The sequence below is a fragment of the Mobula birostris genome, chromosome 6 (assembly GCF_030028105.1).
Source record: "Mobula birostris isolate sMobBir1 chromosome 6, sMobBir1.hap1, whole genome shotgun sequence".
NCBI lineage: Eukaryota > Metazoa > Chordata > Chondrichthyes > Myliobatiformes > Myliobatidae > Mobula > Mobula birostris.
Genome location: NC_092375.1, coordinates 127922572 through 128066750, shown reverse-complemented (window position 1 = coordinate 128066750; position 144179 = coordinate 127922572). Strand labels below are relative to the sequence as shown.

Below are 144179 nucleotides of genomic sequence, written 5' to 3'. Positions count from 1 at the left end.
CTTCATGCTTGTTGGATTGATCCAGTGCAGTGAAGCAGGTGAAGCTGCTGCCTGACACACCCAGGGTCAATGCTGATGTTGGGCACTATCCATGTGCAGTCTGTTACCACGTGGATGTCATTCCTTTTCCCCCCATGTCCCAAAGGTGTTGTCTGGTTATCTGGCCAACCTTAAATTGCCCCTGGTGTGGTAGAATCTGGCAAGGGTTGAAGGGAACATGGGGAGAATACAAAGAGATTAGTGTAAATAGGTTGTCGTGCAGTTGTTGGACTGAAGGACTCATTTCCATGCTGAATGACTCTATAGTTCTCCACAACACCAGTGATGGTCTAATCTTCAGCTGTCATTCCCTACCTAATTTCTCCCCCTCTCTCATTGACCACTTTTCTCAAGGGACCGATTGCTGGCCTAAATAGCTACTTCTGGGGTTTGGTGACAGATTCTTTCAGGTGACACCCCACTGATGCAGGCTGGGATTTGCAGTGTGTTGGAAGCTCACCAACAAAGAATTGATATGGTGGGTAAGACTTTCACCTCTGGGTCGGGGAATTAGGGGCTGAAATCCCACTACAGACTAAAGCCATGGCAGCTGCTGTGATATCTTCTGGGACTCTTACTGAGATACTGGCTCTCTCTTCCAAAAGTTAAGGTAATCACGGGACCTTAGCCAAGATACATATAGAGTATGTTGCATTATCAACATTGTAATGACTGCATTCAAAGCAATACGTATGTGATGATTTGGATGGTGTCATATGGAGTGAGACAGCACAGAAATAAGCCCCACAGCCACCAATTCCATGCCAGTTGTCAAACAAACATTTTACACTGACTCCCCCCCCCCCCCCCCCACCGCCTGCATGTCCATCAAGCTCCCTTTCATCCTTCTGTCACTTATCTGCACCAAAGGGGCCCTTTACAATGTCACTGGGATGTAGGAGGATACTGGAAACCCATCCAGTCACAGGGATGGGAATTGGAATTGGTTCATTATTGTCGCATGTACCAAAATACAGTGAATTGCTTGTCTTGCATACAGATCAAATCATTACACAGTGCATTGAGATAGAACAAGGTAAAGCAATTACAGAATGCAGAGTAAAGTATAAAAGCTACAGAGAAAGTGCAATGCAGATAACCAATAAAATACTTCTTAAACCCATCATCTCTACTGGAGCATAAACCACCAACAGCAGCTCGCCAGCGTCCTCTGTCCTGGGACAGTCTTTCAAGTTGTTCCCAGGTGTAGTCCCTCTTTGAATATCCTTCCTCTCTCAGTGATGAGGTCTTTGGAGCTCCTGTCGGCATTTCTGTAGCACTGGTTTTTTATAGGATGGGGTTGCTAGCCTTATACCCAGCCCTCCTCCTTTTGAAGCTGGACTTGCGACAGTCCATAGCAAGTTAAACAACAAAATGCAAGTTCACAATGAGGTAGATTGTGAGGTCAAGTGTCCATCTTATTGTACAAGCAGTCCATTCAAGCGTCTGGTAACAGTGGAATGGAAGCTGCCCTTGAGGCTGGTGGTACGTACTTTCAGGCTTTCGTATCTTCTGCCCGATAGGATGGGGGAGAGGAGAGGATGATTGGGGCACCAGGGGACTTTGACTGGGGGACCAGGGGAAGTGTAGACAGAGTCCATGGAGGAGAGGCTGGTTTCTGTCCTGCGCTGAGCTGTGTCCACAACTCTGAAGTTTCTTGCAGTCACATGTAGAGCAGTTGCCATACAAAACTGTTTTGCGATAGAATGCTTTCTGTGGTCCATCGATAAAAATTGGTGAATACTGTGCAAACTCTACGCAGACAGCACCAGGGATCAGGATTAAGCTGAGGAGCTGTGAGGTAGCAGCACTAACAGTCGTACCGCTGAACCAAACGTACATTCCCTTTCCCCATCAAAGCCCATCCCCACATCTCACCTACACACTAGGGACAATTTACAGCGGTCGTTTCACCCCTCTGGGATGTGGGGAGGAAACCAGAGCACACAGGGGGAACCCACTTGGTCACAGGGTGAACGTGCAGACTCCACGCAGACAGCACCCGAGGTCAGGCTTGAACTGGGGTCACTGGAACTGCGAGACTGCACCATGGTGCTGCTCTATATGAACGCAAGTGCTTGGGTACATTACACAACTGCGGTTGCTGGAAATATAACACAGAGTATAGAACACCACAGCACAGTGCAGGCTTCTTTGGCCCATGATATTGTGCCGAGTTTTTAACCTACTCCAAGATCAGTCCAACCCTTCCCTGGTACATAGCCGTCCGTTTTTATTTTATCCATGTACCTGTCTAAGATTCTCTTTAATGTCTCTAATGTAATGTGCCTCCACCATCACCTCGACAGAGCATTCCATGTACTCACCACTCTCCCTGTGTAAAAAAAATAGCTCTGACATTCCCCCTGTACTTTCCTCCAATCACCTTAAAATTATGCCCACGTCCGTCCTGGGAAAAAGCCTCTGGCTGTCCACTTGATCTATGCCTCTTATCATCTAGTACACCCTTATCAAGTCACCTTTTATCCTTCTTCATTCCAAAGAGAGAAACCTTCGTTCGCTCAGTCTTTCCTCATATGATAGGCTCTCTGATTCAGGCAGCATCCTGGTAAACCTGCCCTGCACCCCCTGTAAAGATCTCATTGAAGTAAATCTGAAGTAAAATGCCAGAAACACTGAGGAGATCCGCAGCCTCTCTGGAGAGAGAGGGAAGGGGAGTTAACGTCTGAGGAAAAATTCTTTCACGTAACACCCTACTGATGCAGGCTGGGAATTTTAGTCTGGTGAAAGCTCACTGATGAAGATTGCCATTCGCTGCCCACACATCATTCCCAATGTGGATGTGCCAGAACTCTACACCGGGTCATCACTGATGAAGCTACAATGTTAATGTATGGGACTGGTACTTATTACTGGCCAAGGCCTCTGTCAAAGACTAAGGTTTTAAAATTAGCTTTATTTGTCACATGTACATTAAAATACAGTGAAAGGTCGTCATTGGCATCAACGACCAACACAGCCCGAGGATGTGGTGGGCAGCCCGCAGGTGTTGACATGCTTCACACCCTCAGGCAGTGCTGAGGAGTGGTGGTGTAGGCCTGCTTGAACTGTGCTCCATTATAGGACCCTTCCTTCCTACACCAGGAAGCTGAGAATGGGAGTAAAGAGAGACATGGGGAAGATGCTCCAAGATCAAACATTTTACACACCGATTTACTCTGTTGCTTTCAGCCACAGAGACCGGCAATAACACCAAAAACTCGCCGAAGTCAAAGTCCGGTTTACTGTCACATACACAAGTACGTACATGCATAGGTGCCATGTTAGTATAGTCACTAGTGCAACGCTGTTACAGCTCGGGGCATTCCAGAGTGCAGAGTTCAACTCCAGTGGCGTCAGTAAGGAGTTTTTCCGTTCTCCCTGTGACCTCACCAATTTGGGTGTTCAACTGGTGTGCAAAAGTCAACAAACTGTGCAAATACGAGAAGAAATAATGATAAAAAAAATTAAGCAACAAATATAGAGAACATGAGATGAGAGGACCTTGAAACTGAGTCTATAGGTTGTGGGAACAGTTCAGTGATGGGGCAAGTGAAGTTGAGTGAAGTTATCCCCTTTGATTCCAGAGCCCGATGGCTGAGGGGTAATAACTGTTCCTGAACCTGGTGGTGTGAGTTCTGATGCTCCTCTACCTTCTTCCTAATGCCAGCAGCGAGAAGAGTGCATGCCCTGGGTGGTGGGGATCCTTGTTGATGAATGCTACTTTCCTGCAACAAAGCTTCATGTAGATGTGTCAATGGTTGGGAGGGCTTTACCTGTTATAGACTGGGCCATATCCACTACTTTTTGTAGGACTTTATGTAGCATTGGTGTTTCTATATCAGGCTGTGATGCAGCCAGTCAATATACTCTCCACTATAGAAGCTTGTCAAAGTTTTGGATCTCATACTGAATCTTTGCAAATTCCTAAGGAAGTAGAGGTGTGGCCTTGCTGTCTTCTTAGTTGCACGTAGGTGCTGGGCCCAGGACAGATCCTTCACAATGACAACACTGAAGGATTTAAAGTTGCTGTCCTTCTCCTCCTCTGACCCTCTGATGAGGACTAGCTCACAGTCCTCTGGTTTTGTCCTCCTGAAGTCAATATTCAGCTTGCTGATGTTGAGTAAAAGATTATTTTTGCTGCACCACTCAGCCAGATTTTTGATCCCCCTCCTATAGTATATGCTGGTTCGACCTACAACAGTGGTGTCATCGGCAAACTTGAATATGGCATTCGAATTGTGCTTAGCCTCACATAAAGTGAATAAAACAGGGGGCTAAGCACACAGCCTTGTGGTGCACCAGTGCTGATGGAGATCGTGGAGAAGATGGTGCTGCCAATCTAAACTGACTGGGGTCTGCAAGTGAGGAAATAGAGGATCTAATTGCATGAAGAGGCATTGATGCCAAGGTCTTAAAGCTTATCGACTAACTTTGAGGGGATAATGGTTTTGGTTGCTGGGCTGTGGTTGTTAACATTCTGATGTATACACCTTTGTTGTCCAGATATTGCAAGTTTAAGTGAAGAGCCAATGGATCACATCTGCTGTGGACCTGTTGCTCCAGTAGTCAAACTAGAATGGATCCAAGTCTGCCTGCAGGCAGGAGTTGGTATATTTTGTCACCAACCTCTTAAAACACTTCATCACTGTGGAAGCAAGTGCTTCTAGACGATAGTTATTGAGGTAGGTTTCCACCTTCCTTTGAGGTAAAATGGTCAAAGTGGTAATTGTGTTGCTATGCGGAGGTAGTGATTAGGGTTGTGTTAGTTGGTTCCAAGGATGGAATGGCTGAAGGACGTAGCCGTTCTTGAACCTGTGGCGTGGAACTTCAGACTTCTGTACCTCCTGCCTGATGGCACCTGCAACAAGAGACGAGTCCACACCTCCACTCCTTGCTCAAAGGCCAATGGTATGGATGGGTGACAAAGTGTATCCGCAGTCCCCGCCCCCGCTCCATGCGCGAAGGCCTTGCGAGCAAAAGGCACAAGGGCCAGTCAGTCGGTGCGCCCGGAGCTGGAGCCTGAAGTTAATTTGGAGTCCAGGGTCCACGAGTCGATACCAAACATCGGGTGCCCCAAGGCCAAAGACTGGAGACCTGACGTGGGACAGGCGGACAGCCTGGGCATGTGGGTGGGTGGGAGGGAGGAAAGGGGCTTGTTTTGCAGCTGCCTCTTTGTTGTTTATTGTGCACTGCTTTGTTGTGTTCTGTGCTGTTCTACCATGCAACATTGGCGCCTGGAATGTGGGCGACACTTGCACATCACCCAGTGCACCCGACTCGAAGCAACCCTGTAGCCACCCCCCCCCCCCCCAGCACATCCGTAGGTTGTGTTGGTCGTTAATGCAAACGATGCATTTCACCATATGTTTCGATGTACATGTCATAAATAACTATGAATCTGAATCTTCTCCAACACACGTTGCTTATTTTCCAGACTGTTAGGTGGCTCTTAAGCACCATCGAAGCGTGACACCCATCTGCACAGTTCGGTCCATTTCCTCTTCCAACAGTCGTGGTAGCCAGTCTCCCCGCCCGTAAGTCTGCAGCCAAGTGCATTGAGATTCCACTGTTATCCAAAACAGCTGGGCCAGTCACTTTGTTCATTCAGACAGCTGGCTAAAAGGAAAGAAAACTGGGGGCTATAAATCTGGTGGACTAGCCAGCATTTCTTTCATTCCCATCTCGACACCTACAGTGAGAAGATTAATCTTTTATTCATTGAATGCCAGGCTTAATTAACCTCAGGAAACAGAACTAATTATCACAAATTAATGGTTTCCTGCTCAGCATGAAACATGGAAAGGGATTCCTTTCTTGCCGATTCAGGCTGTCAAAAAGAGTCATGGAAGGAGGCTCCTTGGCTGAGTGAGTGTCCCAATTTGTCCGCTAGCCTCACTCTTCCCCGCCGCCCCGTAATACTTCTCTTCCTGGAGTACTTATCCAATTCCCTTACAAAGGTTGCAGTTGCCTCGGTATCCTCCGCTCCGTCATACATTTGCATCCAGCCTCTGAGCATGTACTGTCCGGTATGCTCTCCACTTCTGCCTGTCACTTTGAATCTGTGCTCCCTGAGCACAGACAACTTGGAGATGGAGTCTGGAGCAACCAGCAAACTGCCAGAGGATCAGTGGGTCAGGCAGAATCAGTGGAGGAAAATGGACAGTTGGGTCTCAATTCTTCCTCTGGACTGACTTCTCTTGGATGGTATGGGATACAGTGGCCTGGTGATCATTGGAGGTGTCGTGGCCAAGAGGTAGGCATGAGGAAGTGTCCGTGAGCTGCTGCCTCGCCTCCGCATGGTAGTGGTCAGTCTGCCAGATTACAACATCACTATTGTGGGTCTGCTGGTGAGGTTTGGGATTGGTGCAGAGTAAGGTTGGAGTGAGTGAGGTGAGTGAGAAGTCAAGGTAGCTGATGTCCAGATAAGTAGTCTCGAATTGAAACGTTGACTGTCCATTTCCCTCCACAAATGCTGCCCAACCTGCTGAGGTCCTCACATGGGTTTTTTTTTGCTCCCGACAAACTCTGTTCAGTTCATGAGTATTATGGAGTCCCCACTTAATTCAGATTGTGAGTCATTCAGTTATAAGTAGAAAATACCCTTCACAATATTAAACGCCTCTATTAAAATCCTCTCTGCTTCTCTCAGGCTTCTCCAGTCTATCTGGATCACATTAATTACACAGCCGTGCACCTGTACCAGAACAGAGCTGGAGGACTCTGTGTGTATGTGTGTGTGTGTGTGGGGGGGGGGGCGGGGATGGTGGGTGGCAGGGAGGGAGACAAGGGGCTTGTTTTGCCATTATTGTCTTGTTGGCTGTTGGGTTCTGTGTTGTTCTGCTGAGCAGTGTGGGCATGCTGCGCCAGTGACAGAATGTGTGGTGAAACCTGTGGGCTGCCTCCAGCACGTCCATAGTTGGTTCTAATGTAAATGATGCATTTCTCTATAGGTTTTGATGTCCATGTGATAAATAAGTCTGAATCTGAATCCTAACTTCCCCCCCTGCTCTGAAGTGATTAGGGATGGACAAAACTACACGAGGAAAAGCCAGAGACTTTCACATCCATGAATGGATTAAAGATCTATTTTGTCTATACGTAGCCCACGCATCCTCCCTAAATTGTTTCCACTGCAATGGACACCGCACTCCATTCGAATCCAAACTTATTTCCGACATAATGTCCAGTTCTGGATATTATGGGCAATTTATAAAGCCCATAGTCCAATGTAAAATCATAGAACCGTTTAGTAAGGAAATAGGTCCTTTGGCCATTTGAGTCTGTGTTAGTCATCAAGATGGGCCGTCTGTGTGAATTGCTCTGCCCCCCCCCCCCCCACTGTGTGTGGATAAGCGGGAGAATCAGGGGGAGCTGATGGGTATGTGGGGAGTTTGGAAAATAGGATTAATAGGGGGCAACACACACAAAATACTGGTGGAACACGGGAAGAAGCACAGTCGACGTTTGCATTAATAAGGGGGCAGTGTTGATGGCCAGTGCAGGATGTTGAAGGACCTGTTTCTGTGCTGTATATCTACAATTTTATCAACAACCCATTTATACTCATTCTATTGTTCTATCCTTACATTTATTAAGTCCTTAAATTTTTCCACTCACTCCCACACCAGGGGCAAAAATTCACTGTGAACAATTAACCCACCAATCTGCTGATTTTTGAGTTGAGGGAGGAAACCCACACAGTCACAGGGAAAGGAGCAAACTCCACACACAACCTGTGGTTAGGACTGAGCCTGGGTCTCTGGAACCATGCTAGTCTTGTGGATGCTGAGGCAGAGTCCACCTGGGCAATGGAGGGGTCCAGAACCTAGAGTAAAAACTGATGATCAAGGTCTTTGCCAACCTGTGGGACGGAGCAATGAAAAACTGGGCCATTGTTCGCCTTCGGATCAGGGGTATTTATTGTCCATCCATGATGCCCAGTATGGGGGAGTCAATCACATTGCTGGGCCTGTAGTCACATGCACGATGCACTTGTCTGGTTCTCTGGTATGATGCCAACCTGCTCAGATCTGGAATAGGCACATCAAAGTCAAAGTAAGTTTACTATCTAAGTAGCAGGAATGCAACCAAACCACTTGAATGAAGTTTGATTTCCTCCTAAGAGTTTGTGTATTGGTGGGTTCTCAGGTGGTTGAAGAGGCCAGTCCGGAATCCACGTATTCTGCTGCAGTGTGGGCAAGAGAAAGTGGTGGCAGTGGTTAGTGGCTGGATTTTTTGATTGTTCAGAATCTCCTTTCACAGTTGTTGTTCTCTGTGGCACTGCCGAGCTCATTCTCATATACCGCAGCTCCCTTGTGTACCGATTTTCTCCAGGTGTCTTCCCAGCTTCTAGATGTAACCTTGAATTCCTTCAGACTAATTGTGATGTTGCCTTTCAAGCGTTTCCTTTACCCAGCAGCAGGGGCTCGGTGACCTTCAACTGGGAGTGAAGGATCTATTTGGGGAGACATGGTTAGGCATCTGAATGGCACGGTCGGAGTTGGTGTTGCTTTATCATGGTGCCAAATCAAGTCTCAGACACACATGTAGAGTGACGGGCACTTCCACATCCGACTTTCCGCTCTGTCGCTGGGTTTGGGCAACGGCCACATAGAGCTCATGTCAGAGGTAGAGTCATAAACCACATTCACTTGTAGAAAGGGGAGAGTCAGTAATTCTTTAAAAAATATATTTCCTTAGTTGAGGACTTCAATCACATGCAAGGCAATTCTTTAATTTTCACAGGAACTTAAGTAATATTTTTCTTGCCTACATATATTAATTTTAATAGATTTTAAGTTATAACTGAATGTTGTTTTTTTGTGTGTGTACCATACTCTGCCAGAGCCTTGGCGACCACTTTTTCAAGTGGTTGTCTTGGAGGAAAGTTTCTGTGAGTGGTCCCCCACGTCCTCCTCACAGCACAGTGTTTTTTTTTTAAGAGGCCGCATTACGAGCTCGACACTCAACCCGGCATGGATGGAAAGCGTGCCCGGGAGCAGCCCGACTGGATCCGAACTTGGGAACCTTCGCTCCGGAGTCCGGCACTGATGTCGCTGCACCACCAGCTGGACATCATTATCTGAATGTAAGCAACATTTAAATTCCTTGACAGTTTTGATAGTGAACTGTCATTGGCGTAGCAGATAGAACAATCTCTGTACAGCACTAGCGTTAACTGATCTGGGTTCAATTCCTGCCACTGTCTGTCGGGAGTTTGGATGTTCTCCCTGTGACTGCATGGGTTTCCTCTGGGTGCTCCAATTTCCTCCCACATTCCAGAGAGATATGGTTAGGATTAGTGAGTTATGGGCATACCATGTTGGCCCCATTACACCACACATAATTATGCATTTTATCACGCGTTTCGATGTACATGTGACAAACAGAGCTAATCTTTAATCTTTAAACTGGATGTTAGGGCTGTTTTAAGAAGGGTCACCAATGCCTTACATAAACATCCAATCAGCTCTCTCAAATGGACACGGAAGGCCCCATGACCTCACACGAGCAAAGGGACAACAGGTAGTACTGTTGCGCGGAGTTAGCATGTCCTCTCTCCGACTGCATGGGCTCTCTCCAGTTGCTCAGGTCTCCTGTCACGTCCTAAAGGCATGCCGGATGGCTACTGCCCACCGAGAATGATCCCTTTTAGTGTGCAGTAGGTGAGCTGGAAAAGAACCTGGAGGTTGCTGAATACTTGTGCGAGACAGTGTTCTGATGGGATTACAGGGCAGGGAACCAGCAAGGAGTTAGCATGGACTAATAGGCTGATTGGCCTCCTCTTGTGACATAATAAGCGAAAACTCTGCCAGGTTCTATCTGTCCTGTCCAATATATATCCTTCAAACAATAACTCTAAGCCAACTCTTCCATTGTTCTTTATGAGAGCTTAGTGTGCAGAAATTGTCTGCTGTATTTTCTTGAAAAACCATAGGCTGTAATCCATTTTGGGATGTCACAAGGACCTGCAGGTAGACCTTTTCTCTCTATCCCATTGGCTATCTCTTAATTTGTCTAGTCTTATGACCTTTCGCCTCATTGCAAATATTATTGTGGTAAATGCTCTGCTTTCTCCTCAATAATGGTCGTGGCAGGGATGGTTCCAATCCCACTTGGTCAAGGGCAAAGGTCATGACTCTGACCCCACAGTGACAAGGGCAAAGGTCATGACCCAAACCCACTAGGCTGACTGCTGAGTTAACCAATCATGGGCCCACACTGGACCATGTCCTAAACTGTTTCTAGGAAAGGGAATTGGAATTGGGTTTGGTATTATCACATGTACTGAGATACAGTGAAAAGCTTCAAGTCAACAACAAACAACTAGAGTTGGTCAGTTTTCTGGACTGTGTACTTAGCGACACCTGTAGTGAACTGACATTTCCTATTTTGTGTGGATTTTAAAGGCCTTGGTAATTCTGTGGGACCTTAATCATTTTTTTTATTTATTCATTTATGGAATGTGGGCATTGCCAGCTAAGCTGGCATTTATTGTCTATCCCTCGTTGCCCTTGGGAAGGTGGTGATGAGCTGCCTTCTAGAACTGCTGCAGTCCCTGAGGTGCAGGTACACCCACAGTGCTGTTAGGGAGGGAATTCCATGGCTTTGACCCAGTGACAATGAAGGAATGGCGATATGTTTCCAAGTCAGGATGGTGAGTGACCTGATGCAGCCAAGGAAGTTGTTCTGATGTGTTGTAGTACAGGAAACACAGCTGTTAACTTACACACAACAAGCTGTCACAGGCAGCAATGCAGTAAGTGCTCGAGTGATGCTGGTTAACGTGGAACGCTCCTGTTGTCCTCCACAAAGCCTCATCCTAGGAACACTCCCATTCAGCGGAGAGGGCGGGTAGGGCTTTCACATGGGCCTTCTTTGGGTGCAGGTGCCTCTGACAATGCAGCACTCCCTCAGTACTGCCCCGTTCACTTAGATCTTGACTCTAGTGACTCAAATTGGGGTGGGGGAGGGTGGTTTAAAGGTCTACGAGGGCAGCAAACTGGATGGGTTAAGGTACAGTCGTTACTGGTGGGATGGAATTGGGAACAAGATAAGAGGAGAGAGATTTAAAAGACACTGAGAGCTAACTATCTTACACAAAAGCTAGTGAGTATCTGGAATGAACTGCCAGAGGAAGTGGTCATGAAGGATATAATTGAATGGGTACATGGAGGGGAGGGGCTTGGAGGGTTACGGACTGAAGGTGAACAACCGGGATGAGCAGGGAGGATGCTGCGGTCCACGGAGACTAGCTGGGCCAAAGGGCCTGTTTCTGTGCTGTATTACTCTGGAACTCTATATTGAGGGACTGAAGGCCAGTTAAGGGTTGGAGGGCCGAATGGCTTCTCTCCGCTGTAACTCTCTATGACTCTGACTACCATCAGTCACTAATTTTACACTAATCCAGCCAGCAACCCACACCCCCAACTATATCATTTTCTGTCAGGGTCACCTTATGTACAGACGCTCCTGAGCCGAGCATCACTTTATGGACAGTCAATCAACCTTTGTATATTAGCTGTCTTATGTATTTATATTTACTGTGTTTTTTTTATTACTGTGTTCTTTATCTTATTGTGTTTGTTATGCTGCATCGGATTTGGAGTAACAATTATTCTGTTCTCCTTTACACTTGTATACTGGAAATTACACTATATTATCTTGGATCTAGAATTTTATTCTACCACATTCCCAACAACCCCCAACACCCCCAGGTTTTACCACCCACCTTCCACACGAGGGACAATTTATATCGTCAGTTGACCTACCGACCTGCATGTGTTTGGAACTTGGGAGGAAAGCAGAGCGGGGAGTCACAGGGAAGTGCATCCAAACTCCACACGGACAACATGCAAGACTGAGACTGAAACTGGGTCTCTGCAGCTGCACCACTATGCCAGCACTACCGGAACAAAACTTGTCCAAACGCTTTGCAGTGTTCAAGCACCACCCCTCCCCACTGAACTACTTTGGGAAAGGGGAGATCAGAAGGTGTTGCAGGCGAAGACAAAATTGGGATCATGGTTAAAGAGTGCCACAAAAAGGTAGCAGAAAGCAGCGGGGAGGAGAAGCACGCAGAGCAAGCTGTGCTTACAACAGCGTTACAGCTTGGCAGCTGGGTGTCTTTCCTAAGGGCAGATATCAGCAGAGAAGGGAGTGTGGCTAAGTAATCCTGCCTGACAGCATTCCAGACAGACACGTCAGTGTGCCGTATGTATAGGCTGAAGACGAGCCTGACAGCCCGAAACGGTGTTGCAGGGAGCGCTGAGCCGCAGCACAGTTTCGGTCCCAAGCCTTCCATGACAGATGGTGCCTGGCATCGCGGCGAGCTTCCTGGCAGAGGCGCCAGGGCTCTGAGATGCCTGTCCCCGCGAGGATCAGCTCGGGAAAGAATAGAGCAGCTCGCACAAGTTGCTCCTCTTAAAGCGAGGAGGGGGTTCTTGCTGTCAATACTCATTTCCAAGTGCGAACACTTGGGTACTATCATTCACCGTTCCTGAGGTGCTAATGTTGAGGACTTGTGGCTGCTGTAATGGTGGCGTATACGTACTATGATAATAAATTTATTTTGAACTTTGAACTTTGGTGTGATACTTTGCCCTGTTGGTTTGTTCAGCTGACACTGCAGACTGATCTGCAGGAACCCTGTGAGAAGCGGTGGGACACTCCAGGTAGCCATTAGCTCTTGACCTGGTGTAGGCTGTGCACAGGGAGAAGAGACCTTGAACGTCCCTTGCTCTCCTCTGCTTACAGGCCTGGTGTAGAGCTGATGGGGTTGGAGGAAGAAAAGCTGGAAAGCTGCAGCCCAAGGCTCTGTGGAAAGAACCTAACATATGAGTGAACATAGAAATTTGGAGAGGGTGTAAGCCTTCTGGCTCCTTTTGTCTGCTCCACCATTCATCAAAGTTAACTTTCAACTCTGAACCTTTTCCTGCATATCCCAGGCATCCCACCCTGCAAAAACGCATTTCAGGGAGGTAGCACCATCAATTTGCGGGAGACTCCCGGAACATCCGGGAGAGATGGGATGTCTGCAGTAGAGTAGCTCCTTAGCAGCTAGCCAGCTAGTTTAAATAACGTTTGCTATGCTAATGAACGAATGACACCTGTTAAACTCACCTCAACATGTCTTTTACAGTCTTAACCCACCATGGGCAATAGAAAAGTCACTGTTGCAAACAGTGCAGCGAGCAACACTGTCATTATTTTTGACCCCTATGAGGCAGGGGTACACTTTAGGGTAGTCTGGGGTGACGTACGTTTTATATTTTCTTTTTTTGGAACACTCTGCCATGGCGCGCTCTCTCTCTCACTCTCGTGGTCTCTGTCACGCTCGCTCACTTTTCTCTGTCAAAAAAATTGATTTCTGTGACATTGTATATAAATTGCAGGCATCAGGGAGCCACTATTAAAATGCGGGAGACTCCGAGAACTTCTGGGAGAGGTGGGATGTCTGATATCCATATTTTCCTTGATTCCCTTAATATCCAGAATCTGTTTTTTATGGATTTAATGACTGAGTCACCACAGCCTTCTGCGGTAGAGAATTCAAAAGGTTCACCATGGTCTGGGTCAGGACATCTTTCCTCACCTCAGTCTGACTTAGCCAACCTCTTATTTTTAAATTGTGACACCCTTTGTCCTAAACACCTCGTCCAGGAGGATCATCCAAAATGCTGGGGGAGCTCAACAGGTCAGGCACCATCTACGGAGGGGAATAAACAGCTGATGTTTCAGGCCAAGATGCTCCATCAGTCACAATTGCTCCACCCCAATCTGCAGGAACCTTTCCAGAATCTGTGTCAGGGTGTTGCAGGTTTGAGCCAAGCTCAGGAGACCTGACAACTTCATCCAACCTGTCATCCTGCTGTCACGATAAGAGAAGCCAGAAGCATCAGAGGTGCCAACTCTTGAACGAGATATTAACTGAGCTCACTGTCCACACCTTCACAGTGATGCAGTGCAGAAATTCTGGCCAATATCAGCCTTCAACAACCTTGGTGAAATATACTTCCTGATTGATATCACACTGTTGTTTGTAGAGTAGAATTGTGTGCTGATTCAATTCTATTCAGGAATAATCCAGTCTGTTCTCCGTTCATCCATCACTGTCTGGTTTGGATCAGCTACCAAACAAGTCAAGAATAGACTTTAAAGAACCGTCAAGGCTGCAGAAAGGATTACTGGTGTGAAGCTGCCCTCGATCCAGGACTTATATGCGTCTAGAGTCAGGAAGCGAGCAAGCAGCATCATTGTAGACCCATCACACCCTGGACATCACCTGTTCCAACTCCTTCCTTCTGGTAGGCGCTTTAGATCACTGTATGCCAGGACAAATAGGTACAAGAACAGTTTCTTTCCGTATACCATCAGTCTTATGAACACTTGAATTTTAGTCTATTATAAACCAAGTCCACCTATACATACACAGGTATACCTCATTGTATATAGTTCACGATTATTTGCACTATTGTTTTGTTTGCTTTTTGATTCTGTACAGTGAGAGCTCAGGGAAACCCACATCAAATTCCCTATTTGTGTCCACATACTTGGCGATAATAAGGGATTCTGATTCTGATTCTGAAATTGGTTTGATCTTGACATTCGGTGTTGCCTGTGATTTCCTCTGACCACGTGGGTTTCCTTTCATGTTCAAGGCAATCCCATCTTCAATCATCACTGCTCTGAACTGATTCAACAACTTTCAAGCATTCTTTTCAACTCACGTTCTCAATATTATTATTTTTCATTTGCACAGTTTTGTCTTCAGTTGTACATTTGTTGTTTGTCAGTCTTTTCCTGTTTATATATAGTTTTTTGTAAAATTATATTGTAATTCCTTTTTTCTCTGTACATGCCAGTAAGAAAAATGAAACTCAAGGTAGCACATGGTAACATATACATACATTGATAATAAATTCACTTGAACTTTGAACTCATAATGTACCTCACAGGAATGTTAGAAGATGCAGAGAATAGTAGGTTCTGCACAATATATCACGGGCGCACCATTCCTTACAAGCAGTAGTATCTACAGGAGGTCATCCGAGTTGTGCCATCTTTTCATAGGTACCATCAGCCAGGAGGTTCAGATGCCTAAAGTCCCACACCTCAGTCTCAGCAGGTCAGGCAACATCTACGGATAGGAATAAACAGTCAATTCTTCGGGCCGAGACCCTTCACCAGGATTGTTTATTCCTTTCCGTAGATGCGGCCTGACCTGCTGAGATCCTCCAGCATTTTGCAAGTATTACACTGGATTTCCAGCACCTGCTGAGTCTCTTGTGTTGATCGTATAGCTGCCTCTCTTCAACCATTTGGCTCTTGAACCAACATGCACAACCCTAATCTCTACAGTTTAGCAGTGTCACCATGACCCCATCAATCGCTTTGCACTAAAATGGATATTTTATTCTCATTGTGTTCTTTATTGAAAAAGTTGTGTATAATTTATGTTTTTCATGTGGATGTTGCTTATATATGAAGCGATAGCCCTGTGATGCTACTATGTAAGTTTTCATTGCACCTGTGCATACTTGTATGTGCAGATGACAATAAACTCAGCATTGACTTCTGAAATGAGGTCGTTGCTGGAATGGGAAATACAGAACAAAATTTGTGCTCGGGATTGTGTAACACACAGTACTGAGACAACGATATGCCGTTAATTGTCCTGTAAAGGCCATTCTGGAGAACAGAGAGAACATCCTTCAGAATGGCGCCGTGAGACCATGAGCCCACGCCTCGTTGGGACATTAGTCTTGGCTTTGTTCTCCCAGGTCTGCAGTCTCTGTAAAACCATCGGCAGCTACTGTTCAGAGAGGCTGGTGCTGTAACAGCTTAGGATGTCCTATGGTTGCCAATGTAAATTCCTGTCCTACATTGAGCTTATAATATAAAAGGGCTGCAGCAGTGGATGGAAGTTACGATGGTACGCTTCCCAAACCAACTGGAGATCAATGTTATTCAGCTTCAGAGTCAGCTCCATTGTCACTGACATATGCTGTGACAGTAGTAAAGCGCAATACATAAAATATACCATAAATTATACAGTAATGAGAAATATTAAAAATAAAATGTACTGCAAAAATAGTGAGGTAGTGTACATGGGTTCATTCATGTCCATTTAGAAATCTGATGGCAGAGAGGAAGAGGCTGTTCCTAAAATGTTGACTGTGTGTCTTCAGGCTCGTGTGCCTCCTCTCTGACGGTAGTAATGAAAAGAGGGCATGTTCTGTTTGGTGGGACTCCGAATGATGGATGCCGCCTTTTTGAGGCATTGCCTTTTGAAGATATCCTCAGTGGTGCGGAGGCTAGCGCCCTTGATAGAATTGGCTGGGTTTTAACGCTCTGCAGCTTTTTCTGATCCCATGCGGTTATTATCAGATAGTGTGGAAATCCAGAAGTCTGTTCAGCCCGCTCTGTACTTGTTGCAGGCTGGACTGAATATCGACATGGACTGCATTCCCATGGGAAATGCCACCGACCTGCCCTCCATTGCTAAGTGTGCCTTCCACTTCTGTGTGTGTGCACTGTGAATACATCAGACTGGGTCCCTCAGCTTAAAGTCAGCCACCTCTAACTTATGAGCAGCGCCTTATTCTTCTCTAGAGATACAGCATGGTAACAGGCACTTACGGTCCCACAAGCTGCACCACCCAATTACACCTATGTGAGTAACGTAGGTCTTTGAAATATGGGAGGGAACTGGACCATCCAGAGGAAAGTCACATGCTCATGAAGAAGATATATAAACTCTTTATAGGCAACATTGGGAATAAGCCACGGACCTTCATTAAAGACCAAGATTATGATTTTTTTATCAGCCAATATTTTGTATTTTCTGATGGTGTGCTTTTGACTTTTAATTGGTGTCAACTGTTCTTGAATGCCTTAGTTTTGCAAAAATTTACCTCCAGTGAACTAACCTCCACAACTTCCCAAGGTAAATTCCTGAGCTTCACCACCCTCTACGCCAAGAAATTCCCAGGTGACCTGGTTTTAAATGATCTGCTCCTTATTTTGTATTGGTGCGTTGTGTCTGTTGCTAAATACCTTCCCCTTCTGAAAAAAACTGCTCTTAGCCCAGCTGTCTGCTAAGACTGATTACTTGATGAGGGTTTCTCCTCCTCATAGAAGAATTTCCTAATGCACTTTTGAATTGTTGCAACATGATACTTAGGCAGTTTCAGAATGACAGGGGTGTCCTCCAGCTGATGATTCAAAGGCTAGTTAGTTCCACATTGAACTCTCCCTTATCTCCAAGTTCCATTTCATTCACCGATGATGTCATAGGAACTACACTCGTTGCTTGGCAACACATAGAACTAAAACTGGCATCCCTCCACTGAAACTATGTTCCCAACACCAAACTTTCCCCGAGCCTCTTGCACAATGAAAGCACTTTATGATGCCCATGTCTTTTCTGAGAAAGTGTTTAAGATCTATCCAGCCATTCACACTCTTGGGATCTTACATTATTTGTTGCAATGCAATAGCAAATATGTGCATGGGAAGCTCTAATTCAAGTGAAAGTTTATTGTTGTCATTAGCGTACAGTGGCCACATTATTAGGTACACCTGTACACCTGCTTGTTAATGTAAATATCTAATTAGCGAATCATGTGACAGCTACTCAATGCATAAAAGCATACAGACATGGTCAAGAGGTTCAGTTGTTGTGCAGACCAAACATGAGAATGGGGAAGGAATGTGATCTAAGTGATTTTGACAGTGGACTGATTTTTGGTGCCAGACTGTTTGGTTTGAGTATCTCAGAAACTGCTAGTCTCTTGGGATTTTCATGCGCAATAGGTTCTAGAGTTTTTAGAGAATGGTGTAAAAAACAAAAAAAAAATCCAGTGAGAGGCAGTTCTGTGGGCAAAAATGCTTTGTTAATGAGAGAGGTCAGGGGTGAATGGCCAGACTGGTTCAAGCTGACGGGAAGACTGACAGTAACTGAAATAACATAAAAAAACGCTGGAGGAACTCGGCAGGTCAGGCAGCATCTATAGAAAGGAATAAACAGTCAATGATTGGGGCCAAGACCCTTCATCAGGACTGGAAAGGAAGGGTGAAGAAGCCAGAATAAGAAGATGGGGCGGGGGGAGGGGAAGGGAAAGGAGTAATTCAAGTAATCACATGTTGCAACAGTGGTGTGCAGAAGAGCACCTCTGAACAAACAACACATCGAACCTTGAAGTGGATGGGCTACAGCAGCAGAAGACCACAAACATACACTTTATTAGGCACAGGAGGTATGACTGATTGGTTGTAAGTCATACCTGAGTCCTGTGTGTGTGAATTTTTAAAGTGGGGAGTTCCGCCCTCTCGACCTCAAGAACTTGGATCTTCCTCAGTTGCAGTGGATGACGGTGACTTCTTCTGTGTCCTTTGCTCTTCCTGGCCGTTAGATCTCATCTGCCCAGTCTGCCAGGGCTGGTATGGCATCTTAGGATGGGTCCGTCCCTACCTCACTAGGGTACGAAGCCTGCCAGCTACCCTCACCTGGTCTAGCCCACCAGGGTGCGGCCACTTTGCATGCAGACAGTTACTTGGAGCCACAGGTGAGATCTGAGTGTCTGCTGGGGACCAAAGGTGAGTGAGTTGCACAAGAATAGACATGGCAAGCCCCTTCACCAGAGGTGCTGCCTTCTCTGGTGATTCGAGCCATAACCAACTTCACAAAGCACTTCATCATGGTGGATGCCAGCACTAGTCGGCGGTGGTCATTGAAACTATCATAAATAGAAGTCATAAAGATGGAATTGTTATGGTGCCAGGAGAGGCCATTGAGCCCACTGAGTCCGTGTTTGCTCCTGAAGGGTTTAAAGGGTTCATTTTGTTATCAAAGTTTATTACAATTCTGAAATTTGTCTTCTCCAGATAGCCATTGAATACAGAAAACTATATAAGTAGTTGTAAGAAAGACATCGATTTCAGCCCCCTCACATGAAAAGAAAAAAAAAAAATCACAAACTCCAAACACCCCCAACCCCTCCCTCATACAAAATCTAACAGATCACCAAACCCACCTCCAGCCTGCCAATTGGCAACAAGAAAGAATGGGCAAGAACATGAAAAAAAACATAGAACTGAAAGAGGCCAATATGAACTACAGTTAGTTTGAACAACAGGGCAATCTATAAATTTCAGAATTTTGATAATATCTCCGAGAGCATCGGGACCCAGCAGCCCGTCTGACAGCAGAGACTCAAACCAGCAGCCCCTCTGACAGCAGAGAATCTAACCAGCAGCCCCTCTGACAGCAGAGACTCGAATCAGCAGCCCCTCTGACAGCAGAGACTCGAACCAGCAGCCCCTCTGACAGCAGAGACTCAAACCAGCAGCCCCTCTGACAACAGGAATTCTGCAGATGCTGAAAATTCAAGCAACACACATAAAAGTTGCTGGTGAACGCAGCAGGTCAGGCAGCATCTGTAGGAAGAGGTACAGTCGACGTTTCAGGCCGAGACCCTTCGTCAGGACTAACTGAAGGAAGAGTGAGTAAGGGATTTGAAAGTTGGAGGGGGAGGGGGAGATCCAAAATGATAGGAGAAGACAGGAGGGGGAGGGATGGAGCCAAGAGCTGGACAGGTGATAGGCAAAAGGGGATACGAGAGGATCATGGGACAGGAGGTCCAGGAAGAAAGACAAGGGGGGGGGGACCCAGAGGATGGGCAAGGGGTATATTCAGAGGGACAGAGGGAGAAAAAGGAGAGTGAGAGAAAGAATGTGTGTATAAAAATAAGTAACGGATGGGGTACGAGGGGGAGGTGGGGCATTAGCGGAAGTTAGAGAAGTCGATGTTCATGCCATCAGGTTGGAGGCTACCCAGACGGAATATAAGGTGTTGTTCCTCCAACCTGAGTGTGGCTTCATCTTTACAGTAGAGGAGGCCATGGATAGACATGTCAGAATGGGAATGGGATGTGGAATTAAAATGTGTGGCCACTGGGAGATCCTGCTTTCTCTGGCGGACAGAGCGTAGGTGTTCAGCAAAGTGGTCTCCCAGTCTGCGTCGGGTCTCGCCAATATATAGAAGGCCACAACGGGAGCACCGGACGCAGTATGTCACCCCAGCCGACTCACAGGTGAAGTGTTGTCTCACCTGGAAGGACTGTTTGGGGCCCTGAATAGTGGTAAGGGAGGAAGTGTAAGGGCATGTGTAGCACTTGTTCCGTTTACACGGATAAGTGCCAGGAGGGAGATCAGTGGGGAGAGATGGGGGGGACGAATGGACAAGGGAGTTGTGTAGGGAGCGATCCCTGCGGAATGCAGAGGAGGGGGGGAGGGAAAGATGTGCTTAGTTGTGGGATCCCGTTGGAGGTGGCAGAGGTTACAGAAAATAATATGTTGGACCCGGAGGCTGGTGGGGTGGTAGGTGAGGACCAGGGGAACCCTATTCCTAGTGGGGTGGCGGGAGGATGGAGTGAGAGCAGATGTACGTGAAATGGGGGAGATGCGTTTAAGAGCAGAGTTGATAGTGGAGGAAGGGAAGCCCCTTTCTTTAAAAAAGGAAGACATCTCCCTGGTCCTAGAATGAAAAGCCTCATCCTGAGAGCAGATGCAGCGGAGACGGAGGAATTGCGAGAAGGGGATGGCTCCTCCCACTTCCTCCAAACTAAAGGTGTAGCTATGGGCACCCGTATGGGTCCTAGCTATGCCTGCCTTTTTGCTGGCTTTGTGGAACAATCTATGTTCCGTGCCTATTCTGGTATCTGTCCCCCAGTTTTCCTTCGCTACATCGACGACTGCATTGGCGCTGCTTCCTGCACGCATGCTGAGCTCGTTGATTTCATTAACTTTGCCTCCAACTTTCACCCTGCCCTTAAGTTTACCTGGTCCATTTCCGACACCTCCCTCCCCTTTCTAGATCTTTCTGTCTCTATCTCTGGAGACAGCTTATCCACTGATGTCTACTATAAGCCTACTGACTCTCACAGCTATCTGGACTATTCCTCTTCTCACCCTGTCTCTTGCAAAAATGCCATCCCCTTCTCGCAATTCCTCCGTCTCCGCCGCATCTGCTCTCAGGATGAGGCTTTTCATTCTAGGACGAGGGAGATGTCTTCCTTTTTTAAAGAAAGGGGCTTCCCTTCCTCCACTATCAACTCCGCTCTTAAACGCATCTCCCCCATTTCATGTACATCTGCTCTCACTCCATCCTCCCGCCACCCCACTAGGAATAGGGTTCCCCTGGTCCTCACCTACCACCCCACCAGCCTCCGGGTCCAACATATTATTCTCCGTAACTTCCGCCACCTCCAACGGGATCCCACCACTAAGCACATCTTTCCCTCCCCCCCTCTCTCTGCATTCCGCAGGGATCGCTCCCTACGCAACTCCCTTGTCCATTCGTCCCCCCCATCCCTCCCCACTGATCTCCCTCCTGGCACTTATCCGTGTAAGCAGAACAAGTGCTACACATGCCCTTACACTTCCTCCCTTACCACCATTCAGGGCCCCAAACAGTCCTTCCAGGTGAGGCAACACTTCACCTGTGAGTCGGCTGGGGTGATATACTGCGTCCGGTGCTCCCGATGTGGCCTTTTATATATTGGCGAGACCCGACGCAGACTGGGAGACCGCTTTGCTGAACACCTATGCTCTGTCCGCCAGAGAAAGCAGGATCTCCCAGTGGCCACACATTTTAACTCCACATCCCATTCCCATTCTGACATGTCTATCCACGGCCTCCTCTACTGTAAAGATGAAGCCACACTCAGGTTGGAGGAACAACACCTTATATTCTGTCTGGGTAGCCTCCAACCTGATGGCATGAACATCGACTTCTCTGACTTCCGCTAATGCCCCACCACCCCTCGTACCCCATCTGTTACTTATTTTTGTACACACATTCTTTCTCTCACTCTCCTTTTTCTCCCTCTGTCCCTCTGAATATACCCCTTGCCCATCCTCTGGGTCCCCCCCCTTGTCTTTCTTCCCGGACCTCCTGTCCCATGATCCTGTCGTATCCCTTTTGCCAATCACCTGTCCAGCTCTTGGCTCCATCCCTCCCCCTCCTGTCTTCTCCTATCATTTTGGATCTCCCCCTTCCCCTCCAACTTTCAAATCCCTTACTCACTCTTCCTTCAGTTAGTCCTGACGAAGGGTCTCGGCCTGAAACGTCGACTGCACCTCTTCCTAGAGATGCTGCCCGGCCTGCTGCGTTCACCAGCAACTTTTATGTGTGTTGCCCCTCTGACAGCAGTGACTCGAACCAGCAGCCTTTCCGAGGGCAGTGACTTGAACCAGCGGTCCCTCAGATGGCAGCGACTCGAACCAGTGGCCTCTCCGAGAACCGCTCACTCTCCTCTGTATTTGCCTCGATGATTTAATCTACCTCGAGACTTTAATCGATGAGAAACGTAGTCGATCATGGCCCCTCGTCTCGTCTCTGAGCTTCTCCTCGTGGTAGCTCGTGCTCGCCATTTCTCTCCTGGAGTTTTTTCGGGGACAGCAGAGCACTAGCTCACTCGATTGACCTACAGACTATAAGTCACAGGCTTCAACAGTTTCAAAAACAAAATTAAGATAAAAAGAATAAGTAGAAGACCTAGAAAAACTGAAATGATTGAGTATCTGGAAGGTGTCGCCCAAGGAATTGTTTTCACAGGCGCCATTTTGACCCAGTGTCCTTTGCCCCTGTCCTTTTGCAGTGCCCATGTAGACTATTTCCCCACAGGTCACTGTTTGGTTCTTATTGTAAGCTCCTGATTGGCTCTGTTTCTGCATCCTCTGCAGATACTGAGTTCCAGAGCATCACCACACTCTGCACCGAGAACATTTTCCTCATGTCCCCTCTGCAACGTTTGCCCTTCCCTTTAAATCTGCCTACCCGCTTGCCCTCGAACTGGCTGCTGGGTAGGACCAACTGGCATCAGTGATATGGCTGAAAAGTAATTTTTGGACCTCACTCTGAGGAGAAGTCCCTGTCTCAATGTGAGAAAGAAAACTCTGGAGGACATGTTGGGGGCAGCTGAGGCCTCTGTTTCACATCTTACAGTAAGAACGCTTCTCCAAAATGAGGCAGGACTCCTTCTAAACTTCAGCAGGGTCAGCACAGATTACACAAGCTCCACGGACTCAGGCAAAATTTGAACTCCTGATCTGCACAATATGACATAATTCTGCTTCCAGGCCATAGTTAACCTCACAAACTCTTTCCTTGAGGCATGTCACTAATTGAAACATAAAAGGAGCCTTGAAGGGCTGCCTTTTGATTTTTTTAGTTAATGCAGCCTACGCAGTGGTGATGACTTGAGCCAAATATGCAGCAGGAAACTCATGGGGTTGGCTGAAAAGTACATTTTATACTTTGTCCATTATTTTTCTGCGCTGCTCCAAAGAGCACTGTATGAGGTCATTCTTACCCTTGGCCATTAATGAGTCAATTTACAGCTGGAGAAGTGATGACCCCCTCCTGTTAGATTGTTTGTGGTAACTTATTTTTCCATTTTTTCTTACTTCTTTTCTAATGCTTGTATATTTGCATACCTGTGCACTTGTAATGCTGCTGTGACATTGTAATTTCCTTTGGGATCAATAAAGTATCTATCAAATATCCTTCAGCTGAGGGATGGTTGATGGTCAATGATAGGTTGAGTGACAGATGAGCAGGATAATAGTCTGACTGTACAGAACATGACAGTTCAGCAAAGGAATGAGGTACACACCGTATAGTGGAAGAGAGGATATCAATTATACACAATGCACAGGAATTGGGTATCGATTAGGAGCCCTCCCTGGAACCAATTTATGGGCATTCATACATACAAACAAACTGCAACGACTGGGGTGGGGGGGTGCTGAGTCAAGCTGAGCAGAGCTAGGAGCACTGAACAGACTTGTCCCCTCTCTCACTGGATCAGTGGGATCAGTTGGCGGCCGCTCTTCCACGCCTGCTCGCTCTCCCACCGTGGTTGTTTCTGTGACCCTCTCCCACACCCTTCTGGCTTATGAAAAAGTATGGTTTATGAATAGTTATCAGTAATGGAGCTCTTTTGTAACCTAAGGACTGTCCATATAAAGAGCACAGCAGAAAAGAGGTATGGGTTATACGAACACCAGACATTCTGCAGATGCAGGAAATTTTGAGCAACACACACACACACACACACACAGAGATACTGGAGGATATCAACAGGTCAGGCAGCATCTATGGAAAGGAATAAACTGTCCATGTTTCAGGCTGAGACTCTTCATAAAACGATGCTGGGGAGAAATGACAAAGAACACGACAGCAGAGGAACAAAGTTATAATTCTGAATGGCTTTCCTGGTGATCAAACAGAATGTAAAGTTTCTGCAATAGAATTACAATTATTATTTTAATGAAATTTCAAGTGGGAAGTCAGCTTCAAAGAACATAACAGTCTGCAAACAGCGAATGGAGCCGAGGCCCCTGCTGTACCTCACTTCGATAACAGTATCACTGGAGTGCTCTTTCTGAGGGATTTTGCTTCAACAACTCCCAACTCAGTAGTATTTGACCATCTTGTGCCTTCTTTCTGAGAGTATTGTGAATATCAGAGTTGGGAAGTCACGGGGTGGTTGGACAGTTGTATGCCTCTCTTTCCCTCAGGGTGTGATGGAGTCTTACACTTTTGGGACCATGTCTGGGTTTATGGGCCACAAACTGTCCAGTCAATGCACAGTCTTTTCCCTGAGGTTGGTGAATCAAAGTTCAAAGTAAATTTATTATCAAAGTAAATAAGTCACTATGTACAATCCCTGGAGTTGTATATGTCACCATATACAACCCTGTACAACCATGGATGTATCTCAGGGTTGTTTATTAGAGGGTACAGGCTTAAGGTGACAGTGGAGAGATTATTTAATAGTCCAGAGTCCTGACAGCAGTCTTCTGCCAGCAAAGCAACACTTTGAATGGTGCGGGCGATATCTGAGCTGCCATTACAGCAGGGGGCCTCCATCTGCCCGGCAACGGAAACTGGGATCTCAGCCTCCAGATGCTGCACCCTGTGCGTCTGGGACTGTTCAAACTGCCCTGCTGGGGAGGGTGGTCTTCTGACTCGATGTGTGTTTTGAGTTGATGTTTTTTCTCTTGTTCAGAGCCATCTCACACAGGCTTGCAGGCCGACAGCACCCTGGGTACCTCCTTGTACATAGAAACAGAAAGTGCTGAAAACACTCAACAGGCTGGACAACATATATGAGAAAAAGTTAATGGATCAGGTCTAGGACCCTTCAGCACTGTTCTCAGGAAGGGTGCCACACCTGGAATTTAACTAAATCATTTTTCATAGATGCTGCCAGGCCAGCTGACCATAGAACATAAAATAGTACAGCACACTATAGGTCCTTTGGGCCTCAACCTTTTAATGTACTTGTGGTAAACCATATATATTTTGTAACTGGGTTACCTGTCTGGACACGCCCCTCTGCTGACTGCCCCTGTGGCTCCTCCCACAGATTCCTGTATAAAGGTGTTTCGTCTTGCCCCTCCCCCTCAGTCCGGGAGCAGACACTCACCATGGAGGTCGTATTGTACAGCAAATAAAAGCCTTTCAGTATTTTACCCAACCTCAGTCTTTTGGAGTTATTGAAGGTGCTTCAGTACTCTAATCCTTCCATCCCACATGGCCCTCCTTGTTTTCATCCTCACCTACCTTACGTGTATCTGCTACCAGCTCTGGTAGGGAGCTTCACATAACTGTGTAAAAAACTTCCATCTAATATCTCCCTATAAGTTCTTCCAACATTTTCCGTTTCAAGATTTCCAGTATTTGCAAGTTTACTTTTTGACCTCAGGAAACACACACACGACAACACACATAAAAATTGCTGGTGAACGCAGCAGGCCAGGCAGCGTCTCTAGGAAGAGGTACAGTCGACGTTTCAGGCCAAGACCCTTCGTCAGGACTAACTGAAGGAAGAGCTAGTAAGAGATTTGAAAGTGGGAGGGGGAAGGGGAGATCCAAAATGATAGGAGAAGGCAGGAGGGGGAGAGATGGAGCCAAGAGCTGGACAGTTGATTGGCAAAAGGGATATGAGAGGATCATGGGACAGGAGGCCTAGGGAGAAAGAAAGGGGGGGGGAAGCCCAGAGGATGGGCAAGGGGAATAGTGAGAGGGACAGAGGGAGAAAAAGGAGAGAGAGAAAAAGAATGTGTGTGTATATAAATAAATAAATAAATAACGGATGGGATACGAGGGGGAGGTGGGGCATTAGCAGAAGTTTGAGAAATCAATGTTCATGTCATCAGGATGGAGGCTACCCAGACGGAATATAAGGTGTTGGTCCTCCAACCTGAGTGTGGCTTCATCTTTACAGTAGAGGAGGCCGTGGATAGACATGTCAGAATGGGAATAGGACATGGAATTAAAATGTGTGGCCACTGGGAGATCCTGCTTTCTCTGGCGGACAGGACGTAGGTGTTCAGCGAAATGATCTCCCAGTCTGTGTTGGGTCTCGCCAATATATAGGAGGCCGCATCAGGAGCACCAGACGCAGTATATCACCCCAGCCGACTCACAGGTGAAGTGTCGCCTCACCTGGAAGGACTGTCTGGGGCCCTGAATGGTAGTGAGGGAGGAAGTGTAAGGGCATGCGTAGCACTTGTTCCACTTACAAGGATAAGTGCCAGGAGGGAGATCGGTGGGACGAATGGACAAGGGAGTCGCATAGGGGGCGATCCCTGCGGAAAGTGGGGGGGGGAGATATGCTTAGTTGTGGGATCCCGTTGGAGGTGGCAGAAGTTACGGAGAATTATATGTTGGATCCGGAGGCTGTGGGGGTGGTAGGTGAGGACAAGGGGAACCCTATTCCTAGTGGGGTGGCGGGAGAATGGAGTGAGAGCAGATGTGCGTGAAATGGGGGAGATGCGTTTGAGAGAAGAGTTGATGGTGGAGGAAGGGAAGCCCCTTGCTTTAACAAAAGGAAGACATCTCCTTCGTCCTGGAATGAAAAGCCTCATCCTGAGAGCAGATGCGGCGGAGGTGGAGGAATTGTGAGAAGGGGAGTTTGCAAGAGACAGGGTGAGAAGACGAATAGTCCAGATAGCTGTGAGAGTCTGTAGGCTTATAGCAGACATCAGTAGATAAGTTGTCTCCAGAGACAGAGACTGAAAGATCTAGAAAGGGGAGGAAGGTGTCGGAAATGGACCAGGTAAACGAGGGTAGGGTGAAAGTTGGAGGCAAAGTTAATGAAATCAACGAGCTCAGCATGTGTGCAGGAAGCAGCGCAAATGCAGTCGTCGATGTAGCGAAGGAAAAGTGGGGGGCAGATACCAGAATAGGTTTGGAACACACACACTACCTTCTCTATAACCAATGTAGTGTGTATCAGTGCAGAACTAGTGTTCCAAGTGTCATCTATCTCACTCCCAGCTCCTGTCCTCTCTCTCACCAAGCAACTCACAATGTGCAGACCCCTTCTCTGCTGCTGAGTGCAAGTGAAGGTCTTCTTCTCTTCCCGATTCTCATTAGCCATCCCTTCTGCAACTAATGGTCCAAGGGTCCCTAAATTGACAAGGGAGTGGTCACAATGTGGGTGAGGAAGTGTACCATGGAGGAGGGAAACACTTGGACAATTTCCATTTTATAAAGAGAGTGTGGAGGGAGCTGAGGTGTGAATCATAGTGCGCTGTCTTCACTAACGTTCATCCTGACTCTGTGGTTGCCTACACCTTCATCTCAGGGAGTGTTGTCAAGGAAACAGGGTCATTCAGCTTTGGCCCACTGACACAGACTGAATAATCCACGCACCAAAGCCAGACTTTCACTGTCCAGAGTGTGTGGTTTTTCCACCACACTACTGGTGGGGGTGCAGCTGCAGTAGTGACTTTCAGTCTGCTGCCCTGGGATAAGGGGACAGAGGAGGAGAGGATCACTGTGTGTGCTCATGAATGTACAAAATGCCTCGCCACACCTGCACCAGCTGCAAGTGTGTGTGACTCAGTCCTGGGAAGTGTGTGGCTGCCGTGGTTTGGCATCAGTTTAATATTGCCACTTGTACCGAGATACAGCAGGAAGGCTTCGTTTACATCCCCCATGCCATACGTCATTACACTGAAGTGAGGAAAAAAGAAAACAGAACGTGGAATGTAGTGCTACAGCTACAGAGGAAGTGCAGTACAGGTAGGAAAATATAGTGCAAGAGTCACAGGGGCGGTGGTTTGGAGGTCAGGTTACAATCCTTCAGCATATGACAGGTCCATTCAAGAATCTTATTCCTTATAGGTTGGGACAACAGCTTAGCCACTAGTTTAATGTTTTACAGTGCCAGTGATTGAGGCTCAACTCCCGCTGTTGTGCATAAGGTGTTTCTAAGTTCTCCCCGTGACTGTGTATGTTTCCTCCGGATGCTCCAGCTTCCTCCCATGTCGCAAAGCAAAGCAAGCTGACACACACTGGGGTTAGTGTTGGCGTTGGAAGTGTGGAGACACCTACCATCTGCCCAGCGCAATCCTCGCTGATTTGATTTGGTGCAAACAAGGCAGCCCTGCTGAAGGGTCTCGGCCCAAAGCGCTGACTGTTTACTCTTTTCCACAGATGCTGCCTGGCCTGCTGAGTTCCTCCAGCATTTTGTGTGTGTTGCATTTCACTGTACGTTCTGATGTACTTGTGACAAATAAAACTAATCTTTATCTTTATTGTTTTTATCTTCATAATGGCATGGCAGAAGTTGCCTTCAACCTGGAGGTTTATACTCTTAGGTGTGTGTATCCTCTGCCTGGGTCAGGGGCGGGGTGGGTGGTTGGAGGTGGCAGAGTAACTGGGGTAGGAGGGGACCTCCATTACGTTGGCTGCTTTCCTGGGGCAGTGAGAAGTATAGGTGGTGTCACTGGAGAGAAGGTTGTTTTGTGTGATGGACTGGGCAGTGTATACAAATCCCTGTGGTTTCTTATGGACTTGGGCAGAGCAGTTGCCATACAAAGCGGTGGAACATCTGGCTAGGATAGGTTCTATGGTGCATCTGAAAACAAATTGGCAAGCATCAATGGAGACAGGCCAAACTTCTTTAGCCTTGTGAGGAAGTAGAGTTGCTGGAGCTCCTTCTCGTCTGTGCTGTTCAAGTGGCTGTTCCAGGTCAAATCGTTGGGGATATTTACTCTGTGAAACTCAAAGCTCTCATGGTCAGTAGCTGGTCACTTTATTGTCCCAGTCGCTAAGACTGACTGTGTGACTGACAATGACACACTTGATTCTTCATCCCACATAATCGACCGGACTACATCATCTCCTTCCACTGCTGGCTCACTGTACTCTTGGCTGGCTTCTTAGAATCCCAATGGCCTAGGACTACGTAGCACCAGTAGGGATGTCCAGGTAGTGTCTCAGGAGTGGGCTGCCCTTTCCTTTGCCTGTCCCTCCTCTTGATGCTCCCTGTGCAATGACTTCAGGCTGTTGCTTCATGCTGTGCTTCCTCCCCCGTACTTCTCCAAGGATTGTCACCTTGTCGTGACAGAGAGGCTTGTGAGCTCCTGAGATCCGAGAGCAATGCCAGTGGAGTTTAGCTCCTGGTAGGGTCACCCATGGTGGTAAGGTCAAGGGGAATGTTCCAGACAATGAGCGATCTAACCAAGACCTCATCAGTGGAGCTGGTGGAAGGTGATGACATATCACAACACCAGTGAAGGTGGAGGAAGACTGTAGCAGGGAAGTGAAGGTGGAGGAAGGCTACAGCAGTGAAAGGTCCCCAGTCATCTTTCACTCCGTGCCACCGGACCCTGACCCTGATCTGTCTAGGATTGTGTGGCGGCTGCCTCCCCCTGTTAAACAAAGTCACATCCAGGCTTTTCTCGCTAAGGGAACCCGTCCTAACATAACCCCTTAGAAGAACATCATACTCAACTCGAGTGATTTCACTACTTGTAAGATGGACAACCATGACTGGGGATGACATTAATGTGAGGAGGGCTGCAATTTAAACAATCCATTGCACACATGGTGTGCGTGAAATCCTTAGGGTGAGCATCGCCAAGTCAAGGTAGTGAAGATCGCCCATGCATTATTTCTTTCGTTCCATGTTTCTATACCGGATCGAATTACTACTCTAATAATCTAAACCTATCAGAATGAAAAACATAATTTGCAAGTGTGGGTGATTCTGTTTGAAATTCACTGCCAAATAAGGTTTAGAAAGTGAAATACAGAGAAGCGCAGAAGACCGTTTGAGGGAGGGAACTAATTTGTGCACTAAACAAGCAAAGTGCTTGGGATGTGTACCTGTTTGTCCTGTTGACCTATGTGCTTAAATAGTCCCAATTACACCCTTGTCTGTGGAGTTCTGATGATATCAGGCCAGCCCCTCCCAAAGGGAGAAGGACACAGTCTTAACCCATTGTCAAGAAAGAAATATTGATCGGTGGTGGGGGTTGGGGATTGTGATGGGAAGTTATCCCATTTATGACTTACCAACCTGCACACTCTTGTTGAAGAAGTGGGCAACAGGAGAGAGGTCCTGGGGGAAACAAGAGTCCAGGAGAGGGGAGAAGATGCAGTAGTAGGGGGGTGGGGGGTGGATTCTGACATGGAAGTAAAAGAGGCAGAAAGAGAAACAAATGCTTTGTTTCCATTTTTAAAATTTCTTCTCAATACCCAAAACCTGAAGGATGACCCTTCACATTCTTGGTGTTGAATGGTCAATACATTCAGTCATGCTAACTCTTCGTTTAAATGAGTGGTTCTCAACCTTTTTTCTGCTTGTGGCCTACTTGTGACTTTCATTTACCTCTGCGGCCCCTCCCTTCATAGTCCCTGTTAGTTGCTAAAGCTTTTTTGGTCAATTGTACTAATTCTTCTAATATGCAGTCAATATTTATGTTTTAACAGGTTATGGGTATTACATATTAAAAATAATGTTTCAGCTGAATATGAAAAATAAAAGTATTTCAAAGTTCTGAATAGGATACTTTATTTAAAATACGTATATACAATATTCTTTCAATCAGCAATGAAAAAGCGCTTAATGTTACTTTAGGTATTAGTGAGACCCTTGCGACCGATGCAAACTAGTGAGTTTTTGAATATCTGGTTGCAACTTGGTTAAAGATTATCGAAGACCACCTCTTTTCACAAAATCAAGACAGTTACGAGCTTTTGATAGCTGGTGAAGAGCTTGACTAAAACCACATTCGGCTGGATAACAGGTGGAAAAATCCAATTTAAAACAACTTGGCTTTCTCCCAAAGCTGTGGAAACTCATTTTGAATAGCACGAGTTATCCAGAAATTTTGCTTGCTGCGTTTGAGTTTTGCTTGAGCTGTCATATCTCTCTGCAGCTCAATAAGACATTCAGGTAATATGGTGTCAACGTCATTCACATTCACCCCAAATGGATCCACCACCCAGTCTGGAATATGCATTTCCAGCAGGTCTCTGAGCTGGAATTCCATATCAGCGTGCAGATCTTTCAAATGATCAAGGCGTACAATCAGATCGTCATCCTGCAATTCTATTTTAAGAGTGGCCTGTGAAGGAAATAGCATAAATTCGCAAAGTCCAACCAATATTGCTCCAAAATTTGGGTTTTCCAAGGAAAGCAGTAATAGCCTTTTTTGCATGATATGAGATTTCAGTTTTTTTCCTTGTAACTGTCTAATAAATTCAGTTTTCAAATATATCTGACAGGTAAGATATGTCAGACTTAGCAGTGACAATTTGTTCTCCAAGCTGCTTATTTTCCCATTCATTTCATTCAGGGTTCCAATAATAAATTCCATTTATTCATGTAATTTTTAGATTTATATACTTCAGTAATATTTCATTAAAACAGAAAACTTATAATGGCCCTTTCAGAAACTCTTGTGACACCCCCCCCCCCCAGTTTCTTGTTTTTTACTTGTGGTCCCTATGAAATTTGGCATTTGGCATGGTCCCTTGGAGAGGTCGTATGGCCCATGTTGAGAATGACTGGTTTAAACCATTGGACCATTGCCTCTTCTATAACCCCTGGGGTAATCCACCTTTTAATGTTTGAGGGGCTCCCCACGTGACTCAGCCCCTCCCTATGCAACGGCAGAAAGAGGTTAGGCGTCCCCCCCAGAGCCTTTGCATTGGCCGCACTGAGCTTCAGTGCCTCTGGTAGAACGTGCCAGTCTGCAGCATTCCCTCGCAGACATCCAGCTGTGCTGGAAGGCCAATTATTTTCGGGCAGACCAAATAGTGTCTCTCACCGAGTTGATGATCACCCACCAGCACATCTATTTAAAAATAGACATTATTCAGAACACCAGTTTCTAGGCGGAGTATCAAAAACATCATAGCTTAAGGCGCAGAGAAGTCCTCTTCATTATCTATATTTAACTATGAATGACTTGTTTGAAGATAAGTAGTGATTGTCTCCCTGACACACGATCTCAGCCAGTAAGTCACTGAGGAATGTGGAATGTAATCAGATAGCTGGATGTCCCACCACTGATAGTCATTTCCTTCCTCAACAACTTGCAAAGCATTGTTTGTACCAGATATGCATACCGTATTACATTCTCATACTTCTCTGTGTCACACAAGGAGGGGATCGCCTTTCAGCAGACAATGATTCACTCTCCTCCTCACCTCCAAGCTGCTTCTACATCGTTCCTTATCCTGACGGAACTTCCCAGACATGTTGGTCTAATTTTCAGCTTCCTCTGAGGCCGTTTTGCGATACAACATCCCAAGCATTGTGAAGCAGCACAGGCTGGTTAGTGTAGCATCGCGGTTAGTATAATATTATTACAGTGCCTGGGATCGCCCACAGGATATTGAATCCTGCTGCCACCTGAAAGGAGTTTGTTAGCTCTCCTTATGTTTCCTCCCAGCGCTCCGGATGTTTCCCGCATTCCAAAGATGTACGCGTTAGGGTTAGCGGGTTGCGGGCATGCTACCTTGGTGCTGGAAGTGTTGTGACGCCATGCAGGTGCTCTGCATAATCCTCGCTGATTTGATGCAAATGATGCACTTCACTGTAAACAACAGGAATTCTGCAGATGCTGGAAATTCAAGCAACACACATCAAAGTTGCTGGTGAACGCAGCAGGCCAGGCAGCATCTCTAGGAAGAGGTGCAGTCGACGTTTCAGGCCGAGACCCTTCGTCAGGACTAACTGAAGGAAGAGTTGGTAAAAGATTTGAAAGTTGGAGGGGGAGGGGGAGATCCAAAATGATAGGAGAAGGCAGGAGGGGGAGGGATGGAGCCAAGAGCTGAACAGGTGATTGGCAAAAGGGATATGAGAGGATCATGGGACAGGAGGTCCGGGGAGAAAGACAAGGCGGGGGGGAAACCCAGAGAATGGGCAAGGGGTATAGTCAGAGGGACAGAGGGAGAAAAAGGAGAGGGAGAGAAAGAATATATGTATAAAAATAAGTAATGGATGGGGTACGAGGGGGAGGTGGGGCATTAGTGGAAGTTAGAGAAGTCGATGTTCATGCCATCAGATTGGAGGCTACCCAGACGGAATATAAGGTGTTGTTCCTCCAACCTGAGTGTGGCTTCATCTTTACAGTAGAGGAGGCCGTGGATAGACATGTCAGAATGGGAATGGGATGTGGAATTAAAATGTGTGGCCACTGGGAGATCCTGCTTTGTCTGGCGGACAGAGCGTAGGTGTTCAGCAAAGCGGTCTCCCAGTCTGCGTCGGGTCTCGCCAATATATAGAAGGCCACATCAGGAGCACCGGACGCAGTATATCACCCCAGCCGACTCACAGGTGAAGTGTCGCCTCACCTGGAAGGACTGTCTGGGGCCCTGAATGGTGGTAAGGGAGGAAGTGTAAGGGCATGTGTAGCACTTGTTCCGCTTACAAGGATAAGTGCCAGGAGGGAGATCAGTGGGGAGGGATGGGGGGGACGAATGGACAAGGGAGATGCGTAGGGAGTGGAAAGCGGGGGGGGGGGGGGGAGGGAAAGATGTGCTTAGTGGTGGGATCCCGTTGGAGGTGGCGGAAGTTACGGAGAATAATATGTTGGACCCGGAGGCTGGTGGGGTGGTAGGTGAGGACCAGGGGAACCCTATTCCTAGTGGGGTTGTGGGAGGATGGAGTGAGAGCAGATGTACGTGAAACTTCACTGTAAATTTTGCTATACGTGAAAAATAAAGCTAATCTTAAAAATAATCTTAACATCTTGGGTATTATGAATCCCCAAGGTTGCAATGAGCTGAAAGTTATGTAATGCTTCGTGTATCTGAGCTTGCTTAATATGGGATCTGCAGTGGAGACCACAGTGTTATAATGTGAATATATAAGGAGTAAGGCCACATATATTTAATAGTTTTGTTCCACTACAACTTACAAATCAAGTTTATCACAAGTGGAGATATGCAGAAGCAAAAAGAAATTAGCTAAACTGAAAATGCAGGACTTCAGATTCGAATACAGATTAGTTTACTGTCATATACACAAGGGTGCAATGAAATTTCTCTCCTGCAAGAAGCTCGCAGAGCAAATAGCGTGCATGGTAGTAATAAATACAGCGAAAAATGCAAGAAAGCACAATGGTGCAAAGTGCGATAGTGCGGCCTGAGATGCTGGAAAACAATGATGAAGTGACAATAATGGAGAGAGGTAGAATTAAAAGTCCAGGAATGTGGCAGCACCCCTGGGAACGGAGTGTGAAGGAAGGGAGCAGTCTGTTGGAGGTGAGGAAAAAGTCTGATTACCTGGGCTTTCAAGCTCTTGTTCTGTCCCCCAGAAGGCAGAGGAGAGGAAAGGGAATGATCAGGGTGACAAGCCTCCTTGACGACACTATTAGCCTTCCTGAAGCAAAGCGCCATGATGGTAGACAGGATGGAAGGAAGTGATGAGCCTGTGAAGGAGTGACCCCATCACATCATTTACCAAAACCAAGTGTCACACAGCTCGGAAGCTGTCCTTTCAACCCACCACGTCCATGCTGAACATACTGTACGTAACCAGATTAGTCCAATTTATCAGTTGTAGCCTTCTTTGCTTTGCAGTTCACAATGCTTTTTAAATGTCACAAGAGACCTTTCTCCACTTCAGAAAGCTTCCCATCAGTTTCCGAGTAAACAAAAACTCTCTCAGATCCCATTTTTACCAGATGTCTCTTGTTTTAGATCCTCCCATCATAGGAAAAAGATTTGTACTCTTTAACCTATCTATACCCCTCATAATTTTATCTTTGCTGTCTTGTTCCCCCTTATCCGCCTCTGCTAGAGGTATCCAAAAGACTGTCTAAATCCCTTCATTACTTTGGAGGATGAAACGCCATTGTGAAATGAACCTAACTGGACACTGATTCTTCTGACTGCATGTCTGAAGGGGATACTAAAGCTTTATGTTCTGTATTTCAGCATTTCCAAGCTGGAATAAGATAAATGCATCCTCTACAATTTATAAAAAGACTGCACCTTTCAGAGTTGCTTCAGGCAGGAAAAGAAAAAGATAGGCAAAGACTGCAGACATCAACCACCCCAATAACTGATTGAAAGACTTGGCTCAATTAGATTCAAATCCCAGACAGAAATTCATGCCCTCTAATATTATAACTCAGAAAACAATCTTTACATAGTTAATCGGTACATTTAAGATTAATAATAATAGCTCATGCCAATCTTTCAGATGTTTCTCCAGTTAGTTCCCCAGGTAAGACAAAGCAACCCCTATCAGTCACAGTAATTGTGCTTTCGCCCTTCCAATATCTTGGCTAAGGTGAAAGGTGTTACTATTGTCCAGGTGATCTAAGGCCAAGCAGAGAGCTAGTGTGTTGCATCTGCTGTAAACCTACTGTGGCTCCAGGTCCTTGCATAGGCAGGAGTTGATTCTAGTCACTGCACTATAAGTAGGAGGTGATAGTGCAGGAGAGGGTTCAGAGAGGATTCACTAGGATGTTGTCTGGGATGGAGCAGTTCAGATATGAGGAGAAACTAGGGAAGGTATGACTGTTCTCTCTGCAGTGATGGAGGTTAAAGGGATCATAAGTTATGAGAGGTACAGATTGAGTATACCACAGAAAACTTTCCCACGTATCAGTGGTAGATAGACCAAGAAGGACTATTCACTAAAATTGTCTTTTGTTCAAATGGTGTTTAATTACTGTTTACTTTATGTTTTTTCCTTGTGAATGCTGCTTCTTTGATGCTATGTGCCTGCTATGCTGCCACAATTAAGTTTTTAATTGCAACTGCACAAACACTTTTTTGTGCATATGGCGATGAACTTGACTTTGACTTTAAAGGGTAAGAGATTTAGAGAGAGTCAAGGTAAATTTATTAGTGAGGAACCTTTGGAATACTGATGATCTGCAATAGGAAAGATGCCATTAAGTTGGAAAGAGTGCAGAGGAGATTTACAAGGTTGGTGACAGAATCTGAGGGACTGAGTTATGGAGAGAGGCTGGGCAGATTGGGGCGTTTTCATTGAATGAGGGGTGATCTCATGGAGGTGTATGAAATCATGAGGGTCATAGATACGGCCACTGCATATAGTCTTTTCCTCGGGGTTGGGGAATCAAGAACTAGACTAGGGGACATAAAAACTAAAAGTGAGTGGCAAGATATTTAATAGGAAACTGAGAGGCAACTTCTTCACCAGATGGTGAACTGCCAGAGGAAGTGGTTAAAGCGGTAAATTAACACTTAAAAGGACAAGGCACTGGGGCAGGTCCAGGTCATGGATAAGAAAGGGAAATGGCCCAAACACAGGAAAATGGGACGAGTTTAGATGGAAATCTTGGTCAGCATGGTTGACAAGCCTGTTTCCAATCTATCTCACTTTGCTCTAATCAAGATTCAAGATCCTCTCATGTCATTTCCAGTACACATATGTAAAGAGAATTATATCATTGTTACTCTGGATCCAGTGCAGCACAAAAAACAATAAATATAAATACATAGAACATAGAAACCTACAGCACATTACAGGCCCTTCGGCCCACAATATTGTGCCGACCATGTAACCTACTCCAGAAGCTGCCTAGAATTTCCCTAGTGCATAGCCCTCTATTTTTCTAAGCTCCATGTACCTATCCAAGAGGCTTTTAAAAGACCCTGTTGTATCCGCTTCCACTACTGCCACCGCCAGTGCATTCCATGCACTCACCACTCTCTGTGTGAAAAACTTACCCTTGACGTCCCCTCGGTACCTATTTCCGAGCATCTTAAAACTATGCCCCTTGTGTTAGCCATTTCAGCCCTGGGATTCAGCCTCTGGCTATCCACACGATCAATACCCCTCATCATCTTATACACCTCTATCAGGTCACCTCTCACCTTCCGTCGCTCCAAGGAGAAAAGGCCGAGTTCACTCAACCTATTCTCATAACATAACTTACAAACATAGATTGATTGTATGCCCATAAAGTGGCGCTAACAACATTAATGTCTCTACATCAATGACTGACAGGAAATGACAAAGCAGTGATGGTTGGGGTGTGGAGGGGTGGGTTAGTGGGTGGAGGCATTGATCTGCCTTACTGCTTGCTGAAAGTAACTGTTTTTGAGTCTGGTGGTCCATGTAGTCTCCTCTCTGATGGGAGTGGGACAAACAGCCCATGAGCAGGGTGGGTGTGATTCTTCAAGAAGTTACTGGCCTTTTTCCGGCACCCTTCTATATGTAAAAAAAGAAAGGTATATATAGAAAGTTTCCGGCAACTTTGGTACGATGCAGTGATGCAGTTTGTTAGGATGCACTCTACTGCACACCTGTAGAATGATGTAAGTATAGGTGTGCATAGTTCAGCTCTCTTCAGCCTCCTCAGAAAGTAGAGGCAGTGGTGAGCTTGAGCTTTCCTGATTGTGAGGAATGTGTCCTGGGACAATGAGAGGTTGTGCAAGATGTGTACTCCTAGAAGTTTGAAACCTCTCGCAGCTTCCATTGCTGTGCTGCCGATGTGAAGAGGGGTGCGAGTGGTGCGAGTTCTCCTGAAGGCGGTAGCTATCTTCTTTGTCTTCTTGACATTAAGGAAGAGGCTATTTGCCTGGCACCAGTACTCAAGCTCTTCCACCTCCGCTCTGTAGGCCGCCTCATTGCTGTTGGTGATGAGCCCAACTGTCGTGTCATCAGCAAAATTGACAATGTAATTACTCGGGTGCTTGGCCGTGCAGTCGCGTTTGAACAGACTGTACAGCAATGGCTATGACTTTAGGTTCAATAAAAGGCGTGACACAATTCCCATCCAATCTCCATTTGAGCATGCTTCCTTTTATTACTGACCCATGCGCGAGCAAATCAACACCTCCAGAATTAGAAAGAGGTTTATTATTACTGTCTTATAGGATGTGAAATTTGTAGAATTGCGGCAGCAGTACAGCACAAAGACATAAAATAAATAGTGCAAAAACAATGAGGGTTTATGGATTCATGGACCATTCATAAATCTGACAGCAGAGGGAAGAAGCTGCTTCTGTAACAACTGTGGGTCTATGGCAGGGTTCCCCAACCCGGGGTTCACAGACCCCTCGGTTAATATAGGAGTCCATGGCATAACAAAGGTTGGGAACCCCACTGAGCACATCTACATGAAACACTGTTGTAGGAAAGCAGCAACCATCATCAGAGATTCTCACCACCCAGGCCAGGCTCTTTCCTTGCTGCTAACATCAGATAGAAGGTACAGGAGCCTCACGACCAAGTTCAAGAACAGTTACTACCCCTCAACCATTAGGCTCTTGCACAAAAGGGGATAACTACTTTCACTTGCCTATCCATTGAAATGTTCCCACAACTAATGACCTAACTTTAAGGACTCTTTATCTTGTTATTTCATGTTCTCATTATTTATTGCTATTTATTTATATTTACACTTCTATTTGTTGTCTTCTGCACTCTGGTTGATCTTTCATTGATCCTGTTATAGTTACAATTCTATAGATTTGCTGAGTATGCCCACAGGAAAATGAATCTTAGGGTTGTATATGGTGACTTATATATACTCTGAAATAATAATAAAACTTACTTTCAACTTTGAACTTTGAACTGTACCTGCTCCCTGATGGTAGTAATGAGAATGGGGTATGTCCCAGATGGTGAAGGCCAGATGGGTGCCACTTTCTTGGGGCATTGCTTCTCGGAGATGTTCTCAATGGTGGGAAGGGTTGTGGCTGTGATGGAGTTGGTTGACACCGCAACCCTCTGCAGCCTCTTGCGACCCTGTGCCGGGGATCCTCCATACCAGGCAATGAGGCAACCGGTCAGCGTGCTCTCCACAAAACATCTATACAAACTTGCAAGAAGCGCCGCAGTCAGCACATCACTTTGACAGTGCCAGCTGGAAGATCGCGTGTCAATTCCCACCGCTGTCTGTAAGGAGTTTGTCTGTTCTCCCTGCTCCCTCCCACATTACAAAGATGTATAGTTAAGGTTAGTGAGTCGTGGGCATGCTACATTGCCACTGGAAGCCAGCCGACACTCGTGAACTGCCCAGTACAATCCTCACTAACTTGATTCGATGCAGATGATGCATTTCACTAATGTTTCGATGCACGTGTGACAAATAAAAGCTAACCCCTAATCTTGCTTTAAAATGTCTTTTGGTGACACACCATGTCTCCTCAAACTCCTAACAAGCTGCTGGCCTGCCTCCTTCATCATTGCATCAGTGTGCTGGGCCTAGGAGAAATCCGAATCAGAATCAGGTTGATTATCACCAGCACGTGACGTGAAATTTGTTAACTGATTCTGATTCTGAAGTGTTGGGTCTAGGAGAGATCTTTGAAGGTGTTTATTTCAAGCAACACACATAAAAAATGCTGGTGAACGCAGCAGGCCAGGCAGCATCTATAGGAAGAGGTACAGTAGACGTTTCAGGCCGAGACCCTTCGTCAGGACTAATTGAAAGAAGAGGTAGTAAGAGATTTGAAAGTGGGAGTGGGAGGAGGAGATCCAAAATGATAGGAGAAGACAGGAGAGGGAGGGATGGAGCCAAGAGCTGGAAAGTTGATTGGCAAAAGGAATACGAGAGGATCATGGGACGGGAGGCCTAGGGAGAAAGAAAGGGGGAGGGGGGAACCCAGAGGATGGGCAAGGAGTATAGTGAGAGGGACAGAGGGAGAAAAAGGAGAGAGAGAGAAAAAAAAAGAAGAATAAATAAATAAATAAATAAATAAATAACAGATGGGGGTACAAAGGGGAGGTGGGGCATTAATGGAAGTTAGAGAAGTCAATGTTCATGTCATCAGGTTGGAGGCTATCCAGACGGAATATAAGGTGTTGTTCCTCCAACCTGAGTGTGGCTTCATCTTGACAGTAGAGGAGGCCGTGGATAGACACATCAGAATGGGAATGGGACGCGGAAATTAAAATGTGTGGCCACTGGGAGATCCTGCTTTCTCTGGCGGACAAAGCATAGGTGTTCAGCAAAATGATCTCCCAGTCTGCGTCGGGTCTCGCCAATATATAGAAGGCCGCACCAGGAGCACCGGACGCAGTATATCACCCCAGCCGACTCACAGGTGAAGTGTTGCCTCACCTGGAAGGACTGAATGGTGGTGAGGGAGTTTATTTATTGAGATACAGTGTGGGATAGATCCTTCCAGCCCTTCAAGCCGTGTTGCCCAGCAACCCCTGACCTTACCCTAGCCTATCACAGGATAATTTATGATGAGCAATTAACCTATCAACTAGTATGTCTTTGGACTGTGGGAGGAAACCAGAGTGCCTGGAGGAAACCAACAAGGGGAGAATGTACAATTTCCTTACAGACAGTGGCGGGAACACCCAGGAATTTCTTGTCTTCTAGAAAAATCCCATTACTGTAAGATAAAGTCTGCTACACAATTTACTCCCCAGTAGGAAGTCCATATTCCCGTCACCTTTCCAGTAAGTTTGCCCCCTTTTACAATTTATAATGGTGAACTGTTCGCTAAGTTTGCAGAATGCACAAAGGTGAGGATCTGAGGAAGAACTGGTTTGCCCAGAGGGTGATGGAATCTAGAACACACTACCTGAGAAGGTGGCGGAGGCAGGTGCTCTCACAACATTCAGATGCACAGTTGAATTGTGAGGCCAATTGCTACTTGGTGCCCAGCATTGACATGTAGGGCTGAAGGGCCTGTTTCTGTGCTATATGAGTCAGAATCATACTGCTTAATCATAAACAAAAGGAAATCTGCAGATGCTGGAAATCCGAGCAACACACAAAGTGCTGGAGGAACTCAACAGGCCAGGCAGCATCCATGGAAAAGAGTACAGTTGACATTTTGGCCTGAAACATCGACTGTACTCTTTTCCTAGTTGCTGCCTGGCCTGCTGAGATCCTCCAGCATTTTATGTGCTTTGCTCAGACTGCTTAATGCTGACTTGGATGAAATTTGTTGTTTTGCAGCAACAGCACAGTGGGAAGACATAAAATGACTACAAATTACAAAATAAATACATAGTGCAAAATAAAGGAATAACAAGGTAGTTCGTGGACTATTCAGAAACTTGGTGGCAGAGGGGAAGAATCTGTTTCTAAAACACTGAGTGTGGGTCTGCAGGCTCCTGTACCTTCCCCCCGATGGAAGTAATGAGAAATGGGTATCCCTGATATCAAGGGTCCTTAGTGATTGATGCTGCCTTCTTGATGCACGTCCTCTTACAGACGTCCTCGATGGTGAGGAAGGTTATGTCCGTGATGGAGGTGGCTAAGTCTACAGCCCTCTGCATTTGGTTTCCATGCACCAGTTACCAGCAACCCTTTTTTGTGTTAGGGTGACACTCATATGTTCAGTGCCAAATCAGAGGGGACTTCACACAAATTTGACCTCAATGTGTGCTTTGCCCTGGCAGCCAGAACTCCTATCAGAAGCTTTCCAAGGAAGCTTGTTCGATCTGTCTGTTCCCGGCTCCTGGAACTGTCTGTACTGTTCCTCTTGCAAAAATGACAAAAAAAAGTGTCCGGGGGTGAACATGGGGGTGCTCCCTGTCAATAATTCTCCAGACAATCGGAGCAAAATATGCAGATACAGCTCACTGGATGAATGGATCACTGGGAAATTGCTCACTATCCATTGAAATTCCCAACAGCGTGACTGAATACACAATACTCAGATGCATTGCGATCCTGGATAATGACAAACAATTTTCTCTTTGTCATCGATGGTGAATGAAAGAGGCAATTTAGAACGTGTGAGAAAGTGTGATTGAACCTTGAAGCTAGAGACTGCTCATTATCATTGAGAAAGGGAAGCTTTAAATTTCCACTCCAGTCATCAACTGTAAATGGTTATTTGTGTCTGTAAGTAGTAATCAGAACTGAGAAAAGAAATTAGGCTGCACACTGTAGTGGAAAACCTACAAATCGGAACAGGCACTGATACATTGCTAGAATGTTTGTTGATGGTAAATAAAACTTTGTTAATCTGCCACCCAGCCATTTGGAAATTATAATGATTCAGCATCAGGCTGGGGCCTAAATTCTAGCATGCTCATCCACTAACCAGGGCCCCCCAGACCCCAATCCTTCCTGACTCAGGACCCTGCCCTTGTGCCTCCTTTCACTCAGTAGGGCCCCACTTTCTACATTCCCTTCCGATTCCCACACTCACTTCTGACCCAACATGGGCCCTGTTTCCCACGAACCATTCCTGCTCACCTGGTTTACTTCCACACTTACATTCAATTTACCGGATTCACTGGGAAATTCTACCATGCAGCATTTAAAAAAAGAAAATTTTTGGTGTATTGGTGTACGTGTGGAAGCAATTATTCTGCTCAATCATTGTAGTTAGCTCTCACCCACTGTCCCCCTCCCTGTCTATTACCTCAGTTACTGCTCTGCACTTTAAACCACTTTTTACAATGCTGTTTATATTATAAATACATGCTGGTATTTAAGTACTTATGCACATTTTATTCCATTCCATAATTTTAACTTTATTTTCATATGATTCTTCATTCTTTATCAAGCGTTGTTATGCTGCTTGCCATGTCAACACCACAGCAAATTCCTAACACATGTAAACATATATGGTGATTAAAGTTGATCCTTGTTATTTGATCCAAATGGAATAAATGAAATAGTCTGGAAAATCTACTTGTTAGTTACCACTGAAGCATCTGACATGCTGAATTAGAATTTTGTGGGACTGGCTCAAACAGTCCCAGAGAGCTGCCCCCTTGTACGGTGCTGAGGGAGTGTTGCACTCTCAGGCTGAGGATATGGGAATAGAAACAGGAGTTAATGTTTCTGGTTGAAAACCATTTGTTGAAATTCAAGTGTAACAACCTGGTTCATATTTTTTACTGTTATGCTGTATGTATTTCATTTTGTACTGTTCTGTGCAAGCTGCTTGTGTTCAGCTTGTTTGGGCTATTGTTGAAGATAAGACAGAGGAGAAAGGTGTGCCATCCAATTAGGATGGTCCAAATAAGGGGAGGTTTCTCTGGTGGGGGTCACTAACGTTGGGCTTGGGGATGTTGTTTGACAGGAGATGAAGAGAGAAGATGCTGGGGAGAATCAGTCGTAGCATACGATCCAGTGGGGGTCCCGTTTGTTCGAGATGGATTGCGAGCGACGTTCAGAAGGCCGTGTGTGCTTTCACGTTGATGGAGGATCCAGCACGTGAGTGACAGAGAAGTTCAAGATGAGCTCCAACTTGTGCACATTTGACTATTTAATTAGATGGGCCCTTTTCTTTTTGTTATTCTTTACCAACCCTTTAGTTAAGATTCATAAATATAACTCCTTTAATCGTATGCAGTGTACTGTCCGTTATTTCTTGGCATTAATTTGTAACAGGGTAGCAAATGACACAGCATCCAGACAAACTGGGGCTTGGCGTGAGACGAAGCACGCCTCAACCTCGTGACTTTGGCGGGACCGGAGGTTGTCTTCCCTAGACTTACGCAGCCAAGGAAACCAGGGTGTTCCATCGTGGTGATTCGCCTGGGATTGATTTCACTGGATGCTGTGTGATTGCCCTGATCATTGATCCAGTGGGTTGTGTGTTTAAGTCAGTACTAAACTATTGTTTGGTAAAATGATTATGATACGTGGTTATGGATGATGCACAGGTGGAGTAGAGGTTTGACAAAATGGCGGGCAAAGACTTTGTTCTGGTTCAGACTAGCGCTGACGTAACGGCAGTGGAACTGCCTGGTACTACTGGGGCCCCGGGAGAGGGGGGGCCGTGGGCTGTCCGTACCTTGTGGGAGGAGGGGAGTGAAGGCAAGCGTGTCAAATGGAAAGCTGAGTTTCCCGTAGCTGGGGGCAGACTTTAAAGATAGGTTGCTCTCGATTCTGCAGAGGGAGGGGAAGGAGTGGTCTGATGTGGAAGGTCCAATGAGTCCTCCAGCGTGGGCTGAGCTTTCTGAGTTGGTAGCGGCCCTTACTTCCCTGGCAAATAAATCCCAGCTACGGTAGGCTCAGCCTGTTCTCAGGAACAAAACCCACCCGTAAAGGGGAGGAGGAGTATGAGACAGGGAAAGAGGAGTATGAGACAGGGGAAGGGGGGTATAAGACTTGGGCAGAGAAGACCTCTCAGTTGCTGGATGAGTGGCAGATGATGAAAAAAGACAGAGCAAACACGAGGAATTCTGCAGATGCTGGAAATTCAAGCAACACACATCAAAGTTGCTGGTGAACGCAGCAGGCCAGGCAGCATCTCTAGGAAGAGGTACAGTCGACATTTCGGGCCGAGACCCTTCGTCAGGACTAACTGAAAGAAGAGCTAGTAAGAGATTTGAAAGTGAGAGGGGGAGGGGGAGATCCAAAATGATAGGAGAAGACAGGAGGGGGAGGGATGGAGCCAAGAGCTGGACAGGTGATTGGCAAAAGGGATATGAGAGGATCATGGGACAGGAGGCCCAGGGAGAAGGAAAAGGGGGAGGGGGAAAAAACCCAGAGGATGGGCAAGGGGTATAGCCAGAGGGACAGAGGGAGAAAAAGGAGAATGAGAGAAAGAATGTGTGTATATAAATAAATAACGGATGGGGTACGAGGGGGAGGTGGGGCATTAGCGGAAGTTAGAGAAGTCAATGTTCATGCCATCAGGTTGGAGGCTACCCAGACGGAATATGAGGTGTTGTTCCTCCAACCTGAGTGTGGCTTCATCTTTACAGTAGAGGAGGCCATGGATAGACATGTCAGAATGGGAATGGGATGTGGAATTAAAATGTGTGACCACTGGGAGATCCTGCTTTGTCTGGTGGACAGAGCGTAGGTGTTCAGCAAAACGATCTCCCAGTCTGCGTCGGGTCTCGCCAATATATAAAAGGCCACATCGGGAGCCCAGACGCAGTATATCACCCCAGCCGACTCACAGGTGAAGTGTCATCTCACCTGGAAGGACTGTCTGGGGCCCCGAATGGTGGTAAGGTAGGAAGTGTAAGGGCATGTGTAGCACTTGTTCCGCTTATAAGGATGAGTGCCAGGAGGGAGATCAGTGGGAAGGGATGGGGGGGACAAATGGATAGGGGAGTTGCGTAGGGAGCGATCCTTGCTGAAAGCAGAGGTGGGGGGAGGGAAAGATGTGCTCTGTGGTGGGATCCTGTTGGAGGTGAAAAAGACAGAGATTGGTTGAAAGTTTGAAGGGGCCAGCTGTTGACGTAGTGAGATCTGTAAAGACACAGAACCCCTTTGCTACCTCTGTGGCCTACATGCAAGCACTAGAAAAGGTGTTTGGCACGACGAGAAGCCCATTGGAGCTTATGACAGGGTTTCAGAACATGTTTCAGGAGAAGGGGAAGAAGCTTTCTGCTTACATTCTTTGGCTAGAGAGGCATCTAAGCTTGCGGCGCAGAGGGACCATTCGAACGGCTGAGATTAATTAGTTAAGAATGGACCAAGTAGAGAAAGGGGTCCATTCACCGGACCTGATGGCTTGGGGTCTCCGAATGTCTCGTAAGACATGCCCCCTCCCTCATTTGTAGAGCTGATCAGAGAAATAAGAGGGGAGGAGAATGCGATGGAGACGTGGGAGGACTCCGTTCGCAGGGTACAGTCCTCAGTAGTGGTCCTCTTGGCTGAGGTGACCTCTGCTAACCTCCCACAGGGAGTGGTGAAGGAGCTTGTGGCGGAGTTTAGAACTGAGATGTCCCGGTGGTTATCAGTGGGTGCGCCCCCCGTACAATAGAGCTGATAGGGAGGTGGATCCCCTAAGGGGACGAACTATGCAGAGGGCTGCTAGTGGCCGGGGTCCCGCGGAAAGGGGAGTGGCCGGTATTGTCCGATATAACTGTGGCGAACAGGGACACTTCAGACGGGAGTGTGAAAGACGGGAAATCCCTCAGAGAGTGAGCCCCCAGGTACCTAAGCAGCGAGACCCAGTGAGGGAACAGCCTGGCATCTCAGGGGGAACATGGTCCCAGCTATATATCAAGGAACACCCTAAAGCGAAAAAACCCTATTCCTGAAGGCATAGTGGGGCCAGGCTCCAGTGTATTGTTATGGATTGAGGGTATTTATGCTGGAGCCATACTTGACACCGGCTCTCAGGTTACTCTGCTGTTCCGCTCATTTTACAACCGTAGTTGACACATTTACCATTGACGCCACTCAGTGCGCTAGAGATCTGGGGTCTTAGTACGGATGAGGTCCTTGATACATTAGCGCTGGTTTTTCCGGACCCGGACGAGAGGGATGAAGCTTCAATTCTCATGGGGACGAATACACCCATTGTGAGGAGGCTAATGGGAGCCTGCAAGGAGAAAGTTGGAGACAGCTTTCTGAAACCATTGTCCATTCACCTTGTGCTCGGAGCTGCATTTGAGGAAGTGCATGGCCACACTGGGCCAGATGATGAGCATAAACAAGGGACTGTGTGGTTCACCCATTCAAAACCAGTTGTGTTAAGTCCCGGGGAAGTAGCAAGAGTGATGGGAAACCCCAAATTTCCCGGAATGCCTGTGGCTCAGGACCTCCTGGTGGATACTCCGGAAGACGACAAAAAGGAGTCAGGCTTATGTACTGTGGTATTGGTGGAGCCTGAACTGCAGAAGCCCTCGGTTGTACGGTACAGGTGATCAGAATGACAGTGAGTGTCAGGAATGCTTCGGAGCAGGAGGTCACCCTCAGGCGGGGGATGCCAATGGCACACCTCTTCCCGGTGATGGTAAAGTCTAGTATCCTTGTGAGACAGCCGGGGAGAAACTCTCTCCGAAAAGAGGAAAGGTGACTGCAGGGTCATTCAACTTTGGGAACTCCCTGGTACCTGAAGGTTGGAAGAAGAGGTTGATAGAGAAAATGTTGAAGCTGGCAGATGTCTTTTCTACTGACGAGTTTGATGTGGGTTATTCCAAGAGCGCTCACCGCACCACCCGTTTGACAGAGGAAAGATCGCGGCGACTGGCACCTGCAGAGGTGGAAGACACTCGGCAGCATCTGTGGAAGTTGAAGGAAACTGGGATCATCACTGAGTCCAGACGCCCTTTCGCATCTCCAACAGTAGTGGCCAGGAAGAAGAATAGGAAGGTATGGAAGTGTGTGGACTATTGGACTCTGAAGAAGCGTACAGTCCCCGACCAGTATACAGTCCCAAGAATCCAGGACACGCTGGCCTGCCTGAATGGTGCGACGTGGTTCAGTGTGCTGGACTTGAGGAGTGGATATTACCAGATACCCATGAATGAGGCTGATAAAGAGAAGACATATATGAGAAGGGAGATGAAAAAGGCTTATGAATTAGCTGAGGTCTAGGCTGCCAAGCAGGATCAAGGAAATAAGAGGAGGTATGATCAAAAAGTTAGGTTCTCCCAACTCATGCCTGGAGATTGGGTCCTCATAAGGAATTTGGGGCTACCTGGGAAGCACAAATTGGCTGACCACTGGGCGGCTACACCCCATGTGGTGGAGAGTCAGATGTTAAATGTACCAGTTTTTTGGGTGAAACCAGAGGATGGGAATGGGCCTGTAACAATTCTCCGTTGGAACCACCTTCTGCCTCTGGGACAAGAGGTGCGTGTTGGCCCAGAGCCTGACCTGGAGCCTACACCTAGTAAGAGGACTCTGCGGCAACATGGAGAGACTGAAGGATCAGCAGCAGGAAAGAGTGGATCAGCCTCTGCCCCTGAATGGGATCCAGATTCGGAGGATGAAGGAAATGAGGGTGGGGTATATGCTGCCTTTTGCTAACTCCCCACTAACTGAGGAAGAGATTCCCAACCCTTCTCGTGCTGAGACGGGTGAAGTTGGTAGGAATATCAGTGGACAGGCAGGTTTGCAGCTGGACCACAAAGGGGTGGGGGGGGGGCTGCTGGGCTCTAAAGTAACTGGGAATGAAGCTGAGCTCAGCTAAGTGGCAGAGGAACCTGAGCTGCCAGAAGGTACGAGTGATAGACCGGGGGAGGCCTCGTCGTGTGGACCAGAAGTATCTCAAGGAGTGTTTGAAACTGAAGAAGTAGATGATGGGATAAGGAGGTCTGAAAGAGTCAGGCAACACACATCAAAGTTGCTGGTGAACGCAGCAGGCCAGGCAGTATCTATAGGAAGAGGTACAGTCGACATTTCAGGCCGAGACCCTTCGTCAGGACTAACTGAAAGAAGAGCTGAAAGAGTCAAGAGACCCCTAGATAGGCTAGCCTATGTAGCACCATGAGAGCAGAGTGTTATGACTGTTCCCTGAGTGAGATATGTTACTATCATTTACAAATGGATTAGAGGTTCTGACATTGCGAAATTCCTTTGAATATGATGTTATTAATGACAGGATGACAAATTATCTCAAAATCATGAGGACATGACTATTTTGGTGGGGGGAGAGTAATGCCCTGGTTCATATTTTTACTGTTAGGCTGTATGCATTTCATTTTTTGCTGTTCTGTGCGAGCTGCTTGTTTTCAGCTTATGTTTGGGTTATTGTTGAAGATAAGACAGAGGAGAAATGTGTGCCACCAATTAGGATGGTCCTAATGGCGACTCATTTGCTTGCATCTTCAGAAACAGCTCGATTTCTATCTTTAATATCTCTATTTTTCCCTTTCAGGGCTCTTTTGAAGACCCTGACCTGAAGTTACATGCTGACTTCGGTTCCTTGTGGGAATGGGACCCACTCTTGGGGTCTCACGACAGACCATCATTCCATATACCAAGGACGTGGCCTAGTAGATTAGCTTTGGTGCTTCGGGATTTTGTGGCTCTGGAGGAAATCGGTGTGTCATGGGAGACGGAAGATCTCTGGCTGTGGGCCCAGAGAAGCGAGTTCTTTGGGCACAGGGTCGGAAAAAGTGACACAACAGACTTTTAACATCGTAAATCAGCGAATTGTTTGTTATGTCTCTCCTCTTGCTGTGAAACGGAGACATTTCTTTTTCCTTATTAGGGAGACAGAGAGCCTGTGGTATGTCGAATTACTGGGTGAATGAGTAGTCTTTGAGGTAGTGCAAGTCTGTGTCTTTATTGATGCTTTGCTGCACGCTGGGGGGTGGTTTGGGGTTCTAACATTTAACTGTCATTCATTCTTTGGGGCACTCCTCTGTTTTCGTGGATGGCTGCGAAGATAAAGAATTTCAGGATGTATGTTGTATACATTTCTCTGACATTAAAACCTTTGAAACCTTTAATGGGAGGTTTCTCAGGTGAGGGACACTAAGGTTGGGCTTGGGGCTTTTGTTCAGGAGGAGATGAAGAGAGAAGACGCTGGGGCGAGCTGGTCATAGCATACGATCCGGTGGGGGACTCGTTTGTTCAAGATGGATTGCGAGCGACATTCGGAAGGCGGTGTATGCTTTCATGTTGACCGAGAGCCCAATGCGTGAGTGACAGAGAAGTTCAAGATGAGCTCCAATTTGTGCACATTTGACTGTTTAATTAGAATGGGCCTTTTTCTTTTTGTCCTTTACTAACCCTTTAGTTAAGATTCATAAATATAATTCCTTAAATCGTATGCAGTGTACTGTCCGTTATTTTGTGACATTAATTTGTAACGGGGTAGAAAATCACACAGCATCCACACAAACCGGAGGCTTAGGGTGGGATCGAGCGTACCTCAATCTCACAACAGGACCGGACGTTGTCTTCCCTAGACTTATACAGCCAAGGGAACCAAGGGGTTCCACAAACAACAACCTCAACTTGAAATTTTAACTGTGTTTCTCTTCCCACATCTGTTGAGTACTTCCAGCATTTTCTATTTTTATTTCTATTTGAATCACTTGGGTTTACTATTTGTACTAGCATTCTGCAAAATGAGACATTTTTGCTCATTCAAGAAAACACTCATAGAGAGATTCATCGGTTTTATAACAAGCAACAAAAGGGAAGTGATTACCGGAAGGAATTAGACACTGTTCAAGTTTTACTTTAATCTTCATTTTCTTTGCACATTCACAAGCTCCTTTTGTTCCTTTCCACACATATTTTCACACTTCTGAATTTTCTCAACACTCTCACACCGCAGACTAGTACGTCTCTCACTTAAATCTGACTGTTCAATGGTCTAAACCAGCATTTTGAATGCTCCACGCCAAAAAAAGAACAAAAATATAAATCTTACATGGTTAACAACATTGTACACTAAGTGGCCACTTTATTTGGTACACCTGTACATCTGCCTGTAAATGTAAATATCCAATCAGCCAATCATATGACAACAATCCAAAGCATAAAAGCATGCAGACACGGTCAAGAGGTTCAGACCAAACATCAGAATGGGGAAGAAATGTGATCTAAGTGACTTTGATTGTGGAGTGATTGTTGGTGCCAGACGGGGTGGTTTGAGTATCTCAGAAACTGCTGATCTCCTGAGATTTCATGCACAACAGTCTCTAGAGTTTACAAAAATGGTGTGAAAAATGAAAGAAACACGCAATGAGCACCACTTCCGTGGACAAAAATGCCTTGTTAATGAGAAGTGTCAGGAGACACTGGGTCATGCTGACAGGAAGGTGACAGTAACTCAAGTAACCACTCAGCACAACAGTGGTGTGCAGAAGAATGTCCCTGAAAGCATAACACGTCAAACCTTGAAGCAGATAGGCTACAGCAACAGAAGACCACATAAAGCAAAAAGCCACTTTATTGGAACTGACCTGCACCAAATAAAGTTGCCACTGAGTGTATATTGTCCATAAAGAATTGGTCAAAAAGATAATCTTACAGATAGGCCTTTGGAGAAGTTTCCTTGTTAAAGATTAAAAATAGTAAAGATTAGTTTTATTAGTCACATGTACATTGCAACATATAACAAACTACACACATCAAAGTTGCTGGTGAATGCAGCAGGCCAGGCAGCATCTGTAGGAAGAGGTGCAGTCAACGTATGCTGCCTGGCCTGCTGCGTTCACCAGCAACTTTGATGTGTGTTGCTTGAATTTCCAGCATCTGCAGAATTCCTGTTGTTTGCATATAACAAACTATGTCATTTGTGTCCAATCAAATCAGTGAGGACTGTGCTGGGCAGACCGCAAGTGTCATTATGCTTCTGGTGAGAAAATAATATGCCAAATTCTTGCTAATCCTCACTGGTACATCTTTGGACTGTGGGAGGAAACCAGAGCACCCAGAGGAAACCCGGGCAGCCACGGGGAGAACGTACAAACTCCTTACAGAGAGCAGTGGGAATCGACCCCTGATGTTACAGCTAGTGTTGTAATAGTGTTATGCTAACCACTGTGCTACTTAAAGCATCTGCACAGTAAAGGCACCTGCATTAAGCTGTCATTTATTGACTACAGCTCTGCCTTCAGTACTATAATTCCAAGGAAATTCATCTCCAAACTCCTCGACCTGGGACTCAATACCTCAATTTGAATGGGATCATTGACTTCCAGACCAACAGAGTGCAATCAAGTCAGGGGAGACAGCAATACCTCTGCCATGATTATTCGAGCACTGGTGCTCCACAAGGTTTCGGTTTCCCAAAGCAGCTCGAAGTGGCCCAAAGCCTTAGTATTCAGTTCATCACATTAGCCGGGCAAGTCGCTGCAGGGTTCTCAGACACGAAGCACAGCAGCCACGGGCAGTCTCACAGTCCCAGTATTGCAGAGAGAGGAGCCCCCAGACTAAACCGTATTTAATATAAGGTCCATTGTAACATGCAGGAGAGGATGTGAAGAATCAGAGCTACTTTAAGGCTGCATCACCCTGAAGTTTGCTTCACGTGACTAACTGCTCTGTGCACTGTTGCCAAAATGTTCACTGGGGAAGTTCTGAGCTCTTGCCTGCCTTTGTGAGGAAAGCCATTGTAAGGGATATCTTTCACCCTGTAGTCTTCCCTTCTATTCAGAAAAACATTACCTGTTTAGATCAGATTGGTTCTCTTTTCCTTCCCTTTAATCTCCTTTTGGTTATTTTGTCTGGATTTTAAATGCCCTCCCCATCTTCCAAGCTCAGCTAATACAACGCCATGCCTCACGATCCATCGTCACACAGCTGCTGGCTCTAGAGTCTGTCAGCTATTCCTATAACTGCTTGCTTTGATTGGTTCCAATCTTTATGGCCAGGAGTTCCTTCAGTACCCAGCCAGGTAGCCCTTCTGGGCTGGATGGTTTCCGTGGGTTCACCCGCTTGAAGGATGATCTCACACTGGCCTCAGAGACTGAGCTCATGTTGGCCTCCATGGAGAGAGTCAGCAGCTTTAACTTCCGGGCTCTTAACTTGTTGAATGCTCTCCCCTGGGTCCAGCACATAGAGGCAATCAAAAGGAAGACACACCAGCAGGTTCATTGACTCTCTTAGGAGGCGAAGCTTATCACTGAACACTCACAAATGTCAAAGTGGCACTGCTGAAAGTATCCTGACTGGCTACATCATGGTCTGTCACGAAATTTGAATGCACAGGAATGTAGAAGCTGCAGAGTGTCATGGACTCTGCCAAATACATCCCTCTCCATCACAAGAGGCACTGCCTCAGGAAGGCAAAATTCATCATCAAACATATCCACCATCTTCTTGCAGCTACCGCCAGCCAGGAGGTACAAAAGCTTGAAACCCCCGCCACCAGGCACATTGCCCATTTGATGCTATGAGCCCAGGATGCTGTGTAGGTAAGTTTTCACTGCACCCTTTGTACACGTACATATGATTAGTAACTTCGATTTCAATGCATGATGAATGGGCCTTACGTAGCCAGGCCCTGCCTCTGGCCTTTGATGGTTTCCTGATCACTCACAGCCACTAAGTGGTATTGAATTCATTGTGTCACAGAGTCGTACACCGCAGAAACAGGCCATTCGGCCCGTCACATCCAAACTGGCTGCATGGGTTTCCTCTATGTGCTCCAGTCTTCTTTTGGCCCTTGTAAATTATCTGTAGGGTGCGTGTAGCCAGGAGTTAGAATAAGGGGGAATTAGATGGAAATATGTGAAGAGTTTAAAGTGGGATTAATATAGGATTAGTGTAAATAAGTGGTTGATGGTTGGCATAGACTCAGTGGGCCAAATGACCTGTTTCTTTGTTGTAATTTTCTATGACAAATTGCTGAAAAATATTAGTGAAACAGGACAAAGGATTGACTTGCTCCTTCCTTGGAAAGAATAAGATCACAGTCTATACACTAACTATAAGGGTCCAGATGTCCCTCAGCTCAACTAGCTCTGTCTCTGTCCTCAGTACAAGTCATAAGAGTTATACAGCATGGAGACAGGTACTTCAGCCCAATGCCCATGCTGACCAAAGTGTCTATCTTCTCTCTGCATTTGGCCTCTGTCCCTCTTGGTTTTTCCCCTCCATGTTCCTGCCCTTGTTCCTGCCTTTACCACCTGCTCCAGCAGCTTCTTACATATATGCACCACCCTCTGTGTGAAAAACTTGCCTTCCAGATCTCTTTTACATTTGTGTGTGTTGCTCTGGATTCCCAGCATCTGCAGAATCTCTTGCGTTTATGAGTTCCCCCGGACTTTGTGTGTGTTGCTCTGCTTTACATCTTCCCCTTTTCACCTTAAACTCACACACCCTAGTTTTGGTCTCCCCTACCCTGGGAAAAGGACAGAGACCACCCACCTTATCTAGGCCCCCATGATTTTATGCACTTCTATGAGGTCACCCTTTAGTTTACTATGTTCCAGGTTAAAAAGCTCCAACCTCTCTCTTAACTCAAGCCCTCTTCCAGTAACATCTTTGTGAATCTTTTCTGCACTCCGTCCAACTTTGTTTCCTTTTTATAGTTGGATGACCAGAACCACTCGCAACAGTCCCAACGGTGAAGCAGGGGTGTCAGGCCCATCAGCATCTGAACCCCAACATATCCTTGACGCCCGCGTTGTGGCGTGCAACCACAGAGTCAAGGGTATGCTGACCTGTGTGTCGCTGGCAGCTGACTATATTTGCCAGGAACACCGGCTGCGGTTCCGTACGACCCGGAGCAGCTCATGCAAACCTTGGCCCTCGGAAGCGGCCGTTACAACTAGTTGCAGGTAGCCTCGAGATCAGGGGGACAGCAAGCCCCCACCCCATCCCCACCCCCCCCCTCACTCACAAGTCAGGTTCAAGGTTCCTGCATCAATCACCATCTTTAGGGCTCTGTTGCTTTGCCAGCTTCCAATCCTCTTGAGCGGAATTGCCATCAATTCTGTGATCCTTAATCTTCTTTAAAACCTTTAGAATTGGAACTTTGTCAAATCAAAGTAAATTATATCTATCGGATTGCCTTGCTTCACTAATGCAATTACTCACTCAATAAATTACGGTAGATTAGTGAGGGATGGCTGATTTCTAAATCCATGCTGTGTCATTTCGGCTCATTTCCCAGCACACTGGTGGAGGGGAAATGGCCCCAGTGACCACACTATCCAATTAGAGGGTGATGGGTTAATCCAGACATAGTTCTTTATAGAATGAGCCTCTTCACTTAGAGGGGGAAAGAAAAAACACCAAACAAGATTTTGCAATCTGAAAATACTTAGAATTTTATTTTAATACAGAAAATACATATTCGGGTCTTGTAAAATCAATTTTATTGGTAATTAGAAGATTTTTATATTAGAGGATTTTTACATTATTAGATAGAATGTACAGGGACAGGCCATTTGTTTCATTTATGATACATTTTTATTGGCTCCTGATGCTCTTACAAGCTTCCCTGCATCCGCACTCTACCCTACTCTCCCAGACTTGCGTCCAGCCTTCCCAAACTGCATTTCTGCCATTGATCGTCACTGATGTTTGCTGCAGCAAGTTCCACTCTCAAAGTATTTTCATTTTGGATATATTGGCCATCGCACTGGATTGCGTCACCCAGCAGGCAGAACTACCATTGCAATGGTTGCCTTTATCTTAGACAATAGAGAAGCAGCCTTGTAGACTTTCACCTTGGTATCATCCCATATCATGTTACATGCTCCCACAAGCGTTGTGTACAAGTATAGGCGAACAGAGCTGAACTCCATATAAAGTTATAGAGAGATACAGCCTGCGGACAGGATCTGCACTGATCATCACCCACCCATTTACACCAATCCTCCATTAATCCCTTTTCCTCATTCTCCCCACTTCCTCATCAATTACTTACAGATTGGTGTAATCAAGTCTTGTTTGGTCGCCGGCCGCTCGACCGTGGTTTTCAGTCGGGCGGCGGATGCTTGGAAAGATTTGGCGGGGGGGCAGGCACCTTGCGCTCGGCCAGGGGCCATGGTCGAGTGGTTGGCGACTTGGGCCGGCTCCCCCACCAGACTTAGTCTGGTGAGGAGGGTGTGAGGACACCCAGCAGGACTAAAAAAAACAAGATCTGACAAAGGGAGGATGGGCTCCTTGTGAGCCAACGGCCATCTTCCGTGGAAGAGATTAAAGCCTCACCACGTGTCTACGAATCGTATGCTATGCACCTAGTTAGAGGAGACATGATGGACTTGGGCGCTGCACCGTGTGCCTGAACCTGCCCAAGGCCTCCGCCTAAGGAAGGGCCGAGCTCGAAGAAGCGGCCGCGGCTGGAGGCCCTCGGGCTCGAGTTCGGCGGGGGCGGCGGCAGGCGGCCAGCGAGAACAAGCTGGAGGAGAGGTTGTACTTGGTACTGTCGCAAGATCGAAGAAGATGGAGGTGCATAGCTGCCAACCTCGGATTCGGGACGGCACCCACTGACTGACTGACTGACTGACTTCCATAGTCTGCCACTCACTTGCACACTAAGGGTAATTTACAATGGCTCACTGCCACACCAATCTGCATGTCTTTGGGATGTGGGATGAAACCCGTGCAGTGAAAGGGAGAACAAGCAAGTTCTACCCAGATGGCACGAGAGGAAATGACTGAACCTGGCTCTCTAGTGCTGTGAGGCAGTGGCCCAACCAGGTACACCACTGGTACCAGGCTCCTACCATCGGGCAGGAGGCAGAGGAGCATTAGGTCCCACACCACGAGTTTCAGGAACAATTATTACCCTACACCAAAGGGCTCCCGGACCAGCAGGAATAACTTCACACGTCACAACTCTGAAATGATTCCACAACCTACACACTCACTTTCAAGGACTCTACAATTCACATTCTTAGTATTATTTATTTATTTTACACATTGATTATTTGTCAGTCTTTGTTTATGATTTGTTTTTTTTTCATAAATTTTATTGCATTTCTTTATTTTCCTTCAAGGAAAAGTACACAGGTGTTTCCAACGAGTGGACAGTCGCAAGGCTGTCGGACCAGACGATATCCCAGGCCGGGTACTCAGAGTGTGCACAGCACAACTGGCAGGTGTATTTACAGACATTTTTAACCTCTACCTCTCCCAGTGTAGAGTGCCCTCCTGCTTCAAAACATCCACCGTTGTTCCTGTCCCTTAAAAGAACAAGGCAACATGTCTGAACAACTGGCGCACTGTCACACTCACCTCAATAACAAGCAAATGCTTTGAGAGGCTGGTCATGGACTACATCTGCAGCTTGCTAGCACCCAAACTGTACCCCCTACAATTCACCTACCGACACAACCAATCGACAGATAACGCAATAGCCACAGCTCTACACACTCTACACAGAGGGATGCTTATATGAGAATGCTGTTCTCGGACTACAGTTCAGCACTCAACACCATAATTCCCTCCAGGTTCAACAAGAACATAGAACATAGAACATAGAATAGTACAGCACAGTACAGGCCCTTCGGCCCACAATGTTGTGCCAACCCTCAAACCCTGCCTCCCATATAACCTCCCACCTTAAATTCCTCCATATACCTGTCTAGTAGTCTCTTAAACTTCACTAGTGTATCTGACTCAGGCAGTGTATTCCATGCACCAACCACTCTCTGAGTTAAAAAACCTTCTTCTAATATCCCCCTTGAACTTCCCACCCCTTACCTTAAAGCCATGTCCTCTTGTATTGAGCAGTGGTGCCATGGGGAAGAGGCGCTGGCTATCCACTCTATCTATTCCTCTTATTATCTTGTACACCTCTATCACATCTCCTCTTATCCTCCTTCTCTCCAAAGAGTAAAGCCCTAGCTCCCTTAATCTCTGATCATAATGCATACTCTCTAAACCAGGCAGCATCCTGGTAAATCTCCTCTGTACCCTTTCCAATGCTTCCACATCCTTCCTATAGTGAGGAGACCAGAACTGGACACAGTACTCCAAGTGTAGCCTAACCAGAGTTTTATAGAGCTGCATCATTACATCGTGACTCTTAAACTCTGTCCCTCGACTTATGAAAGCTAACACCCCATAAGCTTTCTTAACTACCCTACCACCTGTGAGGCAACTTTCAGGGATCTGCGGACGTACCCTGAGATCCCTCTGCTCCTCCACACTACCAAGTATCCTGCAATTTACTTTGTACTCTGCCTTGGAGTTTGTCCTTCCAAAGTGTACCACCTCACACTTCTCCGGGTTGAACTCCACCTGCCACTTCTCAGCCCACTTTTGCATCCTATCAATGTCTCTCTGCAATCTTTGACAATCCTCTACACTATCTACAACATCACCAACCTTTGTGTCGTCTGCAAACTTGCCAACCCACCCTTCTACCCCCACATCCAGGTCGTTAATAAAAATCACGAAAAATAGAGGTCCCAGAACAGATCCTTGTGGGACACCACTAGTCACAATCCTCCAATCTGAATGTACTCCCTCCACCACCACCCTCTGCCTTCTGCAGGCAAGCCAATTCTGAATCCACCTGGCCAAACTTCCCTGGATCCCATGCCTTCTAACTTTCTGAATAAGCCTACCATGTGGAACCTTGTCAAATGTCTTACTAAAATCCATATAGATCACATCCACTGCACTACCCTCATCTACATGCCTGGTCACCTCCTCAAAGAACTCTATCAGGCTTGTTAGACACGATCTGCCCTTCACAATGCCATGCTGACTGTCCCTGATCAGACCATGATTCTCTAAATGCCTATAGATCCTATCTCTAAAAATCTTTTCCAACAGCTTTCCCACCACAGACGTAAGGCTCACTGGTCTATAATTACCCGTACTATCCCTGCTACCTTTTTTGAACAAGGGGACAACATTCGCCTCCCTCCAATCCTCCGGTACCATTCCCGTGGACAATGAGGACACAAAGATCCTAGCCAGAGGCTCAGCAATCTCTTCTCTTGCCTCGTGAAGCAGCCTGGGGAATATTCCCTCAGGCCCCGGGGACTTATCTGTCCTAATGTATTTTAACAACTCCAACACCTCCTCTAACTTAATATCAACATGCTCCAGAACATCAACCTCACTCATATTGTCCTCACCATCATCAAGTTCCCTCTCATTGGTGAATACCGAAGAGAAGTATTCATTGAGGACCTCGCTCACTTCCACAGCCTCCAGGCACATCTTCCCACCTTTATCTCTAATCGGTCCTACCTTCACTCCTGTCATCCTTTTTTTCTTCACATAATTGAAGAATGCCTTGGGGTTTTCCTTTACCCTACTCGCCAAGGCCTTCTCATGCCCCCTTCTTGCTCTTCTCAGTCCCTTCTTAAGTTCCTTTCTTGCTTCCCTATATTCCTCAATAGACCCAACTGATCTTTGCTTCCTAAACCTCATGTATGCTGCCTTCTTCCACCTAACTAGATTTTCCCCCTCACTTGTCACCCATGGTTCCTTCACCCTCCCATTCTTTATCTTCCTCACCGGGACAAATTTATCCCTAACATCCTGCAAGAGATCTCTAAACATCGATCACATGTCCATAGTACATTTCCCTGCAAAAACATCATCCCAATTCACACCCGCAAGAAGCTCAGAGACCTAGGCCTTCACCCTGCTTTGTGCAGCTGGATCCTGAACTTCCTGTCAGATCGCTGGCAGGTGGTAAGAGTGGGCTCCCTCACCTCTGCCCCTCAACACAGGAGCCCTTCAGGGCTTTGTCCTAAGCCCTCTCCTTTACTCTCTGTAGACCCATGACTTTGTCGCCACCCACAGCTCCAATCTGCTAATTAAATTTGCTGATGATACTGCACCCATTGGCCTAATCTCGAATAATAATGAGGCAGCCTACAGAGAAGAAGCCATCTCTCTGACACAGTGGTGTCAAGAAAACAACCTCTTCCTCAATATCGCAAAAACAAAGGAACTGGATTTGGACTGCAGGAGGAATGGAGACAGGCTAACCCTATTTGACATCAATGGATCTGGGGTTGAGAGGGTGAACAGCTTTAAGTTCGTCGCCATACACATCACCGAGGATTTCACGTGGTCTGTACACACCAGCTGTGTGGTGAAAAAGGCACAACAACATCTCTTTCCCCTCAGACGGTTGAGGAAGTTTGGTATGGACCCCCAAATCCTAAGAACTTTCTACAGGGGCACAATTGAGAGCATCCTGACTGGCCACATCACTGCCTGGTATGGGAACTGTACTTCCCTCAATCGCAGGACTCTGCAGAGAGTGGTGCGGACAGCCCAGAGCATCTGTAGATGTGAACTTCCCACCATTCAGGACATTTACAAAGACAGGTGTGTAAAAAGGGCCTGAAGGATCATTGGAGACCTGAGTCACCCCGACCACAAACTGTTCCAGCTGCTGCCATCCGGGAAATGATACCAAAGCAAAAAAGCCAGGACCAACAGGCTCCAGGACAGCTTCTTCCGCCAGGCAATCAGACTGATTAATTCATGCTGATACAACTGTATATCTATGTTATATTGACTGTCTAGTGGTACATACTATTTATTACAAATTACTATAAATTGCACATTGCACATTTAGACGGAAATGTACCGTTTGGTGCTTTGGCAGGCACCACAGAGAATGGAGGACTCCAGCTCTGGCCTTGCAGGGGGTTAGCACAGAATCTGTCCATTGCTTTCCCCATGGAAGTGTGCCACACTTGTAGGTGCAGCCTTCGTAGCCTACCTGATAGCTGACATCTCAGTGCCCATAGCAATACCAGAAGAAGATAGCCCATGTCTGAATACTGCAGTAAACTCTCAAGGCCCACTAAGAGTTCTTCACCTAACCACACTCTAGTTATCGGAGACATTCTAGCCAATAAAAATACTTGAAAGACAAACACTACGCGAACACACAAAGGTGAACGTACATCGCCTGATTGCAATTGAACATACCATAGTTTGCTTTGACGTGTTAATTTTATTTGTTATGAAGGTAGGCTGTTTGGTCCTGCGTGCTGATCAGATCCTTGAGTATTAGAACGTAGAACAGGCCCTTCAGCCCATGATCTTGTACTGATCTTTTAACCTACTCCAAGATCAGCTTAACCCTTCCCTTCCACATCGCCCTCCATTTTTCTTTCATCCATGTACCTCCTTCAGAGTCTCTTGAATGTGCCTATTGTACCTGCCTCTACCACCACTCCTGGCAGTGCATTCCACGCACCTAGCACTCCGTGTAAAAGGTTTGCCTTTGAAATGTCGCTCTATACTTCCTTCCAATCACTGCAACATTATATCCTTCACACTAGCCATTTCTGCCTTAGGAAAAAGTCTGACTGTCCAGCTGAATCCATGCCCCTTATCATCTTGTACACCTCTACCAAGTGACATCTCATCCTTCTCCTCTCCAAACAGAATAGCCCTAGCTCACTCAAACTATCCACATAAGACCGGCCCTTCAGTGCAGGCAGCAGCCTAGTAAATCTCTTCTGCACAATCTCTGAAGCTTTGTCAGAGTTGGGGGTGGGGGTTGGGATTAGTGGTTTAATCTGGGCGAGGGCGAAGGGTTGCATTCCGGCGGTCAAATGCAAGGGAAAGTTAGTGGCAGGACCCTTAACAACATTGATGTGTAGGGAGATCTTGGAGTTTGAGTTCATAGCTCCCTGGAAGTGGCCAGGCAAGCAGGTAGGGTGGTAAAAAAGGCGTGTGGCACGCCTGTCTTCTTAGGTCAGGGCAAGGAAGTAATGTTGCAGTATATAAAAATTTGATTAGGCCGCACTTGGAATATTGTGTGTTCTGGTCAACTCATTGCAGGAAGCATGTGGAGGCTTTGGAGGGGGCACAGAAGAGATTTAAAAGGATATTGCCTGGGTTAGATGGAACGGATAGAAGAGGTTGGGGACCCCATTACAGGAAGAATGTGGAACCTTTGGAGAGGGGACAAAATGGGTATAAAAAGATGTTGCCTGGGTTAGACTGTCTGAACTATAAGAAGGGATTAGACAAACTTGTACTGGTTTCTCTGAAGCATCGGAGGCTGTGGAGAGACCTGATAGAAGTTTATACAATTATAAGAGGTGTGGATAGTGAAAACATTGAGAATCTTTTTTCCCAGGGTAGAGATATTAAATACTCTGGGAAGCAGACATATATTGAAGGTGAGATGTTGAGGAGATGTGCGAGGCAAGTTTTTTACACAGAGAGTGGTGGGGGCCTGGAACAGACAGTCTGTAGTGGTGGTGGAAACAAATAAAATTGTGTTTAAAAGGCTTTTCTCTAGGCACGTGTGAATGTGGATCATGTACAGGCAGAAGAGATTTAGTTAATCTGGTGAATGTCAGGATCTGTAGTAGAAGTAGTGGGAGGTGAAATAGGTGCTGATGCTGCCATTGTACACAGGACAGCCAGTTCAATGTTCTCTTGTTGAAAATAGTCATTGGCTGATATATATGCTGGACAGATTGTTATTTAGTATGGATCGGCCCTGGCCTTAAAATGGTCCAGGACCTGTTGCTTCTGGGCATGGGCTACATCCTTAACTGAGAAATTGCATATGGAACAATATATCATTAGATTAGATTAGATTAGATTAGATTAGATTAGATTATGAGGACACTCAGTCCTCTTTTATTGTCATTTGGTAATGTATGCATTAAGAAATGATACAATATTCCTCCGGTGTGATATCACAAAAATATAGGACAGACCAAGTCCGAAAAACTAACAAAAACCACATAATTATAACATATAGTTACAACAGTGCAACAATACTATAACTTGATGAAGAACAGGCCATGGCACAGTAAAAAAGTCCAAAGTCCCACATCTCACGCAGACGGGAGAAAGAAGAAAACTCTCCCTGCCATGCCCAACCACAGTCCGACTCTGAGTCGTCCGAAAACTTCGAGCCTCCGATCAGCTCCTGACACCGAGTACTGAGCGCTATCTCTGTCCGAACGATTCGACCTCAATCTCCGTCACCAACAGCAGGCAAAGCCGGGGATTTTCAGGTCTTCCTTCCAGAGATTCTGGATCGCCCAGTAACAGCGGCAGCGAACCAGCATTCCAGAAATTTCTCCAGATATTCCTCTGTGCTTTCACATCTGTCTCCATGCAGTGATCATTCCCCTTCGACCTGGGAGTGTCACTGATGATGTGGACTGGAGAGGTAATACAGATGCAGGCTGACTGGTTCTGAGAGTATACATCTTCCGGTGAATTGGATAGAGTGTCAAACTAGCTGAAGTCATTGAACTGGACTGTAGATACCTCAGCAATCAATCCAGAGACATAAGTACAAATTTCTTTGCAGGACTGGAGAATTTAAATTCAGCTAATGAAACAAAATTTAAAAACTAGCCTCAGTAAGTGTGTCCGCCAGACTGTAAAAACTCATTTGGTTCACTAATCGCATGCAAGCATGGAGATCCATCCTCATCACCTGGCTTAGCTATGTCTCAAGACCCTGCTCTGGGTGTTCCGGTTTCCTACCACGTTCCAAAGACGTATGGTTGGGGTTAGTGAGTTGTGGGCGTACTGTGTTGGTGCTGGAAGGGGGATGCCCAGAGCAATCGTCACTGCTTGATTTGACACAAAGTGACACCTTTCACTGTATGTGTGACATATAAAGCTATTTTTTAATTGAGACACAAGAGGCCACCAACTCTGGACCCTGGATCAAAAACACACTGCTGGAGGAAATCAGTGGGTCGAAGAATATCTGCGGAGGCAACAGGATGGTCAATATTAATGCTGGAGTACTGAGAAATGGTGGTGTCATGTCAAGGGTCAGTGATCTGTCACTTGATGACAATGGTCATTGCCTGGCACAGATAGTAATACAGTACATGCTATGCATCAGCCTGTGCTGCCCAGGATTTTATTTGCAAGTGGAATTGAACTGTGCAATCTCAAACAAATGCTCATCCTCTGACTTCATGATGGAAGGAAGATTGTTGTAAGGGCCAACTGTAGATGGTTGGGCCTCTTATATCACCTTAGTGGATTCCTGCACTGATGACCTAAAGTTGGGATACATAACCTCCAACAACCATAACCACGTTTCCCGTGAGGTATGACTCTAACAATTGGAGTATTTGTTTTTCCTTACACCCACATGGTGGAGGATTACAAATACCTGGGGATACGAATTGACAATAAACTGGACTGGTCTAAGAACACTGAGGCTGTCTACAAGAAGGGTCAGAGCCATCTCTATTTCCTGAGGAGACTAAGGTCCTTTAACATCTGCCGGATGATGCTGAGGATGTTCTACGAGTCTGTGGTGGCCAGTGCTATCATGTTTGCTGTTGTGTGCTGGGGCAGCAGGCTGAGGGTAGCAGACACCAACAGAATCAACAAACTCATTCGTAAGGCCAGTGATGTTGTAGGGATGGAACTGGACTCTCTCACGGTGGTGTCTCAAAAGAGGATGCTGTCTAAGTTGCATGCCATCTTGGTCAATGTCTCCCATCCACTACATAATGTACTGGGTGGGCACAGGAGTACATTCAGCCAGAGACTCATTTCACCAGGATGCAGCACTGAGTGTCATAGGAAGTCATTCCTGCCTGTGGCCATCAAACCTTACAACTCCTCCCTTGGAAGGTCAGACACCCTGAGCCGATAGGCTGGTCCTGGACTTATTTCATAATTTACTAGCATAATTTACATATTACTATTTAACTATTTATGGTTCTATTACTATTATTTATGGTGTAACTGTAACAAAAAACAACTTCCCCCAGGATCAATAAAGTATGACTATGACTGTATTCAGTTTGGCCAGCGTGCCTTGATATGGCACTCAATCAGGTGATAGCTTGGCATCACTCTCACTTACCCTAAGGAATTCAGCTCTTTGATCCACACAGTCTGATCCTATCAAAACTCAAAAGTGGTCACGGGAAGAGTAAATGGTGCTTAACTGCATGTTAACATGGGCTGGGGAGGCAGAGCATGAATACATGGCAGTAATGCAACAATGTGGATGCCAACTGCCATAAAAACTCAAAGAAGAAGAAGAGCATGAATACATTGTTAGCCCGGACAACTAAAAGGTTCTAGTCAAAAACAAAAAAACCCCACAAATTGTCACTGTGAGCAAAGACTCCCATTGAAATAATGACGGTTTTTATAAACTATGTGATCAGATTAGTGCGTGGGGATGAGGAATTCAATATTGCTTTAATTATCAGCAGGCGGCCGCATTGACTAACCCCTGAAAAATTCCAAAGCATCAGCCCTGCAGCACAGATGGGGCAATAATGGTGATGCAACTTCGATATATAAAGAAGCGTCTCAGCCCAGCTCATAGTTCGGGAGAGCCACTAGAAAAAAGTTACATTATCTTTATTTACCTCCTTTTTTTTTTAAGATACTGCCTGACTTGTCGCCTAGTTTCCAATTTTAGAAACCGTTTGCGGGACAAGGTTGCAGAAGTTACTACTACACATCCCTCCAACACGCTAACCATCGCTCTCTGGTCAGCTGAACCCTGTTGCAGCTTTTATATAGTGCTCTAAAAATAACTTCCCTTGCAATACCAAATAAGAGAGCAGGGAGCCCCACTGACAGCCAATCAGCAGGCGCGTTTGAGTCGCCGCTGCACCCCGGGTGGGAGAAGGCGATGACTCACTCCCTCTGCGGCTCTCCCATTGGTCGGCAGTGACATCAGCGCACGTTGCCCTTTTACGGAGCAGGCCTGCGCTTTGATTGACAGGCGCTGCTTACTATTCTCTCAGCTGGCCGTTACTGTGTTTTCCCCCCTGCTCGTCTCCCCCTTCGCGTTGCAGCCCAGTGGTGCGTTCTGCTAAAGAGGCAGAGAAAGAGAGAAAATAAAGCAAGGATTGCTAAGGAGAAGCATCGCCAATGCGGAAATACATGGACATCACATGTCCCTCTGAGTTCATTTTTGTCCAAAGATCTGGAAGCATCGGAGGCTGCAGAAAGCTTGCAATCAAAGACATTGACTTTCCAATCTATTCTTTTTAGAGAGGTTTGCTTTGCATTGCTTGGATAAACAAAGACTGGCTGCCTTTTGGGTGCTAATTGCAGAGGGATCCGATCTGCTCTTCATTGTCATCAATAATCACCCCCTTATCTTTCCCTTCCCCCTCCCATCCCTTTCTCTTTCCCTTTCCCTTTCCTTTCTCTCCCCCCTCCCCTAGACCCCTCCCCTCCCCATCTCTCCATCATCATGGATGTTCTGGCGAATTACAGTATATTCCAGGAGCTGCAACTTGTCCACGACACTGGTTATTTCTCTTCGCAGCCTTCTTTAGAAGAAAACTGGCAGCAGGTGAATGTTTTAAAATATTATTATACAGGCTCCGGGGAAGGGGAAGGGGAGGGGGACGCCATCTGGCTGGGCACAGCTCTTAAGGTGATGTGTCTCTTCGTTGTGGAGAGCGAGAAGAAATATCACTGACTCCCCAAATGAAAGAATAAAGGCAATTGTCATTAAGACGACCCTTTCTCTTCTGATGGAGTTGTAAGGCATATTTTAAATGTAAGAACGCCGTACTTGGAAATCAATTGAATGTATTGCGTATGCAACTCCGGCAGCCCTGTGCATTTTATTACAGATAAGTCATTGGCTGAGGAACATTAATGCAAAATGGGATCATTTGTTTTTTTCTCTCTCTATTTGAAGAAATGCGATGTGTTTTCATCTCTTCTGCAGACAACGGAGTAAAATAACAATAGAGAAGCCCCTCAGTTTTTCTGTGACAGTAATTTAAAATCTGCAAGTGTTCTTCCCCGTCTGATTTTTTTTCTTTATTTGGTGACCTCGTGAGATATCCTTACTGCCCTCATACAAAGCAATTTTAATCGTTGGTGCTAGTTAGTCAGCAACTCATTTCTTTCTCACTAATTGTTATTTTCAGTCATCCCCCCCCCCGCATTGAATCGGGGACATTCTTATTCCGTCTCTCCCTCTGACTTAGTGAGATATTGATGAAACTGGCCAGAGTTTACACATCATTAAAATAGGGGAGAATTTCACAGCAGCCTTATTGACCTCAGCGAAAATAAATAACAATACCTGATTAAGTGGCAGATTTGTAACATTTTCTGTTTCACCTGTTAATGGCCGAGGCAATCTAATACAATGCTGATTAATGAAATGCGAGTTACCGGTGGTTAATGTAATAAGATTCTATCTAATAAACGTGCTGTAGGTTTAATTATCGGGTAGACGTTACTAAAAAGGGATTCTAGCTATTCGTCATTTACAATGTCATTTATAACCTCGGCGCTACACAATGGAGTTTCTTGCGTTGCTAAGATGTCCATTTACACTAGTAGGTTTTACCTGTCCAGCTTTGAGTGCGATATCACACAGCATGTCTCGTCGGTGTTGGAACCAATTCCTGATAATGTTTTTTTTGTCATTGCAACATTTTAGAACAGCGTTCTACGGCAGGGCCGGCTAGAGTCACAGGGACGTAGATTTCAGAAGGTTGCTGTTATTTTTTTGTTTGAGGGCTCGCGTAAGCAATTTTGCGAGGAATGAATGTGGCGTTTTGACTTTTTAAGGAGCCTCGTGGCATGTACGGTCTCGGCAAGTCCCTGTCTGTATGCCGCATCTCTTTGATAATTGGTTGTCGTTTTTAATCCATAAAATTTAACTGCTTAGGTTTGAGATGGGGAAAAAAAGGGGACGTAATGTTACATATATTTTTTGGATTGGATTAAATCTAAAACGGGGGTTAAATTGCAGGGTCTGTTCCTCTGATTAATTGGGATGATCTAAATGAGGTCCTTAAAATGATAAATAAGACTAGGCTAGAGACTCTTTCCTCTGCGGTGGGGGGAGCGCGATGATTAGAAGAAGTCATTCCAGAATTAAATTAGGCAGTACGGCAAAATATTGGAAATCGGGGATTATTCTCCGATGGTGGGGCGCTTGGAAATTATTGGAAGGCGAATGATTTTCATTAGGTCTAATAACTTGAAGAAATAGCGGGTAAGTGGAATTAAGGTGCAGAATTAAGAAGGCTTGATTGAATGGTCTTTGGCATTCCAATTTTGTGCTTGCCCAATGATTTTTAGCCTTGATTTGGAAAGACTCTCAATGAAAAATGTCGGTCTCGCTCCCTCTCTCTCTGTCTCCATGCTATTCTTTCCCATCTTGCTCTCACTTTCCTTTCCTGCCCCATTTCATGCCAATGGAAAATTATATACAGAACAAATATATCTCTCATTCAACTGGAACTTGACCTTTCAACCTATGAGGGTGAAGAAGGCTGTCAAAAGAATTTAAGATGAGCCAACAATTCTTTTTCAACTCCAACACATAACCAACTCCTGAAGTGTTTTGCTTCCAATACTCATTAACCTCTCTCTAGTTGTCAGTCATGGTTGTACTGCAGGGAAACTGGCCTTCCAGTCCTCTTGGTCCTCACTGACCATTAAGTGTGCACTAATCCCATTTTTCTTCTCCCCACAATCCCATCAAATTCCAACACTCCCTGCCATCTCCACCGAATTCACCCTCAGACCAGGGGGCTACTTGGAGCTGCCAACAAGCTGCCCAATCTGCACATCCGTGGGATGTGGGAGGGAACCCAGGCAGTCATGGGGATTATGACTGAACTCCACTCAGGACTTGCCTTGGGATTGAGCCTGGGTCACTGGGTCTCTGAAGCGGCAGTTCCATTCTCTGTCATCTTTGCTCCATCAAGCATGCTCCAGAAAGTAAATTCCAAGTGGCAGTGCTGACCTATAAAACGGAAAGGCACAGGCCATCCGGCCCGTCGAGTCCTCTCCTCCAATCGATCATGGCTGATTTATTATCCTTCTCAATCCTTCTTTTCCCAATGTACTTAATAATCAAGAGTTTATCAGCTTCTGCTTTAAATATTCCCAATGACTTGGCCATCAAAGCTCCCCGTGGCAGTGAATCCCACAGATTCACCACTTTCTGGCTAAAGAAATTCCTCCTCATCCCTGTTCAAAAGGGGCACCTTGTACTCTGAGGCTGTGCCCTCTGGTCCTAGGTTCTCCCTCTACTCGAAACGTTCTCTCCACGTCCACTCTATCCAAGCCTTTCAGGTTCGAGCTGTAGTTGTTTGAGTCTGTAGCCTATCTGAATTCCCGGACACCTTTCATAACCTTCCCAAACACTTTGGGGGCAAACAAGTATTTTTTTTGAAGTGTAGTCACTATTATAAGTTAGGATCTGAAGCTGCCGGTTTATGCACAGCAGTCTCCCACGACCAATCATTGTTAACATTGACCAGTTTATCTGTCTTGGTGATGTTGGTCCAGAGATGAATACTGGCTATCAGGAAGAGATTTCCTGTTCTTCCTCAGAATACTCTGAGAGCAACACACATCAAAGTTGCTGGCGAACGCAGCAGGCCAGGCAGCATCTCTAGGAAGAGGTACAGTCGATGTCGACTATACCTCTTCCTAGAGATTCTCTGCCTGATACGTCGACTGTACCTCTTCCTAGAGATGCTGCCTGGCCTGCTGCGTTCACCAGCAACTTTGATGTGTGTTGCTCGAATTTCCAGCATCTGCAGAATTCCTCGTGTTTGCGTTTTTAAATATTCTGAGAGCCTTGTGTTTGCAGGGAGACAGACGGGTTAGTATCTGATCTGAAAGATGGGGGGCCTGTCAGGGGAGGCCCTCGGTGAGCTAGGCCGCTGGTCCCGGTTTTGTGCATGCGCATTCCAAATGGGGAGGTAGAGGAGGGGCTCCCTTGTGGCTCTTTAACTGCAGTTACTCAGAGAGGATCCCTGGACAAGACAGACTGGTGGATTGTTCTTCAAAGGGTCATCAACCAACCTGTTGAGGTCCACTGGAGCATCACAGGCTCACGGTGATTCCTTTTGTTGTGGAGGGTGTGTTTGTTACAAGCTCTGAACGGTAACGGGACGACCTTCCCCAGCAGCAACATTAATTAGCTATCCCAATCATAATAGATGAATAGGGCCAGTCACCTAATTGAAGAACTAAATACATTTTTGGCACCAGTGTAGCCACAACTGCCGCTGAGCTGGACCTGTGCCACTTGGCTCTATTCTCTTGCTGTTTTGTCTGTGTTGGGCTTAACTGGGAGATAGAGAATCAGTCAGTCAAATAGCGATTTAGGTATTTATCTTTTGGTGATTTTTCCTCCCCTACCCCAGAAGAAAGCTCATTAGCTTAAACAGAATGACAGCAGCTTGGATATTTCTCTCACAAGTCCTGCTCTGGCATGCACAGCTGGTGGATGTGGGGAGGGGGATCTGCATTTGGAAGGGAAACGAGTCAGAGGTGGCAATAGATTGCGGGAGGGTGGCAGAACTCCTCCAGAGACAGCATGGCAGGGGCTAACAGCTGCCTTCTGCCCTTGTCTTCTTCCAGTGCTCTGGCTGGGCTGTGCTCTCCGATTTCACTCCTGGTCTGTGCCGGTGAGGCTGAGTGGGAAAAATATTGACCCTGATGCTGATCTTGACTCCTCTAGTTAAGCGCGGGCAAAAATTAGGGGCAGCCTCAGGTGGTGGTAGGGGTTGGGAAGTCATCAGCCTGGCATCTCAAACACAAGAGATCCCGCAGATGCTGGAAATCCAGAGTTACACACACAAAATGCTGGAGGAACTCAGCAGGTCAGGCAGCATCTACAGAGAGAATTAAACAGTCGACGTTTTGACCAAGATCCTTTATCGACACTGAGCTGGTGGATGCTGAGTCCCTTCTGTACTTTGTGTGTGTCAGCCGGGTTTCTCACTGGCTGGTTGTGGTGCAGGGTTTAAGTTGGTGAGCAGCTTCACACATGCCCTCTACTTTCATCCAGTTCAGACTGGGGAAGGAGATTGTGTAATCTGATGTGGCAGTCCAAGTAACAGTTTGGCCGACCAAATGACATTCATGGAATAATCTGTTGTAGTGATGTTGGTTGAAAGTTAAATGTTGGCTGGTGATGTATTGTGTTTTTTTTAAAAAAAAAGCTTTCACCACCTGAGTGTGTCCCACCAAATGAAGGAAGTTAAAGTGTAGTAACCATGGCAACCATTTTACACTCAAAGTTACAATAAGCAGCAACGTGATGATGATTAATGTGCATTACTATTATTTGAAAAACAGTCATTAGCCAAGATGTGGGGAAGACATTTTGGAACTCTTTGAAGTAATATGGCGGACTTGGTCGTGTCCATCTAAAAATTCAGGCCTTAATTTAACTTCTTATTGGAAGTAGGGGAGGATTAAAGGAAAAATATTTTTTAAAAAATATGCAGATTATGAAGCTCTGAAGTGAAAGCAGAGAACAGTGGAAATGCTGAACAGGTCAGGCAGCATCTAAGGAGAGAGAACTAGGGTTAGTGTGTCATATCTGACCCTTTGTCAGGTCTGGGGAAATGAGAAAGCATGCTTTAAGTTGTAGAGAGAGCAAAGGGAATATGTTTATTAGTGGGAATCAGGTTCTTCCAGGTGACATAATTGGTTCTGTCTGAGAGAGATGATAGCTGATCTGTCTGTGGGAGGGAAGCTGAATGAATGAAGTTGGAAGAGAATGTGAAAACCGTGCTAATATTGTGCGATAGAGAGCACGGTAAGTGCAGGAACTTTGGGGGAGAAAAAAGAAGATGCTGGAAATTCTCATTGACAGCCAGTTCTGAGACAAACTGGTTTGGCAAGTTATGTGATTTGTTAAATTTGGCGTGGAGTACAAGGGTTGCAGTGCATCTTGATTGAAGGTGGGGTGCTATTTCGCACTGAGTTTACGTTCCAGAAGAGAACCTCGAGCCTCGTAATGTATTTTGAGTGCTCAAAGCTGGAATGGGAATTGAAACTGGCCCACTGACTTGGACAAGAGTGGGAGAAGAGTGCTCCCCATGCAGCCTCAGCTGAAGCAAAATCATCTGTTGGGCCGGGTGCCAAGTCCCAATGTGAAACTTGTTTTTCTTTGTGTCTGATTGGCTGTGTGGACAGCGCTATTTAAAAATGGATGGTTTTAATGCTCTAATCTCTGTGGACCCTGAACTGGACGAGAGTGCAGCTTGACAAGGTATTGAGTGCTGAGCTGTCAGTTAGATTCCAACAGCATTGTACAATGACTGGGTGTTTTTCTTTACTCTGTGCTCTCATTGACTTGGGGGGGGGGGATGCTAATGGAACAATTATGCTTGGTGCAGGCATGCCTTCTGTCAGGCAGGTCTCGCCACAATTGCAGCAGATCTCTCACGACGGGTACAGCACTGGTGTGTGTAGGTCTACTAAGCATAGGAGGAGATTAGATTGATTTTACATTATGCTAGCACAGCATTGTGGGCCGAAGGGCCTGTAGTCTGCTGTAATGTTCTGTGTTCTCTCCAATCTGTTCTACCATTGGAGACGGGGAGGAAAACTGCCTTGATGCCATTACTGAAATAAGTCCTAGTGAATGCTGGCCTGCAGTGTTCAATTGACCGGTAGTTTCCGGGGGAGGGATGCAGCTTTTGTCCCCCACAGTAGGGGAAAATGTGCTTCCTGCCATTCCCTTTGGAGCGCCTGGCTCTGTGCAGCATCCTGTCCCCTCGTGCTCGACCACCTCACCATGGGGAAGGGAGTTTCCTTCCTCCCTTCTCTTTTTAGGCCATTCAGCTGTGGCATTGCACCTAACCTGGGCTTTGCAGGTTGTTCTGCTATTTTCCTGTTGGCCTTCACTCACCTATATCAGTTTGTCCTTCCTGAGATGCTTCCTGCCATTCGCATTTCTGAGGAAGGGTCTTCCCGCTGCAACGTTGACTCAGTTGTTCTCTTCGCAGATGCTGCCTGACCTGCTGAGTGTTTCTGCATTGAGTTCAGATTTTCAGAATCTGTAGCTTTCATGGTCTAGCTCAACCTTGCACAGCTGTAGTAACATAGTGTCCAACTCTTTTTTTTCATTCCTGCCCCACTGAGGCTGAAAGCGACCAATTGGTAAAAGATCTCATCTGGGCCAAAGGGACTGTGCCTGCAGTGTTTTAAGACTATAAGACATAGGTCCATCACTTGACCATGGCTGATTTATTTTCCCTCTCAACCCCATTCTCCTGCCGCCTTCCCGTAACATTTGTCACCCTTACTAATTAATACCTATCACCCTCTGCTATAAATATACCCAATGACTTGGCCTCCGCAGCATCTGTGGCAGTGAATTCCACAGATTCACTGCTCTCTGGTTAAAGAGATTCCTGCCCATCTCTGTTCTGAAGGGACTTTACCCGCTGGCTTACTCTGTCCATGTCTGTTTACTGTGTTCTGCTTCCATTGACACTTTCTTATTGTGTCCCCTGATGCTCTACAAGACAGAAACTTGTGTACACAGTTCTCTGCTCCATCACTCCAGTCGCTCACAATTGTACTAGGTGAGGCCCAAGGTTGATCTCCGGGGATCCACTGGCCACACTTCACTAATGTGAGCATAAAGTGATAATCTCTGTTTTCTTTCTTGTCTCCATAGCAAATTCTGTATCTGATCTTCAAATTCCCATCCCCTAATTTTGGCATAGAGAGACACAGTTCAGAACCAGGCCCTTCAGCCCATCGAGTTCATGCTGAATGATCAAGCCAGTGGGCTGAGTTTGATCCCAGTGCTGGCTGAGGGAGGATGAGGCAACTGCGGCTGACAAGGGAAGTCAACAAGAGGGCATACAGTACAGCTAAAACTAGTAGGGAAGCAAGAAGATTGGGAAGCTTTTATAAACCACCAGAAGGCAACTAGAAAAAACAATAAGGAGAGAAAAGATGAAATAAAGGTAAGCTAGCCAATAATAAAGAGGGGTAAGAGTGGAAACCGGACCGCTGGAAAATGATGATGGGGAACAAAGAAATGATCGGCTAACTGAATAAGTACTTTGTGTCAGTCTTCACTGCGGAAGACACCAGCAGCATGCCAGAAATTTGAGTGTGTTGGGCAGAAGTGAGTATAGTCACTATTACTAACAAGATGCTTAGGAAGCTGAAAGATCTGAAGCTGGATAAGTCACCTGGATCAGATTGGCTGTACTCTTGAATTTTGAAAGAGGTAGCTGAAGTGATTGTGGAGGCATTAGTAAAGATCTTTCAAGAACCATTAAATTCTGGAATGGTTCTGGAGAACTGGAAAATTGCAAATGTCACTCCACTCTTTAAAGTACGTGGGAGATGAAAGTTCAGAAATTATAGTTCAATTGGCTTGATTTTAATGGTGGGCAAGATGCTTGAGTCCATTATTATGGATGAGGAGACACGTGATTAAATAGGCCTGACAAATATGCTAAAAATCTTTGAGGAAATAACAAGCAGGATAGACCTAAGGAGAGTCAGTTTACTTTGATTTTCAGAAGCCCTTTGACAAGGTGCCACACAAGGCTGCTAAACAAGGTTAAGAGCCCATGGCATTTTCAGGAAAGACACTAGCATGGACAGAATATTGGCTGACTGGCAGGAGGCAAAGAGTGGGAATGAAGGGAGTCTATTCTGGTTGGCTGCCGATGACTTGTGGTGTTCTACAGGGGTCGCTGTTGGGTCCACTATTTTCACGTTATACGATTGTCGAAGATCAGCATGACAGAACTGACTGTCTTGTGGCCAAGTTAGTGGATGACACAAAGAAAGGTGAAGAGGCAGGTAGTGTTGAGGATGCAGGGAGTCTGCAGAAAGATTTGCATGGATTTGGAGAATGGGCAAGGAGGCGGCGGGTAGAGTACAGTGTAAGAAAGTGTATGCTCATTCATGTGGCAGCAGGAACAGAGGCACAGACTATTTTCTAACCAGAGAGTAAATTCAGAAATTGGAAGTACAGAGGGTCTTGGGAGTCCTAGTGCAGAATTCCCAAAGGTTAACTTGGCCATTGAGTCATTGGTAACGAAGGCAGGTGCAATGTTTCAAGAGGACTAGAATTTAAAAGCAAGGCTATAATGTTGAAGTGTTATACAGCATGGGTTTGAAAAATTTGGAGTACTATGAGAGTTTTGGGCCCTGTTTTTAAGAAAGGATGTTTTGGCACCGGAAAGGGTTCAGAGGAAGTTTTAAAAAATGATCCTGGCATTGAAGTGTATGAGGTACTTAGTTAGAAAGGGTGACAAAGGCTGTGGGGAGAAGGCAGGAGAACAGGGTTGAAAGGGAAAATAAATCAGTCATGGTCGAATGGCAAAGCAGACACGGGTCGAATTGCCTAATTTTGCTCCTATACCTTACGGTTTTATGTAGAGTGAACCAGAGTATCCAGCGAAAACCACGTGGTCACAGGGAGAAGGTGCAAACTCCACCCACACCGATTGGGATCAAACTCAGCTCTCTGGCACTTTACTCGTTGTTACACTCTGCTGTCCTTTTGGTAACAGCATCTCACTGTGGCATTTTGTCGACTGACTTCTGAAAGCCAATGTGATCAAAAACCCCTCCCACCCTGGCCGTTCTCACTTCTCCTTCCTCCGACCGGGCAGTAGATGGAAAAGCTTGAGAGCGTGTACTGCCACATTCAAGGTCAGCTTCTGCCCCACTGTTAGAAAACTATTGAATGGTTTCCTAGTACAATAAGGTGGACTCTTGACTTCATAATCTGCCTCATCATGGGCCTTGAACTGTACGTGATTGTCTGTCTTCACTGCACTTTCTCTGCAAGTGTAACACTGTGTTCTGCATTCTGTTGTTTTACCCTTGTCCTGCCTCAATACACTGAGATGATGAAATGATCTGTATGGGTGGCTTGCAAAACGAAGTATTTTACTGTAACACAGCACATGTGACAATAGCAACAATTACCAATTAAATTAAATCCTTAAACCAGATCATGTTTGTCCCTGCCCTTTTTCTTGCCTCTGGCTTGTTCTGATTTGTCTCTCTGCCCTTAATAACAGATTCAACGAGATTCTTTGTAACTGATTTTTAGACTAATGGTCCTATCTTTCCTCATTTCTCACAACTCTCCTTGAACATTGAAGCGACATTTGTATTACTGCAAACAAGGGGGATGATTCTTGAATTGAGAATGATAGACACATCATGAATATGGCATTAACAATTTCTCACTATTTGAAAAAAATCCCCGAGGGGTGAAACTGTCATGTCCGGGAAGATTGTCTATATTTAATGCGGTTAGCTTCTCAATTATCTTTTCTAATCTTTTGAATCCAATTAGTTCCTCCTCTTGATTTATTATTTTCCTTTGTAACTCTGGTACTTTACTGCCAGACTTTCATGTGCTCCTCAATAAAGTGACATATCCAGGTTACATTTCCACCATCCCCTCTGTCTGTCATCTGAATGCCCTTGGTACACTTGGCCACTATCTTCCTCATAAGTCTTGTATGAGAGGGAAGGGGGCCATTTGGCCCATCATGTCTATACTGGTCTTCAACAATTTCCATTAATTCCATTACTCCACATTTCCCTCTAAACTATTTCCTCTCACACTCCCATCAGCTCCCTCTTGCTTTCTACTGCTCACCTCCATGCACTAGTGGCCACACACCCCTGGGACGCGGGAGCAAATTGGAGCGTCTGAAAAAAAAAAACGCATGCAGTCACGGGGGGACGTGCAAACTCCGCGCAGACAGCGCCGGGTCGCTGGAGCTGTGATGCAGCAAGCAGCTCTGTTAGTTGTGCTACTGTGTACCTGGGAGTGATTGTCACGGTCACAGGGAGACTCCACACATGGAGTCAGGATGCTCATGATGTGACGTAGCAGTATTACCAGCTACACCACTCTTTCCCCTGTTCAAAATCCTTTTGTGCTCTTCTTAATACGGTCTGCAAGTTCCTTCTATCATCCCCTTTTGCTAGTCTTATCCATAGTTTTGAAACTTGTATTTCTAAGCTAATATGTGGGGTATCTCTAAGTTTTTGCTTTCATCCTGCCTCTCATCTTCATTATACACCAAGAGTGTTTAATCACATACGAGTATATATATATACACACACACACACACACACACACGCGCACCCCCCCCCCCTTATCATTTCAGGAGACACGGCCTTGATCCCTCGTAGTTTGTAGTTGTATCAAATCTCTTGCCGTCAATTCCTGGTCCCTTTTGCCACTCTCTCAACCTGTTATCCAGGATGGAAACCTTAGCTGGTGATAATTTTTCTCTTTCTTAAAGTTTAATATCAGATTATTACACTGTGATGTAGAGCAGCCAAACATCATCTTATCATGAGTTTATTTCGAAGATTACAAAGGTTTGTCAGTCAAAACATAGAGTGAAATGCTTTGTTTGTGTTATCGAGGGTGTGCTGTGGGGCGCCAGTTTAGCATGCCCTCAACTTACTGACTCACATGTTTGGAATGTGGGAGGAATTGGTTGTTTGTCCAATCTTGTGTGTAAATTTTTCATACTTCTCTTGTGCCTCTCATACCCAATATGAATGCCCGCAAGGAAAAGAATCTCGGGGTAGTATATGGTGACATGTACATTGATAATCAATTTACTTTGAAGTTTAAGGTTTGAAACCAGAGCATCTGTAGAAAACTCACGTGGTCACAAGGAGGGCGTACAAACTCCTTGCAGGCAGCGGCACCGTAACGTGTTACACTAGCCACTACACTGCCATACTGTCTTTAGCTCAGTGCTTATTACTGAACAAAATGGTCAGGCAGCAACCGTGGTGCCATAAGAGATTGGATACAATTATAAACAACAGACATACCCAATTATCAAGACCTGTATCCCTTAAAGGGTAGTGGCTGTGTGTGTGTGTGTGTGTGTGTGTGTGTGTGTGAGAGAGAGAGAAATGGAGCTGATAGTTCCTGTGAAGGACTTTCCATTAGAACTGGTGAAGATTAGAAGTGAGACAAGTTATAATGGGTAGAGAAAATCTCAAGGGCTGTGGAAGGCTGAAGGAAATGTCTATACTGGAGTGAAGACCAGGAGATGTCAAGTTACACCGAAGATGGTGGTGTTGGCTGAAAGAGAGTAATTCTGGGGCAGTGTAGATAGAAGGTGTGTATGGCATCTGAAACAGAGAAAACTGAGTTGAATTCTGGAAACGTGAGGCAAAATAGAAAGTGAAGAAGGAGTGATGAGGAGTGACTTGATAGAGGCGTATAAGATGATAAGAGGCATAGAATGGACAGCCAGTGACTTTTTCCCAGAGTAGAGATAGTTATTATGAGAGGGCATGATTTTAAGGTGACTGAAGGAAAGCAGAGAGTTGGGTTCTTTTATGTAGGGAGTGGTTGGTGTGTGGAGCACACAGCCAGCGGTGATGCTGAGGCAGGTACATTAGGGACATTTAAGAAAGGCACATGGATGAAAGGAAAATGGATTGCTATGTGGGAGGGAAGGATTAGATTGATCTTGGGGGTAGGTTAAAAGGTTGGCACAACAGTGAGGACTGAAGGACCTGTACTGTGCTGTACATTCTAAGGTTGTTGACTGACTCTGCAGAATATAGGTCAGCGGGGGAGTTGGGTGGACCTTTGGCAGGTGGAATTTAATCCTGACAAGAGCAAGTGGTGCATTTGGGAAGTCAAATTGAGATAAGATGTACACCATAAATGATAGGGCCCTGAAGAGATGTTGAACAGAGTAATATTGGGCCACTCTAAAAATGGTAATGTGGGTAGATGGGATGGAGAAGGAAGATGATACATGAGAGGAACCGAACGTAAGAACTGGGATGTTATGTTACAACTTTACCGAATGTTCGTTGTGCTCCACTTGGAGCATTGGTGGGTCAGCGCACCACAGGAAGCACGTAATTGAGATTCACCAGAGTGTTGGCCTGGATTGGAGGGTGAGGGCTGATCTGCCAGAGGTGTGCAAAATTATGAGAGGCTGAAGTACTGCAGGTAATCTTCTTCCTATGATTGGGGTGTCCAAAATAAGAATGCACAAGTTGAAGGTGAAGGGAAGAAATTTTAAAGAGAATTTAATGGGCAAGTGTTATGCACAGATTGGAATCTGGAGCAAACCGCCAGAGAAAGTTGTGGGAGCTGATACAATCAGTATTTAAGAGGGAATTTCCAAGACTTATGGATACAGACCCATGATGTCCAAAAGGCGTTGGTGTAGACAAGTACATGACGTCGTGGGTCAAGTGGCCTGACCCAGTCCTGTCTTGTGAGTTGCACTCAGTTAGACAGCAGGGTGTTGTTCCTGATGCTCATGCCGAACAATTTTCAGCGACCAGTTAACCGATTTGCTTCATCCCACCTCTCTGGAGGAGCCAAAGGAAGCTCATCAGTTCACAGGGAGTGCGTGCGAACTCTGTGCAGAAAGCAGGATTGGAGAGTGTGGTGGTTATGATACTGTAGAATGGGGGCGTTGTTGGAGGGTGCAGGTCTCTCACTGTTAATAGGTGTAGTATTGGAGAGGTAGGGACTGTCTCTGTATAGCATGTACCGTGTTGGTGATCCATCACTGAACATGCAGCATTGGATGTAGCAATTTGTCACTGTACATAGTAGGTGTCCTTGGAGAGGGACCATGTGATATCTATAGGTACACGAGGGGATTTCTGAGAAATTGAGCCTCAGGGGATCAAATGTAGCAATAATCGTATTTTAATTTGAGACTGTAGTTTATGAAACCCTGACTATTGTATAGTGTTTTGTTGGTGAATAAACTGTTGTAAAAGACAAAAGAGTACAGAATTGGAGAGGTGGTGTCTGTCACTGACAAATGGGTAAAGGATTGGATAACTGGTGCAGATTTGGTGAGCTCAGATCCATCAGTGTATAATGGATGCGGTACTGCAGAATACCAGACCTTCACTCTAGCTGATGGGCAGTACTGCGGAGTACATGACGCATGGGTGAACCCTGGTAAGTTTGGGTTCAGGACTGCATACTGAGTGCTCGATACTGTCACTGTATGTAGCAGAGGCAGTATTGGAGAGTGAGTGTTACTGAATTCTGAGTGCAGTACTTTCTTTAAAATCAGCTTTATTTGTCACATGTACAGTACATTGAAAACGGTGCATTTTACTACAGGGTTCATCAAATCAAATCAGTGAGGATTGTGCTGGGCAGCCCGCAAATATTGCCACGCTTTCAGCACCAATAAAGCACACTCACTACCCTTGGGCACATGGCCAAGTGGTTAAGGCATTGGACTAGCGACCTGAAAGTCATGAGTTCGAGCCCCAGCCGAGGGAACGTGTTGTGTCCTTGAGCAAGGCACTTAATCACACATTGCTCTGCAACGACACTGGTGCCAAGCTGCATGGGTCCTAATGCCCTTCCCTTGGACAACATTGGTGTCGTGGAGAGGGGAGACTTGCAGCATGGGCAACTGCTGGTCTTCCATACAACCTTGCCCAGGCCTGTGCCCTGGAGTGGAGACTTTCCAGGCGCAGATCCATGGTCTCGCAAGACTAACAGATGCCACATGACTAACCTTAACCCATATGTCTTTGGAATGTGGGAGGAAACCAGAGCACCCGGAGGGAACCAACACGATCAGGGGAGAACATACAAACTGCTTACAGGCAGTGGGGAATCGAACCTGGATCTTACAGATGGCGCCAGAATATGAAGAAAGCAGGATGGGTGCAGTCTGGGAGAGAATGGGTCTGTTCCTGTACAGCATTGGGGAGAGCAGGTCTGTCAGTGTATAATAAGTAGAGTTTTGGACAGTACTGACAAAATGGGTGAAGTACTGGAGAGGCTGCATCAGTCATGGAAAGGAGGGCGGTGTTGGGGTGAGAGGGTCAGTCACAGGGTGCAACGTGTGCAGGTATGTGTCTGCCACTGACAAAGTGGGTGAAATATTGGATCATTACAGTATAAATGGGTGCAGGATTTGAGAATACATGCTTGATTCTATGTAATAATGGGGGGGGGTCATAGTAGCATAGCAGTTAGTGAGATGCTTTTACAGCTTGGGGGGGTCAGAGTTCAGTTCCGATCATCTGTATGCCCTTCCTGTAGAGTGCATGGGTTTCTTAGAGTGCTCCAGTTCCCTTCCACAGTCCAGAGTCCCACCGGTTAGTAGGTTAATGGTTCGTTGTAAATTGTCCCAAGATTAGGCTGGGGCTAAATCGGGGGTTGCTGGGCGGAGAGGCTCAGAGGGCAGGAAGGGCCTCTTCTGCGTTTTATCTCAATAAATGAGTAAGTAGGCGCAGTATTGGAGCTTGCATGTCTGTTCAGTGTAGTGGGTGCAGTATGGAAGAATTTGGGCTCTGTCATTGAATAATCTATAGTATTGATGGGGTTGAGTCTGTGACTATAATGGATGCACCGTTTGGAGTATGCATCTGTGATAGGGTAGCGGGTGCATCATTGGGCAATACGGGTCTCCCGCTGTGTGAAGGATGTAGAACTGGACTGAGTGGGTAACGGCGCATAACAAGTGCGGAATTGGAGAGGTCTGGTCTGTAGTTTTGGAGAATATTACTGTATAACTGATGCAGCATTGGAGCGAGCTGTCTTGGTGTAACACATGCAGTGATCGAGGGCACTGGTCTGCTGCTGTGTAGCAGCTGCTGTACTGGAGTGGACAAACCTGTTTTTATAATGGGTGCCGTAAAGGTCACTGCAAGACTGTCACAGTATAACAATAACTTCCCTCCATTTCCGAATGGTCTAGGAATCCACGGAAGCTCATTATTCCTTTATTTTGCACTATCATTTATTTTGTAGTTTACAGTAACTCTGCATCTCTGCACCACACTGTTGTTACAGCACATCGCTGAGGAGTGTGGGGTCCTTCATGGGTGCTTTACTAATGAGTGCACGGCCTTCGCTATAAAATAGGTGCAGTATTGGGGGTGCAGACCTGCTACTGAATTGTAGGCACAGTCTTACAGCATGTAGTCTGTATAATGAGTGCGATATTGAAGAGCCTGGTTGTTTTCTCTCTCTCTCTCTCGTTCTCTCTCTCTCGTTCTCTCTCTCTCGTTCTCTCTCTCTCGTTCTCTCTCTCTCGTTCTCTCTCTCTCTCGTCTGGTTCTCTCTCTCTCTCGTCTGGTTCTCTCTCTATATCATGGGTGCAACATCAGCGAGTGTGGGACTGTTGCTATATAACTGGTACAGTATTGACATCAGAATCGCTGAAAAACAGGTGCAGTGGTGGAGAGTCCAGGTGTGTCTCGCTGTAACAGGAATGGTACTGGCGTTTGCAGACTTGCCACCGTATAATGGCTCAAGAATTGGTGAGTGCAGGGACATCACTGTATAACAGACACAGTAGTCCATTGTTTAATGGGTGCAATATTAGAGGGCATGACTCTGTTACCGGATGACAGGCACAGCATTAGAGGGTGTGCCAGTGACTGTAATGGGTGAAGTGCTGTTTGTCCATGAGTCGGTATTGGACAGTGCATCTCTCACTGAGGTATGCTGTATTGGAAACTGTGGCTGTTTTAGTCTCTAATGTGTACAGTGTAGGTAAAAAAGGTTTGTCAATGTATAGCAGTTACAGTATCAGAGACCGCTGATCTCTTTTAACATAGTTCTTGTTATAGTGAAATGGGTATGGTATTGAAGAATCCGTATCTCTCGCTATGTAAAAGGTACGGCAATGGAGAATGTATGCCTGTCACTGTGTAATGGGTGCAGTAATGGAGAGTAGCTGCCTGTCACTGTGTAATGAGTATTGAATTGGAGAATGTGCATCTGTTGCTGTGTAACGGGTATGGTAATTGACAGTAGGTACCTGTCACTGTATAATGGGCATGATAATGGTGAGTGAGCTCCTGTTGCTGTGAAATGGGAACTGTTTTGGAGAATGGGCACCTATCACTGTGAAATGGGTACCGTATAGGGGTGAGGGCACCTGTTGCTGTGTAACAGGAGCCATATTTGAGTGGGGGCACCTGTCATTGTGTAATGGGTACTGTATTTGAGTGGGGGCACCTGTCATTGTGTAATGGGTACTGTATTTGAGTGGGGGCACCTGTCTTTGTGTAATGGGTACTGTATTTGAGTGGGGGCACCTGTCATTGTGTAATGGGTACTGTATTTGAGTGGGGGCACCTGTCATTGTGTAATGGGTACTGTATTTGAGTGGGGGCACCTGTCATTGTGTAATGGGTACTGTATTTGAGTGGGGGCACCTATCATTGTGTAATGGGTACTGTATTTGAGTGGGGGTGTCTATCATTGTGTAATGGGTACTGTATTTGAGTGGGGGCACCTATCATTGTGTAATGGGTACTGTATTTGAGTGGGGTGCCTATCATTGTGTAATGGGTACTGTATTTGAGTGGAGGCACCTATCATTGTGTAATGGGTACTGTATTTGAGTGGGGGCACCTGTCATTGTGTAATGGGTACTGTATTTGAGTGGGGTGCCTATCATTGTGTAATGGGTACTGTATTTGAGTGGGGGCACCTATCATTGTGTAATGGGTACTGTATTTGAGTGGGGTGCCTATCATTGTGTAATGGGTACTGTATTTGAGTGGGGGCACCTATCATTGTGTAATGGGTACTGTATTTGAGTGGGGGCACCTGTCATTGTGTAATGGGTACTGTATTTGAGTGGGGTGCCTATCATTGTGTAATGGGTACTGTATTTGAGTGGGGGCACCTATCATTGTGTAATGGGTACTGTATTTGAGTGGGGGCACCTATCATTGTGTAATGGGTACTGTATTTGAGTGGGGGCACCTGTCATTGTGTAATGGGTACTGTATTTGAGTGGGGTGCCTATCATTGTGTAATGGGCACCATATTGGAGTGGGGGCACCTGTTAGTGTGAAATGGTATCATATTGGAGTGGGGGTGCCTATCATAGTGAAATGGGTACTGTACTGGGGTGGGGGTACCTATCGCTGCGAAATGTGTATGGTAAATGTGGAGAAAATTCAGAAATCTGTGCTGCAATGGGTCTTGGGAGTCCTGGTACAGATTTTTCTGAAGGTTAACTGGCAGGTTGAATTGGTGGTAAGGAAGGCAAATGCAATGTTAGCATTGATTTTGAGAGGATTAGAGTATAAAAGCAAGGATTCAATGCTGAGACTATACAAGGTATTGGTTAGACCACATTTGGAGTAATCGGAGCAGTTTTGGGCCTCCTATGTGCTGGCAATGGAGCAGGCTCCGAGGAGGTTCATGATAATGACTCCAGGAATGAAAGGGTTAACCTATGAGGAGCATTTATGGCTCTGAGCCTGTACTCACTGGAGTTTAGAAGACTGAAGAGAGATTTTATTGAAGCCTATTGAATATTGAAAGACCTAGATAGAGTGGACGTGGAGAGGATGTTTCCCAAAGCAGGGGAGTCTTAGGACCAGAGGGCATAGCTTCAGAATAGAAGGATTTCCATTTCGGACAGAAGTGAAGAGGGATTTCTTTAGCCAGAAGGTGGTGATCTATGGAATTCATTGACACAAGCGACTTTGGAGGCTAAGTCATTCAGTGCATTTAAAGCGGAGATTGATAGGTTCTTGATTAGACAGTGTGTCAAAAGTGAGAAGGTAGGGGAATAGAATTGAGAGGCATAATAATTCGGCCATGATGGAATAGCAGGGTAGAGGCAATGGGCTGAATAGCCTAATTCTACTTGTGTCTTGTGGTCTTGATTGTGTGTTTGTCATGCTCTAACGGGTATAATACTGAAGTGGTCAGTAGGGCCGCCACAGTGTAATGGGTGTAGTACTGGAGACTGTGGGTCTGTCAGTGTATAACGAGTACAGTATTCGAGTGTGTGGTGTCTCTTTACAATGAGCATAGGATTAGAGATTCCAGGTCTGTCACTGAATAAGGGTGCAGTATTCCTGCCTGTGGCCATCAAACTTTACAACTGCTTCCCTGGAGGGTCAGACACCCTGAGCCAATAGGCTGGTCCTGGACTTATTTCCTGGCATAATTTACATCTTACTATTTAATTATTTATGGTTTTATTACTATTTAATTATTTATTGTGCAACTGTAACGAAAACCAATTTCCCCCGGGATCAATAAAGTATGACTATGACCAGTACGCTGGTCTGTCTTTGTATAATGGGTATCGTGTTAGTAAGTCTGGGTCTGACTTGGAGAGAGTAGTTTGTATGGGTAAGGTGTCTGAGAGCACTTTATGAGGATTTGGTAGTTTTTAATCACTTTGTAACAGGTATCTCAGTAGTTTGATGTTTCTGCTCCAGATTCCAGCTTCTGCAGCCTCCTGTGTCTCTGGCTTTTGGTCACCTGCCCTAGTGAGTCTTTCCGTAGCTCAGTGTGAGGTTCATTTTGACAACACGCTTGGGAAGCACTTCTGCTTCTGGGTGCAGCGTTACCTCGACTACACGGCGGGTCTTTGTGTCAGCTCTGGGTGGTGAATATCAGCAGGCTCTCTGTTTGTGGAAAGCATGTGCAAAGTCCACTCCTGCTCTTGTCTTACTGCCTGTGTTTTCCAACAGAGGGTTGCTAAACAGTGTTTGAGGCCCCTTAAGTAAACTAGAAGTTCAATGTGGATAAAAAAAATGGGGGAAAGACTCTATTACTGGGTGGGCACAGGAGTACATTCCGCCAGAGACTCATTCCACCGAGATGCAGCACAGAGCATCATAGGAAGTCATTCCTGCCTGTGGCCGTCAAACTTTACAACTCCTCCCTTGGAGGGTCAGACATCCTGAGCCAATAGGCTGGTCCTGGACTTATTTCATAATTTACTGGCATAACTTACATATTACTATTTAACTATTTATGGTTCTATTACTAGTTATTATTTATGGAGCAACTGTAACGAAAACCAATTTCCCCCAGGATTAATAAAGTATGACTATGGCTAAGAAGCATTAGATTGATCTTGGAGTAGTTTAAAAGGTCAGGACTAAATCGTAGACCAAAGGGCTTGTACAGTACAGTAGTGTTCCATGTTTGGATAGTGCACATCGGGGTTACTCTGTAGCAGGTGTATTGGAGAGCACTTGTCTGTCACTACAGTGGATGCAGTATCTGGAGAATCTGATTGTCTGTGTAAATTGGGAGCAGTATTGGAGATTGTGGGCCTGTCACTGTTTAACAGGTTCACTACTGGAGAGAATGTGTTCATAATTTTATAGTTTCAGTATTGGAAAATCCCGTGTTTCACCGTGTGGTATTGGAAACTACTGGCTTGCCGTTGGAAGTGTTGATAATACTGAAGAATACAGGCTTGTCACTGTGTAATAGGCAGAATATTGGAAGGAGGGACTTCATTGCTGTATGCCCACTGCAGAATTGTATAGAATGGATTGGAGAGCACGTGACCGTTGGCGGATGTGGGTCCATGACAGTATAATGGGCGCAGTACTGGAGAGCTCGCCTTTTTACTTTTAGATGGAGCGAGTCTGCCGCTGACATGGCTGTGACTGAGTCCATGTCCATCAGTGTGAGCTGTCTCCGCACTGGTGAATGTGGGCTGTTTACTGGGCACAGCATAGAAGAGCGGGGTTTTCATCACTAAGAATAATTTTAGTTGTCACATGTACAGTGAATCAAAACATACAGTAAAATGCATCTTTGGCATCAAATCCATCAGGACTGTGCTGGGTACCTGAATGTGGGAGTAAACCAGAGCACCCAGAGGAAACCCACATGGTCACAGGGAGAATGTCACAGACAGCGGTGGACCTGAGCCCTAATTGCTGACACTGGTATAGAGTTCTGCTAATCACTACGCTACTTTGCTGCCGCCCCCCCCCCCCCCCCCACCGCCTTGTATAACAGGTACAGTTGTGGAGACTCCAGCACTCTATCTGTATTATGATAGAGAACTGATGAGTGGTGGTCTGTCACTGTTACAGGTACAGCGTTTGAGAGTGTGGGTCTGTCAGAATATTACAGGTACAGTGAGAGTATGGGTCTGCCATGGCATTACAGGTACAGTGTGTGGGAATGTGGGTCTGTCACTGTTTTACAGATGGTGTCTGAGAGTGTGGGTCTGTCACTGTATTACAGGTACAGTGTCTGAGAGTGGGTTTGTCACTGTAACTACAGGTACAGTGAGTGGGAGTGTGGGGCTGTCATGGTATTACAGGTACAGTGTGTGGGAGTGTGGGTCTGTCACTGTATTACAGGTACAGTGTCTGAGAGTGGGTTTGTCACTGTAACTACAGGTACAGTGAGTGGGAGTGTGGGGCTGTCATGGTATTACAGGTACAGTGTGTGGGAGTGTGGGTCTGTCACTGTATTACAGATACAGTGAGAGTGTGGGTGTGTCATGGTATTACAGGTACAGTGTGTGGGAGTGTGGGTCTGTCACTGTATTACAGGTACAGTGTGTGGGAGTGTGGGTCTGTCACTGTATTACGGGTACAGTGAGTGGGAGTGTGGGTCTGTCATGGTATTACAGGTACAGTGTGTGGGAATGTGGGTCTGTCACTGTTTTACAGATGGTGTCTGAGAGTGTGGGTCTGTCACTGTATTACAGGTACAGTGTCTGAGAGTGGGTTTGTCACTGTAACTACAGGTACAGTGAGTGGGAGTGTGGGTCTCACTGTATTACAGGTACAGTGAGAGTGTGGGTGTGTCATGGTATTACAGGTACAGTGTGTGGGAGTGTGGGTCTGTCACTGTATTACAGGTACAGTGTGTGGGAGTGTGGGTCTGTCACTGTTTTACAGATGGTGTCTGAGAGTGTGGGTCTGTCACTGTATTACAGGTACAGTGTCTGAGAGTGGGTTTGTCACTGTAACTACAGGTACAGTGAGTGGGAGTGTGGGTCTGTCATGGTATTACAGGTACAGTGTGTGGGAGTGTGGGTCTGTCACTGTATTGCAGATACAGTGAGAGTGTGGGTGTGTCATGGTATTACAGGTACAGTGTGTGGGAGTGTGGGTCTGTCACTGTATTACAGGTACAGTGTGTGGGAGTGTGGGTCTGTCACTGTATTACAGGTACAGTGAGTGGGAGTGTGGGTCTGTCATGGTATTACAGGTACAGTGTGTGGGAGTGTGGGTTTGTCACTGTATTACAGGTACAGTGAGTGGGAGTGTGGGTCTGTCATGGTATTACAGGTACAGTGTGTGGGAGTGTGGGTCTGTCACTGTATTACAGGTACAGTGAGTGGGAGTGTGGGTCTGTCATGGTATTACAGGTACAGTGTGTGGGAGTGTGGGTCTGTCATGGTATTACAGGTACAGTGTGTGGGAGTGTGGGTCTGTCACTGTATTACAGGTACAGTGAGTGGGAGTGTGGGTCTGTCATGGTATTACAGGTACAGTGTGTGGGAGTGTGGGTTTGTCACTGTATTACAGGTACAGTGAGTGGGAGTGTGGGTCTGTCATGGTATTACAGGTACAGTGTGTGGGAGTGTGGGTCTGTCATGGTATTACAGGTACAGTGTGTGGGAGTGTGGGTCTGTCACTGTATTACAGGTACAGTGAGAGTGTGAGTGTGTCATGGTATTACAGGTACAGTGTGTGGGAGTGTGGGTTTGTCACTGTATTACAGGTACAGTGAGAGTGTGGGTGTGTCATGGTATTACAGGTACAGTGTGTGGGAGTGTGGGTCTGTCACTGTATTACAGGTACAGTGAGTGGGAGTGTGGGTCTGTCATGGTATTACAGGTACAGTGTGTGGGAGTGTGGGTCTGTCATGGTATTACAGGTACAGTGTGTGGGAGTGTGGGTCTGTCACTGTATTACAGGTACAGTGAGAGTGTGAGTGTGTCATGGTATTACAGGTACAGTGTGTGGGAGTGTGGGTCTGTCACTGTATTACAGGTACAGTGAGAGTGTGGGTGTGTCATGGTATTACAGGTACAGTGTGTGGGAGTGTGGGTCTGTCATTGTATTACAGGTACAGTGAGAGTGTGGGTCTGTCACTGTATTACAGATACAGTGAGAGTGTGGGTGTGTCATGGTATTACAGGTACAGTGAGTGGGAGTGTGGGTCTGTCACTGTATTACAGGTACAGTGAGTGGGAGTGTGTGTCTGTCACTGTATTACAGGTACAGTGTGTGGGAGTGTGGGTCTGTCATTGTATTACAGGTACAGTGTGTGGGAGTGTGGGTCTGTCACTGTATTACAGATACAGTGAGAGTGGGTGTGTCATGGTATTACAGGTACAGTGTGTGGGAGTGTGGGTCTGTCACTGTATTACGGATACAGTGAGAGTGTGGGTGTGTCATGGTATTACAGGTACAGTGTGTGGGAGTGTGGGTCTGTCACTGTATTACAGGTACAGTGAGAGTGTGGGTGTGTCATGGTATTACAGGTACAGTGTGTGGGAGTGTGGGTCTGTCACTGTATTACAGGTACAGTGAGTGGGAGTGTGGGTCTGTCACTGTATTACAGATACAGTGAGAGTGTGGGTCTGTCACTGTATTACAGGTACAGTGTGTGGGAGTGTGGGTCTGTCATTGTATTACAGATACAGTGAGAGTGTGGGTGTGTCATGGTATTACAGGTACAGTGTGTGGGAGTGTGGGTCTGTCATGGTATTACAGGTGCAGTGTGTGGGAGTGTGGGTCTGTCATTGTATTACAGGTACAGTGAGAGTGTGGGTGTGTCATGGTATTACAGGTACAGTGTGTGGGAGTGTGGGTCTGTCACTGTATTACAGATACAGTGTGTGGGAGTGTGGGTGTGTCATGGTATTACAGGTACAGTGTGTGGGAGTGTGGGTCTGTCACTGTATTACAGATACAGTGTGTGGGAGTGTGGGTGTGTCATGGTATTACAGGTACAGTGTGTGGGAGTGTGGGTTTGTCACTGTATTACAGGTACAGTGAGAGTGTGGGTGTGTCATGGTATTACAGGTACAGTGTGTGGGAATGTGGGTCTGTCCCTGTTTTACAGATGGTGTCTGAGAGTGTGGGTCTGTCACTGTATTACAGGTACAGTGTCTGAGAGTGGGTTTGTCACTGTAATTACAGGTACAGTGTGTGGGAGTGTGGGTCTGTCACTGTATTACAGGTACAGTGAGAGTGTGGGTGTGTCATGGTATTACAGGTACAGTGTGTGGGAGTGTGGGTCTGTCACTGTATTACAGGTACAGTGTGTGGGAGTGTGGGTCTGTCACTGTATTACAGGTACAGTGAGAGTGTGGGTCTGTCATGGTATTACAGGTACAGTGTGTGGGAGTGTGGGTCTGTCATGGTATTACAGGTACAGTGTGTGGGAGTGTGGGTCTGTCACTGTATTACAGGTACAGTGTGTGGGAGTGTGGGTCTGTCATGGTATTACAGGTACAGTGTGTGGGAGTGTGGGTCTGTCACTGTATTACAGATACAGTGAGAGTGTGGGTGTGTCATGGTATTACAGGTACAGTGTGTGGGAGTGTGGGTCTGTCACTGTATTACAGGTACAGTGAGAGTGTGGGTGTGTCATGGTATTACAGGTACAGTGAGAGTGTGGGTCTGTCACTGTTTTACAGATACAGTGTCTGAGAGTGGATTTGTCACGGTATTACTGATACAGTGTGTGAGGGTGTGGGTCTGTCACTCGAGTATGTGTGCTGTATCATGTGTACGGTATTTAAGTGAGCATCTCTACTACCTATAATGGGTTCAGTGTTGAACAGTGTTTATCTATTGTAGAATAATGGGTGCTGTATTTTATAGTACAGTATTGAATGCTTGTCACAGTATAACAGCTTTAGTACTGGAGATAGTGAGTCTGGGTGCAGCAATATAGAGTATTTGATCTTTTTAAAGTGTTGGAAAATGCTCTTTTATTGTTGTATAACGTTCCTGTACTTTGTTTCTGTGTAATGGTTCTGTATTGGAGAGTGTGTGTCTTGTCACTTCATAATGGTTATGGTATCAGAGATTGTCAGTAACTCTAACAGGTGCTGTACTGTGGAGTGTACAGTCTGACTGTGAGACCATGTTGATTACTGAATAACAGGAGTTGTATTGGAAAATGTGGATCCATCACTATCTAATGCGTGCTATATTGGACACTGAGTCTGTCATAAGGATGAGAGTGTGGGATTGACATTGTAGGATTGTTGTCTGTCACTCTGAGTAGGTGCAGTATTGGAGAGACTGACACTGTACAGCGGGTTGAGTATTGGAGAATGCGTGCCTGTCAGCGATAACCAGTGCAGTGTTAGGAGGTCTGTCAACACATGACAGGTGCTGGGTTGTAGAGAGTGGTTCCCTGTCTGCATTCTGCATGCTGTGTTGGAGAGTGTGGGTCTGGCACTGTCACTGCTGACTGGTACAATATTAGAGACTGGCACTGCCAGTCGGGCAGTGAGTGCCTGTCAGTCTATATCATAGTATTGGAGTATGTAGATTAGCCACTGTATAACAGGTGTGTGAGTGTGTGATTGTGTCTGTCTGTCACTATATCATGGGTGCTGTACTGTCAGGCCTGGCTCTGTCACTTTACGCTGGTCTGGTATTGGACAGACTGGAATTTTCTCTGCTTATCAGGTTGAATGTAATAGAGTCTGGGTCTGTCACTGTATAACTGTTCAAAGGAAGTTTATTATCCAAGTACCTACATGTCAAGTACATTTACTACACTGAAATTCATTTCCTTGCAGGAATTCACAGCAGAACAAAGAAATATACACAAAGACTGAAAAACAACCAATTTGCAAAAGAATACAAACTGTGCAAATACAACCTCCCCGCCCCCGGAAATAATAAATAAATAAAACCGAGACCATGATACAACCCCCACACCCGGTAAAAAAATAAATAAATAAAACTGAGACCATGATACAACCCCCCCCCCCCCACCCCGGTAATAATAATAAATAAATAAAGCTGAGACCATGAGTTGAAGAGTTGGTGGTGTGGGACCTGAGGCTCCTGTACCTCCTGCCTGATGGTAGTAGTGAGAAGAGAGCATGGCCTGAATGGTTGGGGTCCTTGATGGATGCTGCTTTCTTGTGGCAGCGCTCTTTATAGATGTGCTCAGCGGTGGGGGAGGCTTTTCCTGTGATCGGCTGGGCTGCGTCTGCCCCTCTCTGTAGCCTTTTCCATTCTTGGGCTTTGGTGCAACAGGCCATGATGCAACTAGTCGGGATGCCCTGCACTTGGCATCTATAGAAGTCTGTCAAGTTTTAGATGGCATGTCAAATCAGTGCACACAGTTGGACCATTGCACAATATATGTTTACTTTATCAGGGGTTTTGAGTTGGAGACTCTGTGTCTGTCACTGTAAAGTGTGAGCAGAATTGGAGGCTGCTGGACTGGTCACTATAATGGCTGCGGTACTGATGAGTGCAGGCCTGTTACTGAACCACTGCAATAATGGAAGAAATAAAGAAATGGGTAAGCCATTCAGTGCTGTGGCTGGTTGTCTTGATGCCAATCCGTTTTCATTTTAGACCCTTTCAAATCCTTATGCAACCAATATTTATTGTTTTGGGGATTTTTATAATCTCGAAAGGTTTGCCAAGGAGAGTGGAATTTCACAATTCCGCTGCCCTTTAATGAAGACCTTCTGTGGGTTCAGGGCTCTCGCCAGGAAACCGTGGAGAAAAGTTTGGCCAATGTGCTGTGCACGACTGAAGTCTGAGGTGCTGTCTTTCAGAGGGTGACCTGCTATCACTCCTTGGGCCTTTGACACTCTGAAGAGCAGTGACATCTTTCCATTTTCTGGCCAACCCCTCTTGCTTGCTAATGTGCTGACAACAGACATTGGTCCCTATCGTGTTAAGATGTGGGGGAGTTTGACCCCTGTGTGTGTGTGCACCCATTGCACAGCTGTAGGTGCTTGACGGGGTTATGGAAGGCGCTGCACAAATTAAACACACTTCTTTCCAATTACTAATTATACAATTAATAAGATCAAAACAGCTTCCTGCGTTGCCTTCTGTTTTCCAGTCAGTTCCAGTCATCTGAGATGTTTATGAAGCGCACATGATTGTCACAACAAAGTCACGCATGTGTTTGTGAGAGGCATGTATACACTTCCCTGTACGCCTGACTGATGAATGTGAAAATCGGTTCAGACTGGATTGAGCACGTGAAGAAAACAACACCAGGGCTCCGGACTCTCAAATAACAAAGCCTCGTCTCTGTTGGAGAGGTGGCAGAGGGTTCTGCTTGGCTTGAAGTGATGAGTGCCGACACAAGAGATTTAAGTGTGTAATTGTCATTGTGAATGTGAATCTGTTTTCATTAACCGGCCTACCATTTTTTTAGGTGTTGGGTCTTAAAGTCTCTTGTGCTCCTCACACTGTCCAGAGTTTAAGTTATTGCTTGTTTTATAAATTAATCAGCAATATATTCAACCAGCCATGAAGCAGTGGTGGGATTTCTACATTGCCCCTTAAAGGAGATTGTTCCCTTGTTCTTTTAGGAACTGCTTGGCTTAAATATACGTCCATGTTTTCCCCTTAACTATCAGAGGATGTCGTGAGTGGGTTCAAGCCAAAAGTGACATATTGTTGGAGTTCGGGGACACCCAAATCACTAAAAGTTGTCATGAAGGTGTATCTAGAAATGGAAACTGGTCTGTTGACCTTCAGAAGTATTTGTCCCTCTAATACAGGGCCAGAGTGAGCATTATATGTTTCCTTATGATGAGCAGTTTAGTCAAAGTTCTGAAGAAGGGTCTCGGCCTGAAACGTCGACTATCTATTCATTTCCATAGATGCTGCCTGACCTGTTGAGTTTCTTCAGCATTTTGTCTGTTGCTTCAGTATCGAAGTACATATATGTCACCGTATATGACTTGAGATTTCTTTTCTGCAGGCATTTACAGGAAAATAAAGAAACACAATGGATATTATAGGAAAACTAGACATAAATAATGAAACTACAGTACAAAAGAAGACAAATTGTGAAAATAAAAATATATACATTATCCAGTGACCTATCCACCCCCACCAGTACTGTACCCAGTGTGTGCAGTGACCTACCCATCTCCACTAGTACTGTACCCAGTGTGTGCAGTGACCTATCCACCCCCACCAGTACTGTACCCAGTGTGTGCAGTGACCTACCCATCTCCGCCAGTACTGTACCCCAGTGTGTGAAGTGACCGACCCATCCCCACCAGTACTGTACCCAGTGTGTGCAGTGACCTACCCATCCCCACCAGTACTGTGCCCAGTGTGCAGTGACCAACCCATCTCCGCCAGTACTGTACCCAGTGTGTGCAGTGACCTACCGATCTCCACCAGTACTGTACCCAGTGTGTGCAGTGACCTATCCACCCCCACCAGTACTGTACCCAGTGTGTGCAGTGACCTATCCACCCCCACCAGTACTGTACCCAGTGTGTGCAGTGACCTACCCACCCCCACCAGTACTGTACCCAGTGTGTGCAGTGACCTACCCATCTCCGCCAGTACTGTACCCCAGTGTGTGAAGTGACCGACCCATCTCCACCAGTACTGTACCCAGTGTGTGCAGTGACCTACCCATCCCCACCAGTACTGTGCCCAGTGTGCAGTGACCAACCCATCTCCGCCAGTACTGTACCCAGTGTGTGCAGTGACCTACCCATCTCCGCCAGTACTGTACCCAGTGTGTGCAGTGACCTACCGATCTCCACCAGTACTGTACCCAGTGTGTGCAGTGACCTATCCACCCCCACCAGTACTGTACCCAGTGTGTGCAGTGACCTATCCACCCCCACCAGTACTGTACCCAGTGTGTGCAGTGACCTACCCACCCCCACCAGTACTGTACCCAGTGTGTGCAGTGACCTATCCACCCCACCAGTACTGTACCCAGTGTGTGCAGTGACCTACCCATCTCCGCGAGTACTGTGCCCAGTGTGTGCAGTGACCAACCCATCTCCACCAGTACTGTACCCAGTGTGTGCAGTGACCTACCCATCCCCGCCAGTGCTGTACCCAGTGTGTGCAGTGACCTATCCACCCCCACCAGTACTGTACCCAGTGTGTGCAGTGACCTACCCATCTCCACCAGTACTGTACCCAGTGTGTGAAGTGACCTATCCATCCCCACCAGTACTGTGCCCAGTGTGCAGTGACCAACCCATCTCCGCCAGTACTGTACCCAGTGTGTGCAGTGACCTACCCATCTCCACTAGTACTGTACCCAGTGTGTGCAGTGACCTACCCATCTCCACTAGTACTGTACCCAGTGTGTGCAGTGACCTACCCATCTCCACTAGTACTGTACCCAGTGTGTGCAGTGACCTACCCATCTCCACTAGTACTGTACCCAGTGTGTGCAGTGACCTACCCACCTCCACTAGTACTGTACCCAGTGTGTGCAGTGACCTACCCATCTCTGCCAGTACTGTACCCCAGTGTGTGCAGTGACCTACCCATCCCCACCAGTACTGTACCCAGTGTGTGCAGTGACCTACCCATCTCCACCAGTACTGTACCCAGTGTGTGCAGTGACCTACCCATCCCTGCCAGTGCTGTACCCAGTGTGTGCAGTGACCTACCCATCTCCACCAGTACTGTACCCAGTGTGTGCAGGGACCTACCCATCCCCGCCAGCGCTGTACTCCAGTGTGTGCAGTGACCTACCCATCTCCACTAGTACTGTACCCAGTGTGTGCAGGGACCTACCCATCCCCGCCAGCGCTGTACTCCAGTGTGTGCAGTGACCTACCCATCTCCACTAGTACTGTACCCAGTGTGTGCAGTGACCTACCCATCTCCACCAGTACTGTACTCCAGTGTGTGCAGTGACCTACCCATCCCCACCAGTACTGTACCCCAGTGTGATACAGTGACCTTCCTCACCAGTATCCTTTCTCCACACCTTTTTAACATCTACACTGGGATGATCATGAGACTGGCAATTCCAGACAACACTGACATTAAAATAGGAGGAAGAACCATCAGTAAATTGAGATACGCAGATGACATCGCCCTGCTAGCCACAACAGAATAAGATGTACAAGTGCTACTCAATAATGGTGCAAAAGTCTCTGCTGAATTTGGATTGCTGATAAATGGCAAAAAGACCAAAGTTATGGTGATAAGCAAAACTGCAATTCAAGCTGACATCTACATCGGAAATGACTGAACAAGTGTCCTCCTTTATATACCTTGGTGCAGAACTAAATGACACAAACGAATGCAGCAAGGGAATAAGGCGAAGGCTAGCAATGGCATGCACAAGCACTACCAAACTCTGGAACATCTGGAAAGACAGATCTGTGAGCACGGACACCAAGACACGCCTCCTCAAGAGCCTCGTCTGGCCAGTAACCCTATACGGCTGTGAAACATGGACCCTGAAAGCAGCTGATGGAAAGAAGTTGACAGCATTTGAGATGTGGACGTACAGACGGATCCTCAGGGTATCAAACATTGAAAGGAGATCCAACAATTTCATCCTAGAAAAGATTGGTACGAAACCAATTCTTCTGGAAACCATTATCCAAAGGAAACTTGGCTATTTTGGACACATCTCAAGAACTGATGACACACTGGAACACACTGTGCTTGAAGGCAGAGCAGAAGGAAGCCGCTCCCGAGGCAGACAGAGGACAACCTGGATCAACAACATCAAGAAGTGGACCAGCCTCACCGCCAGAGATGCAAGAGGTTTGACTGCCGACAGACCGCAGTGGAAGAAAGTAGTCGCTGGGGCTCTGGCAGAGTATGGCACATGATGGTGATGATGACCCCACCAGTACTGTACCCCAGTGTTATGCAGCACCAGTCCCAGTTCCACCCCAGTATTATGCAGTGACAACCCCATCTCTACCAGCGCTGTTGCCTGGTGTTTATGCAGGGAGAGGATGAACAAAGATCCAGTCTACCTAAGTTTCCTTGGAAACAGAGCTATTGATCAATATGGGAATTGATCATACCAGCTAGTCTCCAGTTCCAATGCTTGGAATACTTGACTGGCCAGGCAGCGTCTGTGTGGAGAGAGCAAGACTCAATGTGTCAGCTCATTGACCCTTCACTGGAAACACTGACTGTGCTTCTTTCTCCTGGGCCGCTGCCTGACCTTCAGAGAGTTTGTGGCCATTTATTTTGTTTCAGGTTTGCCGTTCCTTTGCACTGAATTGGTCTCCAGTGGTCCGGGACCTGAGGTCCTATGGGGCCTCAGTGCAGCCTCAGACACCAGCCCCACCAACTCCCACGGACATTCAGTACCTGGCACCCGACAGGTGAGGAGGCCCCTCTCCTGGACCACCTGGTTTCAGTTGGGCAGGGTACGGTGGATAAACTGCAGCACTGCCCCTGTGACGGGTTCTTGGATTCCTGTCCCTAATCATTCTGTGCTCTGATCTGGGATCCAGTGCCAAACTGGTTGCCGGGTTGACTCTGAACTGCCTGCGCCCTGCCGAGCTGCGGTTACTATAGGGCACTACTGGCCTGTCCGATATTAGATGTGACAAGAACAATGAGCTCACTTTATTCCTCTGCCCTGGAGCTTTCAATTCACAGTTGTGTGCCAAAGACCTTGTTGATTTTGTGCCTGCTCTCTGCTCTCTGATTCACTCAATTTCTCACGTTCTATCTTTCTCCCTTTCTCTCTCTGGTGGGTAACTTGGCTGGGGAAAGGGTCCCTCGAGAATTCATTCAGTAAGTATTTAGGGGTGATGTCAGAATATCCAGGAGATAAAATGGTGGCAAGTTTACAAGCTGCCAAATGTATTCATCCTCTTCAATACCATACGGAGTAAAGTGGGCCAATCTGGCATCGTTGGAATGTAAAGGTTAATGGAAGAAAACACCAGAGATTCTGCAGATGCTGGGAAATCCAGAGCAACTTTCCAAATGCTGGAGGAACTCAGCAGGTCAGGCAGTGTCTAGGGAGGCGAATGAACAGATGATGGTTTGGGCCAAGAGTTTCAAATGGAAGGTGTTTGCAATGCTGTGAATGTTTGGGGGTGTTGCTATTCACAGAGGTACTGAGAAAATGGAACACTATTATTTGCACAGGAGACACAGGATCAATTGAGGGAATTGAAGGTTCTGAGAGGATGCGGGAATCTGCGGAAGATTGGATCTGCCCTTTTCCTGTTGAATGTTAGAGCATGCTCGAGGGGCTGAATGGCCTACTGCTGTTCCTGTTCCATACAGATGTAAGGGCTTCCGCACTTCTGTGGAAGGGACGGGAAGAGTGAAGGTGAGGCTGTGCCCTTGGACGCTGGTACCTAACGAATGGCAGTGAGTGAAGGGGTGTTGATTGGGCGTTGGCTCCATGTTGCTTGGCGGGCTGGATTGCACACGGCATTGACGACAAATCACAGTCACCAGAATATAAAAGTCCGACATCTGGAAAGTTGTGGCTGTAAGAGGGGACATCCTGTATTTAGGTGAGCACTGGATGTGCTTTCCTGCCTATGGAGTATGATAGAACGTGAGCTGCCTGTTTGTGGGTCATGAGGCAGCCACAGATATGAGGAAGGATGAGGTGGGGATTGGCCTTCAAAGCAAAACTGGGTAGGAGAGATGGATACCTAGATTTCCCAGAGTATGGAGCATGCTGACTGCACCCTGTATTGTGGATGGTGCCGAAGGAGCCCCACCCCAAAGTGCTCATTCGCTCCACCAGCAGCACCTAGTTCCAGCAATGTGATCCATCTGCGGGATGGAGGAGTAAAGCCTGATTTGTACTTCTGCTTAGCTCTGCCCCGTAGCGAGCATGCGTAGTTGTGTCTGCGTTGCTCTGCAATTCACTGCCAAAAGGCTAGTTGGCGGTGGGGTTTCTATGCCACTGTGTTGAGTTTCTTTGTGAGAAACATGGACGAGGAAATGCATTTCAAATATTTTTGGATGTCGGCAGGTAGACTTGACGATTCGGTTCATCGTCTCCAACCATTTATTTCGCATCAGTGTACGGACATGGCGGAGAAAAGCAACGGGAAATGCGTAGGAGGAAATGCGATGCTACCAAGCAGACCAATCACCGTTGTTGCAGTCTGCGTCGCAGCAACGCGTGAGTTACTTTTTTGGGGAGGTGCACGCCACCCTACAGCGTAGATTTGATGCAGAAGTATAAATCAGACTTAACTGTGTAACAAGATGGCGCTGGGCTTGGACGTTTTTCAAATTCATGGGAATGATCTTGGGGACAGAGAAGGGAGCTAAGCATCAGGTTAGGGTTTAAGGATATGGATATGGAGGAATTAAGATGTCAGACCAGAGTATAGGCCTCTGCTCCATGTTCAGTCCGGCAAGGTGACTGGGTGGTGAAGGACATCTGAGATCCAGGCCTCCACTCTACACTCGAAGACCAGTGACAGGTGACAAAGGATGTCTGGAATCTAGGCCTCGTCTCTGCGTTCAAAAGCCAGCAAGGTGGCCTATCCTGGAGTTGGAGGAGTGTGTGTGTGTGTGTGTGTGTGTGTGTGTGTGTGTGTGGTTGGTTGGGTGGGAGGGAGGAAAGGGGCTTGTTTAGTTGTTTGGTTGCTTGTTGTCCTGCCAAGCAGTGTGAGCGTGCTCTGTTGGCGACACTTGGGGCCTGCTCCTTTGGGTGTATTGGTTGTTAGCGCAAGGGATGCACTTCACTGTGTTTGTTGATTATGTTTAGAGGTACAGCGCAGAAAAAACCCTTCCAGCCGCACCACGCTGCCTAGCAACCCTCTTAATCACAGGACAATTTAGCAGTTAACCTAGCAACCCGTGAATCTTTGTACTGTAGGGGTTAACCGGAGGAAACCCACACGCACAGGGGAAGAACATACAAAGATTCTTGCAGAGGACACGGGAACTGAACTCTGAACTCCGACGTCCCAAGCTGTAATGGAGTCGCGTTAGCCGCTATGCTACCGTGGCGCTGTTGGTACATGCGCGATCAACAAATGTGAATGTGTTCAGAATGTACTGTGTTATTCCACCTGCCAGCACAAAGATCCGAGTAGTAGGTGGGTGGTGGTGCCACCACTCGCGGGCTCCCCTCCTAATCACCCGCTGTCCTGACACGGAAACGCATCGGTGCTCCTTCGTCCTGTATCTGTCTCACCAGAAGGACCGTAGAGCTCCAAGGCAAGGCTATGGACTGGCAATGAATGCTAGCCCTGCCATCTTTACCCAGGCCCCCAAATGAAAGAAACACAAACGCAGAATGACCCCTCAGAACTGGGGGCCGAGGCTTCCCAATCGTGGGACCACTTCATGTCACAGACAATTCACAGCCTCCTGCAAGAGTTGACCCTTGCTGGACTGGGAGTTGGAATCGAAGTTTGTGGATAAAGGCCTTCTGGTTTGGGTTCAGTTGGTCAGTTTACAGTAAGCACTGTGCACACTGATGACATTGCCAGGCACGTGAAACCGGAGAGGAAATGGCAGAGTGAACTGTGACACAAAACAGACTGCCAGATACGGGCACGGTCACCTCTAGAACACGTGATAGGCCCTTTTCAGGCATGAGATTAAAACTAAACCTGGAAGTTTAATGTAAGAACAAGATTTGGGATCAGGAGTTAGCTGGTTGGTCCCAAGACTTGGGGCACCTGTCAGTGGGATCTGACCTGTCCCAGTCGTGGGAGTCAGCACCACTTTCCGGCACCCTTCCCAAACCCCATGACTCCCCTCTGCTTCAAATGTCTGTTAGTCTGCCTCGGGCACCTTCCGTATGCAGTGGCACAGCTGGTAGAATCGCTGCCTGTCAGCACCAGAGGCCCAGGTTCAGTCCTGGCCTTCGGTTTGCTCTGTGTGGTGTGTTCCCATTCCCTGTTTTAAAGATCAGTTTTGTTTCTCACGGGTACATCGAACCAGACGGTGAAATACGTGGCGCGTGTCAAATCAAATCAGCGAGGATTATGGTGGGCACCTCGCTCCCAGTGCCAACATAGCATGACCATGTTTACTAATGCTACAGCGCTTCTCTGGAGTGTGGGAGGAAATCCTTGCAGTCACAGGGAAAATGTACAGACGGTAGCGAGAATTGAACCCCCGATCGATGATCACTGGTTCTATAATAGCGTTAAACAAACTGCTCCACTGCCCTTCTTTCACTCCACTCCACCCCCCCCCCCCCCGCCCCCGGCTTCCTCCAGGCCCTGTAGTCCTGCATCCTGACATCCCAGGGACGTGCCGGTTTGCTAGGTTAATTGGCTGCTGTGAATTGCCTCCTGTGCTCGTGGCAATGTGAGAATCTGAGAAAGCGGAGTCATCAACGGGTGGGTGAAGGTCAGCATGGATTCAGCAGGCTGAAGGGCCTGTTTCTGTGACGCATCTCTCTACAGCTGGGCCGCCACGGTAGCATAGCGGTTCGCGTCTTGCGCTTTCTGCTTGGGGTTGGGAGTTCAGTTCCGCTCTGTCTGTAAGGAGTTTGTACACTCGCCCCCATGATCGCATGGGTTTCCTCTGGGTGCTCCGGTTTCCTTCCTCAGCCCAGAGGTGTGCTGTTTTATAGGTTAATTGGCCATTGTAAGTTGTCCTGTGATTAGGCCAGGGTTAAATCGGTGGGTTGCTGGGCAGTGCGGATGATTGGGCTGGAAGGGGTTGTTCTGAGCTGTATCTCAAAACAAGCAAACAAACTTCACCTCCACAGCTCTCTGGGAAAGTAACTTACAAAGATTCATCGTCTAGTGACAGCAGATGTTCCTTCTCATCTCCCTTTGCAATGGGTAAGCTGCTATTTTGAAACTAAGTCCTTCTGTTCTGGATACCCTAATTTCTCTTAGAAACATCCTCTCACCACCTCAGGACCTAGCATGTTTCAGTAAGGTTGCCTCTCGTTCTCCTGAACTCCAGTAAGCACAGGCCAGCCTGTTTAATCTCTCTCCATCCAGTAATCCCTTTATCCTGAACATAGTGAATCATCTCTACATTTCTCTAACCTGGTAATTTCTCCCTCTCACCCTCCTCCCTGTTTCCATTCCAGCTCCCCTCTTCCTCCTTCTCTTTTCCTCATCTGGCCACCACCTTCCTCTGATTTCCCTTTCTCCCATGGTCCACTCTCATCTCCTACTAACCCATTGCCCTTTCCAGCTATGGGCTCCCAGCCTCTTACTTCATCTGCCCACCCCACCTACCCATCTTCACCCCACCTCACTTGGCTTCACTTCCCACCTGCCAGCTTGTACTCCTTCCCTTCCCCCACCATCTTATTCTGGTTTCCGCCTCTTTCCTTTGCAGTCCAGATGAAGGGTCTCGGCCCACAACATCGACTGTTTATTCCCTTCTATAAATGCTGCCTGACCCATTGAACTCCTCCAGCAGAGTGCATGAGTGTGTGTGTGTGTGATCCTTCTCTGCAGTACCTCTGGTGCAAGTATCTTCTTAAATTTGGAGAGTCGAGTTGTGCGCTGTACTGAGGATGCGGTCTCCCTTCTGCCCTGTGGCAAATGTTTCCCCAATCCAGTTTTTTAGGCGTACTGGTCATGAAGTAATCCAGATGATGGGTGATTTAAGAGTCTAGAATGAATGAGGTACCTGGAACTGGGAAAGTGTGGAGGAAATCAGCAGGTAGCAAACCATGCTGGCCATATTTGGAAGTTAGTGTAGATGGTAAATTCATTGTTAGTGTTTTGATCTGCTAGCTGTCCATCAGTGTTATAATGATTCTGTGCATTTGAAGTGACTGAATGGGTGGACACCATTTGAATGTGTCGTGAAGAGAGTCAGTGCAGGACCATGTAGTAACAAGTCACTGCCATATCACCATGCAACAATAGAGTCAGACCCATTTACAAAACACCTCTCCCCGAGGTTGCAAACAAATTGGAGTTGACAGGGAAGAATTCAGATTAATTTATCACGAGTTGAATTTAGACCTGCAGTGAAATGTGTCGTTTGCGTTTAACAACCAACACAATCCAAGGATATGCTGGGGGCAGCCCGCAAGAGTCACCACACATTCTGGTGCCAATATGCCATGCCCGCAGTGCTTGCCAGAACGACATGGAGTACAACAGGCAACTAGACAACAATGGCAAAATGAGCCCCTTTCCTACCACCCTACCTCCCACCGACGCACACGGACAGTGGAGGGAATGCTTTTCAAACGAAACATTGGACGCTAAAGTGAGGTTGCTACTTCAAGTTAGGGCTTGTACTGTAGCAAGTAATATATTAGCTATGACCAAGGATTGGTTAGCATATTAAAAAGAGAGCAGGGATTGTGGAATTATTTTTAGCAGTCTGTAATACAGGCTTCGAGGAATGATATGACGATCTGGGCTGTGTGTACCCCCGTGCAGTGATTTGGATGAAGGACTGATTATAATTACCCAGGTTTGCTGCCGGTGCTGATCTAGGTGGGAGGTAAACTGTGAGGAGAGAGTGCTTTGTGTGCAGAGACTGCAGGCTGACAGATGGGTTTAGTGATCGGGCAAGATTGTGGTAGATGAAATACATTTACCCTGAAGTCAGCCGCTTTTTAGTGGGAAAGGGAGAATGTGAGACCAGGAGATGACAGCATTCAGAGAGACCTTGATAGACTTGTTTGCCAATTATAGAATGCTGGTTTATGGGCAATGAAATCAGTAGAGAAGGAAATGTTAAAGAGGCTTCTATTCCAAAGCGCTTTGAATAATAAAAGTAATGTTTTAATGTATCTATACGTGGAGTTGGTAATGGCTCACATGCAGTATTGTGAACTTAACACGTACGAACAACACAAGAGATTCTGCAGATGCTGGAAATCCACAGCAAAGCACACAATGCCGGAGGAACACAGCAGGTCAGGCAGCATGTATGGAAATGTATAAGCAGTCAATGTTTTGGGCTGGGATCCTTCATCAGGACTCCCTCATGCCCCCAACAACTTATTCTGACATTTTCCCTCTTTCTTTCCAGTCCCGATGAAGGGTCTTGGACTAAAGAGTCAATTGTTTATTCCTTTCTGTAGATGCTACTTGAGTTCCTCCAGCATTGTGTGTGTGTGTGTGTGTTTGTTTTTGTGTTACAAATATCCTTACCCAGGGAAGAATATATAGTTACTTTTGAGAGTATAATTTATTGTTTGCTTTTCTTGGGACTGCTGCTTATATGATGCTGCAAGTAAGTTTTTCTTGGCACGTTTGTAGATATATTTGTGCCTATGACAATAAACTCGATTTTTGACTTGGCCTTTGACTAAAGTTTCACTAGACTGATTTCCAGAATGAGGTATTGTCTTGCCAGAAGAGGATGAGTACATTGGGCAAATTTATTTCAGAGTTTAGAGAAATAAGAGATCCCAGTGATACTGGTTATGGACTCTGTGGTACTGCTGGGGATAGCTGGACAAAGAGTGTCAGGAGATTAGAAACAAAGGCTGGAGATGACAATTTTCTCTATTCAAGATCATGAACCTTTGGAATTCTCTGGAGTGTGGAATTAAATCAGGGATCTGTGTACTGTTAGGTTCTGGAGGAATGGAAAGCTATGGGAATTGGGCAGAAGAACGAAAATGAGAGATCAGACGTGATGTTGAATTGCAGGACAGCGCCAGGGGAACACTCAGCTCTTATAATATGTTTGCCTCTCTTCTGGCTTAAGGGTGCAAGCATACCCTTGGATGCTGGGTGAAACTGCTGTGTGTTTCAGAAACTCAGTCCCACTCTGTTCAGTGGGATAGACAATTGATACAATACAGATCCACTACCTTGCAGTATCGCATGCAACTCCTCTGCCTTTCTTTCTCAGTTACTCTGTCCCTCTGAGTCTCTCACAGAGAACAGAGTCGTGTTTATTGACTTAGAAACTTGCAGCAGAATGGTGCCCAAGCTTACTGATGGGAATTGCCACAGTAATTTACAATATGAGGCCGCTGAGTTGTCAGAAATAAAACTGGACTGATACTGCCACCTCACCACTCCAGTAACACAGGTTCAATCCCAACCTCCAGTGCCACTTCCTTGTGGCGACATGAGCTTCTTCTGGCTGAACCAGTTTCCCCCCTCACTCCAAAGACGTGCCGGTAAGCTAGTCGGCCACCATAAGCTGCCTCGAGTGTGCAGGTGCGCGGCAGAAGGATGAAGGGGGAGCTGATGGACGTATGCTGGGAGTGTGGCAGGGAAACTGGCATGGACCCAGTGGGCCGAAGGGCCTCCCAAGCTGTAGTAAGCAAGAAAGAGCAGCCAACCCAGCCTGGGTACATTATAGCCGGTGGATTGGCTGTGGACTTGGATCTGCATTCAGTCCACTTCGGTGGAAGACGAATCGTTGCTTTTCAGTGACGGCACAGCGGCGTAGTGGTTACTGTAAGACTATTTCAGGACCAGCCACGCGTGTTCAGTTGCACAGCTGTCTGTGAAGAGTTTGTACCTTCTCCCCATGACTGTATGGGTTTCCTCCAGAGGCTTCTGTTTCCTCCCATGTTCCAAAGACGTATAGGCTCGTAGGTTAATTGGCCACGTGGGTGTAATTGGGGAGTGCGTGAGTGTGTGGGGCCAGATAGGCCTGTTTTATCTCTAAATAAAACTTGCAAAAATAAAATATTAAGTTAGAGTGAGGCTAAGTTATTGCAAGAAGTGTGTACACTCCCCAGCATTGGCTGAAGGCTCCTTGCCCTCTCGGAAGTCTTGGATCTGGAAGTGGGTGAGGAAGCCAGCTCCACAGTCTGGTGGAGAGGTGCGGCTCGAGCTCAACCTGTCACCTGCTGGAGACGTGTCGGTGGCCCGAAATAGCTTCACCGTGTGTTGTGATAAGCTGGCTGTCCCTGTGGCCAGCCTAACCTTCGTATTTCAGAGTTTGTGCAGCACTCCCTTGTGGATTGTGGGAGGTGACAGTAGAGAAGTGGAGGGTACTGGTGAATACAGAAGGAATGTTATAGGCCGTAATGTGAGAAAAGTAGTGGAAGTGGAATCTTTCTAATATGGCAGCTACTTTGTCCCATGAGTTCAGAGATAGTCTGGAGATAGCAATATTGGGCATTGAGGCGAACCCCTTTCATTGTCCTTACATAGGACAGCTTGCTGTTTCTCAAATGAACCCCCCCCCCCCGCCCCACTGCAGTGCTGCATTCTCTCAGTACTGTGTTGGACATAAACCCACCACCCAGTGAGGGAGGCACCTGATTTCCATGATACCGCTTGGCTCAGTATGAGACCAATGTGAGAGGCTTTGGCAAGAAAATTGGACTGTGCGGAAGCTGGCAAACGAAACCTTTGCCATATTTGGACTTAATTTCTTTCACCGTGTATTTTGAGCAGTTAACGCGATTTGTTAAACTATCAGACAGGAGGGAATGAAAGTATGGAGTATTGGACGCTGGGATTTGAACCAGCTCCGTTTGAGATCTGTCCGAGGTTTCATGTTAGGAGGAATTTAATCCTTTTCCAGCACTGCCATTTTGCCTGTGGTCTGTGAGCGAGGTTTACAGGCAAGACAAAGCCTTTACAAGGATAATGTTGATTGCGTGCCCAGCGATGAGTGTGAACGAAAGCATTTACTGTTGTTTAAAAGCAGAATGCTCTGAGGCACACAACAGGTCAAGTAACATCTGTAGACCAGTGGTGCTCCATATGTTAACCACATGTGGATCACTGGCAATCCAGATGTGGCTCTGAACAATAAGCCCTCTGATTGGCTCTTTAGATTTCGGTGCTCACATTTGCAGCTAGACTTAATTTGTGCTTGCTGGCAGGCAAAGGGGAGGATTTACTTTCTGATGAAAAAGAATAGGCTGTGTCCTTGCGGTGAGCACAGGGGCGGCAGGTTCAGTTAAAAGCTGTAACCTTGGGCTCACTGGTGGTGAGCAGCAATTCCTGATGGAAATTACATAATATTGCACTGAGCATCTTGGGTAGTTACTTGAATTACTCCTCCACCCTTTTATTCTGGCACCCTCCCCCGTCCTTTCCAGTCCTGGTGAGGGTTCTCCGCCAAAGTATTGACTGTTTATTCAGTTCCATGGAAGCTGCCTGACCCACTGAGTTCCTCCAGCATTTTATGTGTGTTGCTCTGGATTTCCAGCATCTGCAGAATCTCTTGTGTTTATGCATTTCTATTGGACAACGTGCTGCTTGGAGGAAACCTGTCAGCAGAGGTGTTGGGCCTTGATTTACCTGTTGGGACTGGTGTTCCTTTTGTCCTGAGCTGGGTTGGAATTCGTCAGTGTCAAAGTCAAAGACAAGTTGACTGTTATGTCTACAGGTGTGCACAGGTGCAGCATCGTAGGTGCATGGGCATCGGGTAATCCACATGGCAAGTGTATGGTTGATGGTCAGTGAGGACTTGATGGGCTGAGGGGTATTTTCTGCCCTGTGTTTATCTATGCCTCATAGTATATCGGTAGGTAAATGTTTCCTATCAACTTTAGTTCCAAATTACTTCTGTACCCTTAACCAGCAAGAGTCAGTGCCAGCCATCAGCCACCCATTTCCACCCAGCAAGTTGGGCTCAGAGTTTTATTTGACCTAGTACCTTGAAGGAATCACAGCTTCCCATTGAATGAAGAGGATGCTTCTTGACATCAGTTATGAATTATCTGACTCTTGGTTTGGGAGTTACATTGGCTTGGTTTGGATTTTCCACATTGGAAGAGTTTCTTCCTTTGTCACCTGACCATGCCGGATACTTCCAAGTGCTTCAATAGTTTGCCCTTAATCTCCTACGTCTAAAGCAGCACAGGCTTGGACTCTACCACCTGTAGAATGCTGCTCTATCACTCGTGTCACAGGCACTAAGACCAACGATCCCCAGGTCGGAAGCCGGTGAGTCCCGGAGTGGAAGTGCGTGTGGGTGGGAGTCACGAGGGCTGTAGACTCCCACAGGTTACAGGGGTCAGAGGTTTGTGCAAGTCCGGAAGGAGAGGCCCGAAAGTCAAACCTGACGAAGTGTGGAATTCAAAGCCTGAAGATCAAAGACCACACGTAGAGGTCTGAAGGAGTCATGAGAGCTCAGGTTACCTGGGGCAGAGTACAGAAGTGAAGCCGGGAGGTCAAACCCATGATTGGCATCCTGGGGAGAAGTTGGAAGTTGGAGACCTGATGTCTGCCAATTCTGAGAACTTGGGGACAAGGTTTGGAGACCCAGAAGTGGTTTATTTGGGTGGGTGAGAGGAACGAAAAAGGGGCTTGTTTTGCTGTTGGCGTCTTGTTTTCTTGTTGCAGCATTTGTTGTTTTGTGAAACTTTGTGGGTGTGCTGTGTTGGCATTGCAGTTCACTGTATGTTTTAAGGTACACATGATAAATGATTCCAAATCTGTGCAGATCTCCAAAAGCAGTGATAACCCCCGTGACGTGGAGGGTCCGGATAACCTCAGCCCAACTCGCTCAATGCTCTTGGATGTCATCTGCTCAACAGTGTGTGGGTGGCTCTTGCACTGGGATTGGCCATTAGCCCCTGTCACGGTGTACCTGAACAACCCATAGTGGAGGGTATGAGGGCAGAAGAGGGGTTGTGGGATGAATGGACTTCTGGATTCCCATTCTTCACAGCTTTGGGCGGTGAAGCCTGATTCTTCCCAGGGCCCACAATCCAATATGAAAACAGGGAGCACGATCTGGTGGTGGTGGGGGTGAGTTGGTCTGTCAATGCCAAATGCCCACGCTCTCTGCCTGGTATTGAAACTGCCCTTTTGCTTGAGAGCATCTTCTTCACCACCCAATATTGATGACTATGAAAGGTACGGGAAAAGAGCAAGAGATTAAAGATTAACTTTATTTGTCACATATACATCAAAACACTGAAGCGTACAGTGAAATGCACAGTTTCCATCAGCGACCAACACAATCCGAATGTGTGCTGGAGGCAGCCTGCGAGTGCAACCTTGTGTCCAGCACCAACACAACGTGCCCACAAGGACTAACCCTTACTAGCCCGTAGGTCTTTGAAATGTGGGAGGAAACCGCAGCAGTCAGAGGAAACTCTCACGATCACAGGGACACTCGACAAATTCCTTACAGACAGTGGTGGGAACTGAACCACTGCCTGCAGGTTTGCACCGTTTGCAAATAGCGTGCTTTGTGGGCATTTAGAAGCTGTTGACAGCTTTCAATTGCAGCAACCTATTTTGTTGTCAGATGGCTGATGATCTGTATCAGAGAGGTTGATAGGAAGACTGTCCTTCTAAGTGGTCACCTGGATGTTATTATATGGGAAAGTATTATGAATTTAATATTTGGGTACTATTCTTTGAATAAGCATTCTTGTTCATTTAAGTAACTCATTACAGGTTATATGTAAAAAATATATTGGTGACGTCATGAAGCTACCACGCAATAAGTCTGTACCTCGCTTAAAGTAAAAGATGAACTGACACCTGCATCTATTGGCTCCCTTGTTTTCCTTTCAATTAGTTTTTATATTTTGGAGTTACAAAACATTACAGTGATGGCGAAGTATTTTTAAAACAATCCCGAGTTGACTACTACATGTTGAAGCACAGTGAGAAGTTAAAGTTTAAAAAAAAAAGTGAGAAACAGTTGAGCTAAAAAAACATAGCTTGTTTTTTTTTCCTTTGGAGCAGCATGTTTTCTTTGCAAAAGGAAAGATGATCGAATTTTAAAAAAAGGATAGAACATGAAAGAATTCATGGGTTCATTAACTGGGTGATAAACATCATTTTGAAAAAAGAGCAGAAATGGCTGGCTACATTGGAAAGATAGACATGATCGATTGCACTAGATATCTAGAATATATATACTGAGTTAATTGAACAGTATTTTAAAGCAAATGAATATCCCATGAGAAACAAGTGCCATTTTTGCTGAGTGCATTGGGTTTAAAGGCTTACAGTTTACCTAAAGTGTGAGTGCTCCAACCTAACCAGCTGAAATGAGCTTTGCTGATATCATGAAAACAATGCAGGAGCATTTAAAACCAAAGCTATTTTTGATTGCAGAATGCTTTAGGTTTCATAAGGGGAATCAAAAGAAAGGGGAGCCAATTTCAGCATATGCGGCTGAATTGAAGAAGTTGTCCGAGCATTGTCTGTTCAGTAACGTCATCAATGGTGCACTGAGAGATTGTTTAGTTTGTGGAAACTTACAAGAAAGCATTCAAAAATGGCTGCTATCTGAAGCACAATTTACATTTAAAAGAGCAGTTGAGATAGTTGTATCAATAGAAACTGCAGACAGAGATGCTATTGAGTTGCAGTCAGGAATGAAGCATGAATAAAAATTTTAATGTTCAAACAAAAACTAGTCTGGCCAAAGCAACTTGTGTTATCATTGTGGCAGTGGCTCACACACACCAGACCAATGCAGATTTAAAGGTGAAATTTGCTGAAAATGCAATAAAATAGGACATCTACAAAGAGCATGTCAGGTAGACAAAAATAAATGACCTGCACAAGGAAAAGAAAAATCTTAAAAGTCAAGTTGCTGTTTCAAAAAGAGCATGAATCCACATGTTGTTGATGAAAAATCTGATAATTTTGAGAGTGACACAGGACTGAGAAGGCTTGAGATTTACAATGTGAAAATTAACAATGAACTAACAATATGGCTTACACCAGAGGTAAACAGCAAATTAATTAAAATGGAATTGGACACTGTTTCAGTTGTTTTGGCCATTCCAAAAAATGAGTTTGGAAGGCATTTCAAAGATACTGAACTAAAACCTGCAGGTATCCAACTAAGAATTTATGATGTAGAAAAGATAACTCCTATTGGAATGACATTCACATTGGTTCTGTACTTTTATTTAAGGTTTCAAAGGTACATTTAATGTCAAAGAAATGTATATAATACACATCCTGAAATATCCCAAAGCCCCCCCTCCAGCTCTCCAGTCCCAAGCGTAAGCGGCAACAAAGCAACAATACCCCCTACCCATGCGCAAAAAGGAGCATCGGCACCCGCTACCGAGCACTCAAGCGTGCAGCAAAGCAGCAGCAAAGACACGGATTTGCAGTACCCCAAAGACTACTCATTCACCTGGTATTTAACACAGCACAGGCTCTCTCTCTCTCTCTCTCTCTCTCTCCCTAATAAGGGAAAAAGAGACGTCTCCATTTCACAGCGAGAGGGGAAACATAACAAATAACTTGCTAATTTATGATGTTATTTACTTCTAAGAGATTCATGACAGTAACAGGCTCTTTGGGCCCAATGAGCCCACACTACTCAGTTACACCCAATAGCCTCATTAACCTATTAATCTGTACATCTTTGGACTGTGGGAGGAAATGGCAGCATCTGAAGGAAACCCACGTGGTCACAGTGAGAACGTACAAACTCCTAACAGTTGCAGAATTACCCTTCAACCATCAGGCTCCTAAAGCAGTGAAGAAAACTTCACTCAACACTGAATTGATTCCACAACCTATGGACTCCCTTTCAAGGAATCTACAATACATGTTCTCAGTGTTATTTATTTGCAGTTTGTCTTCATTTGCACATTGGTTGCTTGTCAGTCATTGATTCTATTGAAAGAAAGTGAATCTCAAGGTAGTATATGGCGACATTATGTGCACTTTGATAATAAATTTAATTTGAGCATTGAAACTTAATAATAAATAAGGGAGGAATTTGCAGTTGTACTGTAGAGCATCTCCCCATAGCCGGTGTCTGGAGGCTGAACTTGGAGTGCGGCAGGGAATAGTTCCATTGGAAGATTGACCTGAATAATCTGTAACCAAAACTCTTAAGCACCAGTGGCCATCTAAGTTAATAGGTTTTCAACTGAATGCCTGCTTTTAAACTTTTGTTTTTTTTTAAATGAAAGTTTTCCAATCTTATTTGAGCCAAGATAATCCTTATGGAAGAAATTAATGGAATGAAGTTGGGCAGAGATTCAAGGGAGATTGAGATTTGTTGCCTTATTAGCTAATGCGCTGTTCTCCCCTCCCCCCCCACTCCCCAAGTCTAATCCTATTAGCAGCAAAATGCAGGTGATGGATTGTGTCTGGCTGAGCTGCACACTGCGCAGATCTGAATGTAAGTGGGGCTTGCAGTGAATGATTTCCAGCAAAACAAATTTTTTTTCAAACAATAAATGGCTCCCCACATCTTCATCAACATCTCTTAGGCTTCCAGTGACTCCTTTTTGAGCCAAGGAAAAGGAAAGGTACGTCGCATCCGGAGCTTCTCCGGTTAGCGGATGATTTCTCTCCACACCTCTCTGACGTTGTGGGGAACCGCGTACGAGGCAAGTGACAGCAGTGGTTTGCCATTGGTGCTCAAAATTTGTATCTTTATAGTGGTGTGTTCTTTGAGTTCAGATATAATTGGAATATAAATCATCACCGCTCCTCCCCATGATTTCAACATGCTTTATTATCTTCACTTTTCTGTGGTTACTTCAGACAGGGAAGCAAGGATGCCGAATTTGCCCTCACAGGAGGCTGCTGAGTTCTTTAAACCTGCCTTGTCCATCAGTTAGACCTTAGTGATTGGTGGTGGATCATAGGAATTCTCTACCCCTAAGGGTGGATTTAAGGAGGTGGTAGATACGTCTTTGAAGGATCGAGGAATTGAGGCTTTGGGGAACTGGCACAGAAGATGAAAGGATGGGAGAATGGGACAGGCTTGAGGAGCTGAGTGGCCAAAAGCTGCTCCCGTTTTCCTGTGGTGGTCTATATCTTCACTCTGCCTTCAGGTTAAAAGAGCTAGCCTACCAAAAGAACCCTTGGGGCAGAAACTGTGAGCACCCTTCAGTTGCCTGTTCTTTGGCTGGAGGCTTTGTTGTGATTCATCTCCACTGCTGCCTTGCAGTATCAGTGAATGAGGTCTTTATCCCCACAATGAAATCGGTAAAATTTACGGTCTTATTTATATTAACTCAGGCCACTCATGGGCAGCACACTGACTCCCAACCTCAGTGAATCGTGGCTGAGCCTGACGCTGTCTGTGTGTTGGGTTTGCACCTTCTCCCTGTGACCATATGGGTTTCTCTTCGTATGCGCTGGTTTCCTCCCACAACCTAACCCGTGGGTTGGTAGGTTGAGTGGTTTCCTTGACGAGGGACCTAGGAGTGCAAGCTGCAAAGTTCATTGTAAGTAGGACCACATTGAGGGCGGTGAAACAAGCATTTACCACACTGACACACAGTCAGTGTGGACATGGTGGAGGATTACAAATACCTGGGGATATGAATTGACAATAAACTGGACTGGTCAAAGAACACTGAGGCTGTCTACAAGAAGGGTCAGAGCCGTCTCTATTTCCTGAGGAGACTGAGGTCCTTTAACATCTACCGGACGATGCTGAGGATGTTCTACGAGTCTGTGGTGGCCAGTGCTATCATGTTTGCTGTTGTGTGCTGGGGCAGCAGGCTGAGGGTAGCAGACATCAACAGAATCAACAAACTTATTCGTAAGGCCAGTGATGTTGTAGGGATGGAACTGGACTCTCTCACGGTGGTGTCTGAAAAGAGGATGCTGTCCAAGTTGCATGCCATCTTGGACAATGTCTCCCATCCACTACATAATGTACTGGGTGGGCACAGGAGTACATTCAGCCAGAGACTCATTCCTCCGAGATGCAACACAGAGCGTCATAGGAAGTCATTCCTGCCTGTGGCCATCAAACTTTACAACTCCTCCCTTGGAGGGTCAGACACCCTGAGCCAATAGGCTGGTCCTGGACTTACTTTCTGGCATAACTTACACATTACTGTTTAATTATTTATGGTTTTATATTGCTATATTTATACTCTATTCTTGGTTGGTGCTACTGTAACGAAAACCAATTTCCCTCGGGATCAATAAAGTACGACTATGACTAAGACCGTCAGGGCACAGATTGTAGGAGCTGGGACATTATGTTGCAGTTGCACGTATGGTTGATGAGGCCGCACTGGGAGTACTCTGTGCAGTTTTGGTCTCCTTGTTAGATGAAAGAAAGTAGTTAAACTGGAAAGAGTTCAGAAAAGATTTGAGGATGTTGTCAGGACTAGAGGGCCTGAGTTATAGGAGGAGGTTAGCCAGGCTTTGGAAAATAGGAGAATGAGGGGTGATCATAAAGAAACGTTTGAAATTATGAGGGCCATTAATAAAATGGATGGTTATGGTCTTTCCCCTAGGGTAGGGGAGTCCAAAACCAAAGGACACAGCTTTAGGATGAGAGGGGTAAGATTAAAAGTGATCTGAGGGACAACCTTTTTACGTAGCGTGTAGTAGGTGTATAGAGTGAGCTGCCAGAGGAAGTGGTTGAGGCAGGGACAGTACTAACATTTATAAGAAGCATTTGATGCAATACAAGGGATATGGACTGAAGGCAGGAAATTGGGACCAGAACGGTGGTCGCTATGGTCAGTGTGGACTCTTCATGCTGAAGGGCTGTATCTGTGCTGCAATGCTCTGACAGTTCATGTTGCACACCAGAAGCAGGTGGGTGGGAAGGATATTCCATCCCACTTCTCAGGATCTCACATGCAATGCTCCCTCTAACTTGTAATGACCCAGTGTGCGCAAAAATCTTGTGCTGTGCAATTTTTTTTGCCCAGTGACAACAGCATGTGCGCTCTGAGTAATTTCTTCAGTGAAAACAGTGCAAATAAGCCAATTATAAAATATGCAGAAAAATCAACACGGGCTCCACGATGTTAACACCGTCCGCATCAGAAAGCGGGAAAGGAAATGTGATTGTGTACGATGGTGAAATAGACTTAACGTGCCGACGGGGTAGTGGGTGACAACCTTTTGTGTGTGCAGTTTAAATTCCTTTGTGTGCTGGTAGAAAAGATACGTGCACTTGCGCGTGCGCACGCTCTCACAGTATTTAGCATTCAGTTGTAAACTTGGAAGTGTGAGAGTGAGTTTGCGTTGACCAAGCTCCTCTGTTATGCTACCCGCTCGTTCTCTTTCTTGTTGATGCTGGTTGAGGGTTGGCAGTTGCATTGGCAGAGATTTGTTTTGCTCTGCCTGCTGAGAGGGTTCACAGCTCCGCAAAGAACGCATCGCTGCCAATGCAGCCCTCGTCCTGATTCCAGAATGGCACTTCAGTGTTCAGACCCACAGCATTCCCATTGACGGGCGAGCTCGCGAGGAGCCGGATGTTAGCAGCTCAAAGCAGCGGGTGCTTCGGCTTTGGAAACTGGGGCCAGTGCAAAGCAGAATGTGCCTGGTAATAGCCACGCGACTGTTTTGTCACGCTATATATCTATCAGGTGTGGTGATGTCGAAAGGGACCTGGAAATCCATGGATTACTGGCAGATTGAGAGTATCAAATTCCAGTTTTTAATTTAAAGAAATTGCAATATCTGCAGCTGGAAATCAAGACAGGTGTGTGTAGGTACAGCCAAGCAGCTGACAATGGTCATGACAATCAAAGGGATTAACCAGAGCTGTTCGGGAACAGGCCTGTTCCATCACTGCTCGGTCTCAAAATCAAAGTGAAGGTATTATTGAAGTACGTAAATGTCACCTTATACTGCCTTGGGGTTCATTTTCTTGCAGGCATTTACAGGCAAATAAAGAAATACAATAGGATTGATGAGAAATGACCAATATACAGAAGAAGATGATAGTGCAAATAAAAAAAACAGTAGTACTGGGAATTAGTTGTGAGCCTACAGGTTCAGAGTGGTGGTGAGTGAAGCTATCCGTGCTGTTTCAGGAGCCTGATGGGTGTAGGGGTAATAACTCTGAACCTGGTGGTGAGGGACCTAAGTTAATGAGTGACCGGTCTCAAAATTGCAGGTTGCTGGTCCAGCTGTAGAGGGGGTGAGATGGGGAGTTAGGTGGCAGGTGGGACGGGAGATTTTCAGACAGTTTAGTTAGGAGATGGTGGGACTACTTATTAAATGTTCCCAATGTCGTGCGCCTCAAATAGCCTCTGACAACCAAGTCCAGCTCCTGGCCTTCCCGTGTGGCTTAACTACTGAGCCCGGCGGAACCATTTCTACTGACAGGAGGAGGGGCAAAGGCGGGTTACTGCCACCTTAAAACCAGTCACTTTGGGCAGATGGGGCTCGTTAGCTGCGGTTGGCAGCTCATCTAGGAGAAGGAAAACCCTGATCTCAAATCTCTGCTGCCTTGTAGCTATACCCATTCATGGGGAAGGCTTCGGGAGTGAAGGAAAAATCCAGAGTCCCTAAGTCAGTCCTACATTGAGTTCAATGTTGACTGGCAACTCCTGTGACACTGCTGGTTCCAAACTGTGTTGGTCTCTGCCACTCCTTTGTGTTCTGCAGACGCGTGGAGAGGGGGAGCTTGCTACATGGGCAACAGCTTGCTCTCCATATCGTACTGCCCTGGCGTGCGTATCTAGACAGCTAGGGCAAAATATCCATGGTCAACTCTGACTAACAGAGGCCTCAGCAGCAGCTCAGCAGTGGGCCTTTCGACTGAACTTGGCTAGAATCACAATCAAGTTAATTATCACTGACATATGCTGTGAAATGTGTTGTTTTGCAGTAGCAGTACATAGTATAAGTGATAAAAGGAGGTTTTTAAATACCGACTTAGATAGAGGAGCTGGAGGGAGGGTAAGGTGGTGGAGGTGCTGCTGGCATTCCTCAGCAGTAGACACCATGGTGGATTTTGGTGGAGTTAATCTGGAATTAGAGGGAAGTTACAAAGCAGGGGAGGGCTGTGTGATTAGACATCCCCCTGCTACATCACACCCTTCAGGATCTCTCGTCTTTCCAGTTACAATGTAATTAAAATCTCTTTAATTTTCTTTGCTAGGCTTCGGTGGAGTCCCATTGCACTGGCTGCCTGCAGCTGCTGTTTGTGCTGAATGCACCTCTCCTGCCGGGAGGGATCCCGTCACCCCGCCTGCACTGTTGGACCGTTCAGCCGGCTGGGTAGACCACACAGTAACCTAGAGAAAGGGCAATTCATGCTTTCCCCTCTCAGGTGCAAATGCCAGTAGATTTGTGGAAGGGCGATGTACTTGATTATAGATTAGTGACCCTCTCTGTCGTAGAACATGGAATGGTATCGCACAATATGGGCCCTTTGGCCCACAATGTTGTACCTATCTCTACAAGCCTTCTCCATAATCAATCTAGTCCTTCCCTCTAAGTATTCACAGCCGATAACCCTCCATTTTTAAAAAATCATACGTGCCTATCTAAGAGTCTCTTAATTGCCTTAACCTCTACCACTGGCCTGGCAGAGAGCTTCAGGCACCCACAACTCTCTGTACAAAACAAAACAACTACTTCTGACATCTCCTCTAAATTTTCCTCCACTCACCTTCAATGAATGTCTTCTGGTATCAGCCACCATCATCCTGGGGTAAAGGCACTGACTCTCCAATCTATCTTTTTCTCTCAAGTTGCATCCCATCCTCTGTCACTCCAAAGAGAAAAGCCCTAGCTTATTCAGTCTTTCTATGTTCTCTAATCCATACAGCATTCTCTCTCGCCAAAGCTTCCACATCCTTCCTATAATGAGGCGACCAGAACTGAACACGATACACCTTGTGGTCTAATCAGAGTTTTATAGAGCTGCAACATTACCATAAGACCATAGGATGCAGGAGCAGAACTGGGCCATTTGGCTCATAGGGTCTGCTCCACCATTTTATCAAGGCTGATCCAATTTTCCTCTTGTCTTCAATCTCCTGCCTTCTCCCCATATCACTTCGTGCCCTGACCATCAAGAATCTGTCAAGTTCTGCCTTAATATACCATAAACACTTGGCTTCCACAGCTGCTTATGGCAAAGAATTCCACAGATTCACCACTCTCTAGCTGAAGAAATTCTTCCTCATCACCATTCTAAAAGGATGTCCCCCTATTTTGAGACTGTCTTCTCTAGTCTTGGACACTCCCATCATAGGAAACATCCTCTCCATATTCACTCTATCAAGATCTTTCACCATTCGATAAGTTTCAATGTGGTCACTCCTCATTATTCTGAATTCCAGTGAATACAGGCCTAGAGCCATCAAACGCTCTTCATATGACAAGCCGTTCAATCCCGGAATAATTTTTGTGAACTTCCTTTGAACCCTCTCCAGTTTCAGCACATCCTTTCTATTATAACAGCCCAAAACTATTCACAATACTCAAAGTGAGGCCTCACTAGTGCTTTATAAAGTCTCAACATTACAGTTTTGCTTTAATTACCTCAGAACCCAGTCGTAAAGGCTTAAGTTATTTTGCCAAGTTGCTGCACTCCCAATGGGCACATTATTGTTTATAGGGTTGTTCGCCAAGCCTGGAGACTAGGTCGCAAACGTTTCGTCACCAGTCGAGGTGACATCATCGGTGCATAATTAAGTGTGTTTCTGCCGAGTGCTCGCGTTTATTTTGTTCACTTGGATGTTACCTCGACTGGTGATGAAATGTTTGCCGCCTAACCTCCATGCTCGGTGAACAAGCAACCAACCTGGGCTGCCAATCTTCTCTTTCACTTTGGTCACATTGCCAGCACCTTGGCAGAGAAATTGAGAGAATATTTGTGTGTGTTTGTGTGTACGTGTGCATGTGCACATGCCAGCAGGGGCATTTTCTTTTTTTTTAATTAAGTTTGGGTCCTGAACACCGACATGTTCAGCCTGTGTATGTGATTAAGCAGCAGGAAGGACTTGCCATCTGCTGCAGGGCCACCATGTGGGAACCCTGTCTGCAGCCATGTTTCTGACTTGTGAACGTTCAGGTTGCAAGCAGTCTTCGGGAATGGAGCCCTGTTTGAACTTGTATAAGTAAGCTGCCGTGCTCCTGTGCTCTGATAGAGTAGAAGGTTTTTAAATATTCATTCAAGGGATGTGGACCAAACAGGCTTGGCCAGCATTTAATTGCCCATCACTGTAGCCCTCATAGTGTGGCACACCCACGATACTGTTGAGGAGAAGATTTTGACCCAGCGATGGTGAAGGAATGGCAATTATAGTTTCTAATTCAGGGTGCCGTGTGGCTTGGAGGGCAACCTCCAGGAGGTTGTGCTTTTGCTCCCAGCTGGTAGAGGCAGTGAACTTGGAAGATGCTGCCTAAGAAGTGTTGGCAGGTTGGTGCAGTGCATCCTGTCGATGGTGCACACTGCTACCACTGTGTATTAGTGGTGGAGCGAGTGAACGGTGTGGATGGGGTACCTGTCAAGTGGACTGCTGTGTTCTGTATGGCACTGAACTTGATGTTGTTGAAGATCCGGGGAAGTGGAGATGGTTCCATCACATTCCCAATTTAAGCCTTGCAGATCGTGGACAAGTTTTGGCGAATTGCAGGTGAGCCACGCTGGTCACTCCAGAGCAACACGCACAAAATGCTGGAGGAACTCAGCAGGTCAGGCAGCATCTATGTCAACGTTTAGTTCATGTTTTGGACCACTGCATCAGGACCAAGCTGACTCCTCCAGTTTCTGGTCGGTGGCCATCCCACCCCTAGGATATAGATAGTGGAGGATTCAGTGATGGTAAATCCTTTGAATATCAGGAGGCGATGGTTGGAATCTCTGTAGCTGGACATCGTTATTGACCAGCGTTTGAGTGGTGCATACATTACTTGTTACGTAGCAGCCCCAGGGCTGGACGTTGTTTGGGACTTGCTGCATTTGGCTGCGGATTGATTCATCACTTGAGGAGCTTGCGAAAGCTACTGAACATCGTGCAGTCATCGGCAGACATCTCTACATCTGACCTTAGGTGTGTAGGAAGGTCATTGAAGCAGAATTAGGCAGGCAGGCAGGCAGACAGGCAGTCATTTAAACTGAAATGTGTAGGAATCTCTTCTTGCAGGGGACAGTGAATTTTATTTAATTCTAGACTGTCTTATTGGCATAATATTTCAACTAATTGTATCTTCTGATTAATTTAACCTCTTGCTGAGCAAAGTCTGGTAACTGTAGGCCTAGTGCAGGCAAATAGGAATTAGGCAGCATCTGCAGAGATATTCCCTGCTACCAGAAACCAATCAGTTCTGACCAATGGTCTCCAATCTTAAACATCAGCTCTCTTTATTTCTCCCCAGAGGTGTGGCCTGACCTGTTGAGTGTTTTCCACTCCCCACCCCGACTCCCTCTCTCTCTCCCTCTCCCCCACTCCCCACCCCGATCCGATGCCCCTCTCTCCCTCTCCCCCACTCCCCACCCCTCTGTCCCCCTCTCCCCAGATGCTGCCTGGCCCACTGAGTATATCCCAGCAGGTTCTGTTTTTATTTCGTTGCTCCAGCACCTGCAAGTTTCTGCGACCGCCATTCTCTCCACTGAATTCCTACGCTGTGCCACGTACTGCAGCAGCCCTCTGCTCCAATGTCAGTACGTGGAGAGGATGGGTGTTGATGATAGCCCCTCCCTTTCCCCATGCAGACAGTGCATCTTAAAGGACAGCCCCTTGTCTGTGAATAGCAAGGCCAAGACTGATGTGCGCCCCCCCCCCCCCGAAGAACTGAGGGGTAAGGTTTATACACACAGTGTGCAGGTTAACAGGAAAGGACTGCTAGTGGAAGTGGTCGAAGCATTTGGCAGGCACTTGAACAGAATGGACATTTAGAGATGCAGTGCGGTAACAGGCGTTTCTGGCCCAATGAGCCTGAGCTGCCCAGTTACACCCATGTGACCAACTACCCTTCTGGCCCCTTCGCCTTTGGATTGTGGGAGGAAACTGGAGCACCCAAAGGAAACCTGTGTGGTCACAGAGAGAATGTACAAACCCCTTACAAACAGCGGCAGAAATAAACCTGGGCCACTAGTGCTATAATAGCATTACGCCAACCCCTACGCTACTGTGAGGGGTCCGGGCCTAATGCGGGCAAGTGGGATTAGCCTGATGGTTGGCGCGGAGGAGGTGAGCCAAAAGGGGCCGTTCTGTGTTGAATCGTCCTAAGGAATCCTGGTAATTTTCACATCAATTAGTGATGAGGTTGGTGTTTCAGCCGCCGTGTGGGTAAGTGTTTTGGAGTGCTGCCTTTCTCTCCCCCATTTCCATGGCTGCTCTTAGGAGAGTCGGGGACTGCACGGTGGGGCAGTGGATAGCACTGCTGCCTCGCGGTTCTAATGGCCCAGGTTCGATCCTGGTCTTGGGGTCTCTCTGCACAGAGTTTGCACGTTCCCCCCGTGACCACATGGGCTTCCTTCCAAATGTCTTCCTGTTCAGGGGCATGATGCAGCAGAGTAAAAATCCATGTAGAAGTTCAGGGTAGCGTGAAGGAAGGCCTCCTTTGTTACACAGCAGGAGGCTGGAATCGCGAATGTAGGCATTCTCCAGAGAAGGGGGCGAGTGGTTGGAACTAGTGAAGGCGAGGCTAATGGTGACTGTCCTGGGCACCATGGGTCAAATGAGCTCTAATGTGCCCCAGCCACTCTGATTCCTGTTACAACTCCCCTGGGTATTTCTACCTTTTGTAAGTTCCCCCTGGGTGCCTCCAGAGTGCAAGACCTGTGTGCGTCAGTGGATGAGACGAGCAGTGAGGTGTTCCTCCCGCTGGCTGCGTCTCTGAAATGAAGCAGAGTCAGAAATGCCCTAGGCATCAATCACAGCACAGAAACAGGCCCTTCGGCCCAACTGAGTCTACCAATCCCATTTACATATTCCTTCTTTCCCAGGTCTGACAAAGATTCCCTCATCTGAGATGTTTCTCTCTCCTCAGATGCTGCCTGGTCCACCCCCAACATTTTTCATTTTCATATCATGTTGGGTCAGTCTTATCCTTCATTTGTCAGTGTGGCTTATTGGACAGGTACCACAGCCTTACCAGTTCGAATGTATTACAAGGTCCCAGAAGCTTAATGGTTTGAAAAATTTAAAGATGTCTTGAAAACGGAGAATGCTGAAAATACTCATCAGGTCAGGCAGCATCTATGAGAGGAGAAACAGGGTTAACGTTTCAGGTCAAAGAACCTTTGTCAACTCAACATGTTGATAACTGCCTCATTCAGCCATGGTAATTTATCCTACCGTGGACGCTCCATTTGTTGTTCACAACACCCGCTACTGGAAACCCACATGCATCTCTCTCTTTGTGTGTTCGGACGCAAGGTCGTAGAACTGAAATTGACTGTTTCTTTCTCCAGTGCTGCTGCCTAATCTACTTAATGTTTCCAGCATTTGCTGTTTTTGTTTTGCGTTTCCAACACGTGGTGTTTGTCTAATTCTAAATTTGGCAAGTTGGTTTATTGTTGTCACATGTACAGAGGCACAGTGAAAAACCTCATGTTGCATTACCGTTCATACAGATTATTTCAACGCATAACAGTGGGGGGAAGCCGTCCTTGAGCCTGTTGATATGTGCTTTCAGGCTTTGGTGTCTTCCGCCTGATAGAGGGGAGAAGAGAGAATGGGGTGGGAGGGCTCTTTGATCATGCTGCTGCTATACTGAGGCAGCGAGAAGTGTAGACAGAGTCCATGGAGAGGAGAGATGTGGGATTCTGCAGATGCTGGAAGTCTTGAGCATCACACACAAAAATGCTGGAGGAACTCAGCAGGTCTTGAGCCGAAATGTAGACTGTTCCTTTCCCTCTTTAGATGCCTGAGCTGCTGAGTTCCTACAGCGTTTTGTGTATGTTGCTGGTTTCTGTGATGCGCTGCGCCACGTCCACAACTCTGCACTTCCTTGCCGTCCCGGCTAGAGCAGTTGCCATAGAAACCATGATGCATCCGGTGAGGATTCCCATTTACCAGCGCCTCTGCAATTTAGATGCTCGTCTAGGTTACTACTCGACTGTCATGTGAGTCTCATGTGTCTGTTTGTGCTTCTTTGCCCCGCAGACATGCCTGGAGTTGGAGCGGTACCTCCAGACTGAACCCAAGAAGCTGTCGGACCCCTTGCTGGAGTGTGTGCTGAGCGCTACCTCTGCTGTCAGCGGCGAGGGGGACCTACCGGACTCTCTCCAGCCCCTCGTGCTGAGGAAGCAACTGGACAGGAGTCACCTGCCTTCCACCCCCACCTCGCCGCACAAGCTCCTGCCAGAGGCCCCCTTCGCCCTGCAGACAACCGCGGAGCCGCTCACCGAGTCGCCGGCGCTGGTCAACCCGGCCCAGCTCAATGCCGTCACGTCGCTGACGCCCCCCTCCTCGCCCGAGCTGGGCAGGCACCTGACCAAGCCACCTCACCCCACGGCCAGCGCCGATGACGCCGCAGTGGTGAAGGTGGTCCCGAGGAAGGCGGGCCTCAGCCTGGTCAAGGCCTTGGCCAAGAGTGGACAGGGTGACCTGGAGGTGTCCGGCGACAACAAGAAGAGGGTGCACCGCTGCCAGTTTAACGACTGTCGGAAAGTTTACACCAAGAGCTCTCACTTGAAGGCCCACCAGAGGACGCACACAGGTAGGACATCGAAATCGGGACGTGCGCTGGCACGAATGTAGATGCCAATGACTGCCTCCACATTGCCCCATACACCGCAGCAATGTTCCCTCTAATTTGTAATGGCCAGCGTGCGCAAAAATCTTGTGCTGTGCAATTTTTGCCCAGTGACAACATGTGTGCCCTGAACGATTTCTTCAATAAAAACAGTATAAATAAGCCATTTCTAAAATCTGCCGACAAACTCCATGTTGTCAACACCGTCCGCGTTGGAAACTGGAAAAGGAAATGTGATTGTGTACGATTGTGAAATATACTTAACATGTAGAGGATGACAAGCTTTTATGCACAGTTTAAATTTCTTCGTGCGCTAGTAGCAAAAGCTGTGTGTGTGTGTGTGTGTGTGTGTGTGTGTGTGTGTGTGTGTGCGCTCGTACATCTTAGAAGGAACATTGCACCTCAGTCAGTGGCCTTTCATGGCAACTTTCCATAGGGAGGTGATGCCCATGTTTAAGATGTCAATGGTCACTGTCATCAGGTTTTTGAACTGGACTGAAAAGCCCGAATTCTACCTCAGGCATTTACCCAACTAACTGTACTGAGGAAGGGTCTCGTCCTGAAATGTTAACTGTTCACTCCCCTCCATAGATGCTGCCTGGCTTGCCGAGTTTCCCCCATCATTTTGTGCATGTTCGTCAAGATTTCCAGCATCTGCAGAACCTCTTGTCTTTATCCCTCAACTGATGTCATTACTGTATGTTTTCTTTTGTTTATTCAGTTGTGTAGGTTTTGTTTCCATTTTGAATCCTAAAGTTTACAATGGCTGTCAATTAACAAGGCGGTTCATTTAGTGTCTTCCCCTACGTGGTTTCCGTGGGACAGAATCAGAATGGCCCACATCCCATGATTGGTTTCAGTAGCCACACAGTATCAGTTGGGAGGTAACTTGTGAATAGGTTTTAATATTCTTGCATTCTGATTTCCTGAAGACTGGTTCTCACCTGGATTCATATCTGTCATATTCACATACTGTAATTCCGTAGCTCCTGAATAATCCCTAACAATGTGAACTGAAGTGTGTCATGTTTGTGATATAACGTGCAGACGCAGACGTTATACCCTGGGTATGCGTGCCTCTGGCAATAAACGTGAACTTGAGCAGGAAGTGAGAGTTAGCCGCATGGATGGGGGTTAGGAGGTATCTGTGGGACCTGATCCACTGTAGCGGTGTCATCTGCCTCCAAGTAGATGGAGCCCGAGCAGGTTCTGACCACTCAGTCATGAATGTGTCGGAGATGAGGACAAGGGGAGGCAATAGAGCTGAGGATAATCATGGCTGAGATATTGTTGCCTGTCCTTACTGACTACAGTCAGTCAAGCCAAGGATCCAGCTACAGAGGGAGGTTTTGACTCCTAAATCTTAAGAGTCTGGAGGTGGATTTGTTAGGAATTATAGTATCGAAGGAGGAGCTGTAGTCTATAAATAGGAGTTTGATACTGGTGTGTTTGTTATTCAGACATAGAGATTCAAGTTCCCAATATGATACTGAGGTATTTGATGTAGACCGTAGGTCATAGGAGCAGAATTAGGCCAATTGGCCCATCGAGTCTGCTCAGTCATAGGTCAAAGGCCACGGTATCCTCTCAATACAAAATATACCTAATCCCCAAATATATAGTAAATATAATTGAGGCATGTCTTTCTCTACAGAGATTGTATCATCATTTCAGCACATTCTCTTAAAATGTGCCAAGACCCCTGCAGTTTCCCCCTCAAGCACACTGCACCCATGAAGTGTCTGAGAGGATGTTGCACGACACCCTGCCCCTCAGGTGTCCAGTAGCAGCAGGAATCTAGATTGTGGTCCTTGCCTGCAGAGCCATTTGTGTCGGCTACACCGAGCTTCAGTGCATCCTTCAACGTGTACTCCCGCCGCCAGTCGGCAGAATTCCCGAAGGGGCACGTGGCTCTGCTGGAAGACCAGCAGCTTCCGAGCAGACCGACGTGCTCCTGAGACTGAGTTGGTGATCTGCTGGCAGCAGACTTTGTCCTGGTTTGTGTCTCAGGATCAGCTCTGCATTTGGTGGGAGGAAAAGAGGAGGGATTAACAAGTGTGCAGAACAGCTGAGAACTTGGCTTTGACTTAACTTTATTACTTGCATCCTTCATATACATGAGTAAAAATCTTTACGTTTTCTCTGTCTAAGTGTGCAATGTGCAATTATAGTAACTTATAATAAATATTATGTATAACAGGATAGTCAATATAACATAGAAATACAGTTGTGTCAGCATGAATTAAGCAGTCTGATGGCCTGGTGGAAGAAGCTGTCCTGGAGCCTGTTGGTCCTGGTGTTAATGCTGTGGTACTGTTTTCTGGAAGGTAGCAGCTGGAGCAGTTTGTGGTTGGGGTTCTCTCGGGTCTCCAATGATCCTTTGGGCCCTTTTTACACACCTGCCCTTATAAATGTCCTGAGTCATGGGAAGTGCACAACTACAGATGCGCTGGGCTGTCTGCACCACTCTCCGCAGAGTCCTGCGATTGAGGGAATTTACAGCTCCCATACCAGGCAGTGATGTAGCCAGTCAGGATGCTCTCGATTCTCTCATCCTAAAGGATATATAAACTTTTATTCTGATGGTATTGTCTCAGATTTACATTTTAGAGCAAGTCCCCATCCATCTCTCCTGGGGAAGTTGTGTCACTTGGTGTGATCGTGGGTGAGTCCTTACTTCAACACCATTGTCTTTCACTTCACTTCATTGCTTTAATGCCCCGATATCTAGTGATCCCTCCACTCTGGTAAAGATGACTTTTTCCTGCAAGCTTTCTCACATTTGCACCTTGTATGAAGGAACCTTGCAGAGGTTTCAGACGAACAGAGGATTGTTGGTGGTCTGGGAAATATGGATGGTTCCTCCTGGTATTATTGACCAATGTTATGGAATTCACAGCACAGGCAGAGACAAGGAGCGATATCCCACCAAAACAGGGCCTTTAGCTCACAAGCTCTCTACCGACTATCAAACACCCGTTTGTACTGCTCCGACCCTCTTCCAGTTAATTTCTCCCTATGTTCCCATCAACTTCCCCTGTTTTCTACCATTCATCTACACAGATGTGAGAGGAATCCCTTGCATCGACAGGGACGATTGTACAAACTCTGCACCAAAGTCAAGATTGAAGCAGATCACTGAACTGTGAGAACATAGAACAGTACAGTTGCCAGAACAGGGCATTCCACAATGCTGATTGGGCTAATCCTGTCACACACAAAGTGCCAGAGGAACTCAGCAGCTCGGGCAACATCTATGAAAGAGAATAAGCAGGCGATATTTCTGTCCGACCTCTGCTCATAGCTAATACTCTCTAATCCAGGCAACATCCTGTTGAACCTCTTCTGCAAAGCCTGCACATTGCTGCAGTAGCACGGTGACCAGCAATGTACACAATACCCCAGATGTGACCTGACTAAAGTTTAATACAGCTGGAACATGAATTCCTGGCTTTTACACTCACCGCCCTGAGCAATAAGGCCAACACTGCCGTATGCCTCCATCTGCACCTGTCCACTTGTGTTGCCACTTTTTGGGAGCTCTGGACATGGATCTCTCTGTACCTAAAGGCACTACCATTTACTGTACACTTCCCCCTTGCACTTGACCTTCCAAAATGCCGCACCTCACACATCTCCAGATTAAAGTATTTCCAGCTGCATTATATTCTGCTGCATCCTTTAGCGAACTTCCTCGTCATCCTTATGCCTCCCAAACTTTTTTTGTTGTTGTCTGCAAACTCACTAATCAGACCATATATATTTTTCATCCAGATCATTTATATATATCGCAAACAACAGAGGTTGCAGCCTTTTTCCTTGCAGAACACCTCTGGTCACGGACCTCCGGTCAGATTCACACCCCACCACCTTTGCCCTTTCTGTGACCAAGCCAACTTTACCAACTCCGTGTGACTTAAACTTCTGGACCAGGCTACTGTGAGGCTCCTTGCCAAAAGCTGCACCGGAACCCGTGTAGACTGCCCTGCCCTCACCCAGCATCTTGCACCTCCTCAAAGGAAGCCCAGTTGAGGTTGTGACACAGGGCCTCCGGTACCATCTGTGCCACCCTGCGGCCCGACCTGTCACACCGCTCCCGGTGTGTGGCATCCTCATTGGGAGCTCTTCAGTGTTAGTGGGACTGCAGGGGAAATATTTGAAGCTTGGGCTGTGGCCGTAGATTACCCGTCTTGAACAAGAGAAAATCTGCAGATGCTGGAAGTCGCACAAAATGCTGGAGGAACTCAGCAGGCCAGGCAGCATGTATGGAAAAGGGTACAGTCGATGTTTTGGGCTGAGACCCTTCGGCAGGACTGGAGAAAAAACGCTGAGGGGTAGATTTAAAAGGTGGAGGGGGGAGAGAGAAACACCAGGTGATTGGTGAAACCTGGAGGGGGAGGGATGAAGTAAAGAGCTGGGTAGTTGATCGGTGAAAGAGACAGAAGGCCATGGAAGAAAGAAAATGGGGAAGGAGCACCAGAAGGAGGCGATGGGTGGGCAAGGAGATAAGGTGAAGGAGGGAAAAGGGAATGGGAAATGGAGAGGGGAAATGGTGACCAATCTCAGTAGGATCCATTGTTTGGAAAACAAATAGGCCAGAGGTTAAATTTCTTTGTCAGGCAAAGTGCCAGATGTTTAACCTTTAACGCACTGGTGCAGGATTAATAGAGGTGGTCTTCAGATGAATTCAGTAAGGGTCCAGTTTTTGGTAGAGATAAAATATCCCACAGCACAAGTGGAGCAGGGATATTTTCCCTGCTAATATCCATCCCCTGATCAATATTCCCTGCTAATATCCATCCCCTGATCAATATTCCCTGCTAATATCCACCCCTGATCAATATTCCCTGCTAATACCCACCCCTGATCAATATTCCCTGCTAATATCCATCCCCTGATCAATATTCCCTGGAACAGATCACTGGCCTTTGCCACAACTGGGACTAGAGGAAGACCACACAGGCAGAACGAGGGGAAGAGGAGCTCTCCGCAATGAACAATCTTTTCCTCAGAACCCTGGCCGGGTTTGTGTCAATTCTGTTGTTCACTTGCCTTCAGCACAATGATTAGATGTTTGCTCGAAGGGTGTTCTTTTCCAAGAAGCGTGACATCTGACACCCTCTTATCTAATGGTTTCGGATTCATTTATTTTTCAAAGGCTGCAAGAGCCTGAGGAACAATTTTGCTCCCTGGCTCCGTTCCCCAATTTCCGGCACGAGTTTAAATGCTGTAAACCAAATTACAGTGCGGCACAGAAAACCCTTTTCCTCACTCCGCCCCAATCCCCAGGGAGTTGTCTGATGACAGAAGCTTGAAGCAATGCAGTGAGAAGCAGGCCGTTAATTAGTGTGAGCAGCAGCCGGCGGGTGGGGAGGGTGGGCAGACGGGTGTTGCTAGGCAACTGCATCAGCACCATGCACGCAGCAGTAATTGGCGAGGCTGCCACGCCGGCTGTGTATTGGGACCTGCTTCAGCCTGCTTCAGCCTGCCTCATCCGCGGGGGGTGCGGAGCCCCTCAATTAAATCGGTGCCCAGTCTGGTGCCTCTCCATCCTGACTGACGGCTGTGGATGCTGACCAGACGTGCGCTCCGGTACCGTCGCTAGGCTTCGGGAGGCGTTCGCTTGAGTCTCTCACGCTGCGGGGCGATGTGTCTGCCTCTCTCCTTCCTTCTGACTCTGCCTCTGTCAGCTTGATCCTTTGCTCCCATCTTTCTCCCTCTGTAGCTGCTACTGGATCTTCCACACACCAGCTGTCTGTCTCTGTGCCCCACCTCCCCCTCTCTGACCCCCTCCCTCTCTCTGCCCCCCCACCTCTCGCTGTCTCCCTCTCCCACCAGGCAACAGATACAAACCCTGAAAGTGCATACCATCAGGCTCAAGGACAGCTCCACCCTGCTGTTATGAGACGATTGAATGGTTTCCTAGTATGATAAAATGGATTCCTGACCTTAATCTACCTTGCTACAACTTTGCACCTTATAGTCAATCTGTACTGCACTTTCCTTGTTACTCTAACACTCTATACTACCTCAATGCACAGTTGTAATGAATTGATCCGTACAAACGATATAAAAGAGCTTTTTCACTGCACGTCAGTCATCTTCATTACGTGCTGTGTCTATGATGTGGGCGATAATGGTCCCATGACCATGATTATGCTGGGCAAATTTTCCTACAGAATTGGTTTGCCATTGCCTGCTTCTGGGAAGTATCTTTACGAGATGAGTGACCCCAGCCATTATCAATACTCTTTAGAGATTGTCTGCCTGGTATCAGTGGTCGCATAACCAGGACTTGTGATATGCACCAGCTGCTCGTACAACCATCTATCACCTTCTCCCATGGCTTCATGTGACCCTGATCAGGGGGCTCAGCAGGTGTCACACCTTGTCCAAAGGTGACTCACAGGCTAGTGGAGGGAAGGAGCGCCTTACACCTCCTTTGGTAGAGATACGTCTCCACTCCGCCACCCTGTTCCTCAGCACATGGCAATAATAAATTAATCTGTATGTTCTGCAATGCAGTGAAAAGCTTTTGTTTGTATGCCATGCAGATAGAGTCTGTGCACAAGTAAAGAAAACAGAAGAAATAAAAAGGAAAAGCAGAATGCAAGAGATATAACAAGGTAGATTGAGAGATCAGGAGTTCATCCGTTAGAGTATGAGAGGTCCGTTCCAGAGTTTACCTTCCGTCTGGTGTTCCGAGTTCTCAGGCTTTGTTCTGCATGATGGAAGGGTGTAAGAAGTGGGAATGACTGTGATGGGAAAGGTTCTTGAATATATTTACTGCTTTCCCAGCAGCTGGGAATGTTGGAGTCCATAAGACCATAAGATATAGGAACAGAATTAGGTCATTTGGCCCATTGAGTCTGCTGCATCATTTCAACATGGTTGACCCATTTCCCTCTCGGTTCTGATCTCCTGCCTTCTCCCTGAATCCCTTCACGCCCAGACTAATCAAGCATCCATCAACCTCTGCCTTAAGTATACCCAATTTCATACCCTCCGCAGCCGCCCGTGGCAACGAATTCCACAGAGTCGCTGGAGGGGAGGCTACTTTTCAAGGTGGACTGTGTTGCTTTTTGGCGCTCTCCCCAGCTTCTCATGGTCTGGGATAAAGTAGTTGTCATACCGAGCCGTGATGCTTTCTGTAATGTATTTTTAAAAGTTGGTGTGTACTCAGGGACATGCTGATTTACCTCAGGATGTCGATAACAAAATGGCAATACCTTGAATATTAAATGCACATGACTAATCCCTGCCTGGCTGGAGACGTTCACATTTGTGGTGCCCGAGCCTGAGTGTTGTCTCTGTCTTGCGACCTGCACGGGGATGGAACTGCTTCATTTGTTACTGAGCTGTGAACAGGCCTGAACACTGCAATCGGCCATCAGTGAGGCAGCTGAGGATGGCTGGTCCCGGGGCATTGTCCTGAGCAACTCCCACAGAGCTGTCCCGTGACTCTGACTTGTGAACTCCTGTGATCACCACCTCTTTCTCCACTCAGTAGGTAACAAGAGGGTGTTTAAATTCCTGGGCCCTGCACTGGCATCAGTGGGGCTTCTGATGCTCGCCCAGAAAGCAGGGAACCACCTCTGGCAGTCAGTGCAGGCTCACGTGACAGGGAAATAATGCCTGTCCCAGTCTCCAGTTGGAGCCAGGCCATGTTCTATTCTCACCACTGCTGCCATCGGGAAGGAGGTACAGGAACCTTGGGTTTCATGCTCCCAGGTTCAGGAGCACTTATTACCCTACATATCAGGCTCCTGAACCAGCGTGGATAACTTCACTCTCAACACTGAACTGACTCCGCAACCTATGGTTTCACTTTCAAGGGACTGCAACTCAGTATTTTTTATATACTTTTTTATTATTTGGACGATTTTTCTTCTTTTGCACATTGAATGTTTGTCAGCTTTTGTTAATGTATAGTTTTTCATAAACTACTGTATTTCTTTATTTTCTTGTGAATTCCTGCAAGGAAATGAATCTGGAGTTAGTATGTGGCGGCATAGTCGTGCTTTGATAACAAATTTCCTTTGAGATTTGAAATCCTGGAACGCATTCCACAGGAAGAAAAGCTGGGGAGTGTTGTGAAATTTGGCAAATTAAGTGTAACTTCCGTTGGGATATTACTACAAGTGGGTGGTGGGTTTATGGAGCGAGGAGGAGTAGAGGCTGGAGCAATTGCAATGATTAAAAGGCATTTGGATAGGTGTATGGTTACGAAAGGTATGCGGGCCAAATGCAGGCAAATGAGATTAGCTCCGGCAGGCACACTGGTTAGGCTGAGGAGCTGGCTTCCATGATGCAAGAGTCAGTGACTAAATGCTGACGCTGCGTGCTTTGGGCCCAGACCTGTATTCTAGTACAGTGCACTGCAGGTCCAGGTCTGTATTCGAGTACAATGCATCGTAGGACTTGCACGCTGTTCTAGAGCACAGTATTGTGGACCTGGGACTGTATTCTGCTTCAGTTTAGACTCTGTTCAACTGCAGTATAAACCAAGGTCTGTGTTCTGGTACAGTGTACTGTACACTTGATATTGTGCTTTGGTGCGGTGCACTGTACACCCAATGCTGTGCTCCATTTGTCAGGCAATGCGCTCCGGTGCTGTGTACAGTTGACCTGGCTCCGTGCTCCGGTGCCGTGTACTGTCGACCTGGGTCTGCGCTCCGGTGCCGTGTACAGTTGACCTGGCTCCGTGCTCCGGTGCTGTGTACAGTTGACCTGGGTCTGCGCTCCGGTGCCGTGTACTGTCAACCTGGGTCTGCACTCCAGTGCTTTTTTTTTGTTACAAAATTCTTTATTACAAATGTCGGTGCTATACAATATTTACAAAACCAGTGAATAACACATTTACTACACTACAAACAGACAATACATGTTAAACCAATATATTGCCATCCTCATCAATGATGGCATTTACACCCCGCGGAGCCCAACGGTCCCGGAACATCTCGATGGTCGCCGTGGACTGCGCGTATTCCTTTTCAATGTTCACCCGGGCTCGAACATACCCCCTAAACATAGCCAGGCAGTCCGCCCGGGGAGAACCTCCTGCCACCCTTTTCCAGGAGCCACGGATGGCAATTTTCGCCAGTCCCAGGAGCAAGTTGACAAGGACATCCTCATCCCTCTGTGCCCCCCTCCTTACTGGATGACCATATATGAATAGGGTGGGACTGAAATGCAACCAGAAGGCGAGAAGCGGCCCACGCAAATACGCGAAAAGGGGCTGCAGCCTCACACACTCCACGTACATATGGTACACGGTCTCCTCCAGCCCGCAGAAGTGACACGCGGCTGGGAGATCCGTGTACAAACTAAAGAACTTATTGCAGGGCACCGCTTTATGCAGCACCCTCCAGCCGAGATCCCCAAGGTGCATGGGAAGGACTCCCTTGTAGAGGGACTTCCACTGGGGACCCCCCTCACCTCCAGGTGGAAAGACCGACCGCCATGGCGTGTCGGGACAGTGGACAAATGCTAGGAAGTGGAGGGTGTGGAGCAGCAGCCCATAAAGGTACCTCCTGCCTGCATCCCTGAATGGGATTGTGGGTGTCGATGAAAGACGGCTCAAGTTGAGTGGAATCGTCTCTCGGGTAAGGCTGCGGGGACTGGGCCCGACCAGCAGCTCAGCCCGAGTCGTTCCACACACCTGAGCCGCACTGACATCCGTTGAGACAGGGCAAGGGTCGGCCAGGACCCCGCCCTCTGCCAGAGGAGGGGATTCCCGGCCTGAGGCAACCATGTTCCAGACTCTCAGTAGGTCCTGATAGAAGCCGGGCAGCCTCTGCAAAGCAGCACGGCTAACGCCCGCCGGTGGTAGCTGCATATCTTCGGCAAGGCAGCAGCCCCTCCGGAGGAAGAAAGTCGCCAACACCTGCCACCTGGGAGGGTGCTCGGCGTACAGGAATCTCTGCAACGTCCTGAGGCGGAGAGCCGCCAGTCGTGTGCGTACACACACCAGCGACTGTCCGCCCTCTCCTTCTGGGAGACTCAGAACCGCTGCAGAGACCCAGTGCTTCCTGTTTCCCCAGAAGAAGTCCACTAGCTTTCTCTGCATTCTCGCGACAAAAGGGGCAGGGGGGGCCAAGGTGACCATCTGGTACCACAACATGGAGGCCACCAGCTGGTTTATGACCACCACCCTGCCTCGATAGGAAAGCACCCTGAGCAGGCCTGACCAGCGCCCTAGCCGGCCCATGATCTTTGTCTCCAGGTCCTGCCAGTTCGCCAGCCAGGTCTCCCCAGAAGGACTCAGGTAGACTCCCAGATAGAAAAGGCGTCTGGTGCTCCACTCAAAAGCTCTCATCTCCTCCGGCAGGGAGTCCACCTGCCACTGGCCTACTAAGAGTCCGGAACATTTCGCCCAATGCTGTGCTCCATTTGGCAGGCAATGCGCTCTGGTGCTGTGTACAGTTGACCTGGCTCTGTGCTCCGGTGCCGTGTACTGTTGACTTGGGTCTGCACTCCAGTGCCGTGTACAGCCGACCTGGGTCTGCACTCAGGTGCTGTGTACAGTTGACCTGGCTCTGTGCTCCGGTGCCGTGTACTGTTGACTTGGGTCTGCACTCCAGTGCCGTGTACAGCCGACCTGGGTCTGCACTCAGGTGCTGTGTACAGTTGACCTGGCTCTGTGCTCCGGTGCCGTGTACTGTTGACTTGGGTCTGCACTCCAGTGCCGTGTACAGCCGACCTGGGTCTGCACTCAGGTGCTGTGTACAGTTGACCTGGCTCTGTGCTCCGGTGCCGTGTACTGTTGACTTGGGTCTGCACTCCAGTGCCGTGTACAGCCGACCTGGGTCTGCACTCAGGTGCTGTGTACAGTTGACCTGGCTCTGCACTCCGGTGCCGTGTACAGTTGACCTGGGTCTGCGCTCCGGTGCCGCGTACTGTCGACCTGGGTCTGCACTCCGGTGCCATGTACAGCCGACCTGGGTCTGTGCTCCGGTGCTGTGTACAGTTGACCTGGGTCTGCGCTCCGGTGCCACGTACAGTCGACCTGGGTCTGCGCTCCGGTGCCGTGTACTGTCGACCTGGGTCTGCACTCCAGTGCCGTGTACAGCTGACCTGGCACTGCGCTTCAGTGCCGTGTACAGTTGACCTGGGTCTGCGCTCCAGTGCTGTGTACAGTTGACCTAGGTCTGCGCTCCAGTGCCGTGTACAGTTGACCTGGGTCTGCGCTCCAGTGCGGTGTACAGTTGACCTGGCACTGCGCTCCGGCGCTGTGTACAGTTGACCTGGCACTGCGCTCCGGCGCTGTGTACAGTTGACCTGGGTCTGTGCTCCTGTGTCGTGTACAGTCAGTTTAGGGGTTGTGGTGTTACAGTGGAAGTACATTTGTTGTCACACTATTACAAACTATCAGTGAGACAGCACCTGTGTATTTTTGCTGTTGCAACTGGTGCTAAGGGTACAGCTGAGATTGCTGCCCAGGGTGTAGTGTTTCTGTTACAAGGAGAATCTAGACTGGCTTGGCCTGCTTTGCCAGGAGGAAGATTTGAGGGGAAACCTGATAGAGGTGTACAAAATTTTCAGGGTATGTGATAAAACCACTTGCCTCGTGGTGGAGTGCGCAAGTTGAGAGGTCACAGGTTCATGAGGAGGTTCATAGGTCAGAGGAGTCTGAGGGGCATTTTTTTTTACACCCAAAGGGTGTTGGGGGAGCACACTGTTTGAGGTGCTGGTTGAGACAGGAACCCTTACAACACTTTGGAGGCGTCTGAGTCATCGAGTTGTAGAAGGCTATCGATGTAATGAGGGTGAAGAGGATTGTTTAGATGACCACATGGAGGTGCTAGGCCCAAGGGCCTGTTCCTGTCCCCTGTGACTCTAGAGCCATATTTGGGCACTGGAATATCGACCCGTGACTGTATTCTGGAGTGATGAAGAGTACGATGGGGACTGCACGTGGGGCGGTGCGCTGCACCCCTAGGACTGTGTATGGTGCCGTACTGTCTCAATGCTGCGTTTAGCCACCCAGATCCGTGGCAGATGTGTGCCCTCCCCCCACCCGAGTAACCCCCTGTCCTGGTCTGCCTCCTCTGCAGGTGAGAAGCCCTACAAGTGCTCTTGGGAAGGCTGTGAGTGGAGGTTTGCACGCAGTGATGAGCTGACTCGACACTATCGGAAGCACACGGGAGCCAAGCCCTTCAAATGCAACCACTGCGACAGGTGAGGTGTGGTGCCTGCGGGCTGCCCCTCCACATGTGGGGCAGGCCATCCCATCCTCCACATCCCCAACACCCCTTCACTCCTCGCCTGCTGCTGTCTTCGATCTGTGTTGCGTGTTTGGGGGTTCAATTTCCATCGTGCACCCTTCTGAAGACCCCAGACTCCTTCACAAACTTGTCCTTACCTTCGTTGTCTTCTCTGTCCCTCCCCCCATCCGCTGCGCTATTCACCTCCACTCCAACTGCTCTGCCTTGTTCCTCCCTCAACTTTCATCTTCCCCTCTTCCTCCATCTCGACCTTCCTTCCCCCGTCACGCTCCACCCCCATGGGCCATGCACACTGTACAGTGGGTTGGGTATGAACGGTTGCCCTGACACCGTGCCATGTCTGTTCCTATTAGCTGGACTGAGGTAATAAAGCAGTCTCTGCCCCACACACTGTCGGGCTGCCCTCTGTGGCCTGAGCACTTGTCAGCAGCTGGGCTGCTGGTATTTAATTGGGTCTGGTAACGTGATGGGTTGTGGATCTGGAGACGGGTCCCAGTGAGGGCAGGAAGGGCTGCAGGGACAACGCGGGCATGGTAGAGGCTTGGTTCCATCGGATATCCCACCGCCTGGTTGACTGGGATCAGTGTGCCAGCTGGTGAATAGTCTCTCACACACACTTGCCCACGGTGCCATCTGATCAGCAGAAACATACTACTGCCACCTGCAAAACTTTCTCTCGCTCTCTCTCGCTCTCTCTCACACACTCTCACACTCTCTTAACAGATCTGTCTGTGTCCCCATCTCACGGTTGAGTGCTTACCCCAATACCCTTCTATCTCCCTGCCCGTCTACCTGCTTCTCTGTCTCTTGATGCTGTGTACATTACTGCAAGGTGATATTAGAAGTTCAGTGCAGAGGGAAAGCAGAGGTGTGCAAATGATATTAAAACTTTAATACCCCAGTAACTCATACTCAAAACTGAATGTTTGTTGGTGCTTTGAAAGGCCAAAACAATGTGGAGCATTCCCAGTCAGACAGGTGTACACAGGAGAGCATTCCCAGTCAGACAGGTTTACACAGGAGAGCATTCCCAGTCAGACAGGTGTACAGAGGTGGAGCATTCCCAGTCAGACAGGAGTACACAGGAGAGCATTCCCAGTCAGACAGGTGTACACAGGAGAGCATTCCCAGTCAGACAGGTGTACAGAGGTGGAGCATTCCCAGTCAGATAGGTGTACATAGGGGAGCATTCCCAGTCAGACAGGTGTACACAGGAGGAGGATTCCCAGTCAGACAGGTGTACACAGGGGAGCATTCCCAGTCAGACAGGTGTACACAGGAGGAGGATTCCCAGTCAGACAGGTGTACACAGGAGCATTCCCAGTCAGACAGGTGTACACAGGAGGAGCATTCCCAGTCAGACAAGTGTACACAGGAGAGCATTCCCAGTCAGACAGGTGTACACAGGTGGAGCATTCCCAGTCAGACAGGTGTACACAGGTGGAGCATTCCCAGTCAGATAGGTGTACACAGGAGGAGCATTCCCAGTCAGACAGGTGTACACAGGTGGAGCATTCCCAGTCAGACAGGTGTGCAGAGGTGGAGCATTCCCAGTCAGACAGGTGTACAGAGGTGGAGCATTCCCAGTCAGACAGGTGTACACAGGAGGAACATTCCCAGTCAGACAGGTGTACAGAGGTGGAGCATTTCCAGTCAGACAGGTGTACGGAGGTGGAGCATTCCCAGTCAGACAGGTGTACACAGGTGGAGCATTCCCAGTCAGACAGGTGTACACAGGAGGAACATTCCCAGTCAGACAGGTGTACAGAGGTGGAGCATTTCCAGTCAGACAGGTGTACGGAGGTGGAGCATTCCCAGTCAGACAGGTGTACACAGGTGGAGCATTCCCAGTCAGACAGGTGTACACAGGAGGAGCATTCCCAGTCAGACAGGTGTACACAGGTGGAGCATTCCCAGTCAGACAGGTGTACGGAGGTGGAGCATTCCCAGTCAGACAGGTGTACACAGGTGGAGCATTCCCAGTCAGACAGGTGTACACAGGAGAGCATTCCCAGTCAGACAGGTGTACAGAGGTGGAACATTCCCAGTCAGACAGGTGTACACAGGTGGAGCATTCCCAGTCAGACAGGTGTACACAGGTGGAGCATTCCCAGTCAGACAAAGGTGTACACAAGTATTATACTCCACTCACTGTCTTTAGACACCTTTGTACGTCTCTTCCCAGAGGTGGAATTCTGGGATGAACTCCTGAGTGGGAAGGAAGTTAACATCACTGGCTTGTTGGCCATCCTGTGGATGAGCCTGGGGGTGCGGAGGGGCAGAGGGAGGCCTGCTGTAGAGTACGTATTTTGATGCCGCCGCCTCTTTCCTTCAGGTGCTTCTCCCGATCGGATCACCTGGCCCTTCACATGAAGCGACACGTCTGAGCGGAGGGAACCCACAGGATACCATGGCATGACTGTTAGCGGGGGAAGGACCTCTATGCGAAGAGCACAGACATGTGGTTGCCTTATTGCCATGTTACCATGAGCATGTGCGCGTGTGCGCGCTCTTCATCTCCAGATGCAAACAACACACACTCTCTATCTCTTGGCCTTGCCTTACCCAGTCGATTAGACACTGCCAAACAACTGCTGACTTAATTGCATTTGGATTTCTGTTGCCATGGAAACCAAAGGGGATTACAAACTTGACACCACTTTCCAAGCCTTTGCAGTGCGAGTGTGTATATCACCCGGCCTTCTAACTGTTGATTCCAACACACCCCGTTCTGCTCCAGATACAAATCAAAACAATGGCAGGCCTCTGAAGACTGATTGGCAGGCATTTCAGGAGGAATCGGTGGTTGGGGGGAGGGTGGGGTGGGGGGGAGGGGATCAGCATCATGTGACCGTGGTGCCGACTGGACCCTAGCCGATGCCAGCCTCTTGTGGATGAATTCATAGCCATCGGAACCGGGATGGAATGGGACTCTGGAGACTATCCACCTGCACCCCAAAGGGAGAGGGACATTTTCACAGTGAAATTTGGATGTGGTGACCAAAGGTGGTTGCTGGGCCTTGCCCGCTCTTTCCTGCCCCTCTTTCACCGCACTGGGCCAGCCGCACCTTCCCAAGTGCACCACCTCAAAGCCTGGGCTGTACTAGCCTGGAAGGATGAGCTGACGGACAGCTGGCTTGGGCCAATCCAATGGATGGTGGCGAGGGGAGGGTTTGCTGAAACACTCGTGGCAATGCTTGATTGACCTTGTGGATTTGGGGGCACATTGTCATGGTAACGAAAAAGGATATTGCCCCCATCTCCCCACACCCACTCCCCACTCCCTTCCCTTTCAGTAGCCTAGCACTCCTTCCCCTGTAATACTCCAGGTCTTGGTTAAAGTGTCAACCAGTCTCCTTCCTCTGGCCTCTTGCCCGCTCTGGGAGGAAGTGTGGTCGCCGACTCAGTTGCCAATGATAACCTCCCTGGTACCCCACCTTCAGCTGCCTGCCTTGCCCATTTTCAGTGCACAGTTTGAGGTCACCCAGGCAAACCAAAGATTGGGGTAGCCATTCAGCACTGAAGAGCACCAGCCCTTTATCCCAAACCCATCTCCAAAGGCCTCCCCAATTCGTTTACTGATCCAGCTACTGGGTTTTGTGGCATTGCTGGAACAAGGGGCACGTTGGCACCTGCTGCCCCGGCCCTGTTAGTGCAGAAGGGAGCACAGTGACTCCCTGCATGCTTCTGGGTCTAGGCACCAGCCCAAACCTTTCCACGGCTTGGCTTCCAATGACCTTAGTCACAAGGCACCTGGTAATGGTATAGCCTTTTTGGAATTGAGGTTGCGGGGGAGGTGATAGCGTGCGGCGATCCACATGGGATAGGGACGGGAACAGCCTAGCACGGAGCTCAAAATTCCAGCCTACAGCAGGGAAGGTATTGGCCACTGGCTTGTCAGAACCTTTCGAAAGCTCTTGGTCAGTCCAGCCCAACTTCCCCAACCGCTGCAGCAGGTGGAGGAGAGAATTCCATGGGTAAGCATCCTCCCTTCCAGTTAATGGGCTGTGTGGAGCTGTGGAACAAGTGAAGGATTGTTAAGGATGTGTATCAAACTTGTGCAATGTAACAGGAAAGCCTTTTCTATCCTTGGCTCTCTCTGGCCTCCTACATCCGGGCTTCCAGAGAAAATTCTTGTTGACCGCTGTGTCCTTCATTCAAAGCTCCTGAAAGTAAGCCAATAGACTAGAGCAACACCATGGGGTACGGGCACTTTACCACTGCGGGATTCTCCTCGACTCGGCTCAGTCACGGTAGTGAAAGCCCGCAGTGGCCACGACTCACTGGGCTTTGTGCCTTACCTAGCTTCTGGCCCCAGAATGCTGCCTCTCGTCCTCGTAGGTGCCAATCTGCCCCAGCATAAGGCCTTAGTTTGGTCCCCTTGCTGCTCTTCGGCTGGTCTCGACCATTCTCGGCGCAGCCGGCTGCTCATGGTGCTGGTCAGTCAGGGACGCACACCTTGAGAATGCCAGCCTGATCTACCCTCTCTGATTCTTCCTAACCTACCCCATTCACAGTGGCTTTATTTGTTATGGGTGGTCTGGGAGGGGTGGGGGACTCTTTCAATGTACACTGAGGGGAGGGGAGAAATAAATAAACAACACAGGCAATGTCTTATTTTAATTTACACTTTATTCGCCCTTTGGAGGCCTGGAGCATGCTGAATAAATCCAAACAGGTCAGTTTAATTTGGTTTGAAGTGATCACAGGACAAGAATTCCTGGATATTTTCAGCAGCCCAAAAATCCAAACTCCAGTGTTTATTATATTGTATGGATTGAATATTTATTGATTCCTCTCTCTCCCTCAATTTGTCTATAAGACTTATTCTGTTTCTTTTCCCTCTCTGCTCTGTTCTGCCAAAATGTTACCCAAGATGTCTCTTGCATGGGGTGGAAGTTGCCCTCGCGTTGACTGCTAGGTCTTTGTTGGAGGTGGTCTACAGCCATGCAAGGTGGGCTTGGTCTGCCCGCTGTACAGCCCTCAGTCCCAGCCCACTCAAGCCCTCTCCCTCTTGCACCAGGGTGTGAGCCATTTTTTTCCCTTTTGGACGACAGCTCATCCCATGGATAGGATGAATTGGCAGACCATTAATTCAAAATTTTGATTGGAGATCTTTGATATCCAACAGTCATTCCAAATGGGCAGAGCTGCAACTTTAAAATGCCCAGTCGGAGCAATCTGATTACAGTTGCTTTGATAGCCAGCTTAAGTGGTGATTGGTGATGTTTCTTTTCCATGCGTTGTCAGTCACCCGAATTTACATAAATTCTGACCACATTGCTCATTAGTGTCCCTGCATCTTGCTGATAGAAATGGGAATTTGGAGCTGGTGTGGGGGGTGGAGGGCACTGTTGTTGAGTGGTACTCCCAGGGCCTATCCATTGGTGAACTGCGTCTCAATTTTTGCAGCAGCTTTTTGTTCCTCGGGGTGAGTGACAGTCAGGGCCTTTACATACTGTTATATCATCCCGGCCTTCCTGGTTCCAAAAATGTCAATTGTGCCAGAATGGTCTCCACCTTGTTTCAAGCCGCCTGTTACTGCCAGAACTTCCCTGTCCTTCAGTCAATGACTCCCAAGTGCTGTTGCTTGGCTGTTGATAATACTTAACCTTGCAGTGAAGCCAAGTATCGATCTGGCATGGGGATTGGTTCAACCCATCGATTCCCACCCATCCCCACAGCAGACCCAGCCCCTCCTGAGGGCACTTGGGCTACGGCCTGCCCTCTATTGCAGCCTACAGAAAATGCAGCAGTGTTTTCTCAAGGCCCTGCGGCATTTGAGCGGCCAGTCCCAGTCACACAAAGTTCTGCCCTCGACTGCTGTTCACGACACAGCGACAGATGCTGGTCGTGCAGAATGCCCTCTGCTGCATCACCGTTGCTGGCACATTCCCCTCTCCCCCCCCCCCCCCACCTCTGTTACTTGGCATCGCAGCAGGAACTTGCCTCCAGGTGGGGCCCCGGGGGGTAAGGCTATGAGGCGGGTGCATTCTGGCCCGCTGATCCCGAGGGCCAGCGTTCTCCTGGTGATTGGCTTCCAGAAAACAAAGTTGGAGCTTGGCCATTGGTGCTGACCTCTGGCTCCCAGCTGGCGTCCTGCACCCGTTGTCAGGTGACCACCAAACGTGTCGCTTCTGCCATTGGTCGACTGACTGGCCCATCCTTACTGCGCTGGCTAGTTAGTAGATGGGCACTGGTTTCTAGAACGGGCTGGGCTATCCCTTGCCTCTGTTGGGCATCCGAGCCGGCTTTCATTTTTAACCAATATCGTGCAATGAAGAATTCCAAAGAAAGTTACTTTTTTTAATACCCCTATGACTTTTCTCCCAGATATTTGCATGCAACAGCTTCCTTTTCCTGTGGACTTCTCCCAGGGCAAGGCTCCAGTTCCAGCAGTGGGGAAGGGCACCTTTTCCCTGGTATTGGAGGTCAGGGTGGGCAGCAAGTGGCAAGTGAGGGAATTGCCCTCTTTTTTTTCCCCCCCTCAGAGTCCGGTAGCCCAGCCCACCTGCAGTGTAACACAAAGATGGGAGAGTGTCCTACATCAGACGCTGGCCCGGGGCAAGTGTAAACCTTGATTAAGTATAATGTTCAAAATAGCAAGCTTGTTAATTGAGAGCAACTATTATATTCATGTGTAAACACCGATCTACACCTCGTGTCTCTGCCCTCTCAAGTTTCCTGCCTTTCAACTATAACAACAAAGCCTAGTATGTACTCTGTTGTATCCAAGGAGACGTTATTGGAATTGTCAACCAAGCTTCAGATGAAAACGTGTCTCCTGTGTTTTGGTGCATAATCCCTGAAGGCCAATATAAGGTTCTACGTTATCATTGAGGGATCAAATATAACCATGTCTTTCAGCTGTTTGATTGTGTTTTTATTATTGGTATAGGATTAGGGTCAGTTCTATACAGGGTACATACTCCACTCTGACTCCTGCTCCTGTATGCTATCTGTTTCTCTGTCCTGTTACTTTGAGTTAGGTTATTTATTTTGTTTTGTGCGTGTATGTGCTTGCATCAGAAAGTTGAGGCATTAGTTTGGAGATCTAGTCACCTGCAAATTTGGCAAAATGGCTTCGTCGTGGAGCAAATCTATCTTCGGAAGCATGGCTGAGTGTGCACGTGTGTGTAGAGTACGGTTCTTTTCCCGTGTGCTGCCCGCACCAGCACCCGAGGGGGTTAATCTTCAGTTCCTGGAAAATCTAGGGCAGTGCCAGAGTAATTCGGAGGAAATTGGAGGTGTAGAGCTCTTCGTATGTCTGTCATGCCTGCCCCCACCTGTTTCCTTGGTAACCATATCGCACTCTCCACATACAGCAGCTGAAATACTTAGGAAGGCCGTTCGTCAGGGGTAGGGTGCTGGTGGGTGTGGAGAGAGGGGGTGTTACAATTGTAATATTCACTGTCTGGGATTCTCCTAATGACAGGGGATCCTGTACCATTCCAGGAGACTTCTCAAGTGCCAGCACACAATTGCTAAATCCACCCTCCTTAACCTCCACCCACCACACCCAACATGATGTTCTCGGTATTATGTTTTTGGATATGTGCATATTCAGTGGTGACATACTGGACCTCAAATGTAAAAGAGCTAAATGTAAAAAAACTCTTGTTAGGACAAGGTGATGTGTAGAGTGGATTAAAGGGGACGTATATTTGAGAATCCATGTCGGAATCAAGAGGGTGTAAATGATTGGATATTGAATGAGGAAGATGCCATTACTCAGGCCATCTCAGAGTTCCACATACCCGCCCCTGAAGATTTTCTTTTCTGTTTAATTTCTTTTTGTTCCTTTTATTTCTTTTTGTTTTGTTCTTTTCTGTTCCACTGTTTGTCAGTTTTACTGTACAAAGAGTCTTACGAAAAACTATTCTTTGTATTATATGATGGTAGTACGTTAATGTTACAAAATTATTAACAGAAGAAAAATTTATTTTTGTTACTGGTCTGTTTCCTAATTCTTTTTTAAATTGGTATTGTAAGATATCTATGCAAAATTTGTTATGTGGAGCATTTTTATTTAAGAATGTAATATGTGTAGAATACAGTAGAATATGCTCGGCCTGAAATATATGGCTTGTGTCCTTTTTTTATTTTGATGTGTGCAATTTATGAACACGTAATTAAAAAAATGCAAACAATATACAATGTCTGTTGGTTCTTTCCCTAACTTTGTTTTGCACTATTTTAATTTAACTATTTAATATATATACTTACTGTAATTGATTTTTTTTCTATATTATAATGTATTGCATTGTACTGCTGCTGCTAAGTTTAACAAATTTCACGACGTATGCTGGTGATAATAAACCTGATTCTGATTCTGATTCTGTTGGTATAGGGTGCCTTGACATCTAGGTAACATGGTGAAAAAGTTGACATTAAGAATGCCTATCTAAAAATATTCCACGTAAAGGCAGGAGATGCACAGTCGGGTGCTTAAACCTCTTTCACCACTCAGGTTTACTGTAATTGACATTCATTGTAGTTCTGTATGTCACTGCTGTGTTGTAGTGGATGCTAACTTTGGAAATGCACCTGTTAGCATGTTGCCCATTTAACTGACATAAGGGAGAGGAACTTGGCCTGAGACCGCAAAGTGATAGGGTGGGGAAGAGTGATCATCGTAATGCGGATGGGGAAGAATGATCATCGTAATGTGGGTGGGGAAGAGTGATCATCATAACACGTGTAAGGAAGATTGATCACCATAATGCGGGTGGGGAAGAGTGATCACCATAAAGCGGGTGGGGAAGAGTGATCACCATAATGTGGGCGGGGAACAGTGATCACAGTGGTGGGTGGGGAAGAGTGATCACCATAATGCAGACATCAGGGGTACAGCCAGTTGGAGTTGATACTCAAGAGGGTTCCCAAGGAGCTCACTAAACTCTGCTCTTGTACGTGAGAAGGGGAAATGAAGTCTTTGTGCTAATTGTTGTAAAGCTGCTCCTCTGTGTTTTTCTCAGCAATGGAGGACAGTGCAGAGATACACCCACAGAGCACACAGTGAAACATGGACAACTGTAGTACATTGTGTTACTCTAATGATATTCCCAAATGTTAAGTTTCTGAGCTGAGCCAGGGTGTGTGGTGTACTGTAGGTAGCTGAATACATTACATAACTCACTCAGAGCACTTGCCTCGGATTCTTTTTCTGTCCCCAGTAAGCGACAGGCTACAAGGTGAATGGAAAGGGACTCAGTGGTCATCAGTAAAGTGGTTGAGAATTGCCGCACAGACAAAGACCATCTCCAACAAGAGAGAGAGCTATCCACATCCTCTTAGTATTCAATGACATTGCTATCATTTGCAGGCTGCTCAGCAGAATCATTGCTAATTTGATTTAATACAAAGGTGCGTTTCACTGTATATTTCCAAGTGACAAATAAAGCTAATCTTTACCTTAAAGAGAAGTCATCCTAGGGTTGCTATTGATCAGAAGCTCAAATGCACCAGGCTGACAAATATTACGTCCACCAGAGGAGATCAGAGGATGGGGACATTGTGATGAGTGCTTCGCCTCCTGATTTCCCTGAGCCAGCCGCCATCTTACATGGCCTGTTAGGGATGTGGTTACGCAGATGAGTGTAGCTCTAACAAGCTTATTACCAGTCAGGATGAAGCCGTATTCCAGCCAAATGCTGGATAATGTTTATTCCTTCCATCACCAGCAAATAGTGGCTGCTGTGTACACAAAATGCACTGCTGTTACTCCCACCATCTTCTTCCAACCCACCACCTCCACCACCCGAGAAGGGCAAGGGCATCTGGATGACCCCCTGCCCACCAGCAGATTTCCCTCCAAGTCACACACCATCCTGATCTGGGGGAGAAAAAATCCATCAGTGGTACTTTTTGGACACTGGGTCTAAATCCTGGGACAACCCCCTCTCCGGACAGTTCTGAGGGAGAA

At 47.0% G+C, this 144179-nt stretch overlaps 1 protein-coding gene across 1 annotated transcript; it reads left to right on the top strand.

Annotated features, from left to right (window-relative positions):
• The first annotated feature begins 65078 nt into the window (after positions 1–65078).
• klf7b (Kruppel like factor 7b) lies at positions 65079–137054 on the top strand. The gene is made up of 4 exons (XM_072261255.1): positions 65079–65653; positions 121436–121991; positions 134084–134207; positions 136590–137054. The coding sequence occupies exons 1-4, from the start codon at positions 65552–65554 to the stop codon at positions 136639–136641; spliced, it is 834 nt and encodes a 277-aa protein (XP_072117356.1). The 5' UTR covers positions 65079–65551; the 3' UTR covers positions 136642–137054.
• Positions 137055–144179: the final 7125 nt, after the last annotated feature.

Bases quoted from the DNA above. Each gene is read 5' to 3' on its own strand.
- klf7b (XM_072261255.1), top strand. From the start codon at position 65,552: ATGGATGTTCTGGCGAATTACAGTATATTCCAGGAGCTGCAACTTGTC. The intron at 65,654-121,435 runs GTGAATGTTTTA...TTTGCCCCGCAG, and splicing joins TAGAAGAAAACTGGCAGCAG to ACATGCCTGGAGTTGGAGCG. The intron at 134,208-136,589 runs GTGAGGTGTGGT...TCTTTCCTTCAG, and splicing joins AAATGCAACCACTGCGACAG to GTGCTTCTCCCGATCGGATC.